General features: G+C 34.3%; 16 protein-coding genes and 1 non-coding gene across 21 annotated transcripts; 9 read left to right on the top strand and 8 right to left on the bottom strand.

The window, feature by feature from the left end:
* Positions 1-18,618: 18,618 nt before the first annotated feature.
* Positions 18,619-19,173, bottom strand: LOC131802231 (protein sisterless A-like). The gene has a single exon (XM_059122017.1). It carries the CDS (start codon positions 19,171-19,173, stop codon positions 18,619-18,621), a length of 555 nt encoding a protein of 184 aa, XP_058978000.1.
* An 8,402-nt stretch (positions 19,174-27,575) lies between these two features.
* LOC131802227 (protein sisterless A-like) lies at positions 27,576-28,175 on the top strand. The gene has a single exon (XM_059122010.1). It carries the CDS (start codon positions 27,576-27,578, stop codon positions 28,173-28,175), a length of 600 nt encoding a protein of 199 aa, XP_058977993.1.
* Positions 28,176-32,566: 4,391 nt separating this feature from the next.
* Positions 32,567-33,542, bottom strand: LOC109613384 (protein sisterless A-like). The gene has a single exon (XM_020038137.2). The coding sequence runs from the start codon at positions 33,525-33,527 to the stop codon at positions 32,793-32,795; it is 735 nt and encodes a 244-aa protein (XP_019893696.2). The 5' UTR covers positions 33,528-33,542; the 3' UTR covers positions 32,567-32,792.
* Positions 33,543-41,690: 8,148 nt separating this feature from the next.
* Positions 41,691-42,898, top strand: LOC101889882 (uncharacterized). The gene has a single exon (XM_005187319.4). The coding sequence runs from the start codon at positions 41,721-41,723 to the stop codon at positions 42,705-42,707; it is 987 nt and encodes a 328-aa protein (XP_005187376.2). The 5' UTR covers positions 41,691-41,720; the 3' UTR covers positions 42,708-42,898.
* Positions 42,899-51,550: 8,652 nt separating this feature from the next.
* Positions 51,551-53,027, top strand: LOC101889257 (protein stunted). 2 transcript variants are annotated; one of them, XR_002194949.2, is made up of 4 exons: positions 51,551-51,711; positions 51,897-52,027; positions 52,123-52,191; positions 52,848-53,027. XR_002194949.2 is itself a non-coding variant. In XM_005187315.4 (3 exons), the coding sequence occupies exons 1-3, from the start codon at positions 51,680-51,682 to the stop codon at positions 52,868-52,870; spliced, it is 186 nt and encodes a 61-aa protein (XP_005187372.1). In that variant the 5' UTR covers positions 51,551-51,679; the 3' UTR covers positions 52,871-53,027. The 2 variants fall into 2 exon arrangements, 1 of the variants encoding a protein (XP_005187372.1); XM_005187315.4 differs by lacking the exon at positions 52,123-52,191.
* On the bottom strand, positions 52,848-58,065 carry LOC131802099 (peptidoglycan-recognition protein LE-like). The gene is made up of 6 exons (XM_059121473.1): positions 57,558-58,065; positions 54,892-55,182; positions 54,727-54,831; positions 54,590-54,654; positions 54,122-54,336; positions 52,848-53,536 (listed from the first exon to the last, which is right to left on the bottom strand). The coding sequence occupies exons 1-6, from the start codon at positions 57,745-57,747 to the stop codon at positions 53,326-53,328; spliced, it is 1,077 nt and encodes a 358-aa protein (XP_058977456.1). The 5' UTR covers positions 57,748-58,065; the 3' UTR covers positions 52,848-53,325.
* Positions 58,066-60,603: 2,538 nt separating this feature from the next.
* On the bottom strand, positions 60,604-62,264 carry LOC131802098 (peptidoglycan recognition protein-like). Its single transcript, XM_059121472.1, has 6 exons — positions 61,954-62,264; positions 61,612-61,899; positions 61,444-61,548; positions 61,317-61,381; positions 61,046-61,260; positions 60,604-60,975 (listed from the first exon to the last, which is right to left on the bottom strand). The coding sequence occupies exons 1-6, from the start codon at positions 62,096-62,098 to the stop codon at positions 60,834-60,836; spliced, it is 960 nt and encodes a 319-aa protein (XP_058977455.1). The 5' UTR covers positions 62,099-62,264; the 3' UTR covers positions 60,604-60,833.
* Positions 62,265-64,309: 2,045 nt separating this feature from the next.
* LOC101888902 (mRNA cap guanine-N7 methyltransferase) lies at positions 64,310-66,083 on the top strand. The gene is made up of 3 exons (XM_005187313.4): positions 64,310-65,438; positions 65,496-65,648; positions 65,823-66,083. Exons 1-3 carry the CDS (start codon positions 64,418-64,420, stop codon positions 65,900-65,902), a joined length of 1,254 nt encoding a protein of 417 aa, XP_005187370.2. The 5' UTR covers positions 64,310-64,417; the 3' UTR covers positions 65,903-66,083.
* Positions 66,004-68,745, bottom strand: LOC101888721 (ribosomal RNA processing protein 1 homolog). Its single transcript, XM_020038132.2, has one exon. It carries the CDS (start codon positions 68,618-68,620, stop codon positions 66,155-66,157), a length of 2,466 nt encoding a protein of 821 aa, XP_019893691.2. The 5' UTR covers positions 68,621-68,745; the 3' UTR covers positions 66,004-66,154.
* A 2,115-nt stretch (positions 68,746-70,860) lies between these two features.
* LOC131802097 (probable tRNA(His) guanylyltransferase) lies at positions 70,861-71,985 on the top strand. Its single transcript, XM_059121471.1, has 2 exons — positions 70,861-71,167; positions 71,222-71,985. The coding sequence occupies exons 1-2, from the start codon at positions 70,942-70,944 to the stop codon at positions 71,932-71,934; spliced, it is 939 nt and encodes a 312-aa protein (XP_058977454.1). The 5' UTR covers positions 70,861-70,941; the 3' UTR covers positions 71,935-71,985.
* LOC101888543 (protein Dr1) lies at positions 71,945-73,285 on the bottom strand. The gene has a single exon (XM_005187311.4). It carries the CDS (start codon positions 73,232-73,234, stop codon positions 72,713-72,715), a length of 522 nt encoding a protein of 173 aa, XP_005187368.1. The 5' UTR covers positions 73,235-73,285; the 3' UTR covers positions 71,945-72,712.
* Positions 73,286-78,341: 5,056 nt separating this feature from the next.
* On the top strand, positions 78,342-79,944 carry LOC101888264 (ATP synthase subunit gamma, mitochondrial). 2 transcript variants are annotated; one of them, XM_005187310.4, is made up of 2 exons: positions 78,342-78,463; positions 78,797-79,944. In XM_005187310.4, exon 2 carries the CDS (start codon positions 78,830-78,832, stop codon positions 79,724-79,726), a length of 897 nt encoding a protein of 298 aa, XP_005187367.1. In that variant the 5' UTR covers positions 78,342-78,463; positions 78,797-78,829; the 3' UTR covers positions 79,727-79,944. The 2 variants fall into 2 exon arrangements, with proteins under 2 accessions (XP_005187367.1, XP_005187366.1); XM_005187309.4 differs by lacking the exon at positions 78,342-78,463 and adding an exon at positions 78,544-78,697.
* Positions 79,945-82,579: 2,635 nt separating this feature from the next.
* Positions 82,580-91,939, bottom strand: LOC101888086 (surfeit locus protein 4 homolog). 2 transcript variants are annotated; one of them, XM_005187308.4, is made up of 5 exons: positions 91,572-91,939; positions 84,733-84,996; positions 84,435-84,665; positions 83,435-83,614; positions 82,580-83,361 (listed from the first exon to the last, which is right to left on the bottom strand). In XM_005187308.4, exons 1-5 carry the CDS (start codon positions 91,620-91,622, stop codon positions 83,275-83,277), a joined length of 813 nt encoding a protein of 270 aa, XP_005187365.1. In that variant the 5' UTR covers positions 91,623-91,939; the 3' UTR covers positions 82,580-83,274. The 2 variants fall into 2 exon arrangements, with proteins under 2 accessions (XP_005187365.1, XP_019893694.1); XM_020038135.2 differs by lacking the exon at positions 91,572-91,939 and adding an exon at positions 86,926-86,949.
* A 1,927-nt stretch (positions 91,940-93,866) lies between these two features.
* On the top strand, positions 93,867-99,781 carry LOC131802095 (RNA-binding protein 1-like). Of its 2 annotated transcripts, XM_059121468.1 has the most exons (5): positions 93,867-94,020; positions 94,279-94,509; positions 94,570-94,728; positions 95,728-98,635; positions 99,006-99,781. In XM_059121468.1, the coding sequence occupies exons 2-4, from the start codon at positions 94,301-94,303 to the stop codon at positions 96,758-96,760; spliced, it is 1,401 nt and encodes a 466-aa protein (XP_058977451.1). In that variant the 5' UTR covers positions 93,867-94,020; positions 94,279-94,300; the 3' UTR covers positions 96,761-98,635; positions 99,006-99,781. The 2 variants fall into 2 exon arrangements, with proteins under 2 accessions (XP_058977451.1, XP_058977452.1); XM_059121469.1 differs by lacking the exon at positions 95,728-98,635 and having other exon boundaries at positions 93,870-94,020.
* Positions 99,782-100,667: 886 nt separating this feature from the next.
* On the bottom strand, positions 100,668-102,250 carry LOC131802096 (anaphase-promoting complex subunit 15B-like). Its single transcript, XM_059121470.1, has 3 exons — positions 102,043-102,250; positions 100,982-101,069; positions 100,668-100,923 (listed from the first exon to the last, which is right to left on the bottom strand). Exons 1-3 carry the CDS (start codon positions 102,160-102,162, stop codon positions 100,754-100,756), a joined length of 378 nt encoding a protein of 125 aa, XP_058977453.1. The 5' UTR covers positions 102,163-102,250; the 3' UTR covers positions 100,668-100,753.
* Positions 102,251-102,553: 303 nt separating this feature from the next.
* LOC101887519 (ubiquitin-like protein 5) lies at positions 102,554-104,208 on the top strand. The gene is made up of 3 exons (XM_005187304.4): positions 102,554-102,711; positions 102,772-102,910; positions 104,058-104,208. The coding sequence occupies exons 1-3, from the start codon at positions 102,673-102,675 to the stop codon at positions 104,099-104,101; spliced, it is 222 nt and encodes a 73-aa protein (XP_005187361.1). The 5' UTR covers positions 102,554-102,672; the 3' UTR covers positions 104,102-104,208.
* A 13,262-nt stretch (positions 104,209-117,470) lies between these two features.
* Positions 117,471-117,543, top strand: TRNAR-CCU (transfer RNA arginine (anticodon CCU)). Its single transcript has one exon. It is a non-coding gene; the product is annotated as a tRNA-Arg (tRNA).
* Positions 117,544-144,179: the final 26,636 nt, after the last annotated feature.

The following is a 144,179-nucleotide window of genomic DNA, read 5'->3' as shown; positions in this document are numbered from 1 at the left end:
TATCGTATATAGGGAGGCACCGCTATATAGGAGCTGTGCGAAGACCTGGACCATAGACAATTTTCTGTCACAGGCTGTAGCATACATTACGAACTTCAAATACGACATCTCAAACAATTTCGGTGGGTATTGTACCTAAACTCGTCAAAATACCGAATATAGGGAGGTACAGATATATGGGGCCTAACCGAAGACCTGGACCTGCATAGACAATTTTCATTCACTGTCCCATTACGAACTCTTAATACGTTATTTGAAACAATTCCGGTGAATAACGACGCTAAAATTATCAAAATACCGAATATTGGGAGGTATCGTTATATGGGGGCTATATGAAAACGTGGACCTACATGGCCCATTTACGAACTTAACCTGCCTACTGGAATAATAAACATGTGTGCAAAATTTTAGACTTCTATCTCAATTCGTTCGAAAGATAGCGTGATTACAACAGACGGACAGACAGACGGACATCGTTAAATCAACTTAGAATTTTACGCTGATCAAGAATATATATACATGGTTGGGTCTGACATGAGTATTTCGAGGAGTTACAAACGGAATGACAAAGTTAATATACCCTCCCTAGTATGGTGGAGCGTATAAAAATGGAATACTTCGGTTGAATATATCTGGGAGATCACGCACATTTTAACATTTTCTAAAATTATGGCCCGTCGCAATATTTATATCATATTTATTTAGGTCCGATACGAAATGGACAATTATGGGGCCATTCCTTCGAAACCTACTCCATAGAGGATAAACAATTTAAATAATCATAACAGAAGTAAAAAAATATATATTTAAATAACCGAACATTGGCTGAGGCAAATTCGGCAAAACCGAACGATAATTTTTAACCTCTTAATAATTGTCTATTATCATATGTAAGCGCCTGTTCTATGGCTAAAACTTAATTCATACTTTTAGAAATCAACAAAATAAAGTTAAGTTTTATATGTTTTTGAAGATTTCTTTTATGACACTTTTTATAGGTCAGCCCTACAATTCCTAAAAATATGGACAGTCTAGAATATTTACATATTTACTTTAATACAATTTTAGATTTAAATAAAATCTAAATATACATGTCACTTTACTTCCGTTTTGATATGTGTGCATTACATGGTGTCAGCAAATGTCAATACATTCGGCTTCCATTGCCGTCCATATTATATCTACAAATATCCTCGAATTATAAATTGAATACAAGTTACAATAATAGTGGCAGCGAGCAGCGAGTACTCCATACATGCATTTACGTCATCACAATAATAGATTTTTCGATGTCAAAATATAAACAGAAAAAATATAATTTCAAAAAAAAATCAAAATAGAATATAAACTATATGCAAAGCAATGGGAGAGACCTATACAAAAGACCTATGCAAACCAATTTTGTGCAATTTAATTTTTAATTTTCATAAGCTGATGTATTGTTTTCATATAATCGTTTCATAGCAAATAAATTATACTTTCCATCCCGTCTGTGTGATGATGGCGGCGATGGTATATATAAGTTATGACAGTGTGACACGTTTTATCCGATTATTCTGCTTGATGCCTTGAACTAATACGCACTTGATTGAAATGGAGGGTAGCAATAGTGCAAACGAAATAAATTGCTTTTCCCAACAATCAAATCGAATTTCTGCATGACATCGTTGTATGATAATCGTGTAGAATCTATTGTACTGCGAAATAATTAAATTTCGCAAATCAAGTCTGTCAATAAAAATGTATTTCATTGATGGGAATGATGGAAATGAGACGAAAATTCAAAGTAGTAATAATGCTATAAGGAAAATAATCACTTTTCAAATTTCGCTTGTGTATATTATGAAGATACGAAACGGGTTCAAAATTGCAAGTAGTTCCTAGCCTCTTGAAAGAAAGAGTACTGAAAAATCGACTATATTGTGAATTGTAGGTCGATATAACACACCTTCCAACCAAGGTTTTACCGCTCCAAAGGCTATGTAAAAATGTTAACTACTTTTTATACCCTCAGTCATATGACTAGAGAGGGTACATATCATTTGATACGACCAAAATAGGCTTCATCGAAATAACGGTTTTAGACTCTAAGTCTCTTCAGACCAAATACGTTTCAGGATATCTGGAGTCGATCTAGCGATGTCCGTCCGTCTTTCTGTCTGGCTGGTATGCATGATATCTCTAGAAGGGAGTATCCGACTTGGTTCAAACTTGGTACATCGTAATATTATTATCAAACTTAGATCGAGTTCTGAGATGGACAATGTCGGTCCACTCCTTCTGGTACCTCCCCCACAAATGGTAGCAATTTCCAAAGAAAATATTTTACTGTACAGTGAGAGAGAAAGGATAATCCGTTTTTGCTCGAACTTTGCACATTCTAATAATTTTTATGAGTACTAGGTCTACTAGTAGCCGATATAGTCCAAATTTGGCACGTTGCAATATGTATATCATATTTATTTAGGTCCGATACGATATGAACAATATTGGCCCATTCCATCGGAACCTACTCCATAGAGGGTCAACAATTTGAATAATCACAACATAAGTCAAAATATATTTAAATAATTGAACATTGGTTGGGGGTATACACCTGTCGGCAAAACGGACTGATATTTTTTTTTTACTTTCAAATAGGAGCTACTTATGTTTATCGTCATAAAGACGATTTTCAGTCCAATTTAAAGTTCATATTTTCCTGTGACTGCACGACTTTGATGATAGATTTCATCGATTCGTGGAAACGAACAGAATAGCTACAATTATGGCCAGCCATAAAACATTATATTGAACATAAATCCAGTGGCATTAAAATAATTGAGATTTACAAAACGCAATACCAAGATCCTATTATGGCTGTTTTTTGTTGTTATTGTTTTTTTTTTTTTTTGCATTTTCCATTGTGTGTGCATTTATTACAATTCCCGTTTTATGGTCAATGTCGAGTAGACCGACCAACTTCCTCTGCAGCCATTTAACCATAAATAATCTGATTATATGAAATTCATTTTGAAAATCTTATTTTTTTAAATCTCTAAAATGCCATTTCAGGGTCAGCAACAAAAGAAAAGAAAGCTTGACGAAGTAGAAGAAAAATGCGAAATATGTTTTCTTGGATTTATATGGCGATTGGAGAGAAATACTTTCAATGGAAGGCACAATAAACTACAAGGAGCGTATGAATCTAGATTTTATGTGGTATATTCGGAATTTTTAATTGTTATATATTTTGTAACTGAAAAATAAAGAAAAGGAAATTTTTATATTTTTTTGTCATATTGAAAAGCTAGAGTTAAACTTCTGCTGTGGTGGCCAAATTCAATTGTTTGAAACTTGTTATTCCAAAAATTGATGTGATATTGAATTTTGACTCAATTGTTTGTAAATCAAAAACATGAAATATAAATTATAATATATCAAATATCGAAAAACATAAAATATACTATTTTCAACCAAAAAAATAATAAAATATAATTATAAATAATATAAGATAAAAAATGAAAAGCATAAAATTAAATGCAAAATATAAAATAAAAAATATATAAAACAGAATATAAACTATTTAAAAAGTATTAGTCGGTTTTGCCGACAGCAGTATACCCTCAGCCAATGTTCGATTATTTAAATATATTTCGACTTCTGTTATGATTATTCAATTTGTTGACCCTCTATGCAGCAGGTGCGGGCTAATATTGCCAATTTTGTATCGGCTCTGCATAAATATCATATAAATATTACGATGTGCCAGGTGTAACGACAGGATTTCTCCCCTTGGGCTGGAATATCTCGGCGGGGTCCAGGAGTTCGTACAGACATTTTATTTGTTGAGACAAAAAGAGAAAGACAGGGGTTTGAGTTTGATACTTGAGAGAGAAACTTATACTATGTTTATTATACGGTAAATAAAATGATCCTAATCGTCTAATCTAATCGGAAATGGAAGTGACTCTTCAAATCGAGACCTGAATAAGTACTTGAGAAACGGAACAAGGACATAGGATTTGGGTGCTCAGGATTCGGGATGGAATCAGTGCGATAGACCTAGATAAGTGCTCAAGCAGGCTCAAGGATACGGTTGCAAGATACCTTAAAAAATAAGAAAGCAGACTACAATGATCTAGGATACGGTTGCAAGAGGCCTTAATAAGTTCTCAAGAACTACAAAGATCTAGGATACGGTTGCAAGAGACATTAATAAGCACTCAGCACTATAGGATATTAAAGGATACGGTTGCAAGACACCTTAATAAGTGATCAAGCTCTAGAGGATATTCAAGGATACGGTTGCAAGACACCTTAATATGTACTTAAGCACTGCAGGATATGGTTCCAAGACAACTTAATAAGCAGTCAAGCACTACAAGGATCTAGGATACGGTTGCAAGACACCTTAATATGTACTTAAGCACTACAGGATATGAAAGGATATGGTTCGAAGACAACTTAATAAGCAGTCAAGCACTACAAGGATCTAGGATACGGTTGCAAGAGACCTTTGTAAGTACAGCAGCACTACAGGATATTCTAGGATAAGGTTATCAGGGCATTAATAAGTACTCAAGCACTACAGGATATTCAAGAATACGGTTCCAAGAAACCTTGATAAGTACCCAAGTACTACAGGATATTCAAGTATGCGATTGCAGAAGACCTTAAAAAGTACTCAAACACTACAGGATATTCAAAGATACGATTGCAATAGACCTTAAAAAATACTCAAACACTACAGGATATTCAAGGATACGGTTGCAAAAGACCTTATTAAATACTCAAGCACTGCAAGGATGATAAAAGTATGCATGAGGTGTAAGTTAAAGTCGACCACGGTATTCCATTTCCCACTCCACCTAATACAGATTAAAATATTGGAATGGACAAAATTACACGAAAATCGAACATTTATATCCGATTTTAAGCGAAGTCATAAATTGCATATTCATCTCAGATTTCTGCTGGAGAGAAATATTTAAATATAGCAAGTTGTAAAGAATCGATGACTTGTTTCGCAAGATATGACAGATAAAAGTACAGAAAATTGTGACCCTTTGTAGATGAGGTACCAGAAGTGGTTGGCAGATATCTATCATCATCACAGCAGATCTTGTGTTAGCAAAAATGTTTGTATGTGTGAAATTAGAAGAGAGTTGGATGGTTGTTTCGCTTTTTTGAGCGTTTTGATTTTCAAATGTTGACCCCTATTTGGAGGAGGTACCAGAAGAAATGGGCCAATCTCTACCATCTTTATAACATATCTTCTGTTAGTGAAAATATTGAGACATACCTAGTCTGAATGAAATCGAATTTTAATTTCGAGTTTTATGAGTTTCGTGGATATTCAATATTGTGACCCTTTGTGGAAGAGGTACCATAAGGAGTGGACCGATATACCCCTTCTTCACACCAAACATTGGGTTAATAAAAATATTGTGATGTGTGTAATTCGAAGCGAACCGGATGCCTTTTTCGGATTTTATGATCGTTTAGGTTATTTAAAACGTTCAGTCTATGTGCGGGGAGGTACGAGAAGATCTCTATCATCTTTATTACAGATCTAGTGTTGATAAAAATATTGATATGTGCCAAGTGTCAGTGCAATCGGATGTTTATTTCCGGTTATATGAGCTTCATGGATATTCAAAATTTTGACAATCGGACACTTACATCAAATTTTATAAGAGTTATAATTATTCCAAATTTTAACCGTTTGCGGGGAAAGTACTTTATGGAGTGGAACAATATTTTTAATTTTTGCACTATTTCAAAAATTAGGATGTGCAAAGTTGGAGCAAAATCGCATTTTCCATTCTCTTTCGATGCAGTAAAATATTTTCCTTGAAAATGTTGGCCTTCTGTGGAGGGCGATAACGCCCATCTCCGAACTCGATATAAGTTTGACAATAATATTACGATGTACTAAGTTTGGATCAAATCGGGTACTCGGGACAGACGAACGGACGGATATCGCCAGATCAACTCCTAATGTCCTGAAACGGATTTGAGACCTCGGGTCCAAAACCGTTATTTTAATGAGGTCACAAAAAAAAAGAGTTTTTTGACCATATCCAACCACTACACATAGATATATCCTTATTAACTAACCTAACCAGCGTCCTCTTTACATACCATAATGTTGTTATCAAAATTTGGAACACATGCAATTTACATGAAGAGTATTATAATTTATTCTCTGACAATATTTAAAAACCAAAATTATTTGCCAAAATGCAAATCTGCAGCGGTAATTATTTGCAGTTTACATGCTTATCATGCGAGCAACAAATACCATCAAATTATGTAAATATTTTTCGATATTTAAACATATTTATTATTTTAAGTGGATTTTGACAATTTGTAATGGCAATATCATGTAATGCGCACACATACAAACACCGTATTTAGGTTACAAAGTAGTCGATAATTATATGTTTGAAGTGCTCTCTCCCTCTTCGGTGGCCGAATATATTTTGGAGATAAATTAAAAATAAATAACCAAACTAGGGAATATTTACTTTGTGAAAATAAATCGAAATATGAATGTAATGCAATTTTGGGCAAGGTTTGCAATATCCTATGTCACCACTAAAATAGTAACCATAAATACCAAAAATGATAATAATAACAAATATACAATTGGGGCAACTATTGACCATGGTACACAGATAAGGGCATATTAAACCAGTAAGGAAATGTCATAAATCGGGCGATGTAGAGCTCCCGCAAAAAATATTTTTTAGAAGTAGATCATACCACCTATCAACCTTTGGCTTTAGAGCAGTTATAGTTTGGTTTCAGAGGAAACTAATATATGGGAGGAATATTTATTTCTGAATCGATATTAAATAAATTTGACGGAGTCATTTTAATATTTTATACTAAATAGCTGAACCCGGTGCGCTTCGCTACCCCTTTTGATTTTATATGCATTCAAAATTTCATTTACGAATATATGTTGGATAAAGAAAAACAAATTTAAAAATTAAAAAAATATTGCACTAATTTAATGCGTTAATAAACAAAATCATTACAAAAGCAGTAACATGACATGCATACACGAAGAGTTTGTCCTTTGGATTTATTTATTTCATAGCAAATACCAAGCGTGCAGGAAACTGCAATTTTTTTAAGTAGAGTGGCATTTCTATTGCAAGTAGTGAATTCGAGATAGCAACATACTTCGCCGTAATAAGCGTATTTCAAATAAATTGTTGTGTTGTTTTTTAGTGTTAGCCTAAGGCGTTGTGGGTCAATGGTTCTTATTAAAATCATATCCCAATCTGATCCGATTTAAATATAATTTTAAAAAAAATTACTTTTACACCAAACTCCGCCACACCTTTCATATTTCATTGAAATTGGTGCGTCAAATGTGTGAAATCGGCCAAGAATATATATATGGGAGCTATATCCAAATCTTAACTAATTTCCAATTAATTTATCACAGTTATTATTATAACCAAATTCCGCCACACATTCTGAATTTCATTGGAATCGGTCATATATATCGTGTTTGGTGTATAATATGTATGAAATCGGCCGAAACGGACCGATATATGGGAGCTATATCCAAATCTGAACCGATTTTAATATAATTTGACTAATTTATTTTCTAATCAAAATCCCGTTACATATTCCAAATTTCTTTGGAATCGAACATACATATCGTGTATGGTGCATAAAATACATGAAATCGGTCGAAAATATATATGAGAGCTATATCCAAATCTGAACAGATTTTAATATAATTTGACAAATGTTTATTTGTTTTAATTTCCGCTACACATTCCAAATTTCATGGAAATTAGATATACATACCGTTTTTGGTGCATCATGAAATACATGAAATCGGTCGAAAATATATATGGGAGCTATATCCAAATCTGAACCGATTTCAATTTAATTTGACAAATTCATTTTGGCTCCCAATTCCGTTACTTATTTTAAATTTCATTACAATTGGAAATACATGTCGTGTTTGGTCCACCAAATACATGAAATCAGGCGAAAATGTATATGGGAGCTATATCCAAATCTGAACCGATTTTAATATAATTTGGGAAATCAATATTTTAGATAAAATCTATCACACGTTTCAAATTTTATTGAAATTGGGGATACATAGCGTGTTTGGTGCATCAACTGCTTGAAATCGGCCGAAAATATATATGGGAGCTATATCCAAATCTGAACCGATTTCAATATAATTTGACAAATTTATTTTCGGATTAAATCCCGTCACACATTCCAAATTTCGTTGGAATCGAACATTCATATTGTGTTTGAGGCATCAAATGAACAAAATCGGTCGAAAATATATATGGGAGCTATATCCAAATCTGAACCGATTACAATATAATTTGGCAAAATTATTTTTGTTCCAAATTCCGTTACGTATTCCAAATTTGGAGACTGTATCTTCAACCAATCAATAGATATGTGCATATAAAATCTAAATTTTTGGGAGGTACCTCCGATTCTGATGCTATATCTCCAGATCCAAGTGGAAATTCAAAAATATATATAGCCTATGTTACTTTCAGGCGATGTAGCAGTATATATGGAAATTTTAAGAAAAATCTATTCAGCGGTTTTCGAGTCCATAAATTACAAACAAACAAACATACAAACATTTTCCTCTTTTGGAACGAATTATGAAATTTTCAAAAAAATAAAATCCATTAAAAATTCAGTTAGAATCTTAAAAATATCGAATATCGGAAAGTGACGATGTATGGCGGATATACGATATTGTAGACAAATATTGAGATAAATTTATTTCAGGGGATAAAGTACTCACAAAGAACTACTTGTGCAGAATTTCGGACAATTCCGTTGAAAAATGTGGCCAAAATTATCAAAATATTGAATATTGGGAGGTACCGTTACATGGGGGCCATTCGACATCGTGGACCTATATAGACCATTCTCTTTCAGGGGATAAAGTACTCAGAAGAAACTCCTTCTGTAGAATTTCAGATAATTCCGTTGAAAAATGTGGCTAAAATCATCTAAATACCGAATATCGGGAACTTGATCTGCCTGCAGACAAAAGACAGACCTGTGCAAAATTTTAGCTTCATATCTTAATTCGTTTTGACTGTAGCGTCGGACGGACAGGGCTAAATCGTCTTAGAATTTAGACGCTGATCAAGAATACGAACTTAATATACCTCTCATACTATGTATGGTGGAGGGTATAAAAATATATATAGGAGCCGAGTTCCACAAAGTGAAAACGTACGTTCCGAAATTCACTCCATTTGAACTGGTATTAGCCATTATTTGCACAACAAATATGAAATCGGATTAAGGATATATGCGGGAGCTTTATTCAAGTCTTAGCCGTTCTCGATAAAGTCCAAATCAAACACCAAATCGTATGAAACATATTTATGGGAGCTATATATCTGAACCGAAGACTGAATTCGATCGAATGTGCCCAAATTCAGGACTTTTTGACAGATATTGGGTATTTGGTGCATATTTATCCCGAAATCGGTTGAGAATATATATGGAAGCTATGTCCAAATCTGAACCGATTTTGAGAAAATTTCATACACTTATTTCAAAGCTGTAGCTGATATCTGGTACCAAAGATCATCGTTGTGGAAGCATATTACGCTTGTGAGGGACTTTAAACCCCAAATCGGATAAAACATATATATATATGGGAGCTATAACTATATCTGAATCGATTTACACATTTACTGGCTTCTAAGATGAATTCAGTCGTAATCGCCAAAGTTCAGTCCATTTGGGTTGATATTAGTCATTTAGTGTACAATAAACCTGAGCTATATCCTAAGCTGAACCGGTCTCGATAACATTTGACATAGGTATTTTCGAGCAGTATCTCATGTCCGGTACCAAATATCATTCTTGTGGGGTGCATATTACGCATGTGAGGAACTTTAAACCCCAAATCGGAAGAAACATACATATGGAAGCTATAGCTATATCTGAAGCGATTTTCTCCAAATTTGATGTACTTGCTTCTACACTGAATTCGGTGGGATGCAACGAAACTCAGGTCATTAGGGCCTATATTGGTCATTTGATGCGCAATTAACCCGAAATTGGTTAAAGATATATGGGAGCTATATTTAAATCTGATCCGATTATTACCAATTTCAATATTTCATCTGAATCGGAAAATAAATGCGACCTGCATTTTGTTCACAAGAATACATGGACATGGACGGACAGACGGACTGACTTGCATTAATCGACTCAGAAAGTGATTCTATGAAGATCCTCAAAAGTAACTATGGGTCTATCTCGCTTCCTTCTTTCTGGTACAAACAAATGCTCAAAGACATAATACCCTTACCACTATGTGGTGTAGGGTATAAAAAGCAAGAACGATAGCAATAGATCTCTCCTATCCCCAATTTTCTCATTTCTTTCCAGGATGAAACCAATGTTCCAAAGACGTCCTAGTGAAGAAGTTGCCGAAGTCGTGTAGCTGCGCATCCTTAAATCAAACCAACTAAACTACTGCGTAATACTTGATATACTCAGATGCATTACATATGACATTTTATCACCCACACATGATAATTCCATTCCCAAATATTTAATTTAAATCCTAAAGCTTAGCTATGTATGGTCAATGTGAGCTTCGACTCATGATGACCATATCTGGATTAACATTAAATTGATAATAAATGGGACATTCATGTTAATTAGATTTAAAGTCGTGTCACCGCGTTCTACACCATTTGCTGTGAGAACACAATTATTTGCATTCATTATGCCAGTAGTCACTGGTCAGTCAATCCGCCGGCAGCCAGCGAGTCGGTCAGTGAGTGTACTTTTCCTATGCCAAGTCTATCAGCAATGTATGCAGCACATGCCCACACATTCATACATATATCGGCAGATATATAAGTGTAATAGCGGTTCAACATGAAAAGATCCACTACACACATCCGCCATTATTGTACACATACATAATTTAGTGTGTGTGAGTGTGCATGTGTTTCTACGTCCATTTGAGTGTAAAGTAAATCCATTTCCTAATGTCTATGCCGTCAATGCATACGAATCTGCCCGTTCAAACTATCCTCTGCCTTTTAATTATAGAGGACGACTTTTAGAATTTCAATGTTGGCAAAGTTTAACATTTTACTGCCCGGTTCTGGCCCATTTGAATATGGTTAATTTAGTTGGAGTGTTTGTTGGATTTTATGTGCCGGGGTGTGTGTGTGTGTGCTTGAGTATAAGGACTCAGAAACATGACTGTTGTTGTAATGTTTTGTGTACGTGGAAGTGCATATTTCAAAGTGTTGTACTTGGATATGAAATCTGCAATTCAAACGTTTAGCAGTCTGTTTAATGTTAAAGGAAAGGAAGGAAGGAAACAATGTAACTTCTGCAAATAAAGGAATTGGGTCAGAGAAATGTAACTATTGAAATTGTGTTCATTATACCCTACAACACTATGTGTTGGGGGTATTATAAGTTTGATTGGGCCAGAATTTATGTAACACCTCGAAATATTGGTTTCCCATATAGGAAAGTATATATGGATCTTCCTAGCTCGCCGAGCTGAGTCGATCTAGCTATGTATGTCCGTCCGTCCGTCTGTCCGTCTGTCCGTCTGTCCATGTTAATTTGTAATCACTCTACAGGTCGCAATTATGGCCCGATCTTCACGAAATTTAGAATGTAGGTGGGGTTAAGGTCAGAATAGAACCCTATTTCTTTTGGAGATGATCGCCAAATGTTTAGGGGTTGAAATGGACCAAATACTGAAAAAATGTCGGATTTTGCAGTAGCTATACAGGTCGCAATTATAGACCAATCGACGCGGAATTTCGCATGTAGCTAGAGTTTAGGGCGGGGAAGAAGCCTACCAATTTGGGTGGTCATCGGATAATATTTAGAGGGTAAAATAGACCATATCTTTTGTGTTAAAAAAATTCAAAATTTTTCATTAAACCGCGAATATTTTAAATCCCGGCGAAATCACAAAGCCATGACAAGGTTACTTCTGATCTTTACATTGATGTTAACATCCATCAAATCGGATATATAGCAAAATATGTGCGATATATATGCCTATCAAAGAAGATATGCTTGAAAGATCTCTTATATGTCGAGAACGGCTGAACTGATTTCAACAGTTCTCGTTAATTCAAAATGGCCTATTGGCCGGAAAGAAAAAACGTCTAAAAAAATCGCATAAAAATAGCTCTCTAAAGATGAAAATATTGATTTTGTAATATTTTCTCATATTTTTTCAATTTTGTCATATTTTTGGCATATTTTCATTTTGAATTAAACATTTGGTAATATTTCTACAGCTAACAAAACTAAGTAGTTAGGATATCAGGATATCATATATAGATCGCATTTATGGCCCGATCCTTATGAAATTTTGCATGGGGATAAGATGAGGGTCAGAATAGAAGCCTACTCTTTTTGGAGATAATCGCCATATATTTAGGGGTTGAAATGGACAAAAAAAAACTGCAAAATTGTCAGCAAGTCGTAATTATCGCCCGATCCTCACGCGCATTTGAATGGAGGTTACCGGACATTGCAAAAGCCAAATGGTTTGCCAACTTTTGTAGACAAAATACGAAAATGTCCATTCCACTGACTTTTTGGAGAATTCACAAATGCAGGAAAGACACACTTCTGACTATTTCGTTAACGCTGATTTCCTTGAAGAATATTGTCAAATGTCTGTATCTCATATAGATGCATTTCAGTCAAAAACCAATAATAAATGTTAATCTTTTGCCACTTCTGACAGATTATAGGTCTTTGGGAAATATTGGTTCCAGATCTAGGAAGACCATTTACGTGCAACATCTACCAATAAATTGGAAATGAGCAAATTAGTTTAAGTTGCTATTATTCGAAAATTATAGAACGAAACCTGATGGTTTTCTTTTATTATTTGTCACCATATCTTGTGGAATTCTTTCGAGTATCTCGTCTATATAAACTGTATCATTTATTATAGTGTTGTAGGGTATTCAACGGTCGGCCCCGCTCGACTGTAGCCTTTGCTTACTTGTTTTGAAATGGTTTTAGTTGTGTGCTGAAGGAGGATTGATATAGGATATTTCACACCGTCATCTCGATGTATACCACGAACCAAATAGTGTACTTTCGGTCTTATGCCTGCAGAGTTCGTATACATGGTGAGATGAAAAAACTGCAACCAACTTTAAGACACTTGTCCCACAGCTGTTAAACTTATTCCACTGAGAGCCCATTATATGGTTCGCAAGAGTACAAAAGCATTTTGGTGAGAATTTTTACAGAAAAAAAAACTTCTTCATGATGGAATTCAAGCGTGATAGGGTGATTTCTTTATATTTGGCTTGGAAAGCCACAAGTGGCTATCGTTAGAGAATTCCAGCATTTAAATGTGAATAAATCTTTTGTGTCTCGTACCATCCCATGTTGGGCGTAGCCCGACGTCAAAGAAGTGGACGGAAGAAAACAGCAACATCAGCAGAATTGGTTCGAAAAGTAAAGAAGCGACTTGATCGAAACCCACGTCGCAGTGGCCGAAAAATGGCTCCTGAGCTGAACATATCACAATATTGAATTCGGCAAATATTGAAAAACGAGCTCGGGGTAAAGCCATTGAAATTCTAAAAAGTTCAAGAACTTACACCGCAGCGGACAAAAAATAGACTCGAAAGAGCTAATAAGTTGTTTCGCTTGGCCGAAAGTGGTGAACTGCCGAATTTGGTTTTCTCCGATGAGAAAACATTCGTTGTCCAGCAGTTTGTAAACAAACAAAACGATCGTTTTTACTTGTCAAAGAGGTCAGCTGTTTCGGTTGGCCACCAGAACTCAAGCGCTGGCCGTGGTGATGGTGTGGGCCGCCATAACAGCTGATGGTCGCTCTCCGTTCGTATTAATCGACCGTGGCATCAGAATAAATGCCGAATATTATCACGAAAATATTCTGGAGGTTGTATTAAAACCTAGGGCACGCAAACATTTTGGCCGCAGACCTTGGACAATCCAAAAGGACTCAGCGCGCACCACCTAGGAATGGGTACAAAATGAGGTTCGTTGCTTCATTTACAGTGCACAATGGCCACCAAAATCTCCGGATACCAATTCGTTGGACTATTGTGTCTGGAATTTTTTGGAAAGCGAGGTTGACACCAAAGTGTCGATCACCTCAAGCAAACGCTTCGCTGGGAATGGGCCAAAATACCGTAGAGCAACATTCGGGCAGCGTGTGATGGTTTCATTGGCCGTTTGAAGGCCATAATTCGTGCCAAAGGTGACCAATTCGAACAAGTCTAAACTTTTTCTAAAATTTTATGATATTTCCGACATTTTTTGCTTTCATTCAATAAAATTAAAAAAAAAAACACAAAAATTATGGCGTTTGACTTTGTTGCAGTTTTTTTTTTCTCAACCTGTAATGAAATCGGAGATTAATTTGGCGTTTTATGAGATTTATGAATATTCAAAATAACCCTTTGTGGGGAAGGTACTTGATGGAGTGAACCGATATTGTCCATTTCCTTACCTAATCTAGCACTGATGCAAATATTAGGATTTGCAAAGATGAAGCAAAATTCGATTATCCTTTCTCTTTCTGTGCAGTAAAATATTTTTTCGGAAATTTCGAGCTTTTGTGAGGGAGGTACAGAAAGGAGTGGACCGATATTGCCCATCTCCGAACTCGTTCTAACTTTCACAAAAATATTACGATGTACCAAGTTTGGACAAAATCGGATACTCTCTTCAAGAGTTATCGTGCGCACCAACCAGACAGACAGACCTGAAACGGATTTGGTCCAAAGAGACCTAGGGTCCAAAACCATTATTTAGATGAGGCGCGTTTTGGCCGCATCAAATGATATATACCATCGGTAGCCATATGGCTGTTGGTATAAAAAGATAATAAAAAATTGCATTGCATTTGTTAAATTTTGGCTTTATATATTTCTGCGGAAGCAAAATGTATTGTGATTTTTTTATAATTACCAAAACATGCTCCTTAAAGTGTCCTTTGCGATATCCTATCTTATTTTACGCAATAAATAATATTTCTTCCTTCCTTCTGCAACAATCTGACGCTGAATGCAAATGAGCAGTTGTTCGAGCCCTGCAGCAGTTCTGTGAAAAATGCGTTTAAGCGAAACTTCTCTTTTTTAATTTTTGTTGATATACTCCACAACGGTGACATATCTTGGCACGTCAATTGCCATAGGCACTTAGTGTGCGTGCGTGTGTGTGTGTCACAGTGTCATTTCTTACAAAATATAAATGGTTGTGTGTTTTTTTTTTTTTCAGTTTTCCAGGTGAAATGGGATTTTACTTTCATAAAATATTACTTTCATATCTTACCCTGCACCGCGCACTCCTCTACAAAAACACACGTTTCGTTGTGTTTATTGATCGATGTACTTTCTGCTGATTTATATGTGTTGGATTACCCGAAGTGTTTAAACTTGGTTGGAATAAATCTGACATTAGAGATTGCCAAACGAATGAAGGAATGTGGGAAAAAATGTCGACGTATTTTCTGACATGAAGATAATTCATGAGGTACGGAATATGCGAAGATTGCGGAAGTTGTTTTTGTATTTTGGGTTAGAATTTTATAACTGCTGTAATTCGTTAATATTGCATGTAGGTACCAGTCATAAACTTTGTTTTTCCGTTCCGTTATTCTAATAGATAACCCAATGTCAGGATAATGTATGACATTCATAGAAATTCAAAACATCAGGTTCAAACTTTTCTTTAATCTGTTTGTTTTTTTAACGGACATTTTTTAATCTTCAGGTGGATAATTACCTTTCTTATTAACAATTCAGGTATAAATTTGGTGATGACATAACCTATAGCTATGCTTATTTTGCAATATTGTACGTGCATGGCGCCATGTTTCATATTTTGTTGTTGCTGTCGTCAGGTAGTTCCTTTGGTATATTATACAGTTCCGTAGTAAGATTTTGGTTTATTACTGGTCAAAAACCAAATCCTTTTTATGGTCTAAGCGTAAGCAAACACTACGATTAAAGAGCTGCGAAAATTCTTAAAAATAAAAAAGAACCTTTTAAAAACCTAAGCCTATTCCATTGCATTTTTATACCTCTAGCTATATGACTAGAGAGGGTATTTATCATTTGATACGACCAAAGCGTGCCTCATCGAAATAACGGTTTTAGACGCTAAGTCTCTTTGGATCAAATCCGTTTCAGGGCATTTGGAGTCGATCTAGATACGTCTTTCTGTCTGGTGTCAAACTTAGATCAAGTTCGGATATGAGCACCGCCTCCCCCCAAAAAGGTCGAAAATTTAAAAAAATGTTTTAGTCCACAGAAAGCGAAGGGATAATCCGAAAGTTCTCTAACTTTGCAAATCCTAATATTTGCATCAGTGCTATGATCAGGTGCGAAAATGGACAACATCGGTCCACTCCATCAGGCCAAAATTTTTAATAGTAATTACTCTGGTGAGGAGATGGAATGCATAGGTCCAGTCCTTCTGCTGCCTCCCCCACAAAGGATCGAAATTTTGAAAATCTATAAAGCTCATAAAACGCGAAATTAACATCCAATTCAGACTTGGCACATCTCAACATTTCTATCAATAAAAAATTTGTTATAAAGGTGGTAGAGATTGGACCATTCCTTCTGGTACCTCCCCCACAAAGGGTCAAAGTTTGGAATAACCAATATAATCATAAAATCTGAAATAATCATCCGGCTCCCTTCATATTCCACACATCTCATTATTTCTACAAAAAATGGAATATATCGGTCCACTCCTTCTGGTACCTCCCCACAAAGGGTAATGTCCATGAAACTCATGAAACGAAAAAAAGTTTATATCCGATTCCATTCAGACTTGACACATCTCAATATTTCCATCAACATAAGATCTGTGGTAAATATGGTAGAGATCGGACCTTTCCTTCAATGATTTGATTCAAATTTGATACATTGTAATATTGTTGTCTAACTTTGGAGTTCGAAGATGGACAATATAGGTCTACTCCTTTTGGTACCTCCCCCACAAAAGTCGATATTTTCAAAAAAAAGTATTTTTCCAATTTTGCTCCAACTTTGCATAACCTAATATTTGCATAACCTAATATTTGCATAACCTAATATTTGCATAACCTAATATTTGCATCAGTGATAGGTCAGGTGCGAAAACAACAAGTACCTCCCCCCCCAAAGGGTCAACATTTTGAATAATAATAACTCTTATAAAATGTGAGGTTAGAGTCCGATTGCCTTTACACACATAACAATATTTTTAACAACCCAAGGTCTGGTGAGAAGATGGAATTTATATGTCCACTCCTTCTGATACCTCCCCCACAAAGGGTAAAAATGTTGAATATCTGTTAAGCTCATAAATCGCGAAACTGACATCCGATTCCATTCAGACTTAGCACATCTCAATATATCTGTCAATAGAATATCTGTTATAAAGATGGTAGAAATCAGACCATTCCTTCTGGTACCTCTCCCACAAAGGGTCAAACTTGGCACATCTCAAGATTTTTATCGATAGAAGATATTTCATAAAAATGGAAGAGGTCGAACCGTTTCTTCTGGTACCTCCCCCCCAAAGGTCAAAGCTTTGAATAACCAAGACGATCATAAAATCCGAAATAAGCATCCGGCTCTCTTGATATTCCACACATCTCAGTATTTCTACTAAAACACGATCTGTTGTGAAGATGGAATATATCCGTCCACTCCTTCTGGTACCTCCCCACAAAGGGTAAAAATTTTGAATATCTATAAAGCTAATAAAATGCAAAATTAACACCCGATTTTATTTAGACTTGTCACATCTCAATTTTTATATAAGCACAAGCTCTGTTTTAAAGATGGTAGCGATCTGAACCCATATAGGGTTCAAGATTCTGGAAAACAAAACGTCCAAAGAAAGCGTAATAAGCATCCAACTCTGTTCAGATTTCACCCATACAAACAGATTTGTTAACACAAGATCTGTTGTGAAGATGATAATATCTGGAAACCTCGTTTTTACTCACAAAGGGTCACAATTTCCAATACTTTTATCTGTCACAGCTTGCGAAACAAGTCAGCAATTTTTTACCACTTGTTATGCCTAAATATTTCTCTCAACCAGAAACCTGAGATGAATATGGAATTTATGATTTCGCATTAAATTGGAGATAAATGTTCGATAATTCCGCCCATTCCAATATTTTTATCTGTATTAGATAAAGTACTAAAATGGAATATTTCGGTCAACTATATCCGGTACCTCACGCACATTTTAACATATTCTAAATAATATAAAATATATTATCATATATCTCATATAAAGTGGAGGAAATAACCACGTCGGATATTTATATTATATTGGAAATGGACAATATTGGCTCATTCCTTCCGAAACTTCTCCCTAGAGGGTCAACATAATAATCATAACTGACCTCAAAATATATTTAAATAATTGAACATTGGGTGAGGGTATATATTTGTCGGTAAAACCGACTTAAAGTTCTTAATTTGTTTTTTTTCATTAATTCGGTTAAAACAAACAATAACAATTAGGTTTATAACAAAATAACTGAAAACAAATACTTAATACAGTAAATTTACATTTTTTTCTTCTCCCATTCCTCATACACTACCCGTCCTTCGAATTCAAATCCATGCCATAATTATCACGCATTTGATGAATTTTATCTTTTCTCCAGCCTTGGGCAAATAAATGTCCTTCCGTTTGAGCAATCAAATCCTTGATGCAGCTCAACAGTTGTGTGTTCTGCAGCAGACGCTGTGATATGTATTTGTGGCGATATTTTGATTTGGCCTTTTTGATTTTATTATTGTAACGAGAACGGCGAAATGCCCTTGCCCATCTTCGTTGTTGCTGCTGCTGTTGTTGTTCTTTTTCCGGGGATAATAAGGTGTCACATTGCCTCCGTAATATCCTACTCGTTGTTGTCCGCCTTCCAATGGCAATTGGATTTTCCATCAACATTTGTTCGACATATTGCACTTCTTTTCGTTTGCAGTTCTCCTGAATGCGTTTCATTTCGAATTCCACGATTTGATCGATGCGCTGTGGCTTCATATTTGTCAACATTCCATGTGTATTTAAGCCGTGGAAGGCCAGCTCTTGCGTCAGCGATGTATAGATTTGTTCCAGGAAACGATTGGTTGGCATGGAATTGTCCATGTCCATGAAGGGAATTTGCACGAGGCTCTCACTTTGACAGTTCGAAGTGTAATGATTGAAAACGGTTTTATGACATAACTATTTATAGTAAATCACCACTAAATCAAACACGGAAGGATACCTGACAAATTCCGGATTGCAATTTGTCGAACAAACAACAACTCGGGTACATTCGTCATAAAAATGTGGTGAACACATGATTCATTTTGCCAAAGATATACATTAAGAGAATTCTACATTCCGACTTTAGAACAAAATAAAGAAAAAATTATTTTTAAAACGCCGAAAAGTGAATATTTAAAGAGTTATGGCCATTTTAAAGTTTTTATTAATTCATGTCTAAAAAACTGATCACAAAACTTAGCTAAAAACGCCGAAAAGTGAATATTTAAGGAGTTATGGCCATTTTAAAGTTTTCATTAATTCATGCCTAAAAAACTGATCACAAAACATAGCTAAAAACGCCGAAAAGTGAATATTTAAGGAGTTATGGCCATTTTAAAGTTTTCATTAATTCATGCCTAAAAAACTGATCACAAAACATAGCTAAAAACGCCGAAAAGTGAATATTTAAGGAGTTATGGCCATTTTAAAGTTTTCATTAATTCATGTCTAAAAAACTGATCACAAAACTTAGCTAAAAACGCCGAAAAGTGAATATTTAAGGAGTTATGGCCATTTTAAAGTTTTCATTAATTCATGCCTAAAAAACTGATCACAAAACATAGCTAAAAACGCCGAAAAGTGAATATTTAAGGAGTTATGGCCATTTTAAAGTTTTCATTAATTCTAGCTTAAAAAACTGATCACAAAACATAGCTAAAAACGCCGAAAAGTGAATATTTAAGGAGTTATGGCCATTTTAAAGTTTTCATTAATTCATGCCTAAAAAACTGATCACAAAACATAGCTAAAAACGCCGAAAAGTGAATATTTAAGGAGTTATGGCCATTTTAAAGTTTTCATTAATTCATGCCTAAAAAACTGATCACAAAACATAGCTAAAAACGCCGAAAAGTGAATATTTAAGGAGTTATGGCCATTTTAAAGTTTTCATTAATTCATGCCTAAAAAACTGATCACAAAACATAGCTAAAAACGCCGAAAAGTGAATATTTAAGGAGTTATGGCCATTTTAAAGTTGTCATTAATTCTAGCTTAAAAAACTGATCACAAAAAATAGCTAAAAACGCCGAAAAGTGAATATTTAAGGAGTTATGGCCATTTTAAAGTTGTCATTAATTCTAGCTTAAAAAACTGATCACAAAACATAGCTAAAAACGCCGAAAAGTGAATATTTAAGGAGTTATGGCCATTTTAAAGTTTTCATTAATTATAGCTTAAAAAACTGATCACAAAACATAGCTAAAAACGCCGAAAAGTGAATATTTAAGGAATTATGGCCATTTTAAAGTTTTCATTAATTCATGCCTAAAAAACTGATCACAAAACATAGCTAAAAACGCCGAAAAGTGAATATTTAAGGAGTTATGGTCATTTTAAAGTTTTCATTAATTCTAGCTTAAAAAACTGATCACAAAACATAGCTAAAAAGCCGAAAAGTGAATATTTAAGGAGTTATGGCCATTTTAAAGTTTTCATTAATTCATGCCTAAAAAACTGATCACAAAACATAGCTAAAAACGCCGAAAAGTGAATATTTAAGGAGTTATGGCCATTTTAAAGTTTTCATTAATTCATGCCTAAAAAATTGATCACAAAAAATAGCTAAAAACGCCGAAAAGTGAATATTTAAGGAGTTATGGCCATTTTAAAGTTGTCATTAATTCTAGCTTAAAAAACTGATCACAAAACATAGCTAAAAACGCCGAAAAGTGAATATTTAAGGAGTTATGGCCATTTTAAAGTTTTCATTAATTCATGCCTAAAAAACTGATCACAAAACATAGCTAAAAACGCCGAAAAGTGAATATTTAAGGAGTTATGGCCATTTTAAAGTTTTCATTAATTCTAGCTTAAAAAACTGATCACAAAACATAGCTAAAAGCCGAAAAGTGAATATTTAAGGAGTTATGGCCATTTTAAAGTTTTCATTAATTCATGCCTAAAAAACTGATCACAAAACATAGCTAAAAACGCCGAAAAGTGAATATTTAAGGAGTTATGGCCATTTTAAAGTTTTCATTAATTCATGCCTAAAAAACTGATCACAAAACATAGCTAAAAACGCCGAAAAGTGAATATTTAAGGAGTTATGGCCATTTTAAAGTTTTCATTAATTCATGCCTAAAAAACTGATCACAAAACATAGCTAAAAACGCCGAAAAGTGAATATTTAAGGAGTTATGGCCATTTTAAAGTTTTCATTAATTCATGCCTAAAAAATTGATCACAAAACATAGCTAAAAACGCCGAAAAGTGAATATTTAAGGAGTTATGGCCATTTTAAAGTTTTCATTAATTCATGCCTAAAAAACTGATCACAAAACATAGCTAAAAACGCCGAAAAGTGAATATTTAAGGAGTTATGGCCATTTTAAAGTTTTCATTAATTCTAGCTTAAAAAACTGATCACAAAACATAGCTAAAAACGCCGAAAAGTGAATATTTAAGGAGTTATGGCCATTTTAAAGTTTTCATTAATTCACGCCTAAAAAACTGATCACAAAACATAGCTAAAAACGCCGAAAAGTGAATATTTAAGGAGTTATGGCCATTTTAAAGTTTTCATTAATTCTAGCTTAAAAAACTGATCACAAAACATAGCTAAAAAGCCGAAAAGTGAATATTTAAGGAGTTATGGCCATTTTAAAGTTTTCATTAATTCATGCCTAAAAAACTGATCACAAAACATAGCTAAAAACGCCGAAAAGTGAATATTTAAGGAGTTATGGCCATTTTAAAGTTTTCATTAATTCATGCCTAAAAAATTGATCACAAAAAATAGCTAAAAACGCCGAAAAGTGAATATTTAAGGAGTTATGGCCATTTTAAAGTTGTCATTAATTCTAGCTTAAAAAACTGATCACAAAACATAGCTAAAAACGCCGAAAAGTGAATATTTAAGGAGTTATGGCCATTTTAAAGTTTTCATTAATTCATGCCTAAAAAACTGATCACAAAACATAGCTAAAAACGCCGAAAAGTGAATATTTAAGGAGTTATGGCCATTTTAAAGTTTTCATTAATTCTAGCTTAAAAAACTGATCACAAAACATAGCTAAAAGCCGAAAAGTGAATATTTAAGGAGTTATGGCCATTTTAAAGTTTTCATTAATTCATGCCTAAAAAACTGATCACAAAACATAGCTAAAAACGCCGAAAAGTGAATATTTAAGGAGTTATGGCCATTTTAAAGTTTTCATTAATTCATGCCTAAAAACTGATCACAAAACATAGCTAAAAACGCCGAAAAGTGAATATTTAAGGAGTTATGGCCATTTTAAAGTTTTCATTAATTCATGCCTAAAAAACTGATCACAAAACATAGCTAAAAACGCCGAAAAGTGAATATTTAAGGAGTTATGGCCATTTTAAAGTTTTCATTAATTCATGCCTAAAAAATTGATCACAAAACATAGCTAAAAACGCCGAAAAGTGAATATTTAAGGAGTTATGGCCATTTTAAAGTTTTCATTAATTCATGCCTAAAAAACTGATCACAAAACATAGCTAAAAACGCCGAAAAGTGAATATTTAAGGAGTTATGGCCATTTTAAAGTTTTCATTAATTCTAGCTTAAAAAACTGATCACAAAACATAGCTAAAAACGCCGAAAAGTGAATATTTAAGGAGTTATGGCCATTTTAAAGTTTTCATTAATTCACGCCTAAAAAACTGATCACAAAACATAGCTAAAAACGCCGAAAAGTGAATATTTAAGGAGTTATGGCCATTTTAAAGTTTTCATTAATTCTAGCTTAAAAAACTGATCACAAAACATAGCTAAAAACGCCGAAAAGTGAATATTTAAGGAGTTATGGCCATTTTAAAGTTTTCATTAATTCATGCCTAAAAAACTGATCACAAAACATAGCTAAAAACGCCGAAAAGTGAATATTTAAGGAGTTATGGCCATTTTAAAGTTTTCATTAATTCATGCCTAAAAAACTGATCACAAAACATAGCTAAAAATGCCGAAAAGTGAATATTTAAGGAGTTATGGCCATTTTAAAGTTTTCATTAATTCATGCCTAAAAAACTGATCACAAAACATAGCTAAAAACGCCGAAAAGTGAATATTTAAGGAGTTATGGCCATTTTAAAGTTTTCATTAATTCATGCCTAAAAAACTGATCACAAAACATAGCTAAAAACGCCGAAAAGTGAATATTTAAGGAGTTATGGCCATTTTAAAGTTTTCATTAATTCTAGCTTAAAAAACTGATCACAAAACATAGCTAAAAACGCCGAAAAGTGAATATTTAAGGAGTTATGGCCATTTTAAAGTTTTCATTAATTCACGCCTAAAAAACTGATCACAAAACATAGCTAAAAACGCCGAAAAGTGAATATTTAAGGAGTTATGGCCATTTTAAAGTTTTCATTAATTCTAGCTTAAAAAACTGATCACAAAACATAGCTAAAAACGCCGAAAAGTGAATATTTAAGGAGTTATGGCCATTTTAAAGTTTTCATTAATTCATGCCTAAAAAACTGATCACAAAACATAGCTAAAAACGCCGAAAAGTGAATATTTAAGGAGTTATGGCCATTTTAAAGTTTTCATTAATTCATGCCTAAAAAACTGATCACAAAACATAGCTAAAAATGCCGAAAAGTGAATATTTAAGGAGTTATGGCCATTTTAAAGTTTTCATTAATTCATGCCTAAAAAACTGATCACAAAACATAGCTAAAAACGCCGAAAAGTGAATATTTAAGGAGTTATGGCCATTTTAAAGTTTTCATTAATTCATGCCTAAAAAACTGATCACAAAACATAGCTAAAAATGCCGAAAAGTGAATATTTAAGGAGTTATGGCCATTTTAAAGTTTTCATTAATTCATGCCTAAAAAACTGATCACAAAACATAGCTAAAAACGCCGAAAAGTGAATATTTAAGGAGTTATGGCCATTTTAAAGTTTTCATTAATTCATGCCTAAAAAATTGATCACAAAACATAGCTAAGAACGCCGAAAAGTGAATATTTAAGGAGTTATGGCCATTTTAAAGTTTTCATTAATTCATGCCTAAAAAATTGATCACAAAACATAGCTAAAAACGCCGAAAAGTGAATATTTAAGGAGTTATGGCCATTTTAAAGTTTTCATTAATTCATGTCTAAAAAACTGATCACAAAACATAGCTAAAAATGCCGAAAAGTGAATATTTAAGGAGTTATGGCCATTTTAAAGTTTTCATTAATTCATGCCTAAAAAACTGATCACAAAACATAGCTAAAAATGCCGAAAAGTGAATATTTAAGGAGTTATGGCCATTTTAAAGTTTTCATTAATTCATGCCTAAAAAACTGATCACAAAACATAGCTAAAAACGCCGAAAAGTGAATATTTAAGGAGTTATGGCCATTTTAAAGTTTTCATTAATTCATGTCTAAAAAACTGATCACAAAACATAGCTAAAAATGCCGAAAAGTGAATATTTAAGGAGTTATGGCCATTTTAAAGTTTTCATTAATTCATGCCTAAAAAACTGATCACAAAACATAGCTAAAAATGCCGAAAAGTGAATATTTAAGGAGTTATGGCCATTTTAAAGTTTTCATTAATTCATGCCTAAAAAACTGATCACAAAACATAGCTAAAAACGCCGAAAAGTGAATATTTAAGGAGTTATGGCCATTTTAAAGTTTTCATTAATTCATGCCTAAAAAATTGATCACAAAACATAGCTAAAAACGCCGAAAAGTGAATATTTAAGGAGTTATGGCCATTTTAAAGTTTTCATTAATTCTAGCTTAAAAAACTGATCACAAAACATAGCTAAAAACGCCGAAAAGTGAATATTTAAGGAGTTATGGCCATTTTAAAGTTTTCATTAATTCATGTCTAAAAAACTGATCACAAAACATAGCTAAAAATGCCGAAAAGTGAATATTTAAGGAGTTATGGCCATTTTAAAGTTTTCATTAATTCATGCCTAAAAAACTGATCACAAAACATAGCTAAAAACGCCGAAAAGTGAATATTTAAGGAGTTATGGCCATTTTAAAGTTTTCATTAATTCTAGCTTAAAAAACTGATCACAAAACATAGCTAAAAACGCCGAAAAGTGAATATTTAAGGAGTTATGGCCATTTTAAAGTTGTCATTAATTCATGTCTAAAAAACTGATCACAAAACATAGCTAAAAACGCCGAAAAGTGAATATTTAAGGAGTTATGGCCATTTTAAAGTTTTCATTAATTCATGCCTAAAAAATTGATCACAAAACATAGCTAAAAACGCCGAAAAGTGAATATTTAAGGAGTTATGGCCATTTTAAAATTGTCATTAATTCTAGCTTAAAAAACTGATCACAAAACATAGCTAAAAACGCCGAAAAGTGAATATTTAAGGAGTTATGGCCATTTTAAAGTTTTCATTAATTCATGCCTAAAAAACTGATCACAAAACATAGCTAAAAACGCCGAAAAGTGAATATTTAAGGAGTTATGGCCATTTTAAAGTTTTCACTAATTCATGTCTAAAAAACTGATCACAAAACACAGCTAAAAACGCCGAAAAGTGAATATTTAAGGAGTTATGGCCATTTTAAAGTTTTCATTAATTCATGTCTAAAAAACTGATCACAAAACATAGCTAAAAATGCCGAAAAGTGAATATTTAAGGAGTTATGGCCATTTTAAAGTTTTCATTAATTCATGCCTAACAAACTGATCACAAAACATAGCTAAAAACGCCGAAAAGTGAATATTTAAGGAGTTATGGTCATTTTAAAGTTTTCATCAATTCATGCCTAAAAAATTGATCACAAAACATAGCTAAAAACGCCGAAAAGTGAATATTTAAGGAGTTATGGCCATTTTAAAGTTTTCATTAATTCTAGCTTAAAAAACTGATCACAAAACATAGCTAAAAACGCCGAAAAGTGAATATTTAAGGAGTTATGGCCATTTTAAAGTTTTCATTAATTCATGCCTAAAAAATTGATCACAAAACATAGCTAAAAACGCCGAAAAGTGAATATTTAAGGAGTTATGGCCATTTTAAAGTTTTCATTAATTCATGCCTAAAAAACTGATCACAAAATATAGCTAAAAACGCCGAAAAGTGAATATTTAAGGAGTTATGGCCATTTTAAAGTTTTCATTAATTCATGCCTAAAAAATTGATCACAAAACGTAGCTAAAAACGCCGAAAAGTGAATATTTAAGGAGTTATGGCCATTTTAAAGTTTTCATTAATTCATGCCTAAAAAACTGATCACAAAACATAGCTAAAACGCCGAAAACTCAATATTTAAGGAGTTATGGCCATTTTAAAGTTTTCATTAATTCATGCCTAAAAAACTGATCACAAAACATAGCTAAAAACGCCGAAAAGTGAATATTTAAGGAGTTATGGCCATTTTAAATTCATTAATTCATGCCTAAAAAACTGATCACAAAACATAGCTAAAAACGCCGAAAAGTTAATATTTAAGGAGTTATGACCATTTTAAAGTTTTCATTAATTCTAGCTTAAAAAACTGATCACAAAACATAGCTAAAAACGCCGAAAAGTGAATATTTAAGGAATTATGGCCATTTTAAAGTTTTCATTAATTCATGTCTAAAAACTGATCACAAAACATAGCTAAAAACGCCGAAAAGTGAATATTTAAGGAGTTATGGCCATTTTTAAAGTTTTCATTAATTCATGCCTAAAAAACTGATCACAAAACATAGCTAAAAACGCCGAAAAGTGAATATTTAAGGGGTTATGGCCATTTTAAAGTTTTCATTAATTCATGTTTAAAAACTGATTGCAAAACATAGCTAAAACGCAGTGCTAATAGGTTATACTTGAAATGAAAATATTCGAGTGTTCCTTGCAAATATTATCCGATCAATGTCCTTGGATTCATTCGTTGGTAATTTTAGCCCTTCATACATACGAACGCTTCCCGAATCCCTTTTTATGCATTGGCAATTGGAAATTCCCAAATGCTTCTATGTATGAATAACCTCAGAATGCAGGTAAAATAGGAAATTGCAGACGTCGCGACAATAAGAATAAACAAAAATAACACACTTTCCAAAACACTGTCATAAATAGCGAATTATAAAAAACATCGTCATAAACTAATTGCAATACCTGGTTGGCTTGCGCAAATTTCATTTTAACAACAGGAAATGGTCAGGTACAAGCTGAGAACTATCCCTTCATGGCATTCCACTATAAATAGGAAAGCCACACAATTGGTGACAAGCATTAGACTCACAGCAGTCAAAGAGAAAACATTTTGAATTTCTTTCCACGAAACGAAAAAATCATGGAACAATATAACGCCAGCCGCTCAACCAATCTCTTCTTGGACCCACTCTACACATCGCTGACGCAAGAATTGTCATTGGAAAGTTTGGGACCGACAACGATTTCATCTACCCAACTAAATCCACAAAACATCGATCAAATTGTCGAAATGGAAATGAAACGCATTCAGGAGAACATCGCCCGCAAAGAGGCACAGTATGTGGAACAAATGTTGGTCGAAAATCCAATTACATTTGAAAGACGCAACAACGTCACTGTGCTAAGAAAGGCAACCTCGGACAGCTCATTATCACCCGAACAACAACGGCTGCAGCAACAACGTGCCGATGCATGTCGACGTTCTCGCTACAACAACAAAGTGAAAAAAGCCAAGTCGAAATATCGCCACAAATACATTTCCCAGAAACTCCAGCAAAGCAGTCAGATGCTGAATTGTATTAAGGATCTAATTGTCGAGGCTGAAAGTCATTTACTCGCCCAAGGATTGCACAAAGAGAAGCTCCATCAATTGCGTTCGAATTATGGCATTGAAAGGCCAGTAAATATTGGTCGTGTTGACGTCAATGCAGTAGATTTTGTTATGCCAACGGAGCCATGAGTTTCAAACTTGTGTGCGGGTGTGTTTGTGATTCGTTAATTAATTATGTTGTTAGATTTGGTAATGAGAATATTTTTTTGTTAGATTGTGATAATAGGATTAGGTATAAATAAAATTAATAAATACAAAATTAAAATAATTGCATTATTAATTATTTTTAATTCAGTGATTGCATGAAAATTGGTTAATTGTTATTTGGCAAAAAAACGGGTAAAATGTTGAACGTTTAATTGGTAATTTTTTAAAGACAGTTCACTTCCTGCGGAAGTCATCAATTAATCACCTCATTTTTTCTTAATGTAACTACTTATAAAACAGCAAACTCACCCCTTATTTTAGTTGGAAACAAATGAAACCCCATTTGTTCCTCTTTAAGAAGACTAGTGATAATTTGTATTCAATTTCACCACACTCCATCTTTTGTTTGCAATTTTTTTCGCCTGAAAAGAAAGGTTAACATTTTTATTAAAAATATATATTGAAGCAAAATAAGTAAAAAAAAGAGGTGAAAAGCTCCACCATGAGGAAAAAATACTTAACAAGTTAGAAATAATTAGTCGCTTTTGCCAACAGATTTATATCCCCCGCCCATGTCAAACTAACTTTTGACTCCCGAGGGAGTGGGCCAACATTTTCCATTTCGTATCTAATTTTATTGAATTTTCTAATTTTATTGAATGAAAGCAAATAATGTCGGAAATAGCATCCAATTTTAGAATAAGTTTAGATTTGTTCGAATTAGTCACCTTTGGTACAAATTATTGCCTTCGAACGGCCAATGATGCGGCCAAAATGTTTGCATGCCCAAGGCTTTAATACACCCTCCAGAATATTTTCGCGATTTATTCTGATGCAACGGTCGATTAATACGAGCGGAGAGCGACCTTCGGCTGTTATGGCGGCCCATACCATCATTATGGTCGGCATTTGAGTTCTGGTGGCCAACCGTAGATGTACATTTTCAGGCAAGTAAACACAATCATTTTCAGTCTGAAGTTGGTTGCAGTTTTTTCATCCCACCCTGTATATTAATATATGTGATAAATTTTGAAAAATGTTGAAATGTTCGTGGACCGATGTAGTCGACCTCATCTAATATTTGATAAAATATTGGAAAGTACAAAATTTAAAGAAAACCAAAAATTAATTTGCAATTTTATGTCAATAATTGTAAATCAAATTGAGATGTGTGAAATTTGAAGAGAATCAAATCGGGGGGAAGCACCAGAATGAGTGGTGCGATATATTCCATCTTCACACCAAATATTGTTTTGATAAAAATACTGTAATGTGTGAAATTTGAAGGGAATCGGTTGCTTACTTCGCATTTATAAGCGTATCGGTTATTCAAAATGTTGACCCTTTGTGAGGGAGATACCAGAGGGAGTGGATCGATCTTTAAACCAGGTCTTGTGTAGTAGAAATATTGGGATGTGGCAAGTTTGAAAATAATCAGATGCTCGTTTCGCGTTTTATGAGCTTCACATTTATTCAAAATGTTGACCCCTTTGTTGGGAGAGGTACCAGAAGGAGTGGACTGACCTAATTATGTGTTGATTGAAATATTGGGATGTGTGAAATATAAGGAGAAACGGATGCTTATTTCGGTTTTTTATGATTGTTTTTGTTATTGAAATCTTTGACCCTTTGTGTGGGAGATACCAGAAGTAATGGTCAGATCTCTACAAGATTTATAACAGATGTTGTGTTGATGGAAATATTGAGATGTACCAAGTCTGAATTGGAATCGGATGTTAATTTCGCGTTTTAAGAGCTTCATGGATATTCAAAATGTTGACCCTTTTTTGGTAGGGGGAGATACCAGAAGGAGTGGACCGACATTTCCCATCTTCACACCTGATTATTTGTTGATCTAAATATTGGAATGTGTTAAATATGGATTTTATAATTGTTTTGAACATTCAAAACGTTGACCCTTTGTTCGGGATAAATACAAAATTAAAGAAAAGGTCCGATCTGTACAATCTTTATAACAAATTTTGTGTTGAAAGAAATATTAAGATGTGCTAAGTCTGAATGGAAACTGCTGTTGATTTTGCGTTTTTTGAGCCTCATAGATATTCAAAATTTTGACCCTTTACGTGGGAGTTATTTGATGGATTAGGTCGATGTTTCCCATTTTCGCCCTGCCCTAACACTGATAAAAATATTGGGATTTGCAAAGTTTGCACAAAATTAGATGATATTTTCGTGTTTATGCGGCAAATCATTTTCTGCGAAATTTTTGACATTTTGTGGTGGAGGCACTGGAAGGAGTGGACCGATGTTGCCCATCTCCGAATTCGAACTAAGTTTAAAAAAAATTATTATGATGTACCATGTTTGGATCTAAGCGGATACTCCCTTCGAGAGTTATCGTGCGCACCAGCCAGACAGACAGGAGGAGGGACAAACACCTCTAGATCGACTCCAAATATCGTGAAACGGTTTTTTCCAAAGAGACCTAGGGTCTAAAACCGCTATTTCGATGAGGCACGTTTTGGCCCTATCAAATGATATATACCCTCCCTTTGTAGCGATATGGTTGAGGGTATAAAAACAAAATAATCGGAATTCAATATTGGATTCCCTTCCTATATAAAATTTTAATCATTTGAATTTAATAACAAGTAAGCAAAGGCAATAATCGTGCGGGACCGACCATGTGATGCCCTACAACACTACGTTGAAAGCCCCCTTATGCCCAAATCCATTTTGGAAGATTTAGCTTTTGAAAAAGTGTTATTGAGCCCTGCCCAGATGTTACCCCTAGCTTTTTGATCGGGGGATTGATGTTAGGTATCGACGGAGTGATGTTAGGTATCCAAAACAATTTCACACGAAAGTTGTGGTCCATTTTACAGCTAAATATATAGTTAAATGGTCATCCAAAATGCTAGACTTCTTCCTTGCCATTAATTCTCTCCTCATGTAAAATTCCGTGTCGATTTGTTTTGTGGCCTGTAGAGCGACTGCAAAATCAGGAAAATTTAAAATTTTTTGGTCCATTTGTACCCCTAAAACATCTTTTGACCGTAACCCTTCCCCTATCCAAATTTCGTAAGGACCGACGATATTTGCGACCTGTGTATACCCTCACCACGTAGTGTTACGGGGTTGTAAAAATTTAGAAAATTTGTGATTTAAAATTGTAAGTCAAATTAAAAAATCGCACGCGATAAGAAAATGTTGAAGATAGAAATATATATACACATTTTTCTTGGTATGTTTTTCCGCGATTTTCTTAGATTTCGTCCTTTTCTGGCAAGAGACCATTCCGAATTGATGGGAATTGTGGAAATCGGTCCAGCGGTTCATGGCTTATAGCAGAATAATATCTATTTCTTTTACATATATGTATATATTGTTCCATTTTGCTATATATCCGATATCTTGGCTATTAGCATCACTGTAATGGTCAGAAGTGAGCTTTTAATGTATTTGTGATTTGGACGGGATTAAAAATATTGACTGTTTAGTGGAAATTTTCGTATTTTGGACATAAAATTATGGTTTATTTTACCCACTACATATTGCCCGATGACCATCCAAATTGCAAAATTCCGCGCTGATTGGTTTATAATTGTGGCTTGTAGAGCAACAGCAAAATCAGAAAATTTTTCTGCTTTTAGTTCATTTAAACCCCTAAATATTATGCGATCATCTGGAAGAGCAATAGGTTTCTATTCTGGCTCTATCTCCAATTCCATTTCGTAAAGATCGGGCCATAATTGGACCTGTAGCGTAATTACAAATTAACATGGATAGACGGACATACATAGGTAGATCGACTCAGCTCGTTGAGAGCTGACATACATAATTTCCTATGTCGGGGACCAATATTTCGAGGTGTTACATAATTTTTGGCCCAATCAAACTTATAATACAGCCAACACATATTGTTGTAGGGTATAAATATGAGTCCCTTAGCAGAATTTTTATATGTGCGCGTTTCGTAAAGCCTCCAAATATTTTCAAAAAGAATTATCTAAAACAGTGACTTTCAAATTTGTAAAGCAGGCAAAGTCTCTAAAAGATGATGATCACTATACGTCCTTGTTTCGATATATCCCTGTCTTTAATGGTTCCTTCCTTTATCCGGATTTTTATGGTTCTCACCACATTGCATGTAGTATGATATTTAAAGTTCTAAAATGGTACTTAAATGTAAATACCTTAAAATGACGTTTGTCACTTTTAATTTTATTCGCAAACGTTTTCTTTTTCTAAAGGTGGAGGTGTTATAAATTCGGCCTGGTCGAACTTAAAAACTGTTTTAATCATCCTTTACAAAAACATATGTTTTCTTCCCTTTAAATCTCAAAGTTCCCCTTCACCCACCATCCTCTCAGTCAAACCGCAAAGCAAAAAAAATATAAAAACCACAAAACTTTAAATTAGATTATAATTTGTTTTATTAAATAACTTATATTTATGTATGCAACTTATGTACATTTGACATTTATACAAACTAGATAACATTGTGAGAACCAATAAAACAAAAGTAATAAAACCACAAACGTTTGGACGTGAGTTTGTTGCAGATCTGCTCCTTCTACTTCTCCACCATGTCTATGCAAATTACTTGTGACCGGAGCAGCTAATGTTCGCCACGGTTTATGATCCAATTTGCTGACGGTGTTCTGGTTTGACTTTATACATGCCATAGTTGAGACGCAATTGCTGCAGTTTGTCTTTGGTTAGTCCTTGGGCGAGTAAATGACTTTCGGCTTGGCTGATGAGATCCTGAATGCAATCGAACATTTGAGTGCTCTGCAATAACTTCTGGGACATGTATTTGTGACGGTATTTGGTTTTGGCTTTTTTGATTTTGTTATTGTAGCGAGAACGGCGACAAGCATCAGCACGTTGTTGTTGTTGATGTTGCTGCTGCTGATGGGACGATTGCTGTTTCAATGGCAATAAACTAGTGGCTGTGACAGTGGTGGCGGTGATGGTGTTGTCATTTGGCGATAGCATTACTGCAGCACCTGTTGGGTCCATGATTTGTTGGTACATTTGCGTCTGCTGCAATCCCCCTTGATGTTGTTGCCTTGTCACCGATTGCTGACAATTCACGGCAGTGGCATTGGTGCGTCTTTCGATAATGATGGGATTCTCCGATAGCATTTGTTCGACGTACTGTTCCTCCTTGCGGGCACAATTCTCCTTAATGCGTTCCATTTCCAATTGAACCATACGTTCGATATTCTGTGGATTTACGTACGTTGACAACATTGTGGCTGTGTTTATGGTTTGCAACGGTAAATCCTGTGTTAAGGATGTGTAAAAATGCTGAAGCATATAATTCGTGGATGCGTCAATGCTGGCATTGCAATTGAAGTTTTCCATATTGGCTAAAAGTGGGTTTCAACGTTGATTGGTGAGCAGTTGTGTTACACACGACTTGGTTGGCTGAACTGTATGAAATTCCGAACGCGTCATTGGATTTTATATTCTTGGCCATTTCGTTTTTGATACCTGACTATTTTGGGCGGTTTTTCTTTCGCCTACGATTCAGGTATCAATGACCGCCGCCGCCACCGTCGCCGCCACCGTCGCCGCCACCGTCGCCGCCAGCATTTCAATTTTCCGGATGCCTGATTTATGACTTTGTTTATGCATGCATCGCGTCTCGCGTTTTTAAGGAGTATATTCTTATTGACGCGTCATGTTTTGCATTTAATGGGAATTTCCCAAATAATGGCCATGAATGTGTTTTTGAGATTTTATTAATTTCAATTGGCTATATCCGTTAAGTAGTAGTTGGCTGAAAGTCATAACTTACAAAATAATCATGTTTAATTTCAAACTGATTCTACGATTTGTTATCAATCGGTTTACTCAAACTTTGACGATGAGGATCATTGTCACTGAACCGGATTTGAAATCAATACCAAAATTTATAAACACCCACCATGCAATGGGAAAAGGGTATATGATTTTTGTGGTTCTGTTTGTAACTCTTCAAAATAACGATTAGAGCCTAGAAATTCCTTATCAGCGAAGAATTTTTAGATATTTCATGTTCATATGGGGGTTAACAAAAAACTCTTCGCGATTTTTCATAAAGATTAGTGTAAAAATAACTTCAAATCAAAGATATCCGTACATGCTGTCTACACTCAAAAATGCTTACATTTTGGGTATATAGTGCCTTTGGATCAAATATTTTAACCTCCAAGTGTGTCACCTTTTTCAAGATTTAGCTAAAACCCACTCAAACGCGATCGAAGCAATTTAAAATATACCACAAATTCATTTGCCAAAAAAACTAATTGCGTTCTGTATATAATATCCTCAACTAATTGTTCAAATTGTGCAAATCCTAATATCTGTATTAGAGCTAGATAATGTGTAAAAAAGACAATATCGGCCCGCTCCTTCTAGTACCTCCCCCAAAAAATTTGAATAATCATATATCTTATAACATGTGAAATAAAAGTTCCATTGTCTTTAAAATTCGCACATTCCAATATTTCTTACAACACAACGGATAACTCCTTCTGGTACTTCCTCCTCAAAGGGTCAAAATGTTTAATAATCTCGCTCATAAAACGCAAAATGAGCATCGGATTCATCCACCAGCTGGCCGGACAGACGAACATGGTTAGATCGACATCGATATGTCCTTTAAATGTTAAATCGACTTCAAATATGCTTTTCGTAAAACCACACAATGACCCGACATTTTCCGATCGATCTGGCTATAATTTAGTATTTGTGGTTCTCGTTCAGTGCTTTTTAGGTATTTTGGAGGATTTGTAATATATTTTACTTTTAGATACAATTTTGTATTTTTAGATACTTTTTAAGATTTTTATCCTGTGGAATCGTTGTATGTTTTAGTGTAGCCTTTATGGGGGACGGAACCACTCTAATCTAAATATTTCGAAGATTTTGACAACATTTTGCAAAAGGTCTAAGTCATCGTATAATACCCATAGAATACAGCCTCCAGTCATTCCATTATTTTAAAGATTTTGACCACATTTTCCAATCGTATTGGCGCAGCATAACTCTCGAAGGGAGTAATAGATTTGGTCCAAACTCGTCATATTATTATCAAACCTAAATCTAGTTCGGAGATGGGCAATATCGGTCCACTTCTTCTGGTACATCCCCCAAAAAAGGGCGAAATTAAAAAAAAATTACGGCATGAAAAGAGAAGGGATGATCCGATTTTGCTCCAACTTTGCATATCCACTCGATCAACATTTCTATCAACACAGATCTGTTACAAAGATGGCAGAGATCGGACTTCCTTCTGATACCCACCCACAAAGGGTTACATTTTTGAATACGCAAAACGATTATAAAATACGAAATAAGCATCCAGTTGTCTTCATATTTCACATATCCCATAAATCTACTAACACAAGATTTGCTGTAAAGGTGGGATATGTCCTTCCTCCACCACAAAGGGTCAACATTTTGTATAACAACGAAGCTCATAAAATGCGGAAATAACATCCGATTCCTCTCAGACTTGGTACATCTCAATATTTCTATCAACACAAGATCTGTTATAAAAATGGTAGAGATCGGACCATTCGTTCTGGTACTTCCCCAACATTGGGTTTAAGGTTTTGAAAAACAAAACCCTCAAGGAAAGCGAAAAAACATCCAACTCTCTTCAAACTTCAAACGTACATACATTTTTGCTAATATAAGATCTGTTGTGAATATGATATATATCTGCGAACCCCTTCTGATACCTCACCCACAAAGGCTCACAATTTTCAATACTTTTATCTGTCATAACGTGCGAAACAAGTCAGCATGTTCTAAACATTTCTCTTAACCAGAAACCTGAGATGAATATGGAATTTATGATTTCGCATAAAATTGGATATAAATGTTCTATTTTCTTGTAAATTCGACACATACCAATGTTTCGGTCGACTATATCTGGTACATCACGCACATTTTAACATTTTCTAAAAATTATCACATATCTCATATATAGAGTGAAGGAATTAACTAATATAGTCCAAATCTGGCACATTGCAATATTTATATAATACATATTTAGGTCCGATACGAAAGGGACAATATTGGGCCATTCCTTCGGAACCCACTTCACAGAAGGTCACCAATTTGAATAATCATAACAGAAGTCAAAATATATTTAAATAATTCAATGTTTCATTTGCTACTAGAGAAGGATGTCAGAAGTTCCTCCTTGCCGAGTTATCCCTTTTTACTTGTGTTTTGCATAATTTTGCTTCTGAATTTCCAACTTTTCGATAGTATTTCCCCAAAACAAATCAGATATTTAAATGCGTAGTTTTGTTCATCGCAAAAGTTATATAATGTAGGTCCACTTTTTGTTTCCAAGGAAGTTTGAGGATAACCAATACGGCATAGCCGTACTTAACTCAGATTTAAAGTAGGGTACTTTCTTCGAGATGTATGACATTTACAATTTTTTACAAGTTACCCCATTTTGCAGCATTTTTTGAAGGTTGCGAATACTGAAATCTGAGGGAAGAATCTGATTGAGATTTGCTTTAGATAACCCACTTCACCATATCCGCCCATTTATCATTAAACTGTTAATTTTTTTCTTTGCGTTAAAAATATTTAGGGAATTTTTCTGATGAACGAAAATTAATTCGGGTGAAAAATATACATTCCTTTTTTATAACCTCCACCTTAACTATGTCATTCCGTTTGTAACATCCCTAGATATTGGTCGTAGACCCCATAAAGTGTATATATTCATGATCAGCACAAAATTCTAAGTTGATGTAACGATGTCCGTCTGTCTGTTGAAATCTCAGTACAGCCCACATTATTTGACGTAGAGCTTTAACATTTGGCACAACAATTTGTATTATATCTAGAATGGTTGGTATTGAAAATGAGATATATTTGTGCACGTTTTTGTATAGCCCTAGATAACAATCCATGCAATATAAAGTAGGTGCCCGTTTCGGTATGGCTCCATATAAAGCCCGACTCACTTTATGGTTTTCTTATAATTTTAAGTGCATTATCCATTATCACTTTTATATATAAATGGTGCCCAATGGTGGAGGGTTTAAAAGTTTGGGCTGGCCTAACTTAATGGTTTTTTACTTGTTGATTTTTCAAATGTTAGATTTTTAATTTAATTTGAAAATCACGCATGGAGTGCATGTTTTTCTTTTGAATACATATTTCTATCGTGGTACAGAAACACGCCCTTAGATTTTATAATAAAATCCTGCAGAATGTATAAGAAATGCCACCCTTTTATTTTTACTTAAAATATTAACTGCCTATCTTATTAGACAGTTTCTTCTCATCACCGGCGTTTTTAGCAACAACAAAAAATCTGTAACAATATTTCCAAGAAACGCTAACTGTCGACCAGATTAAAAACATGTAATCCGGGAAATTTGTTTACATCACCGTAAAAAAAAAACAACTCTTTTTTTCAAACATGCTCATACATGTTGGCAAAAAATCAACATTGAGATTATGTAAACAAAGGGATTAGCGGGGTAGTACCTACGCGTAAGTGAAAAACAAGCGCAGCATTCCATAGAGCAGGTACTGTAAATTTGCTTAACCATTTGACATAACAGTTCTTAACCCATATTTCAATACAGTTAAGAATAAAATATCACGTGCACACTTGCTTGGTGGTGTTTTCAAAAATTGCAATGTAAACAAACCGCTCAGGCAGGGAATGCAGTCGCGGCAAAACAATCATCGTCGTATGAAAGATTAGCAGCACGGCACATATGGTGAAAATTATGAAAAGATGTTGGTAAAATATTTTAAGAACTTAAAAAGGCCTGCTTAACTTTTACTATCGAGGAAAGGTTACAACCTCCGACACTTAATGGTCAGCAAAAACCAATTTAATTGAATAAAGAATACCAATCCATTAATTTATTCCCTATAACATACATTCTCTACAAATACCCTACAAAACTATTTAGTAAATATGTAAGTTTGAATATGCCAACAAGTCTCACGAAATTCGGCCTGAAAATAGGATTAAGATCACAATAGAAACCTATTTAGAGATGCTTGTAATATATCTAGGACATTGAATGGAACTAAAACCAAACATATTCCTGAATTTTCAGTCGCTCTACAGGTCACAATTATAGAATTAACAATTTTGTATACGGTTGGAGTTTAGGAAAAAGCAGAAGCCTACAATTTTGGATGCGGACCATGGACAATGGACCATAACTTTTGTGAAAACAAGTAAAAACAACATTAAGTTCGGCCGGGCCGAACTTTTCATGCCTCCTCCATTGGGTAAAGAAAACATTTTTATATGAAAGTAAGACCTTTAGGATAATGCAGAAAAACTTTTTAAAACACCATATGAAGCCGATATATGGGGGCCATACCAAAACGGGAACCTCCATAGACAATTTTGCCCTTCAAGGATTGTTATCTACCAAATCTTCTTAAATACCAAATTTGAAACAATTCCGTGAGTAAATGTGACTAGGGTTATCAAAATATGTTCTGCGGCCGGAGCTAGAACTCATTTGAACTACAAATACCGATTATGTGGGGGCTTTACGAAAACGTTGACCTACATAATCAATGATATGTCACCGAAGCCGGAACCCACTACAAACAACAAATACCATTGTTTAGAAAAATTCGTGGAAAAATGTAGCAAAAACATCAATGTACCAAATATCGTCCCTCATATGGGGACTATACCTTTATAAACAATATTCCGCCACCCAGAACCCATAACGAACAACAATACTAATTTTTGGAAAAATTGGTGAAAAAATGTTGCTAGAACTATCAAAATACCGAATATAGGGACCTACCGTTATAAGGGAGCTATACCTAAACACAATACAGGCTGCTGTGCCAAATTTTAAAAGTCTACATCAAAAATGTGGGCTCTACCGAGATTTTAACAGACAGACGAATATAAATTGACATCTTATGCTGATAACGAATATACAGGGTGAGATAAAACAACTACAACAAAGTCGAACGCCATAATTTTGACATTTTTTCTTTTTAATTTAAAAATGCCGGAAATATCATAAAATTTTAGATTAAGTTTATATTTGTTCGAATTGGTCACCTTTGGCACAAATTATGGCCTTGAAACAGTCACACGCTGCCCGAATGTTGCACCGCGGTATTTTGGCCCATTCCCGGCGAAGCGATCAAAGACATAGAAGTATAAAGATGGGACAAGACAGAGTCAAAATATTGTCACCAGGTGTAAATACCTCTGTTGTTACGATATCATAACAACATAATCACCAATGTTAAGTTGTTTTAACAGCAAATACAATATTCAAACGTCAGTGAAATGCAAGTTTTAGTTCAAATTTTTGGTTTACAGAAAATTTTATTCTTAAAATTGCTCTGTAAATATAATTTTTATGCTAACATGTCACTGTTGTGAGCAGCGCCTCTATATATTTTTCACATTAACTATTTTTCCATTATGCATTTTGTCCAGTCTTTACCATTTTAGGTCTTTGAAGCGATTGCTTGAGGTGATCGACACTTTGGTATTTTTTAGTGCCAACCTTGCTTTCCAAAATACTCCAGACACAATAGTCCAACGAATTTATATCCGGAGACTTTAGTGGACATTGTGCGCTGGAAATGAAGTGAGGAAACTCATTTTGTAAATATTCTTGGGTGGCGCGTGCTGAGTGCGATGGTGCTGAGTCCTGTTGGAATGTCCAAGGTCTGCGGCCAAAATGTTTGCGTGCCCAAAGCTTTAATACACCCTCCAACGAATTGATATCCGGAGATTTTAGTGGCCATTGTGCGCTGGAAATGAAACGAGGAACCTAATTTTGTAACCATTCTTGGGCGCGTGCTGATTGCGATTGTTGGTGTGTCCAAGGTCTGCGGCCAATATGTTTGCGTGCCCGAGGCTTTAATACTCCCTCCAGAATATTTTCGCGATAATATTCGGCATTTATTCTGATGCCACGGTCGATTAATACGAGCGGAAAGCGACCATCGGCTGTTATTACGGCCCACACCATCACCATGGCCGGTTCTTGAGTTCTGGTGACCAACCGAAGGTGCACATTTTCAGCTGACCTCTTTGGCAAGTAAACCCGATCATTTTGTTTGTTTACAAACTGATGGACAACAAATGTTTTCTCATCGGAGAAAACCAAATTCGGCAGTTCACCACTTTCGGCCAAGCGAAGCGATGCGGTCGGTGTAAGTTCTTGCACTTTTTGGAATTTCAATGACTTTACCCCGAGCTCATTTTTCAATATTTGCCGAATGTAATATTACGATATGTTCAGCTCACGAGCCATTTTTCGGACACTGCGACGCGGGTTTCGATCAAGTCGCTTCTTTACTTTTCGAACCATTTCTGCTGATGTTGCTGATTTCTTCCTTCCACTTCCGTAACGAGCAATGGTACGAGACACAAAAGATTTATTCACATTTAAATGCTGGAGCGCTCTAACGATAGCCACTTGTGGTTTTCCAGCCAAATGTAAAGAAATCACACTATCACGCTTGAATTCCATCACGAATAACTTTTCTTTATATTTTTTTTTTTTTGGAAAATTCTCACGAAAATGCTTTTGTACGCTTGTAAACAATATAATGAGCTGTCACTGGAATAATTTTAACAGCTGTCGGACAAGTAGCTTAGAAATGACAGCAGTCTGAAGTTGGTTGCAGTTTTTTATCTCACCCTGTATACTTTGTTCTGTCATTGGATCTACAACCCGTTACTAACTACAAATACCATTTGTTAGACAAATCCGTGACAAAAATCCTCAAAATACCAAATATTGGGAGGTACTTTACATGTGGTCTATACGAAAAGGTGGACATGTGTATATAATGTTCAACCACCGGAGCTGGAATCCATTATGAACTAAAAATACCAATTATTAGACAAATCCGTAAAAAATATGGCGAAATTCATCAAAATACCGAATATCAGAAGCTACCTTTATATGGGAGCTATTCCAAAACGTGGACTGATTTATCTCATTTTCAATACCAACTATCCTAGACACAATACGAACTACTGTGCATAATTTTAAAAGCATACATCATCGACGGAAATCGTTAAATCGACTTAGAATTTTATGTTGTATATATACTTTATGAGGTCTATGACGACTATTTAGGGGTGTTACAAACAGAATGACAAATTTAATATAAAAATTTACAATACTAATTATAAACTAATTAATTTATTGATTATTTATTAATTTTTTTTTATTTTTGTTTGTCTTTTAATAATTTGTTATTTATTTCGTTATTTAATTTATTTACCTATTTATTATTTTTTATTTATTTGCTTATTTGTTTACTTATATATTTATTTCTTACATATTTATTAAACTATTTATATATTTTGTGTTCAAATCCCATTTGATTTAAATTAATAACCATTCACTTGGGATTTAAATCTCTTTAATCTCGAAATAAATTCATAATAGCTATTTACTCCAACACAATCCGAACGGTACCTGCTGCGAACCCTCAAAGATATTGATTCATTCAGTTTCCCGCCTTTGTGGGACAAACATTTGTAAACTGATAAAGTAACACATTCGCATGCTGTTTATCACAGTTGGAGTTGGAATCTGCAACAAAAATATCATCAGTTATGTCAACAAACACAACAGATATCTCGGCCACAATGACTTGATAAACAAGTTGAGAATAACACAAAATGAAGATACATTAGCGAGTCTTATAAAAGTCCGCTTACTACTCCGTCAGCATGTCACTCGTCTAAGTAATTGCATTCCAATCGATTCGAAGGCACATTTCAATTCAGATTTTTTTCTTATCCACCTTCCACCACCTGACACCCAGGCGAATCCAATGCATCAACATAAACATCAACATCAGCAGGAACATAATTCCCATCACCATGAGTCGGCTCCAACTAACCTGACCAACACAGAGGGTATTTTATTGCAGCAGGCCTGGATGTCGTTGGCACAGAACCTTCGAATGCAATCCATCAGTAACTTTCAACATTTAGGTACTTCGTACATCGGGCAGATTGTGGAAATTGAAATGAAACGTTTAAAGGCCAATTGCAGACGTGAAGAGGAGCTGTATGTGGAGCAAATGCTTTTGGAAAATCCCATTGTTGTTGAAAGACGCAGCAGTATGTCAATGCCAGAGCAATCAACAAAAGCGGCAGCGGATGCAACACCTAAAACAAATGATGATGACGACGACGACGATGATGGTAATAATAATGGCCAACAACATTCCAACGGAAACGGATGTAGCAGCATCAGTTCCAACAACGGAGTTAGAAATGACACGGCCACAACTCTACTACTGCAACAGCAGCAGCAACGGGCCGAATCATGTCGTCGCTCTCGCATCAACAACAAAATTAAAAAGGCCAAAATGAAATTCCGCCATAAATTCATGTCGTCTAAACTCGTTCAGAGTCTCCGCATGCTGGAGTGCATACAAAAGCTGATTGACCAAACGGAAATGCAACTAATGAGTCAAGGTTTCACTGTCCAACAGCTGGAGAAATTGAAAGAGCTGGTCTTTTGCAATGGCAGCCTATGATAGGAATTTTAAAATAATGGAAATGACAAATGAAAACAAAACAAAAATGGTAATGAAATTAAGTCCCCAATGACGTTGTTGTGTAGAAGTTCACTAGGAGCTGTAATTATAGCTAATTTAAAAGTTTTATTTGTTTGAGAGCAATAAATTAAAAAATGCAATGCATATGTCACCTCTATTTTCAATTTTAAGGTTCTGTCTTTTTGTTTCTATGTTAAAACATGGTTTAAATCATGGCCTATATAAGGTCGGCCAGAAAGCCCATCCGACAACTAAGTTTCCTGTCAAAAGACAATTGTGATTTTAAATTCAAAAAGAGTCAAATCACAATAGTACAAAAACTACTAAGTTTATTGCCATATCGTTGTCGAAAGTAGTCTTCTTGGCCGACCTAAAATGTACGAATTTTCGTTTAGTTTTAGTTGGAACTTATATGATTCAAGTTTCAATCTAATTGAAGAATCGTAAAATGATTGGTGCATATGAAAAAGGATGATTCCTTATCTATTATCTTTTTGGCAACACTGGTTTAAACAGCTCACGCAGGATTCGTATTCTATTTCACTGTCAAATATCTTTATTTTGGTCTATCATTTAGACCCAACTAAGTATAAAATTCTATGTCGTAATGGATGCTACAGCCTATAATAGGAAATTGTCTGTGCATGTCCACGTCTTCGTATAGCCCTCATATAACGCTACCTCCCGATATTCGGTATTTTGATGATTTTAGCGACATTATTCACCGGAATTGTTTCAATTTTTTTATTTGAAGATCGTAATGGATACTACAGCCTAAGACAGAAAAATGTCTGTGCAGGTCCTCTTCTTCGTATAGCCCCCATATAACGGTACCTCCCTATATTCGGTACTTTGATGATTTTATTCACCGATTTTTTTTAAGTTTCGAATTTGAATATTGTAATGGCTTATGGCAAAATTTACCTATGCAGGTCCATGTCGTCGTATGGACCCTAATATAACAGCTACATTAGGTATTTTTAAGATTTTAACAGAATTGCCAAATTCGTTCCAAATGGTGAAGGGTATTCAATGTTCGGCCCGTCCGAACTTACAGTTTTTTACTTGCTTTTATTGAAAATTTGTGTTTGGCTCAATAATAAGAATCCTTTGTCAGAATTACCGACTCATAATCAGAATTGTCGACTTTAGAGTGAAGATCAGCCAAAACATTGAAAATGCTACCAATGAATCCAAAAAAAGTCACGGTTTGGTGCGGTTCTTGGAGTGATGGCACCATTGGACAAATCGTAACGTAACTGAAAATAATGAGCCAATTATTTTAATTTTTTATATTTCCCAAAATGCCAGGCTTAACTTTTATGACATGTGGTTTTAACAAAACGGTGCGTAACAATGGCTTTATTGACAGGTAAAATTTTATTTCACGTTCGGGACTGGTCTTTAGACTATTTTTGTGGGGCTATGTTAAAAGTCAGACTATTTTATATGGGGCTATGTTAAACATCATGTCAGACGAGTCCGCTTCATTTAACTCGTTCGAAACACCACTGAAGAATTTAGATATCGTACTTGGTAAATCTGAATATTTACATCAACACAAAATCCATTATAAAGATAGTAGAGATCGGACTATTCCTTCTGGTGCTTTACCCATAAAGGGTATAAGTTTTAAATAACCATATAATCAAATCCGAAATAAGCATCCGGTTCTCCTCATATTTCACACATCCCATTTTTTGTACTAAAACAATATCTGCTGTGAAGATGGTATATATATATCGGTCCACTCCTCATAAAACGCAATTCCATTCAGACTTAGTACATCTCAATATTTTTATTAATTTTCACTGTTTGTGGGCTCAAATATCGGATCGAATGAAACATAAATGGGAGCTATAGCCATATCTTAACAGATTTTCATAAAATTTGACATAATTGCTTCTAGGGTAAATCTGGATTGTGCTTGGGTCAAACCAATGGACTGTGGAAGGTTTTGTCTTAATCGGACAATTATTGAACTTGTTATTTGATTACAAAAATTCATGTACAGATAAAAATATTATAAGTCTAGCTCGGTTACTGTTGCATGTTAGAAGCAATTTCAAACATGTAATGTGAACAAGTAAAAAAGCAGCTAAGTTCGACTGGACCGAACGTACCCAACATTTTCAAAAAACATCCGGAAACTTCCATTTAAATGAAAACTGTTATATGGAGACTATTCGAAGACGTGGACCTACTTACGAATTTTTTTTCATAGGCTGTAGTACCCATTACAAACTTCAAATACCAAATTTGAAACAATTCCGGTGAATAATTTCGCTAAAATAATCAACCGAATATCGGGGGGATATACGGAAACGTGCACCTACACACGTTTTTTTATGGAATTTGAAATAGTTTCGTTGAATAATGTCGCACAAATCATAAAAATGCCGAGGTCCTGCATACATTTTTTTATCGTGAACCTATATAAACAATTCTCTTCCAGGGGGCAAAGTACTCAGAAGGAGCGCCTTGTGTGAATTTTCAGACAATTCCATTGAAAAACGTGGCTAAAATGATAAAAATATCGAATATCGGGAGAAGTCGTTATAAGGGAGATATACGATTTCGTGGAAATTTATAGAAAATGCTCTTTCAGGGAGTAAAGTACTCAGAAGGAACTAGTGGTGTAGAATTTCAGACTATTCCATTGAAAAATGTGGCTAAAATTATATTAAGTCCGAATATCGGGTGTACTTTTATGTGTGGGCTATATGATATCGTGTACCGATATATCCCATCTTCGAACTTGAAGACTGATCTGTGCAACATTTTACCCTCCAATCTTATTCCGTTTTGACTCGAACGAAATACGACGGATATACAAATTTTGATTGTTTAGAATTCGATGAGATGTCAATTTAATGACAAACTTAATATATACACCACACAAATAACTACTGCCATAATATCCTTTACCCTTCAGCGGACCCCCAGCAACACTTGACACAACTAAATTTTGTAATTAACATTACTATTTACAAGAACTTGGCTTGAAGGGCAATGGCTAAAATGTCGAGAGCCAAAAGTAGCAACAAAAAACAATTGTTTTTGACAGTTTGGCGCTTTTGTTCTCATGAAGTTCGGTGGGAAGGTTTCATAAGGTTTATCATAGCGTTTACAGTCAACAGCATCTTAATATCAAACCATAGATGATACATAACATGGACATGAGAATGAATTACATAATTTTAATTCGAAAGTAAGTGGCAACATTTTAGCCAGATACGACTTGAATACATATATAACGACGTCAGTCTACTGTAATCAATATTGCTTCCACGAAAAGCCATTAGATGGTACGTAATATGCCCCATTGGTTCAAATAACATAATAAAAAACTAATGACCATATATGCAATGCAGATAATCAGGCCGCTGATCAAACATATTATTGACTGCAGAATAAACCTTAAATCTTTTCTGTGGCCCCAGTCCCAGACCAATCGATGAGACTGCACTGTTGAGCAATCGATAAATTATTGTTGGTTTTAGGGCAGCCTTCTCTAAGGAAGCTAGATTGAAATGGCACTTGGAAACAGATTGAATGCATATTTGACAGATCGGATTTAGTTACAATTAAAATTTTTCTTTAAATAATTCTCATAGATATGATCCTGACACTTACGCTCTCTAGAAAATTATAAAAGTAGTGAAATACTTTTTGTAATAAAAATAACAATATTTGGTTTGAGCCAAACTTACCATCATATTCCAAAAATAGGTTTATTTATTTGTTTTGTCTTCAGTACCGAATCACATTGAACATTCGCTACATATCTGCGAAATCATAACACGAGAAAAATCTTCACACATTTTCATTATGGCATAAATTTGGCGATTTTTAAAAAAAGAATTTATTTTATATTTTTAATTTTCATTTGCTCAAAAACTTTATCATTATATTTGCCAGTCAATTTTAGAATATTTTTACAATTTCAAAAACGCGCGTTGTATTTCCCCGATATACCGAACGAAAAATTGCATTATATTTTACTAATATTTAAATTGATAAACACTTCGATATACTCTGATACAGCGACACCGACCGAAAAAAATGCAATAGTTTGTTTGCTAAATATTAGTTATTTTTGCGAATTTCTGCAACGAATGAAATATTCACATATTTTCATTTTGGCAAATATTTCATTTGCTTAAACGCCGACTGCTCAATATTCATATGTTCTGCCAATTTTAGATTATTCTAATAATTTTAAAAACGCCCGTTGTATGTTCCCGATATACCGACATTTGGCAATTTGGGTTTATTTGAAGTTTGTGAGCTCTGAAAATAAAAATAAAATTTGAATTATTTGAATCGCATAGTCGACTATAGTGGTAAATATTTGTAGGATTATACATTCAAGTTTCATTTTTCAAAGAAACTGAAAGGTACAAGAACTGTATTTACAACTCAAAATTCCTAGTTGGCAAATTTGGCATGGAAATAGCTATTAAAGACATAAAATCATAAATATTGGACAAAATACATCGTTGAGTTTATCCACTGGCCCAGAGCTAGCCGACGACCTGACAAAAATGCATTACATTACAGAAATATGTTATTCCAAAAACCTCGGAGGATTGAAAGATAAGGACTGAAATCCTGATTCCAGAGCATTTTCTGGTACACTGAATCGATAAAAATAGGAAATTCCCCTAATAAAGTCAGGTCCTTTAGATTACAACATAATGCTGTCATGTTACATTAACATAATATATTTTTATACTACCAACACTATCTACCGAATCAAAGCAACAGTGTGCCCATATAGTTACTTCACATTTCAAGCTCTGACGGGGAAAATATGAAGCTAAATAAACAATTGGTGTTGTTGTCCATGCTACAATAACTTAGCATACGGTTGGAATATTTGCTATTAAATATCCTTGCCATCAACAAAAAGTCATAGTTAGGGAATTACAATAATACTAACTCCGGCATTTATTAACAGAATTGAAATATGTAATAATTTTAAAAGCGTACATGCAAAAAATCATTAAGTCCGACCGGCCCAAACTTTTAATACCATCCACCTTGAGGTAAAGTAAACCTTAAAAATAAATGCATTGAGATTTAATATTGGTGCAAGTTCCATTTTTGCAGGAAGAATACTATATCTATTGTGAGTTTCATTACTTTCAAATTACTCAAATTACTCTCTAAAAGCCGAGATTTAAACAATTACGCGAAAATGTGGCTGAAATAATTAGAATATCGAAAGGTACCGTTATAAGGAATCTATAAGAAAACTTGAATCTATATAGACAAAGTATAGAATTCCTTATAGATTTTGCCATTTCCGTCTGTCTGAAGAAATGACCATAGATTCCGAAAGAGATTTAGTTTACTATTCGGCAAAGTTTTCGGCATAAGTTGAGTTTAGGGGCTATGCTTGGATTGACCTGAAATTTTTACCGCAGGTAGGTATTTGTAACCTGATTACGGCAATATAATTTTTTTGTGGGGGAAATACCCGGTTACCCGGTTATTCGACCCAAAAGTTCGGATACAACATCCGGTTTATATCCGGTTCTACGTAACCGATATCAATAATATGGGTATCATTTGAAAGCTTATGAAAATACCTATCCAACAAGTGGTCATATATGGGGTAACTGGAACCGGTTTCGGAGAAATTTAGGAAAATGTGCATTTTTGTATGAGTAATTTTTGAAAAACCCATAAAAACTCGAAAATGGACCCATTATAGGGTCTTAAAATCTATACACTATATTATAGCTAACACTATTGCCTTTCCAAAATGGTGTCATATGTGTTGATATCTTTTGTAGTTCCGAAGATATTGACTTTTAAATTCGTTACTTATGAAAGCAGTTTGAGTGAAGCCAAGTTTTGTGTCGGGTTTAACGTTCTTGTTAATCTGCTTTGTTTTTAATTTGGTGTTGTTAGAATATTATGGATCGCGTAGTCGGTGTTGGACATATCCCAGAGGAGAAAATCTTAAGCCGCGGCCGAAGGCCGGCTACTTACAAAAATTACAATTTTTAGAAAAACTATGGATCGCGTAGCCGGTGTTGGACATACCCCAGAGGAGAAAATCTTAAGCCCCGGCCGAAGGCCGGCTACTTTCGAAAACTACAGTTTTTAGGAAACTATTGATCGCGTAGCCGGTGTTGGACATACCCTAGAGGAGAAAATCTTAAGCCCCGGCCGAAGGCCGGCTACTTTCGAAAACTACAATTTTTAGAAAACTATTGATCGCGTAGCCGGTGTTGGACATACCCCAGAGGAGAAAATCTTAAGCCCCGGCCGAAGGCCGGCTACTTACAAAAATTACAATTTTTAGAAAAACTATGGATCGCGTAGCCGGTGTTGGACATACCCCAGAGGAGAAAATCTTAAGCCCCGGCCGAAGGCCGGCTACTTACAAAAATTACAATTTTTAGAAAAACTATGGATCGCGTAGCCGGTGTTGGACATACCCTAGAGGAGAAAATCTTAAGCCACGGCCAAAGGCCGGTTGCTTAAAAAAGCTATAAAGGTCAAAGTCAAATGCATCTAGACTGGAGAAAAATATAATTTAATGAATTCTATCTCTTATATCTTCGGAACCACAAAAGATATCAACACATATGACACCATTTTGGAAAGGCAATAGTGTTAGCTATAATATAGTGTATAGATTTTAAGACCCTATAATGGGTCCATTTTCGAGTTTTTATGGGTTTTTCAAAAAGTACTCATACAAAAATGCAAATTTTTCTAAATTTCTCCGAAACCGGTTCCAGCAACCCCGTCATATGACCACTTGTTGGATAGGTATTTTCATAAGCTTTCAAATGATACTTATTTTATTGATATCGGTTACGTAGAACCGTATACAAACCGGATGTTGTATTCGAACTTTTGGGTCGAATAACCGGGTAACCGGGTATTTCCCCCACAAAAAAATTACATTGCCGTAATCAGGTTACAAATACCTACCTGCGGTAAAAATTTCAAAATGATCCGAGCATAGCCCCTAAACTCAACTTGCTCCAAGTTTTCGAAAATTAAAATAAATCGGTACATTCGAAGATTCCCATAGTCAGAGGAGAAAAGCATATTCCACCAACGTTCTTCATTTTTATGCCCTCCACCATACTATGGTGGTATATTAACTTTGTCATTTCGTATGTAATTCCTCGAAATGATCATTATAGAGCCAGAAATACACTCAAATTCGATCTGCGTAAAATTCTATGTCGATTTATCCATGTCTCTCCCTCTCTCTATCAAATCACGCTTTCTTTCTAACGAATTGAGATAGAACTCTAACATTTTGCACATAAATGTATTTTTATCAATAGGCCATGTCGGCCCACGTTTTCATGTAGCCCCCATATAATGAAAAATGTCTACTTCCTGAAAAAATTCGTTAATTTTTTTTTAATTGTTCATTACGCCAATAAAACTTCTGATAAATCAATCAACTGTTAAAATGTTTTCCCCAATTTAAGACTTTTTTAAAGTAGCCGGATTTCGGTGTGGTCTTGAAATTTTCCCAATTTGATACTCATTTTAAGGTGCCGGCCGAACCGTCCGTTAGGAAAAAATGCTTAGTAAATTAAGGTGATATTCCATTTAATAGCAAATTCACAAAATTGGCATTTAGAAGAAAAGTAACAACAAAATTTAACCTGTTACGACAAGATACGACATAAAAACAGGATTGCGAAATATTATTACCGGCCTACAACGATCGGACACTGTTCTATTTCTTTTTTTTAATAATTAATTAATAATTGGTACTTACGTTATTTCCTTCAACATTCCATAACGTAAATGTGTATTTTCGCGTTGAATTCCAATTTAAAACACAAAACGCCTTCACTTATTGAGCAAATGAGTACATATTCGGTTCATCGCTATTCAGTAATTGGCATGCCTGCACCAATTGTTTGCAACACTACAAACACACACTCACACAGTAATATTTTACCGTTAATTTTTATAATGCATCAATTTACCAAAAAGAAACATAAAAAACGCAACAACACTACACTAGAATTTCACATTACATTAATTTCATTAATTATTTCACTGTTTATTACTTTTAAATAATTACCAATCTATAAAAATTATTATAATTGCATAGAAATTTAAGAGCACGACTTAAAAGCAACGACGCGAACATTTTTCTTACAAGACTGATACAAACGGCGCAATTCTACAGCGTTGCATTTTTCAACTAGAGCTGTTACTTGATCGAATTATCGTTATTCGATAACAAGGACGGTTTAGTAGCTGTTATTATTTATTTGTTTTTGAAGATTAGAAAATTGAAAATATGCAAAAGAAAGTTTTTAGAATTTTAGAAGAAAGCCTCAGATACAATTTAAATAGAACATTTTATAAAGAAAATATTTTTAGTTCATAATTTCATACCGCAAGGATCGAGCCCTTGCAAATGATTTATAATAGACGAAAATGTAATAAAAAAAATCTTCTTTTTATGGCAAGGGTCTTTCAATATCCTCGTATTTATATAGTATGTTGTTTTTATGGCATGTTTTTATATAGAGTACCATAATTTACAAGATAGGTCTGAGAAACACTCTGAATAATATAAACTAAATTAGGAGAATAGCAACTTATGTTATTAATTAAAAAACGTGAAGTGGTTCGTCTGTAGGTCATGCTTTAATGAATGCAGAAACTTTAAGCAAAAATCATACAGAAAAGTACACAAATTTGAGTGAAAATTGAATATTTTACGGTCATCTTTTAAATTTTCTATCGACAACTCAAAAATCGATAATCCGTGCAAGCCAGATTACCAAATATTTATAACAATTTATGGAGTACACGATATTCGGGTAATCGGAATTCAACAACTTTGGCACAATTGAGAATTTTTCTTGACAGACTGCACGAGCTGCTGAAATTTTGCAAAGTTTTATTCTGTGAAAACTAAATTAAAATAAAAATTAAGCAAAATGACTAACGCCTGGAGAGCTGCTGGACTTACGTAAGTAAACCAAGAAATTGAACAACAGTGCATAACTTTCCAAATGCTTTGACGGAAAACAAACAGAAATTACGTAATTTATGTCAAAGTACTTGGTAGAAACGCTATGCGGCAAGTTAATAAACTATAGCCTTAGTTATTGGAAACTTGGCATTTACTCTGCACATTCTTACCTAACCTTTCAGCTACATCCAATACTCCAACATCTGCGCCCGTGTAGTGCGTCAAGCCTTGAAGGGTGATTTGCGTGCTGAGGCTGCCAAACGTAACGAAAGCCATGTCAAATTCACACCATGGACTGATGGCAAACCAGCCCGTAAGTATCATCTAAACGTAGATGGAGCATAAATTGATTATTTTATTGCTATATAAATATTAACCTTATAAATTTCTTAAAAAAAAACATTACAGATGAAAAGTGAGATCTTTAAAAGTCACCATTAAGTGTCTTTGATAAGAACTTTTCTTTAGACATATCTTGTAAGTTGTAGACGTAGGTTGAGTGTGTATGTTCCTCCCAAAAAGTGTTAAACAGAAAGAAACTAACGATATGTCTCAGTCCCTGAAGATAAACTGCAAGTTTTCCAAATTTCTTCCTGATCTTAAATTTCCTTGCTCAAACCCCGTTCCCAACTTAACGTTTCATGTCGAAAAGTTAGTTATGTGAAATGTTATGACAATGCGTGCTCAGACAATACGCGCCATAATATAGAGTACAGCTTTGGAATTCAACGCTGCTCACCTTAATTTTACATGCTTACACAAAAAATCAAACATTGGAAAAACTTATATGAAATTGAATTTTACTTTCTCATCTAAATGCAGAAACATACGTCGATTCCCTTTCGAAATGTATAGTAATAAAACTCAAATATTTGCCTAAGTTTGTATTACATATTCCCTGTGTTGCAAATTCCAGCAAACAAACATAACACTATCTTGATTACCTAAGGCTTTCTAAAAAATGAAATTATTCCTCAAAACATACTAAACCATCTAAATTTAAACCATATAGAGCACACTTCCCGAAGCAACCCTCATCAATAAAAAATTTCCTGTTTGAATTATGTCGCAACTAATATTCTAGAATCTATTTTATTATTTTATTAATTCTGATTTTTTCGTTTATTTTTCAGCTCGTGCCCAAGCCAGCGAATAAATTTAATCATTTGTGTATTGGTTAAATATAAATTCCATCAATTCTTAATTCATCGTTAGCAGCAGTTTCCAACAAATAAATTTATTATAATTTTCGAAATGTTAATGCTAAAAGCAACAACAGAAATAAAACACAACAATTATTAAAAAAACAACAATCTTATATTTTTCTTTTTCTCTTTTAACTTAAAACAAAAATAAGGCACTATATTTTTAAAACATCAGGCAAACATTATCGGCAAATACAAATGCGGTCATATAGTTCATATATTTTTAAATATATCCATTACAAAAAATAAAATATTTCTCAAGCTTTGATGTCAATTTTTAATTGACTTTAAAACTCGGAAAATGTTTTTATTAAAACCCATAAGAAAAGATCGAAAAAATGCAACATTAGATGAATACATATCCATTAATTTAATTATTCTTAAATTACTTTCAAAAAAAAAACTGTCATTTTAAATTCGTTGTGTCCTCTGTGGTACTTTGATTTCGTTTAAGGGTCTGAGAAAAATTCTCATCAATTTCACCTGAGGGGGGTTCGTAAAAATGATCCCAAGTCTTTAGTTCCTCGTACAACTTGCCACCAGGGCTAGCGGTGCTCATAAATTGTCTATGTGCCATGAGTTTGAAATTTGGCGTTAAATGACCTTCATCGACACCTCTGTAAATGTAAAAAAACAAATTGTATTTTAAATTTAGCACGTTATAATAAATAATTGTATTGGGATTCAAAAGGAACAATGGGCCTATCTCGCTTCCTTCTCCATGTTACAAACAAATGCACAAAGACATAATACCCTTCGCACTATGTGGTGTAGGTTATAAAAAGTATTCGTATAGCCATTATCTGAGTGAAGGTTACGGTGGCATACCAAAGCTTATGAAGAAGCTATAGATTGAAACAATGTTCTTAAAATGCAAACAACGTTTCAACGTTATTTTGGAGGGATACCATTTCGAAGCCTTTCATGTGAATCCATTACATAAACCGCTATCATCATGCAAATATGTTAGCTACACTACGATGTTACATATCATTGTTACACTTCATTTGATAGGTAACATACAAACCTATCGAATGAAGTGTAACAAAGATGAGATAATTCTATTATTTCATTTAATTACACCCAAAAAACAAATGTATTGTTAAGGCATGGAAGGAGCCCTTACAATACTCAAGTAAGGTTTTTTTCCAAAACGTAATTCTATTTATGTCATTTTTTTGTTGAATCATACTCTTAGTTACCTTTTAAGTAAGTTCTTGCACGCAGTCAATGCTCGTGGTGGTGGAAGCTTATACATAAAAGTTCCAACGAAGGATATTCCAATTGAATATCTATTATAGCTAAAAGTATGCGCTCCCTCCACACCCCATCCCCGTCCCTCATACACGTTACCATCACAGCCAATTAAAAAGTTATAACCAATATCGTCCCATCCTCGGGTTTCAATGTGAAAAGTCTGAAAAGAGTAATATAATTAAATTTATTTTAGGTATTAAATAGCAAAATATGTATACAATAAGATTGGATGCTTATATCATTTTAGATATTTAATCACGATTGAAAGTTTAGAACGTGATAAATTTCGAATTGTGAAACATAATATAAAACGTTCACGTTCTCGTTTAATACATCAAAACAATTTAGGTTTTATCACATACAATGCACTTGTGCTAAAATGACATTAATTGGGTTACAAAACATATACCTACCTGTATATCACGAATTATACCAATATTTTTTGCTTGTTCTGTAGAGTCACTGGTGGCAGTGTGGGCTAAAAATGACATATGGACATGTTAATTGATTTTATGATTTAGCTTTGTGTTACAGCACTTAATATACTTACAAATAATTACTAAATCTGTTGGTACATCTATAGGACTGTACTCATTAATAGGATCCATTGCAAGCCACCGTGCTCTTGGAATTATTTGACAAGCAGGTCTATAGACTAAAGTATTGTGAAACATATGAATATAAAAATAGACATAATTAAAACTTCACTACTAACCTGGTGGTTTCTTTGGTGTTGCGTGCTTTCTTTCTTGTTTTATATCTGACTTATCCTCATCCAGATTTTCAGATGTGTCATGTGTACACTCACTTTCATTACCATCTTTATTAATTATAATATTGCCATTGATTTTGATAACATGTCCCATTATAACATTACTCGAATTTGAAATACTGAAATTGCCAAAATTTTGTTGTGGCATGTTGCTTACAATTTCACTTAATTGCCTTAGATCTGGACATGTTGTGCTTAGCTGGGTTATATCTCTATATTCTCTATCATCGGATTCTAGAAAATAAATAAAATGTGTGTTACATATCTGAGTATACAGTTGTGGAATTAGAACAGTTTACTTATTTGGAAAATAATCTAAGTGTGTTTATTGTGTGAAAATAGACCTGTCAATTGTAGAGGTTTTTGAAATGACTCTATGTTCTTGATAACTATACAGGGTGAGATGAAAAAACTTCAACAAACGTCAGACTGCCGTCATTTCTAAGCCACTGTTAAAATTATTCCAGTGACAGCTCATTATATTGTTAGCCTACAAAAGCATTTTGGTGAGAATTTTCCACAAAAAAAGTTATTCGTTATGGAATTCAAGCGTGATAGTGTTATTTACTTATATTTGGCTGGAAAACCACAAGTGGATGTCGTTAGAGTACTCCAGCATTTAAATGTGAATTAATCTTTTTCGTCTCGTATCATCGCTCGTTATCGTGATACTGGTAGCGTAGCCCGACGTCAAGGAAGTGGACGGAAGAAAACAGCAACAGCAGCAGAAATGGTTCGAAAAGTAAAGAAGCTACTTTATCGAAACCCGCGTCGCAGTGGCCTAAAAATGGCTCATGAGGTGAACTTATCGTAATATTACATTCGGGAAATATTGAAAAATGAGCTCGGAGTAAAACCATAGAAATTCCAAAAAGTGTAAGAACTTGCACCGCAATAGAAAGAAAATAGACTCGAAAGAGCTAAAGAGTTGCTTCGCTTGGCCGAAAGTGGTGAACTGACGAATTTGGGTTTCTCCGATCAGAAAACATTCGTTGCCCAGCAGTTTGTAAACAAACAAAATGATCGTGTTTACTTGCAAACAAGGTCAGCTGAAAATGTGCATCTTCGATTGGCCACCAGAACTCAAACGCCGGCCATGGTGATGGTGTGGGCCGCCATAACAGCCGATGGTCGCTCTCTGCTCGTATTAATCGACTGTGGCATCAGAATAAATGCCGAAAATTATCCCGAAAATATTCTTGGGTACGCAAACATTTTGGCCGCAGACTTTGGACATTTCAACAGGACTCAGCACCATCCCAAACAGCACGCGCCACCCAAGTATGATTACAAAATGAGGTTCCTGGCTTCATTTCCAGCGCACAATGGCTACCAAAATCTCCGGATACCAATCCGTTGAACTATTGTGTCTGAAGTATTTTGGAAAGCAAGGTTGGCAATAAAAACTACCAAAGTATCGATCACCTCAAGCAAGCGATTCACCGGGAATGGGCCAAAATACCGCAGAGCAACATTCGGGCACCGTGTGACGGTTTCATTGGCCGTTTGAAAGCCATAAAAGGTGACCAATTCGAACAAATCTAAACTTATCCTAAAAGTTGATGCTATTTCCGACATCTTTTGCTTTTATTCTATAAAATTTAAAAAAAAATGTAAAAATTATGGCGTTTGACTTAGTTGCTGTTATTTTATCTCACCCTGTATATGTTGAATTAAAACAAAAAAATTGAAAACTTATATAAAAATAAATAATCTGACTTAAGAAATAAATAATTTGATTAAACACAAAAACTAGCTGATATTACAACATGAAACCATATTTTGCCAGACTACTATATTTTTAGTTTGATGCTAACTGGGATTTGGAACAACATTGGCAAATGTATTCGACCCCAAATGTTTAGTTATATCCGACTATTTACCAAATAATTCAATATATGACAAATGATCGGTGTACTAAATGCTGGTGGACCGAGGCCAATTTTTCGAGGTGATACAAAATCTGAAACAGACCCCTTTACATAGTGGCCTAGGGTATGCAACTTAAATTTGATAAATTTTTATATATTTTTTTTAATATTTTTGTCGAAAAATCACATTTTTTGTCTTTTGAGCCCTTAAAATGGTTTCGAAGAGCATTTTTGGCTACGTCTCATATAATGTCTTTAATATATTCAAAATTGTGTTCAACAATTGCTCTAGAAGCAGACATAACAGCATAGTATCAGAGTCGGGCTTGGCAAAGCAAATTATATAATTACCAACTACCTCGATATCTTCCAATGTTGATTATGCAAGAAGGAATGGATATGATATTGAATTTCCATACATTTTTGAAGATAGTATTCTTGGAAACAAGACTGTCATATATGAGGATATGGGCTAATATATCCATATCCATTCATTACCGATTTTATTATGATTGAGATCTTATATTTGAATGTGAAACGTCGTATATTTGTATGTCTAATCATACAATAATACAATGTCTAGTGATTAGCGCATCGCATAACATCGAAGAGCTGTCGGTTAATGGGGCCATTAAACAATGCTTCAACACGAAAATAATTAAATAATTGTTAAATTCTCGATTTACGTGATGAAAAGAAAAGACTCAATTAGCTTGTACTGTCTATTTATATATTTACCTATTATTTGGCCTGGGATCCGTGTGCCGAGGGCATGCTCTTCGCCTGATTCTGAATCCGAGTCGCTGGAATCAATAACACTAGATTCAACGGTCGAATCATCAACTGAGTCTAAATCTTCCAGGTTTAGAGAATTCAGCCAATTCCTGGTTTTCTCCTCATTAATTCGCAGACGATCATTGGCATTCATGGTTACAGTATTGTGCGATTTTCTTATGAATAGTGAAATTTCTTCCACACTTTGTTTTTCTTCTTATTTTATCTTATCATAACTCTTATTGCGATCTCAAGTCAAGTGTGGCGGACAAAGATGTTCTCAGCTAAGAAAAACTTGCGGATTTTGAGTTATGATTTAGATTTGCATTGATTGTGCAGTATAGAGAGCTTATGTTGCGTTTAAAATCTACATTAATGGTGAGGTTTTGTATATTATATCGGAGATTTTTTTAACTCGCAATTAAAAATCTCTTGTTTATAAAACTAATTATTTGTCACAGGGTGGCACGGAATAACAAATTTTATTGTCATTCTTGCTATTTATCGATTTCGATGATAATAATAGGTGTGTCTGGTTACTTTTCCTGCAGGAATTGTCCAGCAAAATCTTTCTGAGAGAGTAAGGTAGTTTTATTCTCTTTTGCAAGGAAAATTCGAAAAGTAAACAGACGGTATTCCTGCAAAAGCTTGCAACTAATCAGCTGATTTGTAAAAACAAACCAATATGTCCCCTATTATAAAAATAAAATGAAAGGAAGGACCACAAATTTTACAAGTTTTTTAAATAAAAAGGAAATTAGCAATTAAACAAAAATATCAGCAATAAAAGAAATATAGATTTTATGTGTTCCCCGGAGTCCTTTCAATTTGTTGCTAATGGCGTTTGTCTAAAAACCTTGGAAATAGCCTTTTATTTTTTTATTACATATTAATATTTACGTTTTTCACATTTTGTAAAGTTTATCTCAAAAAACAATTAGTCTTGCCCATTCCAAAAAAAATATTTTCAAATTGAAAGCACAAAAAGAAATAAACAAACAATAGAAAACATCTGATTGAATGTCGATGAATGTGAAGAAGAAGAGTTGCAAGTGATTGCAAGAAGAAATTTTTCCAGCAAGAATTTGCAAACTCTTACTGAAAGAACTGTCAAAGTGTCTCTCTCCGACCGCTCTCTTTTGCAGAACTTTTGGGTTAACAGACGACTTCCAGTAACAATTTGTAACAATTGTTACCAATTTTAGGGTAACCAGACACACCTAATAATGCCAAGTATATTGCGGCCCATGGATTGTCGTCCGATCATAGTAGCAGCACCACAATACATTTTCTTCTTGTGTTTTCCATACAAAAGGTTTATAGTTGTGTTCCAGAACCTGCAATATAGTACAATATTGAACAAAATGTTTAACCGGGTAAAATTAGAGGGCAATCCTTAAAAATCAGGTCCATGTCTTAAACATACCAAAAATGAATGTTGTAAAATTTGACTATTATCAAAATTTACCCGATTTTTATAATTTTCTATTGAAACTTTTGTTTTATTCGCCTCTCATTTCAACAAAAGAAAAAGAAATTGTTCAATTGTCAAGGTTTGAAATTGCTAAACTTCGAAGTTTCATATGAATGTGTCTTACTTGTGTGGTGAAAAACGTCGACCGAGTACGTTGAATGTTAGATAACGCTATTAGTCAATCAGCATATGCCAATCATAGTATGGTTTCAGAACCTGCAAAATAGTACAATATTTAGCAAGTTTTACATTTTTATTCCCACCACCATTCTATGGAAGGTATATTAGCTTTGTCATTCCGTATGTAACTCCTCGAAATATTCATAATAGACCCTCAAAGTATATACATTCTGATCAGCGTAAAATTCTAAGACGATCTAGCGATGTCCGTCTGTTGTAATCACGAGCGAATTGAGATAGAAGGCTAAAATTTGCTTACATGCATAAGTTACCAGTAGCCAGGTTAAGTTCATAAATGGGCCATGTCGGTCAACGTTTTCGTATATTTCATGGTTTTATCGACATTATTTACCGGAACTATTTCATATTTAAACATCGTAATGGGTACTATGACAAAAAATTTCGTATGCAGGTCCACGTCTTCGAATAGCCCCCATATAACGTTACCTCCCGATATTCGGTATTTTCATGATATTAGTGACATTATTTACCGGAATTATTTCAAATTTTATATTTGAAGATCGTAATGAGTACTACAGCATATGATAAAAAAGTTCATATAGTCCCCATATAACGGGTTTCATTTAAGTTGTAGTTTCCGGATTTTTTTTGAAATTTTTTAAGTTCCTTCCAAATTTTGGAGGGTATTAAAAGTTCGGCACGGCCTGCTGCTTTTTTAATTGTTTTACTTGAAACCCGTTCCCGTACATGAAAACTCAGTAACACATACAGGCCAAATGAAGAGGGCATAAATAAATACGACATTCTCTATTACGGAATTTTACCAGGCAAATTTGGTCGAGTAAAAAAAATTCTAAGTGTACCCGTCATCTGACAATTTTGTGTAATATTTTATGTTTTGAAAAAGAAAATATTTTCATAATCAATGATTGAAAGAAGCGTATATGGCAATTTTGCCATGGAATTAAAAGATTGGACAAAAAGGAAATCGAGGCATTTCATTAATTTAATAATTTTAAATATGGAAAATATGAAGTAAATGGAAACAACTTGTTACATTTAATTTAGATTAGTTCTGACCATGGTAGAAGAATAGAGATAGTCGCATCGATACAACTGCTGGTACAATGAACTGTCAAAGCAATTTTGGAATTGAAATTGTTGAATGAAAAATTATTCAAAACCTCCCCTTGTGGTCGTATAGGAAAACACATACAAATCTACTTATTTTTAAAGAAAATTTGACTTATCAATGTTCCCAAACGTTGATGCATCTACCTGTATTATTCTACCATGGTATTGACAGAAAGTGGGCATAGCCTCAGGTCTGAATTTCTGTAGTTTTACCGAACTTACCACGATAAAAACTATTTTATACATTTGTATAACAATCCAGGGATTTGTGTTGCTACATGTTAGAAAGGGTTTTTGATGGTACAACCGACGAATGAATAAAATATTTATAAAAAAACGTATATTCGAGGTTTTACCAACAGAATGATAAAATGAATGACATTCCCCATACAGAACTGAATAGCCTATACAAAACCAATTATTTTATAAACATGGACTGTCATTTCGTATCAATTAAAAAAAAACAGTCATACTAGAAATCGCTTCTCAAATCAGCTTTGTTTATCTTCATCATAAAAATGTTCCCAGTTTTTTATCTCCGCAAATAATTGCCTTCCAGGACTTTCCGAACAGATACATTGTTTGTGACCCATTAATTTGAATTCCTTCGACAAATGTCCCTCGTCAACGCCTCTAAACATGAAAAAGTAAAAAAAAAATTGATCATACAACAATTACTTCATCATTTCAATAAATCACTTACATTTGTAATAACTTCTTACATGCCTGCAAAGCCTTTTCGCTGGGCAATTTAAGCATAAAATTCCCAACGAATGCTATGCCAATCGATTTTCTGTTATATCCATATGTATGTGCGCCGACGACACCCCAACCCCGTCCTTCATAGATATTTCCATCGCATCCAATTAGAAAATTATATCCTATATCGCCAAAATCTTGACTCCCAATATGATAAGCCTGAAATTGTTATTTTTTAGTACATTATACATAAGCAAATTACATTTTAAACTAACCTGTATGCCTTGAATGATATTAACATTTGTTAATTTATCATTAGAACTATTTGAAGCAGTGTGAGCTAAAAAAGACAAGGAATCTTTTTAATTAACAATGTAATGAAATAAATAAACGTATTCATACATATTATTACAAATTCGGTTGGTTCTTCTAAGCTTAGGTATTCTTCTAAGGGCTCAATAGCTGACCAGCGATCTCGGGATATTATTAGTTGTGGCGTTTCAGAGTCTTCAGATAAATATAAATAATTAAGTATATGAAAAAAATAAAGAAATTTAAAAATATTCTCACTTTTCGAAGTTTTTAGAATAATATTCTTATTCTTCGTTTCCCCTATTTTATTTGCTATTTCCTTGGATTTAGATTCTCCACATCTTTCATTGTTGTTGTGAACTTTCAATATGAGATCACCTTTAATCTTAACTATATTACCAACAACCACATTGGAAGAATTATTTATGCTAATATCACCAAAAACTGGCGACGGCAATTGACTTAAGAGATTATTCAGACTTGTTATATTGTCACTTTCAAGTAATCCTGAAATATTGTTGTAATTTTCATCCTCATCTACGGTGGCTAAAAATGTAATATATTAACTTTATATTTATATTTGATTTTTGCAGCTCTTACTTGTTGATTCGCAGACGCTGGTCTCTTCTATAGAATCTACAAACGACTCTGTATCAATATCGCTTTGTACATGACTATTTTCAAGCCATTTTCTTGTATTTTCTAAACTTATGGGTAATGTCTCTTGGGAACTGTAAGACTGCATTTTAAATAAACTTGGCGATTTTAATTCAGAAACAAATTCAGCTCTAATCCGTATTTTCTTCTATGATAAACTGATTTCCTTTGTTGGCTGAATCATATTAAACGTGTATGATTATACATATATATATGTGTGTGTCGAAGTGAATGTTCTTCCCCTGAGAAACAAAATGCAACATATAGCCCAAGTTACATTGTGTCATTGGTGTTTAAATGTGGGACACTTTAAAATTTTTAGGTCTTTTTAATGATGACGAAAAATATATTTGAGACACACAAGGAGAAAATATATTTTGTTCATGAAATGAATAAATATATAACAGCATTTATTTTGATTTTGAATTAAAAATTGGTTTGAGAAAATTAATTATTTTAAATTAGTGTATTTGGATGATACTTATGAATCTAAACAACTAAAAATATATTAAGGTTACCTCTTCATTTTCGGTATTTTTAAGATTTTAAGTCACAATATCCAGCGAAACTAGTTGTAATTTCAACATTTTGATTCCAAGCACGTCGTGGTTTTTCGATTTTTATTATTTTTCTCTATTTTTAATAACTTTATTTTCGCTTGAGGTCAATTGTAAAATCAATGTTTTATTTTTATTTTCCAAAGTCGTCTTCATGGAACAACAATAAACAATAACAACAAAAATTTACTTTTTTTTAAAAAGAACAAGTAAAAAAGCTGCATGTTCGGGCCGAACTTTGAATACCCTCCAACATTTGGAACGAATTTGGCAATTTTCAAAAAATAAAATCCGTTAAAAATTCTGTTAAAATCTTAAAAATATCAAATGTAGCCGTCATATTAGGGTCTAAACGACGACGTGGACCTGCATAGGCAATTTTTGTCATAATCCATTAAAATATTCAAATGAGAAACTTGAAAAAATCGGTAAATAATGTTGCTAAAATCATCAATATATGACGGTTCTTTTATTTGGATCTAAATGACGACGTGGATCTGCATAGGCAATTTTTGTCATATTCCATTAAAATATTCAAATGAGAAACTTGAAAAAATCGGTAAGTAATGTTGCTAAAATCATCAATATAGGGCGGTACTTTTATTTGGGGTCTATACCAAAATACCACAGGCAATTTTCCGCAATTCCGGTGAATAATTTCAAAATCATCAAAATACCGGATATCGGGAGTTACCGTTACAATTATATCAATACAATATACACAATTTTCTGTCTTAGGCTGTAGTAGCTGTAGCTTTAAATACCAAATTTGAAGTAATTCCGGTAAATAATGTCGCTAAAACCAAAAAAAGATATGTATCAAATTTAACCAAAGTAACATATAAAAGGATAAGGAAAGCATCATCCGAATCAAATTAGCAAAATTATTATAAACTTCCAAAATATATCTTTTAATTCAATTTTAAAGGTTCTATTTCAGAACCTGCAAAAATCTTCTCTTTTTGCATTTTTTTCGATATCATACAGGGGAAAATCGGTTATCATAGTAAAAACTTTTACATTCTTGCAGTTCTGGAACAGACTAAGGTAGATCTAACAGGTAACCGCATCGGCGAATTGCTAAACAAAGCAACTTTTGTGGTCCCCTCAAATGTCAAAATTGGCATCTAAGGCGAAAAACATAGATTCGCCATGACATTTAAAGGTTGCGGCAAATTCGTTTCAACCAATCAGAAACGAGGTGTTTGTTTACATTTTATTTTGTGTGCCTCTCGTCGTAAAGGAACGTCGTTTTTATTGTTAAAGAAATAAGAGTAAAATAAGTATTAATTGTAGTATTGCGATATTTTTTAAACCAAGAAACTTATAATGACTATATTTTACTGGTTTAAACCGAAAGTTTTCCGGAACTGCAAATGACAAGTGTCGAATTCTTGTACTACTTCCCGTGATGTGATTTGGGAATCTTAGATGTTGAGGCTAACTTAATTCTTAAAGCTGCACTCCATTCTAACCTCCTTCCTTCATTTTCTTTTAATTTTTTTTACTGGTTTCACTCTTAACTTGCTCTTAAATTATTTGAAATATTATAAAAAGGTACTTTTAGGGAACACAACATAAACAAATTTGCTGTTGCATTTATTTAGGGCGAATTCTTCATTACAACAATTTGTTTTGACATTTAATGGTGCCGTCAGCTGGGCTGATGCGATTACCTAGTACATCTACCTTGTTCTGATGTGTACTAAAGGCCGATTAATCGGAAATCGACTTACCTATCCCTATTCTCACAGCGGCTTATTATTAAATTTTTTTTGTTTATGTAGGGGTCAATTTATTTTATACTAAAGTTATAGATAAAAGACAATAGAATTAGTTTAATAGTCATTATGAGTGAGCCAGAATCTGCCCAAGACTTTCATGCTACACGTTTAGAAGACAGCAGCAGCGGCGAAGATGACACAGATATGCATGAATCTGTGAAACATCAAGAGCAGGATGAATGTCCTCCAAGCACAAATACAAATACTGGTGCCGCTACTTCTAATGAATACGATGAAGATGAGTGGAGAGAAAATGAATTCGAAAATCCACCCGTTGATGGAAACATGCGTGTCGTTGCATCTCACTACAACGAACTAAAGGAGTCTGGGAGAACAGAACGAGTGAAATCCCGCATTTTTCATATGCGTAATTTTAATAATTGGATCAAGTCCCAGTTAATCTCAGAATACATAAAACGAATTAAAACTAATCAACGTATGGGTGATCCAATGCGAGTATTGGACATGTGCTGCGGCAAAGGCGGGGATTTGCTCAAATGGGAAAAGGCCATGATAACACATTTGATATGCACCGATATTGCCGAGGTGTCCGTGGAACAGTGCAAAAGGCGATATGAAGACATCATTCGAAGAGCAGAACACTCGAAATTTGCCCACAAATTTACCGCAGAATTCTTTGCATGTGACTCTACACTCGTACGGTTGCGGGAGCGTTTCAAGGATCCATCGCTCAAACTGAATTTGGTTTCGTGTCAGTTTGCGTTTCACTACTCTTTTGAATCATTGACACAAGCTGATTGCATGGTTCGAAATGCCGCAGAATGTTTACAACCTGGAGGTTTCTTCATAGCAACAATACCGGATGCATTTGAAATAATGAAACGTTTACGAGCTTCTCCTAATGGTCGCAGTTTTGGAAATGAAGTCTACAATATAGAATTTTGTTCGGATACAAATCCACCGCCATTTTTTGGTGCAAAATATCAATTTCATTTGGAGGGTGTGGTGGATTGTCCAGAATTTTTGGTACACTTCCCAACGTTGGAAAAGTTGTGTCGCAAATATGGCTTGAAGTTGGAAAGAAAAACTACTTTTGCCGATTACTTTAAAGAAAACATGGATAATGGTATGATTCCTATTAATCACTGACTTAACTAATTAACTAATCCCACCTTACTTGTAGGCCGTAATCTTTTGCAGCGTATGAGTGGTTTAGAAACTGTATATCCAAATCGTGTTGGAAATGATGAACAGTATGAACATATCAAACGTTATTGTAAAGGCAACACTGGAAGGCCATATGGTTCACTTTCGAAAAGTGAATGGGAGGCAACTAGTAAGTAATAGAAACTACTTGAAATGTCTGTGTTATTTGTTGCATTAGCTAGTACTATTTTGCCAATGTTTTTGCTACAAATACCGATTTCGGAATTTACTAATGCTACGCTTGCACAAAAAGAAAGGTTTTTCAATTACATATTAATATAATTATTTCTTACATCTATTTCAGCTCTTTATCTAGTATGCGCTTTTCGTAAGTGCAAAAATACTTGGGACTCCCAAGGAAAGCCGGTGTTCGAGTTTGATTGATCTGTCTTTGCTTAAATTAAATAACTATGCCTTACATCGAACACTAGAGCAACCAAAACATTTTTGTTACAAATAAAAAAACAAAGACAAAAATATAAATGTATGTTTTTAATATTTTTTTATTAATGAATGCAAGTCAGATCTACCTAATTAAAAGTTGGTTTTATTTCTAAAAAATCTATTATCATTCTTTTATTTAAATTAACAAAATATTACTTATTTTTTAAAAAATGAAAATTTACTGCAACAATATCAAATAGTGTCGTTAAGTAATTTTAATCCTATCTTCTTTTTGTAAAAGGGATTAATGGGACTGGGCATAGCATTCGGCTTCAAAAGCCCTTTGCCGGGTTTCTTTTTTGCATCGTAAGGTATGTTGGGCGAGCTTTTAATTTGCTGTATATACTCGGCAGGATTCTGTGAGGTGTTGTGTTTAAGCGCGATTTTAACACGTTTTGTGCCACCAGGCGTACTGGGAGTGTTTGCCGTTGATAACGAAAGTTTTTTCGAGTTCAGGGGCGTGGATTGTTGACTAGCACTGAGACGGCTCTTTGCAAGAGGATTTACTACCAAATCAGCGTTGGCTTTCTTTAATTGTAACTTGCGCGATGGTAGAAAATATTCGATTTCACCTTCGGCCAATGGTTCATCCCATTCGTTCAATGGGGTTGAAGTTAGTGATTTTTGCGACTTCTTGCTTTTGGGCGTAACCTGCTCGTCGGGATCAGATATTTTTAAAACTTTTGGTTCTTTAGGTTTGGCTTTAGGCGTTTCTGGATGATCTTCATTTCCCGAAATTTTCAACACATGTGTCAGTTTTACAGAATTTTTTGGCGATCCATTAGCACTTTCCGCTAAACTTTCGGGTTCTCCCTCTTCTTGTTTGAATGCCTTTTCCTTTTTTGATTTTTTATTTAATTTTGCATCGCCATTTATTGCAACATTTTCGTTTGCATTATTTTGTTTAGCTTTTTTCAATTTTTTGTTTTCGGAAGATGTGTTTTCTTTTCCATTTTCCTTTCCCTCTTGTGTGCTTTCCACATCTTTTTTGGATTGTTTATTTACTTTCTTTTCGCCATTTGTAATGCCTTCTAACGATTTATCTAATCGTTTTTGTTTCTTCTGTGGTTCACCCTCTGTTCCGTTTTCTGTCAACAACTTTTGTTTCTTAGGCTTCTTTATCATATTCTGGTTCGTGTCATCATTTTCCTTCTCTGTTATATTTTCATGTTTCTTTGCCTTTTTTGGTTTTATATCTGTCTCATCCAGCTCCTCTTCTATCCATCCAGCCATAAATGCTTTTTGAGACTTCTTCCTTCGTTCTGCCAGATAATCCTTTGGCAAAGCCTTTTCCAATTTCTGTTCATAGTTGCTTTCATCAATTTCATCGTAATTGAGTGATTTTAAAAGCTTTCTACGTTTACGCTTTGTAAGCTGTTTCAATTTCCTATCAACTCCATACAACTCATTCTCCAAATTTTCTAGTTGTTTGATTTTATCCTTAATTAGGGGCACCTCAGATTTCTGGTCAAACCTTGGCATTGTCTTAATACCCAGAGGGAATTCGCCATTTTGATATGTCCTAAATGTCTCCACGAGTTTCTTTAGCACCTTGCGACGTTTAGTAGCACATTCTTCTTTGTATAGGAAATTTTCCAAATCTTTAATGATTGGTTCAGCATCTAAGGGCAATACCGGCATAAACACATCCACGTTACCAGCACGTGGATCTAAATGTTTATTTTGATTGTCATTTTCTTCGTTTTCAGCCTGATTTTCATTGTCGTTCTCCAACTCCTCCCCGGCATCTTCTTCGTCGTCTTCAGATACTTCGCACTTTTCTAAATCATCAATATGTTTGGTGGGGAATCCCATTTCTTTCCATGCATTGTACTTTTCGGAATATTCCCGGCCCAAATCGCTTTGATACAATAGATGATAGAACACTCTGGTGCGACAATGGGAAATCAGTTGATAATCTTTTTGTGTAGTTGTGAACGCAACAAATGGTTTCACAAACAGAGCCACTTGCTCTGCCGAAATATTCCCTTCAGAAACTTTGGCCAATTCTTCAAAGAAAATATCCAAATAGTGCATAGTCAAACCTTTCGCAACCACATTCTCGAAGAGAACAGTTTCGGTAGCATGCTTGTTGAAGATTTCGACCGCATCTTTACCCCAATTACTCGCTTTCAATATTTCGAACATATAACGTAGCATACGTCTAGTTAACATCATAAATTTATCAATACGCCACTGATCGATGCCGAACCAATGAATACACATGGTGTTAAGGAATGCGCCAAAGAAATTCACACTCATTCCCAAATTTCCTTCAAAGCAATCCAGCAGTTTGCCATACTGTTCGGCCAAGTCTTCTTGTACGAGCGGTTTGTCGGAATACCACATATTATAGTAGAGACCCTTCCATATTCTCATAAAATCCTCTTGTTGAAAGGGGAAAGATGACTGAGAGCGCAACTGCAGCCATCTGCGTAACTTTTTCATTTGTTTATTCCTTTTGTTAAGATCATTGCAGGCCAATGATTTTACAATTTTCACTTCTTGAGCAATAATTTTTATTTCTTTTTGCACTTCATCCTCCTGTTCGGCACTGTCGTCGGCACCGCCTTCATTGTCCGATTCCAATTGTGCAGCAATATCCTCGGCGTTGAACAACTCACGTTTAGGTTTTTTAACCTGGCTCATTACTACCATTATTTGTTTGACTTGGCCAGTTAGTATTAATTTATTATTATTTTTATTTATTAAAGAACGAGGTTTTATTTGGACACGGTACACCAACACGTGTTCTCTAACAATCAATACAATAAAATCGCCTCAAATTGGTGCGTTCAAGGGTTGCCACACAGGCCAAATGCCGATTATGATTATAGGAATCGTAATGCAACGTTGTTTTATTGGCAACATTGTCCAATTCAAGAAATGTTTCTATCATGGTACAATGAATTCAAGGTAGGACAAAACTACCATATGATTTAAATTTTTTTATTTTTCTGGCTTAATATGTCAACTTCATTTTCTCATTTGTGTGTCTTCTTTTCAATAATAAACAATTGTTCAGAAAATATTCAAATTCGGGTGTTTTTAAAATGCTTATTGCAACGAATGCATAGACAAAATCTACAGTTTTTGTCGCGAAATAAACCATAAGAGATATATAGAACATGATATTGAAAAGAAATGTTGACCATTCATTCAGTTTTAGCGGTTTTAAATTATTTATTCAAAATCAATGCAACAAGTTGTTTGCTTTTTTATTGTTTTGATAGTAATTCTGACATTACAAGCCAAACAGATAGACCTCTATACTTGCAATTTTTTTAAAGTTGACCTACCTTCTCTTCATTGCACCATGGTTTCTATATGCTCGGTTGCAGAACTTGAAGGTTCTGCTATTTTCGATATCATAAAGAAAATCCCTATCGTAGTAACAACAGGGCAATATAAAATACATCAGTCTGATCATGGTACAATGAAGAGAAGGTAGGTCAACTTTAAAAAAATTGCAAGTATAGAGGTCTACCTGTTTGGCTTGTAATGTCAGAATTACTATCAAAAAAATAAAAAATCAAACTACTTGTTGGATTGATTTTGAATAAATAATTTAAAACCGCGAAAACTGAATGAATGGTCAAAATTTCTTTTCAATATCATGTTCTATATGTCTCTTATGGTTTATTTCGCGACAAAAACTGTAGATTTTGTCGATGCATTCGTTGCAATAAGCATTTTGAAAACACCCGAATTTGAATATTTTCTGAACAATTTTTTTTATTATTGAAAAGAAGACACACACATAAGCAAATGAAGTTGACATATTAAGCCAGAAAAATACAAAAATTTAAATCATATGGTAGTTCTGCCCTACCTTGAATTCATTGTACCATGAGTCTGATAAATCATGTTACAATAATTTACAGGGTGAAAACCACTAAAAATATATAGACCCGTGCCCTAACAATTGTGTTGCATACAAAAAGACCATCTTTCTCATTATAATCGAGAATTGTGTACGTCTGGCGTTTTACGTTTTCCGGTATATATACACCAAGTTATTATTATACTATTATTAGTTTGATTGAGCCAAAAATTATGTAACAACTCGAAATATTGGTTTCCCACATAAGATCTTTCTATATCGCCGAGCGCCGTCCGTCTGTAAATGTTAATTTGTAATCACTCTACAGGTCTCAATTATGGCTCGATCTTCACGAAATTTAGTGGTTGAAATGGACAAAAGTCAAATTTTTCATTAAACCGCGGATATTTTTAATCCAATTCTGACCGTTACGTAGATGCCGATAGTAAATATATCGGATATATATAGCGAAATATATACAATGTGTATATACAAAGGAAGGGGATGTTAGCTAGAATGCTTATATCTCAAGAATGGCTGTCCTCTTATAAAAAACCTAAGGGTGCAAGCACATAAAGAGCTTGAAGTCATGGCTAGGCATATTTTGTGACATTTTATAAAGGGATTACAGAGCCGCACTAAAATCCTGCCTGTTTTCCATTATAATTTGACATTAATATGCCTAGCCATGACTTCAAGCTATAATGATGTTAATATTGAAGTATACATTTTGTAATATTTTTTTCACCTTACAACATAGGTTGGAGTTATTATATATTATTATAGATTGCAATTATCGTCCGATCCTCACGAAAAAATTCAAAAATCCCAAAATGGATATGGACATAAAGGGGCTTCTAACATATTGGAGTTTTGGTAGGGTATCACATGGTCGGCTCTGCACGACTTTAGCCGTTTCTTACTTGTTTTTTTTTTAAGGAAAAATCTGTTATCGTAGTGAAATTTTTTACATTCTTGCAGTCCTGGAACATGCAATTTACTTACAGCTTACGTTTTGAGTTCTTCGGAACACTGTTCGTAAAAGTAAATGTTACCATACTTTGTTTATTTGTTTTTGTTTTCAATAACAAAAATCAGCTGTTATGTGTACAATTACTAGCCACGTTTGTTTATTTTTACGCTATTTAAACAATTAATGAATTTATCAATTAAATTATTTAATTCCCTAAATCTACAACTAAAAACTAAACGTTTTTTAAACATTGGAATTTCAATGGCCTGTAGTCGATATGAATATGTCAAGGATTATGAACGGGATGATAGTATACTACCAAATGTGTGGATTGTGATTCGTGTTGATGGAAAGGGATTTCATAAATTCTCCAAAGTACATGATTTTGAAAAGCCCAATGATGAAAAAGGTAAAGAACATTGTTACAAAGACATCTGTTAAATTAATAGACCTATACTTCTAGCCTTGAATCTTATGAACAATGCCGCTCAGACTGTGATGGAAGAATTTCGCGATATAATATTATCTTACGGACAAAGCGATGAGTATTCATTTGTGTTTCGCAAAGAAACTAATGTCTTCAATAGGCGATCCTCTAAATTGCTGTCATATGTGACGAGCTTGTTCACCTCCTCATATGTCATGAACTGGCCCAATTGGATGGGTGATATGAAATTACAATATCCACCATGTTTCGATGGACGAGTTGTCTTATATCCTTCAGATCAAAATCTTCGCGATTATTTGAGTTGGCGTCAAGCCGATGTTCATATAAACAATCTATACAATACAGCATTTTGGAATCTAGTGTTAAAAGCCGGTTTAACAAATCAACAAGCAGAAGCGGAATTAAGGGGAACTTTTTCAGCAGATAAAAACGAATTGCTGTTTTCACGATTTGGCATAAACTATAACGACCTACCTGCCATGTTCCGAAAGGGTACAATATTATTAAGGAAAAAGGTAGTAGTGAACAAAGACAATGCTAAAAGGCAATTAATTGTACCTATTCACGAAGATTTAATACGTGAAAAGTTTTGGAAAACTCACAGTGAGCTGTTAGGAAAATATAAACCAGGTGAATATGACAATGACGAAAGACCCAATGGCGACAAATTGCCTGAACTAATCTCACGACAAATAGCAAATATAAAATTGGATGATAAAGAAAGCTAGTATCTAAAACTTATGTAAAACCAAATAAAAAATAACTTTATTAAAGTCGAATATCTTTTGGCTTCTTATTTTATATAATAAAGTATAAGAAATATGCCTGTGCCGTAAATGAGGTGTAAATGATCAATTGATTATTTAAGATATGGTACTAAGTACGGAACTCAAATAAATTGTTAGTATTTGTTTCATAATGAATGCCAGTTTTATTGAATACTTATATAAACCCAAATAAGAAAAATTATTTTATTAAACTAAAACCCTCGGCCTCTTCTGCTTTCTTATTTTGTAAAATAAATTAAAAAATATCTTTTGGCTTCTTATTTTATATAATAAAGTATACGAAATATGCCTGTGCCGTAAATGAGGTGTAAATGATCAATTGATTATTTAAGATATGGTACTAAGTACGGAACTCAAATAAATTGTTTAATATTTGTTTCCTAATGAATGCCAGTTTTATTGAATACTTATATAAACCCAAATAAGAAAAATTATTTTATTAAATTAAAACCCTCGGCCTCATCTGCTTTCTTATTTTGTAAAATAAATTAAAACATATATGCCTGTGCCTTAAATGAGGTGCAACTCAAATACATTTTTTAATATATATTTACAAATGAATGCCATTTTTATTAAATTCTTTCTTTAAATCATAGAAAAATGTGACTTTTACATTATATTTTACGTATACCAAAATCGATTTTACGCAAATTTATCTATAGAAACTGTAAATCTACTTAATTCTTAGTACTATTCGTTCTTAATCATAGGCACGCTTCTAATAATCATCGTCGTCTTCGTCATCATCCTCTTGCATCTGTCGACTTTGTTGTACCGATGAAGCTTGCATACTCATCCACTGTTGTTGCTCCTCTTGGGCTTGTTCCTCTCTGGCCTTGGCAAAAAGTTCCTGCTGTTGTCTGAGTAATTCCTCCTCTGGTATGCCCAAATTTTCAAGACGCGTGCTTTGTCGACGCCGTTTTGCTGCAACTTCTTTACAATCGTTGAGCACCGCCTCTGCTTCCTGTTTATAATCTTTAAATCCCAGACGATCGAGCGCTTCCAAAACATGTTCGGCATTAATAGTTTTCTTATTTCTAACATTGCATACTTCATTAGCTTCGGAACTAATGAGGTGTATAAATTCAGAGCAGCAATTCAACAGAAGCTCGCGACTTTCGTTTGCAACACGCACACATGGAACTAATTCCTTGATTATTTTGTTAATGCTAGCACGTGGTAATGTCAGTTCGTCATCTTCCGATGGTGGTGGACACAATTCATCCTGGGGATTGCTCATATTTACTTTACTTACTTGTTTTTTATGTTTTTTAAATACAAATGCAATCAATTCTTCCAATTCTTATAATAAAAAAAAACGTCCCAACGAAGCGAATATAAAGGCCAAAAAGCAATGCTTGATAAAAAATAAACAGAAAGCAAAGACTCCGGGTACTCTGTTGTTTACGAATGAGACATGAGAGAATTGAACATCTTCACTAAAGAGCTCAGAACTATCGGGACTAGGTACGGCAAAAACGACTACAACGATAACTCAAAGATACACCCTGTGAAACAGGTTGGCTTTGTCGTATGGCGCAATAAATAATATAAGGCAATTACTATGTCAATGAAAAAGACACAAATTTTTTGTTTCTATGGACAAGTAAAAAGTTGGAAATTCATTTCACAAAATTCTGCATTCTCATGAAATGAAAAAATATATTGTGTCATGGTACAATGATACAAAGACCTAAAATGGTAAAGACTAGACAAATTGCATTCTGAGTAGATGGTTTGTGTCTATACTCTATAGAATAATAGCTCATTACAGGGCCATGTTAATATAAATACCAAATTTATAGAAAAATATGACAAATAAAAGTTTGAAAAATCCAAAAATAGGATTTCAAAATTCTATTCCATAGACTTTCCCAATTAATTACATATCGCCTAAGCGGTTTAAATCACCTAACATTGCTAACTATGTTGCATGGTAGAAGAATATAGGTAGACGCGTCGACACAGCTGCTGGGACAATGAACTGTCAAACCAATTTTGGAATTGAAAATGTTGAATGAAAAATTATTTAAATTTGCAAAAATTGATGAAAAACGCGAATTATAATAGCCTCCGAATGACGTAGTATAAGAAAACATATAAAAATTTACTTATATTTGAAAAAATATTTAATTTTTTTTGACATATCAATGCTCCCAAGCGTTGTTGCATCTACCTGTATTTTTCTGCCATGCTATGTTGTTACGATATCATAACAACAGAGGTATTTTCACAGGGTTGCCATATTTTGACTCTGTCTTGTCCCATCTTTATACTTTTATGTCTTTGAATGATATCAAGATAGGGCTATGATACCAAATATTTTTATATTTATACCATATCTTTATTTCCAAATTCGGGTGTTTTCAAAATTTTTATTTCAACTTATGCATCGACAAAATCTAGAGTTTTTGTAGCGAACTAATCGTTTAGAGATATATAGTACATGATTTTGAAAATAAGTGTTGATTTTTCATTTAGTTATCGCGTTTTTCAATTATTTATTCAAAATAAATGCAACAAGTTGTTTAATTTTTTATTGTTTTGATACTAATTCTGTCATTACAAGCCAAACAAGTAGACCTCTATACTTGAAATTTTTTCAAAGTTGACCTACCTTCTCTTCATTGTACCATGCATTGTGTAACGTATATTCTATATGAAATATTTTTGTATTTTCACGCCGAAGCCCCGATTTAAGCTTGGATTTACTTTAGTCATCGGCTGCCTTCTTCATACAAAAAAAGTAAAAAAATTTAGTTCGACCAGGACGAACTTTTAATACCCTCCACTTTGGGTAAAGAAATAAAGCGTTTTATGTATTGCCACATTTGCACATATGCAAATTCATGCCAACATCGTTCGATGCGAACCAGAAACTATTGTACATAACAATAGAAGAGAGCTACCCCCAAAATACAATTTTTTTCTTTTGGTGCCCTCTGTCAAAACCATGGCAGAAGAATACAGGTAGATGCATCAACGCTTGGGAGCATTGATATGTCAAAAAAATTTAAATGTTCTTTAAAATATAAGTAGATTTTAATATTTTTTCTTATACGACGTCATTCGGAGGTTATTATAATTCGTGTTTTTCAACAATTTTTGCAAATTTAAATAATTTTTCATTCAACATTTTCAATTCCAAAATTCCAGCAGCTGTGTCGATGCGTCTACCTATATTCTTCTACCATGGTCAAAACATATACACATTTTGTGTATATGTGTGTATTGTTTTGAATATTTCAAATTTGGTTGCAAAATAAATGCATATTTCGACATTAAGGATGACAGTTTGTATAATTTTTGATAAAACTGTATTGCCCTACTATTTTAGATTCCATCTTATGAAATAACCCCTAAATTCCATCCATGTTTCGCGGGTTTTTTTCCCAATATAAAAATTTTGTAAAAAAAAAAACAAAGCCAACTGTTGCATATTTAAAAGTCTATTTGACTCTATAAGACTCTAGCACAGAGGTGCATTTTTCTAGTTTCTTTGAGGTAATTGATTGATTCAGGTGATTGATATGCCCTACCTTTGAAATTATTGTACCATGGGTTCTAATACTGATATGTAGTAAGTTCCCGATCTGCAAGAATGTAAAAATGCAAATTACTACGATGAGTTTATGATATCGAAAAAATTGTAAAATATTAGATTCTTGTAGGTTTTCAAATGGAGCAATAACAAGTAATACTTATATAACTGTGGCGATTTTTTTCCAATACCGACAATGACTGTAACTTTCAAACGCAAAATGTTTATATAAAATATAACAGCAATTTGACAACATTCTGACATTTAGTAAGGCAATAGCAATACGGTTTAAAAATGAATTATAAAATATATATGTAAACAATTTTGCAATATCTCATCTCGTCTGTTCTGTTTCTAAATGGCTTTTTAAATTACTACTTCAACTACCTATTTTAATATTTCTTGGTTCAAAGTTGTATCCCCTGATGTCTTTCACACAATTACTTTCAGCTTTGCGTTCTGCTTTTATTTTGATAGTAAAGTACATTGTTATGCATTCGTTCACGGTGGAGTACAATAACCAGTTGCAGTATTAGGTATTGAGCTCATTACAGGGCCATGTTAATATAAATACCAAATTTATAGAAAAATATGACAAATAAAAGTTTGAAAAATCCAAAAATAGGATTTCAAAATTCTATTCCATAGACTTTCCCAATTAATTACATATCGCCTAAGCGGTTTAAATCACCTAACATTGCTAACTATGTTGCATGGTAGAAGAATATAGGTAGACGCGTCGACACAGCTGCTGGGACAATGAACTGTCAAACCAATTTTGGAATTGAAAATGTTGAATGAAAAATTATTTAAATTTGCAAAAATTGATGAAAAACGCGAATTATAATAGCCTCCGAATGACGTAGTATAAGAAAACATATAAAAATTTACTTATATTTGAAAAAATATTTAATTTTTTTTGACATATCAATGCTCCCAAGCGTTGTTGCATCTACCTGTATTTTTCTGCCATGCTATGTTGTTACGATATCATAACAACAGAGGTATTTTCACAGGGTTGCCATATTTTGACTCTGTCTTGTCCCATCTTTATACTTTTATGTCTTTGAATGATATCAAGATAGGGCTATGATACCAAATATTTTTATATTTATACCATATCTTTATTTCCAAATTCGGGTGTTTTCAAAATTTTTATTTCAACTTATGCATCGACAAAATCTAGAGTTTTTGTAGCGAACTAATCGTTTAGAGATATATAGTACATGATTTTGAAAATAAGTGTTGATTTTTCATTTAGTTATCGCGTTTTTCAATTATTTATTCAAAATAAATGCAACAAGTTGTTTAATTTTTTATTGTTTTGATACTAATTCTGTCATTACAAGCCAAACAAGTAGACCTCTATACTTGAAATTTTTTCAAAGTTGACCTACCTTCTCTTCATTGTACCATGCATTGTGTAACGTATATTCTATATGAAATATTTTTGTATTTTCACGCCGAAGCCCCGATTTAAGCTTGGATTTACTTTAGTCATCGGCTGCCTTCTTCATACAAAAAAAGTAAAAAAATTTAGTTCGACCAGGACGAACTTTTAATACCCTCCACTTTGGGTAAAGAAATAAAGCGTTTTATGTATTGCCACATTTGCACATATGCAAATTCATGCCAACATCGTTCGATGCGAACCAGAAACTATTGTACATAACAATAGAAGAGAGCTACCCCCAAAATACAATTTTTTTCTTTTGGTGCCCTCTGTCAAAACCATGGCAGAAGAATACAGGTAGATGCATCAACGCTTGGGAGCATTGATATGTCAAAAAAATTTAAATGTTCTTTAAAATATAAGTAGATTTTAATATTTTTTCTTATACGACGTCATTCGGAGGTTATTATAATTCGTGTTTTTCAACAATTTTTGCAAATTTAAATAATTTTTCATTCAACATTTTCAATTCCAAAATTCCAGCAGCTGTGTCGATGCGTCTACCTATATTCTTCTACCATGGTCAAAACATATACACATTTTGTGTATATGTGTGTATTGTTTTGAATATTTCAAATTTGGTTGCAAAATAAATGCATATTTCGACATTAAGGATGACAGTTTGTATAATTTTTGATAAAACTGTATTGCCCTACTATTTTAGATTCCATCTTATGAAATAACCCCTAAATTCCATCCATGTTTCGCGGGTTTTTTTCCCAATATAAAAATTTTGTAAAAAAAAAAACAAAGCCAACTGTTGCATATTTAAAAGTCTATTTGACTCTATAAGACTCTAGCACAGAGGTGCATTTTTCTAGTTTCTTTGAGGTAATTGATTGATTCAGGTGATTGATATGCCCTACCTTTGAAATTATTGTACCATGGGTTCTAATACTGATATGTAGTAAGTTCCCGATCTGCAAGAATGTAAAAATGCAAATTACTACGATGAGTTTATGATATCGAAAAAATTGTAAAATATTAGATTCTTGTAGGTTTTCAAATGGAGCAATAACAAGTAATACTTATATAACTGTGGCGATTTTTTTCCAATACCGACAATGACTGTAACTTTCAAACGCAAAATGTTTATATAAAATATAACAGCAATTTGACAACATTCTGACATTTAGTAAGGCAATAGCAATACGGTTTAAAAATGAATTATAAAATATATATGTAAACAATTTTGCAATATCTCATCTCGTCTGTTCTGTTTCTAAATGGCTTTTTAAATTACTACTTCAACTACCTATTTTAATATTTCTTGGTTCAAAGTTGTATCCCCTGATGTCTTTCACACAATTACTTTCAGCTTTGCGTTCTGCTTTTATTTTGATAGTAAAGTACATTGTTATGCATTCGTTCACGGTGGAGTACAATAACCAGTTGCAGTATTAGGTATTGAGTATTGACAGTAAATATTAGTAGTTTTGGTGAACATAACATATTGATAAAAGTTATATTTATTTGTAAGTAAATAACTTTTTTTTTTCCCCATTGATTTCAAAAATATTGTATTGTATTTACTGTTATTTGGAAAAAAAATCAGATCAATAAACATTCACCGTTAGCCGGCTTGACATTTGACAGCAGATACTTTGCAAATATTTCATGCCCAAAATATCATCGCTGCCAATTCCACCTATCTGACTTACATAAGAGTAGCCTCTGTCAGTGTGTCAGTCGTGTCGTGAAAAATTCTGGTAAAAAAATTCCAATCTGTGTTTTGCATAATCAATTTTTTTTTGTTTGGAAGAAAAATTACCTAATTAAACGAATTTTACTGTTTCATTGCATTTTAGCCAACCACACGGAACCTTCGAGCGATAAACAAAATGTTTTCCCAACGTGCTGCAACTTTATTGGTCCCTTTGGCCGTTGAGGCTACTTTGCAGGCTCAACAACAGCGTGGTATGGCTACCTTGAAAGCCATTTCCATTCGCTTGAAGTCTGTTAAGAACATTCAGAAGATTACGCAATCCATGAAGATGGTATCAGCTGCCAAGTACTCGCGTGCTGAACGTGACTTGAAGGCTGCTCGCCCCTATGGTCTTGGTGCCCAACAGTTCTTCGAAAAGACCGAAATCCAATCTGATGACAAGGCTGAGCAAAAGAAGTTGTTCATTGCCATGACTTCTGATCGTGGTTTGTGCGGTGCTGTCCATACCGGCGTTGCCCGTTTCATTCGTAATGAAATGAACAAGGATTCCTCCAACACCAAAATTATCTGCGTTGGTGACAAGTCACGTTCCATTTTGTCTCGTCTTTATGGCAAGGATATCTTGTTTGTCGCCAATGAAGTTGGCCGTTTGCCACCCACATTCATTGATGCTTCTCGCATTGCTCATGAAGTTATGAAATCCGGTTACGACTTCACCGAGGGCAGCATCGTTTACAATCGCTTCAAGTCTGTTGTGTCGTACCAATGCACCACACTGCCCATCTTCAGCTCGAACACAGTTGAAAAATCCGACAAGTTGGCTGTCTACGATTCCTTGGATGCCGATGTTATCCAGAGCTACTTGGAATATTCCCTTGCATCTCTCATTTTCTACACCATGAAGGAGAGTGCCTGCTCCGAGCAATCTTCTCGTATGACTGCTATGGACAACGCTTCCAAGAACGCCGGTGAAATGATTGAGAAGTTGACATTGACATTCAACCGCACCAGACAGGCTGTCATTACCCGTGAATTGATTGAAATTATCTCTGGTGCTGCTGCCTTGGATTAAACATCCAATTTTGCTGTTACTAGCCAGCCTTAGGCATAATGTAATTCGAAACAAAAATCCATAAACATAATTTTAAACGAATTCCAAATTCGAAAAAATTCTATGCCAAACATTGACTGCAATTTGCCAACAAGGTTTGGTTAATAATAAATGATTTATTCACATGAGAAACAAAATACACTGAGTTATCACCACGTAAAGTTTAAATAAATATAACATGAAATGTGTAATACACCTAAAACAAAAAAAATTGAATTATTTCCAATGCTGTGGTTATAGTGAAATGTAAATACAATATGATGTTTTGGATGGGTAGTATCGGTATTACTATACCATATGAATTTTTTGTGAAAAACTGCTTAGCTGCTTAAATATTTTATATGAAAATTAGTTGCGACAATAGTGAGCATATCTTTTGTTATATAAGATTAATTAATTCATAACATATTTTTGCTAGATTTTTGCAAATGTTTTCCACTTTACTTAATGTTTGCTAATAACTATCCCACACCACTCTGTGGTTAAGGTTAAAAATAACGCCTTTTACATGTAAGTAGGAATCGAAATACTTAGAAAAACGTTTACGTTCATGTTCAGAGAATTCAGATAAAATTCCTCTATATATCTTCCTACCATTTCCGTTTAACATTTAATGATTACAATTCAACTATTGAACAGTAAGCAAACAACAAAAATGCACCTCAACATTATGGGTATTCTGTGTAAAAGTGGTCTTCGTCTAATTCGTACTGGCTGCTTCCTGTTTCTTCGTTGAATTATTTTTAATCCAATCGTTGCGGCAGTACCTCTCTCTGCCTATATGTGTTTTCGGTAGAAGCAAGCAAGCCAATCATTGCGATGGTACCCTATGCCCTCCACAATGATATATAAAATATTTGCATTTATTATCCAAACATGTTCCACCGTATTCCCGAAGGAACCGTACTATAGTAAAATGTAGACAGTATGGAATCCGTTACAAATTCTAAACACCAAATTTGGAAAGATTCTGAGCAAAAATCCTAAAATAGCGAATATTAAGAGGACGCTATAGGAAGAATGTGCCTATGTATGGGTGAAACCCATTGCAAAATCTTACCATTAAATTTGAAACAATTTTTTGAAAAAAAAAATCGCGAGGTGCCTTTGTATATTCTGCCAACGATCCTAGATAACATTAAGAACAACAAATACCGAATTTTAGACAAATCCGATAGGAAATGTGACTTAAATGGTCAAAATAGGAGGTATCCGAAGGAATCATTGCACGGAAGCTGCAGTAAACAGTAGAAATACAGGGTGAGATAAAAAAAACTGCAACAAAAAGTCAAACGCCATAAGTTTTACTTTTTTTTAATTTTATTTAATGGAAGCAAAAAATGTCGGAAATAGCATCAAATTTTAGAATAAATTTAGATTTGTTCGAATTTGTCACCTTTGGCACGAATTATGGCCTTCAAACGGCCAATGAAACCGTCACACGCTGCCCGAATGTTGCTCTGCGGCATTTTGGCCCATTCCCGGCGAAGCGCTTGCTTGAAGTGATCGACACTTTGGTAGTTTTTAGTGTCAACCTTGTTTTCCAAAATACTCCAGACACAATAGTCCAACGGATTGGAATCCGGAGATTTTGGTGGCCTGGAAATGAATGAATGCCCAAGACACCCTTTAGAATATTTCGCGATATTATTCAGCATCTATTCTGATTAATACGAGCGCAGAGCGAACATCGGCTGTTATGGCGGCCCACACCATCACCATGTCCGGCGCTTTAGTTCTGGTGGCCAACCGAAGGTGCACATTTTCAGCCGACCTCTTCGGCAAGTAAACACGATCATTTTGTTTGTTTACAAACTCCTGGACAACGAATGTTTTCTCATCGGAGAAAACCAAATTCGGCAGTTCACCACTTTCGGCCAATCGAAGCAACTCTTTAGATTTTTTGAGTCTATTTCTTTTTGTTGCGGTGTAAGATCTTGCACTTTTTTGAATTTCAATGGCTCGGGATAAGTTCATTTTTCAATATTTGCCGAATGGAATATTGCGATATGTTTTCGGTCACTGCGACGTGGGTTTCGGTCAAGTCGCTTCTTTACTTTTCTAACCATTTCTGCTGATGTTGCTGTTTTCTTACGTCCACTTCCTTGACGACGGGCTACGCTACCAGTATCACGGCAACGAGCGATGGTACGAGACACAAAAGATTTTTTCACATTTAAATTCTGGAGTGTTCTAACGATAGCCACTAGTGGTTTTCCAGCCAAATATAAATAAATCACACTATCACGCTTGAATTCCATCACGAATAACATTTTTTCTGGAAAATTCTCACCACAATGCCTTTATACGCTTGTAAACAATATAATGAGCTGTCACTGGAATAATTTTAACAGCTGTCGGACGAGTGGCAAAGAAATGACAGTAGTCTGGAGTTGGTTCCAGTTTTTTCATCTCATCCTGTATAAGACAATTAATTGTCCGTCCGATTCTTGTGGCAACAGAATAAATGCCGAATATTATCGCGAAAATATTCTGGAGGGTGTATTAAAGTCTTGGGCACGCAAACATTTTGGCCGAAGACCTTGGACATCCCAACAGGACTCAGCACCATCGCACTAAGAACGCGCTTTCATTCAATAAAATTTTAAAAAATGTAATAACTATGGCGTTTGACTTTGTTGCAGTTTTCTTTATCTCACCCTGTATAGACAAATAAAAAATAAAATCATCTTAATTTTAAATAGAAATGTATATATCTTATCCCACTTCCACCCACATACACAATGAAACACCAGCTTATTAAACAGTCTATCTGTACTTTAGCACATATATTAAAATAAAACTTCATATAAATCATTTTCAAGTCCAGTTGGCATTATAAAAAGTTGGATTTGTGTTTTCTTTTTATTATTTCTTAAAATTACTACTAGGAATATACATAGTATGGAACAAACTATAACACACAGAAAAAGTACAAATGATAGAAGTGGACAGATGTTTCAAAGGAAATGGAAACGTAATATACCTAGTGTTGTAATAAAAGCACTTTAAAAAAATGATAAGGATGTGTTTTAGGTTGAAAATGAGCAATTTACAATCGCTAAAATATTTGTTTGTCATAGAGTAGAAGGGGGTTTGATTAGAAAATATTGTTGGTTTTTGTGCCACACAAATAATTTGTATAAATTTGTTGTTTTTGTATTTTAACAATTTTATATCCTTTTTTATTGAATTTTATTCCCATTTTATGGTTTGTTTTGTAAAAAAATTAAATAATTTGTAGATTTTATTTTTTCGCTTAACAGTTTTAGGTCAAATTTTAAAACAAATACAAACACAACAGAATACAATTAAATTATTTAAAAAATATAAAAACTGAGTGAATTTTTTCGTCGTGTTTATAAGTTTTGTCTTCCTCTTCGTATCTTCTTTATAAATATAAAGTTCACAAACCAATTAAAAGTATAATAATAAATGGTACAAAATAAAGAAGAATTTTATGGATGATGCACATGGTGGTTGAGGCTTTCATTGAACATCTTTCACGTCTACCATTTCTTTTTGTGTTCGTCCATAGATACACCACCGGGACCCAATGATACAATCATCAATAAACCACCAATAACTGATAGGGTCTGCAAAAAAAATTGTTTTTGTAATATTTAAAAGTTTGTTACGGTAGCAGTTTTTTGTTTTTAATTTTCTTACCTGGAAGAAGTCATATTTAAGAAAATCTCTGAGAGGCTTGTATGAAGGAATGGTCCACCACGCGTTATGGTACAAATTTAAGATAGTCAAGAGGGCAACCAAAATCAGGGCGGACAATTTTGTTTTGTAACCAATTGTTACCAAAACCATCAAGATTGAGCCCACAATGTCTTGAAGAATCTGAAAAAATACAAATATAAAATATATATTATAATGCACAAAAACAAGTTCAAAAGTAATTGTCGGTTTAGCCGACAGATGAATACCCTCAGCCAATGTACGATTAATTAATATATTTTTTTTGGTGTAACACCGAAGTATTCCGTTTTCATACATCATCGAATACAGATCGAACATTTATATCCAATTTGTGGAAAATCATAAATTCCATATTCATCTCAGATTTCTGACAAAAAGGGATGTATTTCAATATAGCAAGTTGTAAAGAATGGCTGACTTGTTCCGCAAGTTCTGACATATAAAGGAATTGAAAATTGTGAACCTTTGTGGGCGATATACAAGAATGGTCCGATTTCTACCGACTTTATTACATATCCTGTGTTGATAGATATATTCATATGTGTCAAGTCTAAATGAAATCGGATGTTTATTTCGCGTTTTATGGGCTTCATGAATATTCAAAATGTCGAACTTTTGTGTGTGGAGGTTCCAGAAGGAGTGGACCGATATATTCCATCTTAACGCCCGACCTTGGGTTAATAAAATTATTGGGATGTGTGAAATTTGAAGACAATCGGACTCTTACATCACATTGCACATAAGAGTTGTAATGAGTGGATAGTGGACAGATATTGTCCATTTTCGCACCTGACCTATCACTGACGCAAATATTCGGATTTGCAAAGTTTGCTAGATCGACTCTAAATGTCCTGAAACGGACCTGGTTCAAAGAGACCTGAGTCCTAAAACTGTTTTTTCGCCATATGGCTGAGGGTATAAAAGACACTGAAAGTTTATTAATAACTATGACCATACTCACTTGCAAAAAGCTTAGCTCAAAACGAATCAGTGTAATAAACATAAATGCAAGCAAGATACGTCCAGCGAGTTGCATAACATTTTTAGGTTTATTGTCACCCAATGTGGGCACACCGGCGAAAAGACTTCGACCTTCGACGCGCGACTCTGCCAAAACCAAGAGAAGTGCACCAATTAAAGCTAAATTGCGCAGCAAGAATTGAATATCCCAAAGAATGGAGTAGGCAATTGTCTAAAAAAGTCAACATTTACATTAAACATTTAATTGTTCAAATATTAAATTGTTAACAGTGACTTACCTGCAGAACTACGATGAAGAACAGAATACCAACAGCAATGTCAACCTTAAATCTAGCAATGACCATAACACAGCCTCCCAGTTGTCCAATTAAGTTAACTAATACAAATACAGTAGCCAAAAATTTTCCACAACCCCAACTCATGTCCATGTATTCGCGTTGTTCATTCCATTGGAAGTACATACGAAGACCATCTTCGAAAAATGTAGCTATCAAACATAGACGGGCTACTGTGGGCAGGATGTTTTTACCGCGACGAATGACCTAAAATAAGAAAATTTGGTATTAAAAACATAATTTAACTAGCGATGAGGAAGTTTTCCAAAACCAAATAAATAAATAAAAAAAATACAAAAAATTTATAAAAATGCATTTAATCTTTATTAGAATTTTTAGTAATGTTAACGCCTAAAATGGTCCATCCGTTCAGTCCAATTTTGACATACTTCAATCAGTCAATTGAAACGGACTTGTTTGTATAGACACAAGCCTTAATATTACCCTACAACAAAATAGTCTAAAGGCGTTAAATCGAACGCTCTAGGCGGGCAATTGACCGGTCCTAAACGAGAATTAAAATGTTAACTTAACTCGCCATTGTTAAGCGTGCTGTGCGGCGTGTAGCACCGCCTTATTTTGAGATCATGTCATCCTCTTGTATTTTTGGATTTAGAGCAGTTATAGTTTTATTTCAGGGAACTAATATACAGGGTGATATGAAAAACTGCAACAAACTTCAGACTGCTGTCATTTCTAAGCCACTCGTCCGACAGATGTTAAAATTATTCCAGTGACAGGTCATTATATTGTTTACAAGTGTACAAAACAAAAAAACAGCAAACATCAGCAGTAATGGTTCGAAAAGTAATGAAGCGACTTGATAGAAACCCGCGTCGCAGTGGCCGAAAAATGGCTCGTGACCTGAACATATCGCAATATTCCATTCGGCAAATATTGAAAAATGAACTTACCCCGAGCTATTGAAATTCAAAAAAGGGCAAGAACATACACTGCAACAGAAGGAAAATAGACTCAAAAGAGCTAAGACTTGCTTGGCCGAAAGTGGTGAACTGCCGAATTTGGTTTTCTCCGATGAGAAAACATTCGTTGTCCAGCAGTTTGTTAAACAACAAAATTATCGTGTTTACTTGTCAAAGAGGTCAGCTGAAAATGTGCATCTTCGGTTGGCCACCAGAACTCAAGCGCCGGCCATGATGATGGTTTGTTTCGCCATAACAGCCGATGGTCGCTCTCCGCTCGTATTAATCGACTGTGGCATCAGAATAAATGCCGAATATTATCGCGAAAATATCCTGGAGGGTGTATTAAAGCATTAGTCACTCAAAACATTTTGGCCGCAGATCTTGGACATTCCAACAGGACTTAGTACCAGCGCACTCAGCACGCCCCACCCAAGAATGGTTACAAAATGAAGTTCCTCGCTTCATTTCCAGCGCACAATGGCCACCAAAATCTCCGTATACCAATCCGTTGGACTATTGTGTCTGGAGTATTTTGAAAAGCAAGCGCTTCGCCGGGAATGTGCCAAAATACCGCAGACCAGCGTGTGACGGCTTCATTGGCCGTTTGAAGGCCATAATTCGTGCCAACGGTGACCAATTCGAACAAATCTAAACTTATTCTAAAATTTGATGCTATTACCGACATTTAAAAAAAAATTAAAATTATGGCGTTTGACTTTGTTGCAGTTTTTTTTTATCTCACCCTGTACACTCATCAGTTGGTTTGTTTGCACATGTATCATTTGTAACATCTCAAATATATAGTCGACAAAATATATCACGCAAGTTTTAATGGTTTTAAATGTATAGGATGACTTCTAGAGGTTGTATGCAAAGTGGATCCATATTTTACTACAACCGCTAAATAACTGTCCTGATTTAGGGTATTTTAGACGGGGATTTGCACATTGTTGGCTATAATGCAGCGCATTACGGTTTGAACGATAAAATGACCAATAAAGGTCAACAGCATTTTGCACATCTCAATATAATAACAACTCCACAATTAGTTCTTGTAAATGACTAAGTAACACTCTCCATCCATTACTTAATGTAGAATTTTATATTCTTTATATTATTTTCGCGGGAATAACGAATTGCACTCTCTTAAATAGTTATCACAGTAGGTCCCAAAAAATTTTTTCTTAACAAAAAATTGTCCATTGTTTACCTTGTCCATGGTTCACAAAAAATGAGGCAACTATCACGAACTCTTTTCCAACACACGTCTCCAAACAATAAATGATGCGAAACAAATTGAAACCATACATATCGAAATCTTTAAATTTTTATGGGAGCCAGCCAAGTCATTGAATAACATTGGTTATCTAAGATTCATAGACAATTTTCAATTTTAAACAATCATAAGTAGACACAAAACAACGGTTATCTGAGTTCAATGGTATTCCCACAAGCGATTCGTCGTACCGAACACACGCAAACAAACATCAATACAAGCTTTTCGACCTTTACCGTGTAGTCAGTTACATGCATGAGGAACGGTTCGTACTATCATTTGTTATCGGTTAACCAAATTCAAGGTGAATTTTTACAAGAAGTGGGTACATAAACATGATCTATGTCAATTGCCATGACTTTCATAGGTTACAATGTTTTGAGAATGTCATTGATAAGGTTATTGTTTGTAATTGAAAAGGGTAGGTTTTGTATGAATTTAAATATAATTGTGTAAAACAACAATAAAACAAAAGCTTTAAATTAAATTGAATTTCTGTTTTAAGGGAAATACCCAAAAATTTCTTGGAAGGCATGCCCTAAATCTTATCTTTTCCATACACAAGTAGCATTTGTTTTATTGATAATGTCAGCATCTAGTTCTCATTTAAGTAAATTAAACAACCGTGGCAATATTCTGCCAATACAATATTACTATCAAATGGTGATAAGACGTAATTCACTAAGAGTAAACTTTGATTTGGTTATGAAACCATAAAAGCTGAGAGCATTTCTCTTCAAATCAACCTTAAGAGACAGATGGAAGATGGCTTAACTTGAAAGACATTAACAAAATAAATTTAATAACAATTAACCCACATATACAAATGTATTTTTATTTTCTTCATTCGTTCGTTTTGCCTGTTGTTTAATTCATTCGCAAGACATCAAATAAATGCCGGTCTTAACAATAACACAATATGTACCGTAATTGTTGTTTAACATACTCTACTTCTCTTATTTATTTATGGAAATAAAAGACAACGTGTTCAAGAATCATGACGTGTCTCGAATAGTGTTTCTTTCTCTCTCTCTCTCTCTCACTCACTTTGTGCTCATGTTTGGAGTTTGAAAGTGAAACTTAAAAGTTATGCTGTTGCTGCTGACTGTTTCGATTGAGTTGTGTATAAAAATGTTGTTTTTTCGATTTTTTTAAAGATACTATTCAAAAAATACCAGGTTATGTTGGAGAATTGATAAAGATGGCTTATTGAAATATTGAACACGTAAACATATTAGCATTTGTTGTAAAACCGCTATATCTAACATTTGGCTAATTTCTTAGCATTCGAGGAGAAACACGTTCGCATGTGTGGTAACCTAAACATAAGGAAATTGAAAACAGGTTTACATCCGAAACATGCACTATTGACATTTGTTGCATTTTTTGGACACAAACCCGAAATGAACAGTGGTTTGGCATAAAAAGTAGTTGAAGAGTAGACAAAACAACTTGTATAGAAAACTTATAACATTACATAAATGTACGTAGGGTGTGGCCCTAGGGCCCGGGTCCCCTTTGAAATGGTAATTTTGCTGACATTGTTTGTATATTTTACATGGAAACATTATTTAGCCCTCGAAATGGTTTCTAAATGTATTACTTTGAACTTCCCTGAACTCTTTACAGATAACTAAAATATCATCAGTGTTAGATCTCTAAAATCAAGAAGGTTTGGTATCAAGTGAGACCCTGGATGTCGATTTTCTGCTGATTTTCAAAATTTTCATTATTTCTTGGACAAAATTACCAAACAAAACATTACACATCGCACTAACTTTTTAGCTGCACCAGTTTGATGTCAAAAAGCATAATAGGAAAATTATTACTTTCTGCACCAAAAACTCTTCAAAATCTTTCGTTTAAAGTTAACCGAAGAGCATAGTAGTTAATCCCTTATTAATCCAATTTTTTGTCACTAAAACCATTTCAACGTTTTTTTCATAATAAAAATTGGCCACCAACATACCAAAATTCAAAAAAATCAACAGCGACCTTAATATCATACGTCAAAATTCGAGCTCTATCCATTCACTCATCGACAAATTTAGTACTTTTCGAACAATCATAGTACGCATTCCCAAATTCACCTGCTTCTCTCAAAACAATATACCAATCGTTGATTCTATATCAAATATCAGAATTGCCACTCTATCCTAAGACCCAATCTCAAATGCATTACCCTACTTTTCATACAGTTATACTACATATGTCCAAAAGCACCTCCTTCTCTCAAACAGTGACCCCCATACCAAATTTCCGAATTCCAATTCTATCCCAACACCCAACCGCACCTTCTTCTCTCAACCACAGACACCAATAGTGACATCCACCTCATATCCACAGACAGCAACAGAGTCCTCAATATCAAATTTGATGATTCCGGTCCTATCCCTTCACCCAATACCAAACTTAGTACTATTTAGTACTTTTCGTACAAATATAAGACGCATTTCCAAAACCACCGCCATAACTTAACCACAGACAACAACATTCACCTTAATATAAAATTTTGGGATTCCAGCTCTATACGTTCACACATATCATATTTAGTACACATAAGTACAAAATTTCCACAACTACCTACATACTATATTCCTACACTTTAAATTTCCAAAACTACCTTAATAACTCAAACGTACAGCCCCATCGAAATCTCATTTCCAATTTCATAATTCAAACTGTATTGGTTAACCACAATTCCAATGTGTACCAAATTTAGCACCATTTAGTACATAATTACAATTTTCCATATCTACCTATATCATACGGTCCAATAGCATTTTTTTCCAAATTCCAGGAGTTCAACTTCACAGGGTGAGATCAGACTGCTGTCAATACTAAGCCACTCGTACGACAGCTGTTTACATGCGTACAAAAGCATTTTGGTGAGAATTTTTCAGAAAAATAATTATTAGTGATGGAATTCAAGCGTGATAGTGAGATTTCTTTATCTTTGGTTGTTAGAGCACTCCAGCATTTAAATGTGAATAAATCTTTTGTGTCTCGTACCATCGCTTATTACCGTGATACTGGTAGCGTAGCCCGACCGTAACCTCAAGCAAGCGCTTCGCTGGGAATGGGCCAAAATGCCCGAGAGCAACATTCGGGCAGCGATTGACGGTTTCATTGGCCGTTTGAAGACTATAATTCGTGGCAAAGTGGACCAATTCAAATCTAAAATTATTCTAAAATGTGATGCTATTTCGGACATTTTGTGCTTTCATTCAATAAAATTTAAAAAAAAATGTAAAAATTATGGCTTTTGATTTTGTTACAGTTTTTTATCTCACCCTGTACCTTTAAATATTCTTATCGAGTATGCAAAAATTGTGTTTACCTACAGCTTACAGGCTTTTGTGACAGATTTATTTTTTTGCATTAAATGTTATATCTATTTATATTAAATATTTTGTCAGTTAAAATCAATTATAAGAATTTGAATTCGCTCTCATCAGCTAAATGACTTGGATTAAATTGAAAATCAAAGTATTCAAAATTTAGGATTGTAAAATTAATTATTTGAGATAATGATTTTTTTAGAATAAATCCATGGCTTTTCATATGCTTTAAAAAATAAATGGGTCATCTCCAATTCCTTAGGGTGAAAAATCATTTTTCAATTGACCTTGAAAATGCATCAGTTTTCAATTCACTTCGAAGCAATGTTAGCTTCTGACAACTTGAAATAGACCTGCCACGAAAAGCACGTCTTAACAGCATTGAATGAATTATAATTCAACACAATGTCTTCGAACTGGTTCCGTAACGCTTTAGAAACTAATCGAAAGTAAAGAAAAGGTAAATGATGAACGCTTTTAATTTCACTTTGTTACAGTTAGGTAATAACGACATAGAAAAACACGGTCACCAAAAAACTTAACATTAACTTGAAGCAACAAATGGTCGAGTGGAGGGGGTAAGAGATTTCCAATACGCAACGACATGAAGACAACAACAACAAAAAGAGGAAAGTGTGTACTTTTGTTATTTGTATTTGATTATACAAAGTGCATTTGAATACACACAATTGGAATGTTGTTTCCAAAATAGAAAGAGATTACCGTTGCGATATAAACATTATTCTTCGGAATGATTAGCAGTAATTGTTTTTGGAATATTATGGGAAAATAAACTATGCCATTGCAAGAAAACACATTTAAATTATCTTTGTCCGACAGAAAGGACTACAGAAGCCGAATAAATAATTACGAAATACTAAACATTTTACATTTCTCCTAGCACTTGAAATTAAGTACATCATGATTTGCCAACAAGTCCATTGTTTTTTTTTTTTTTTTTTTTTCTTAATAATCTTAATATTAACATAAATTTAAACAGTAACCCATGTCTCAGTCGGAAACACACGACTGGATGACGTTGACAGTTTTTTCATTCGTATTTACTACAGCTCGCCTATTTGTCAGGTCTCCCTTATGTTGTTCTCTTAACCGTCTTTTTACGCCATTAAGAGAGTGAATATTGTCAAACAAATGACCACTATGTTTTTTTTGGCAATTTTTGTCAACGTATGTTATTGTCTTCTACTAACATCCAAAGGCATAATATTTATTCCTTACCTGATCCGCCACATCCTCTGTTTTTGCAATATATTCGTTTGGGATGTTCATAGTTGTGTTATCTTCCTCTAGCTATTAATACCGATCAACAATCCTGGATTTTTAACTGGTCAGTCTATCCAATTGCGGAACTTTCGCTTGTATGTCAATATGGAGTGTGTATTCCGTGTATTTGGTTGAATGGAATTATTAATGTTTGTACTTTAACCCTTGTCACTTTATATTTCATAAAATTTCGGGAAAAAGTCAAAACTATTACTTTTCTAATAAAACTTAAAAAAGAAAACGACAGAAATATCCACGTAAAACACCACGGAAAGACAAGACAAAAATTAGGGATATGTAAGTTGACTTTTGACAGCAGCTCCCAAAATGCAACTCGATTATGAGAAAACAATCGATTGTTCCGATCATGACAGATGCTCGTTCAAAGTAGCGTACACATTTTTGAACTTTTGTCGCCTTCTATTTTAATACTACAGGCATGGTACAAAAATAAGGTAAAGTAGAGCCATTAGCTTTTTACAATTTCTTTCTAAGTGTACCTGACTTCTGCCAATTTTGTGTATGTATTTATTGTTTTAAAAATGGAAAAAAAATATTTTCAAAACCAGTTATTGGAAGACATGTACAATGCGACCCGCGCATTAAATCTATTAGCCATGAAATTAAAGATTGAGCGGTTTGGATCATGTTTTTGCGAAAAGAATCCGGTCATTTCATTCATTGTTTACGCTATTTGACTTAAAATACGAGGAAAAGTAAGAAAAAAAATGAAAACAACTTGTTTCATAAAATTTTGAATTAGTCTGACAGAAAGCAGGCATAGCTTCAGGGCTGTATTTCTGTACTTTTATAAAGCTTTTCTACCTCCTTATTGTACCATTGGTACAGGTAGATGCATCAACGCTTGAGCACATTGATATGTTAAACTTTTTTAGATATTTCTTGAAAATAAGTAGTTTTGTATGTGTATTCCTACACAACGTATTTCATTCAAAAATTTCGGTTCCAAAATTGATTTGAAAGTTCACTGTCCCAGCACCTGTGTCAATGCAAATACCAGTATTCTCTTGCCATCCTATTTCTCATGCTGCAATCATGGCACACGAACTTTCTCCATGTAGGTCCACGTTTTGGTATAGCCCCCATATAATGGTGCTACCCTATTTTCGGTATTTTGATGATTTTAGCGACATTATTCACCGGAATTTTTTCAAATTTGGTATTTGAAGTTCGTATTGGATATTACAGCCCAGACAGAAAAGTTGCTTATGCAGGTCAACGTCTTCGTCTAGCCCTCATGTAACGGTACCTCCCGATATATGGTATTTGATATTTTTAGCCACATTATTCATCGGAATTGTTTTAAATTTGATATTTGAAGTTCATAATGAATACTGCAGCATATGACAAAAATTGTCTGTGCTGGTCCACGTTTTGGAATAGCCACCATATAATGGTACCTCCCTATATTCGGTATTTTCATGATTTTAGCTGTATTATTTACCGGAATTTTAGTATTTGAATATTGTAATGGCTTATGACAAAAGTTACTTGCATAGGCTTCAAATACCACGTCGTCGTATATACCCTATATAACGGCTAAATTTTTTAAGATGTTAACAAATCTTTTTTTTTTTGAAAACTGCTAAATGGGTATTCAACCGCTTTTTACTTGTTTTTTTTTTAGTAACTTTGCGTTTATGAAAGGCAGGATAATAACCATAACCGATTTTCTGACTTTCTTTTTGGGATAAAAAGAAATTAGTTAGGGGCACGATGTTGTGAAAAATATTGCGAGTGAAGTATCAAATAAAAAAACAACTTATTGCATTTATTATTCGAAATTTGAAGTTGCAAGACTTAAGCTTCAGGATTGTGTTTTTTAGAATTAATTATTCTGCCCTATCTTGTATTTAGTGTACCATAGTTTTACAACTATCTGAACACGTACGTCACAGAAACAACTTTAGATGTTTCGGCAATTAATACAATATGTGCTTTGTTCCAAAACCATGAATCTACTATTTTTTTTTTCGATATCATAAAGGGAAAATCGGTTAACGTTGCAGTTCTGGAACAGACCATTTATGTATCTTCAGCTTAAAGATGAGAATACATAAAACGCTTTTCTGACTTTCTTACGTCAAAGTGGCGGTTGATTAATTATAAGTGTTAACAACGCCTGAAATTTGGTATGTGAACATGCTATCAGAATGTCATGGTCATCCATCGGAACGTGTTGCCAATTAAAATAATAAGTCTTGCCAACTTTCCGTCAGGCCAAAATCGATTATCGAGCCCTGTTTCATTTCATTTATAAAAAAATTTTCGTGCTGAAGAGGTGTGTTCTCGAAAGTGTGTCGTTTCTAGCCGAAGGTGTAATATATAAAATAAAATATTTATATATTTAAATAAATTATATCAAGTTTGAAGTTAAATTAAGGTAAGTACTTTTTGTTTTATAGAAATTACTTAATTTTAGCAAAAACATAGTGAAATTATGCAAATCAGTTGGGAGGAAATTCTGTATACCTACCAATTTGACAAAATGGTCGCCATCTTGACAAAATTTTTCTGCTGGCAAGAAAACACAAGTTTGTGTGTGTGCGTAATTTCTTTTAAAAACTTAATACGTAAATATGAAAAGTTAGGCAATTATTATCGCTAATAACCATAATTTATATGTCTTTCTCTTTGACAGTTATAAATACTAGTAATTAAATATGCCACGCTATCGTGAATGGGATTTGGCTTGCAAAGTATATGTGGGAAACTTGGGCTCATCTGCATCAAAATATGAAATAGAAAATGCATTTAGCAAATATGGCCCACTACGTAATGTTTGGGTGGCACGTAACCCACCCGGATTTGCGTTTGTTGAATTTGAAGACAGACGAGATGCTGAAGATGCAACCCGTGCTTTGGATGGAACGTAAGTATTGAGTATTATATGGTATTTGATTGCATGTAATTAACGAAAATGTTCTCACAGACGCTGCTGTGGAACCCGCATTCGTGTCGAAATGTCCTCCGGACGTTCACGACGTGATAGTAGACGTCGTGGCGGAAACAGTGGAGGAGGCGGAGGCCGTGGAGGTGCTAGCGAATCTGCCAGTGCCCGCGGAGCAGGTGGTGGCAGTGCTCGTTATAGGTAAGTTTCAAAACTTTTCCAACAATTCGGTGTACTATATGAAAGTATTTTATTTGTATCCATGTATAATTGTTGAAGATATGGGTCGCCGTCTTAGCAATTTCTTTGTTATAATTATGTTGGCTAAATCTGAAGTGGAAAAAACAACGAAAATAAGACCCCATACCTTAAGCTGGCGTCCATATCTATATGTGCACCTCAATATCTCCCATTTTAACGAATTTAAACATTTCCCTTTATATGCAAAATAATAAGCTTTTAAGGTCAATCATTTCAAATAGTAGAAAAGTTGCTTCATCTGATTGTCCTGAACATGCGCAGTAGTTTATTGTTCAAAAAAATATTTGTATACACGGAACGTATATACTAAGAATCAATGTATTTCCTATTCAAAGGCAATATGTGACTTACAATTTTCAACAATAATTTTATTTTACATTCATGTATTTACATCGAACCATAGTCATTGATCGGACAAAACAATATAAGTGAAAATAAGTATCTTCAGAGATCGCATTTAAGTTAATTATTAGACTGGGGATTTTCATTTTAATATATATCGATTCCTAAAAAGCTTATTATTTTGTATATTTTATTTTTCATGTCATTTGCATGTTTATCTTCCACTACCACTGTGTCATTAATGACTTGACGGTATCTACGACTGTACAAACAGTATGTCTAAAGATACCTTGTATTGTTTATGGCAATGGTGTAAATATTTTTACACAGAATACAATTTCCGTTCATTTTTTTAACCACAATGGCTCGTTGTTTGTGTTATATTTGTGTATGTCAATGTTTTTACACGTGTACTATGAATGCGTCTCCCTTCTCGGATATTACGACTTGACAAAAATATTTGTTTTTTTATTACACACATATCCCTTGTTTGTATTTTTGTTCACATAGAAAAAATCGTTTTTTTTTTTTTTAATATTCTTAGTTCTTTTTTGTTATAAATTTTTTAAACGTGGTATACGCTCCTCATTTTTACAGGAATATAAAGTCGTCTTCTGCTTCAGCTACTACTACTACTACTACCTCCACTATTTGTTGTACCTCAAGTACATCTGTTACTACTACCAACTACTCCTCTTCCAATTTCTACTACAAAAAATCAACCAACAACTTCAACAACAACTACAACGACGACTACAGCGATCTCAGCAAGACAACAAGAAACGACATTATTATCAACACAACAACATCAATAACAACAACAAAACTTCCAACACAGTCAACAACAACATTACACTTCATCATTACAAATCGTTTGATAGCCAACACATTAACAAACCCCAACAAAGTTCTGACTTTTAGTTTGACATTGAAAGAACACACATTTTTATATGGACTAATTCAGGGACTTGACACGACCAATAGAATACATGGAAATAATACAGTACGACCAACTCTTACAAGAACAACCAAATCGCTGAGTTGTTTATTGACAGTAGCTGTTGTTGTCGTCGTCGTCGTTTGTAAACAAATTCATCAAAATCTCAACCATCACCACCAATCAAATCACAACCACAACCACCTCAACCACCACAATCAACAACAGCAACACCACCACTACCATAAACATCTCTGCAGTTGTTGTAGTAGTCATCTTCCACAACGATTTTGTTGTATACTGGCGTCCTCAACAGCGTCAATGCCTTCAACGTTGATGAGAAAATTCCGATCTTCCACTACTACTACTACTACTCCTTCTACATCATCAACAACAACAACGACGACAAGAAATTGCAACAATGTTTCTACTACTTCTGCTACAGAGGCGTCGTCGTCATTATTAGCACCATCAACACCACAGCTACTACTACTACTACTTCTACTAAAACATCACAACAGTCACCAAGAAAACGACAGTTATTGTATTGCCCAATTCAGCCAACGATCTCCTCCTCAGTGCTTATCCCAGCCAACATCAACTTTATATTCGTCCCCTTCTTTGACAGTAGAAAATGATATATTAACAACACTACCTCCAAACTTACCACTATCACCACCACCACCAACTTAACCACCACCACCACCACGACCACCTTATTGAATCAGCTTGATGAACTAGTTCTCCTGCAGCTTGTTCGATTTGAATATCTTCAAAAAACTTACTGCAACGCAACGCAGTGCATTTGGTTATTGTTGTAAAAATACTGGTAATCATCAGTTTATGTAGCTGCATTATTTGTTTTTGGCTAAATTCTATTTTCTTGTCTCTTTGAGCAATATTTTACCAACAGGTTTGAATAGAGGTAGCAGCAACGTTAAATTCTCCAAATCAGCAATCACAACAACTAACCACCACCCACCCACAATCATCATCTCAAAAATGTCGCTATTGCTGATAACAATTACGAATTATGGCATCATTTAAATTTCTTGACAAATCGAAAAGAATGTCCGTCCCTATCACTTTCTGAATTAGACAAATGCGCATTTCGAAACCTCCAGGGGGCGGGTAGGCTCCGAGAAACCGCGATAAAACAGTCAAATGAATCTGTCTTTAAGAAGGTTTTCAAATTGGGTCATTGATTCAGTAACAAATGGGAATAATTGTAGAGAAATTGCGAATTTTTACATACGATATGTACTTATAAATGGTCGGTTTTTTTCGCGGCATAAATGAATACTAAGAAGAACTTTTAAGAAATTATATTAATTGAGTAGGAAATTCTTTGTTTGTAACGTCATTAAAACAAATTAAATTTGGGACGATAAATATGCGGAACATCTTTAAAACAAGTCACAGACAGTTTGGTTGGCCATCAATAACAACAAAACATCATTGACGTTTCATCGAAATTCACCTACAACTGAAATATGGGTATAGTATGATGTTATTTATACTTTTGATATTTCTCTAATATTGTTAATAAACCAATGTCGTCTTGAAAGCGGTAAAATACCTACTCTTTTTTAGAAGCAAAATAGTAGTAGTGACGATTTTTCAATTGTTCTAATACTTGTTTAATCTACTCTCAATTTTTTTTTTATTTTTTTTAATGAGTTCAACCTATATGCAACTTTCGTTAAGACAACAGACAACATCAACAACAAAACAACATCTTCAGTGGTAATACTGCTACATTGTTGTAAATCTGTCGGGAAAAAGTTGGTCGATCGGTCAATCAACAGTTTGGGGTCAGTCGTCGCGTGGTACGCATAATGGGCGGCGGTGATTAACTCAATGCAACTAAACCATGTTTTATGTGAATTGGAAAAGACCAGTGACCGTGGCCACCATCAACAAACAGCCTCCCTCATCTCCTTGTCGTCTATCAACAATGCTGCCTTCATCAAGATTATTTCAAAATTTCAAAAATATGAATTTTTGAAGTTTGTCCTTGTTTTTATTTTAGAAAGCAACAGCCTTTGTTCTTTGTACTGTAATCAGCAACTACTAAAGCAGCATCTTCAAAGGCCATCATTTTGTTATGTAGAAATTTGCACCACTAAACATCTGCTACTATTCCATCCACCTAGCCACCACAAACCAACTATGTTCAGCAAAAATTTAATGAATTTTCCTCGTGATGATACATCGTCGTACCTCAGAAGCGTGCCATCATTGAATTAGTCTCCATAACTCTTAGAGTACCTACCGATACCAACAACAATCATCATTTAATCAATCAGATCAACCAACCAACACCACCTATCAGTCAACAGTCGTTTCTCAATCAGCAACAAGCCCAAAACTCTTGCAATAATCGGCATCATTGTTAGACCAAAAAAATAAAAAAGACAACTTCTCACTGCCACAACTTTTCCAAATTTCAACAACCAACCATTTTTACAAGTAAACAACCAACCAACAAATCAACCTCCTCAGCCATACAAAAATCGTAATCAGCAACAAAAATAATCAGCCCAACAATAAGTGCAACATATTGTGGTTTGTTTTTAATTTTTTTAATAGTAAACATCTGATGAAAAGTGGACGTTTATATTTTTTGTTAGAAAATTTATGTTTGTGTTTTTGTATTTATTATTTAAAAAGTAATTTATTTTTGCTTCATTACAAATTACACATTGCAACTAGTTTGGCTCAGCAAATAGAGCAACCTTTGAGAAATGCAATTTCAACTTCTTGAAAAATAATGAAAGCCTATGGCTTAATGGAAAACTGTTGCGCTGTGTAATTTATGGCAAAGGTGTAGAAATGTAATTATTTTTCAGTTTTATCAAGTAGCACCATTGTGTTATAGCAATTATTTATTCAAATTTCTTCCTGTCTCTTTTTGTCATTCTAATTTATTTTCTAGATCTCGTTCGCCCAGAAGGACACGCAGCCGCTCCCGCAGTTTTTCACGTGACAGACGCAGCAGATCGGATTCTCGTGACCGCCATTAAAGTTTAGCAATTGTATATTGTGTTTTTTGAACAGAGAAATCACACATTTTGTTTTATTTAAAAAAACAAAACAACAATTTTAAGGAAAATCAATCCCTCATCCCCATTATCTATCTCTCCCACCAAAAAACTGAGCAAAACAATTTGTTTGGCGCTTCCTCCCAATATATTCTTTATGTTTATGAACATATGCATACATATATTGAAATGCTTATTTTCACCTTGGAAAATAACCTTTTAATTGTATAAGAGAAGGTGTCGATATGATTTTGTACATGAATTATGTACAAGTACACAAGGATACTTTTTACTTTTTATTATCCCAAGACTATCTGTTCCCAAACCCCCTTATTATTTTTCAATTTGGAATAATTGTGTCTATTCCTAAGGCGGCTATAGTGCATCTTGCTGCGTAGATGTATTGAAGATAACTCAACCAAACATCATTGCGTATCTGTTATTCCAACCTTACAACCAACTACAACTACATATATCACAAAATGTATATCTGAGGTAAATTCTTTTTTGAATTTCATTTCTATATTTTTTTTTGCAAATAATATTTAGTATATGCAAAGATAAACAGGCAGTTGAAAATATATTTTTTCTTAATCTTAGCGTATAAATATGATTTATTAATTACAATTTTAAGAAACAAATAAATAAAAGTTAAAATTAAAAATAGTAATTACTTTTGTGATGTTTTTTTCTTTCGTAACTTTGATTGTGGTAAGTAATTGCAGAAACAGGAATGAAATCTCTATTTGTGCTTAAATATATTTTTAAACCCTCTACCACACATAGTATAGAGGGTATATTAAGTTCGTCATTCCGTTTGTAACTCATCGAAATAATAATTTTAGACCCAACAAAGTGTATATATTCTTGTTAAGCGTAAAAGACGATTTAGCCCTGTCCTCCCGTCTGTTGTAAACACGCTACAGTCAAAACGAATTAAGATGGGAAGCTAAAATTCGTCACCGATCTGTCTTTTGCCTGCAGGCAGGTCAAGTTCGAAGATGGGCTATATCGGTTCACGATATCGTATAGCTTCCATATAACGGTACCGACGATTTTCGGTATTTTGATGATTTTTGCCACATTTTTCAATGGAATTGTCTGAAATTCTACACAAGGATTTCTTTGTGACTACTTTACCCCCTAAAAGGTTATATAGGTCCACGATATCATATAGCCCCCATATAACAGTACCCCCGATATTCGGTATTTTGATGATTTTAGACACATTTTTCATTGGAATTGTCTGAAATTCCACACAAGGAGTTCCTTTACCCCCTAAAAGAATTGTTTATATAGGTCCACGATATCGTATATCCCCCATATAACGGTACCTTCCGATATTCAGTATTTTAAAGATTTTAACAGAATTTTTAATGGAAATAATTTTTTCGAAAATTTCCTTATTCGTTCCAAATGGTGGAGAGTTTTCAAAGTTCGGCCCCACCGAACCTACTGCTTTTTACTAGTTTTCCAATTGCTTCTTCTTTTATTATGGGTATTTGGCAATAAGTAAGTAGTAACAAAAATTGCATTTAAAGCAAAGAAAAAAAAAATCATGACATTGTTTACTTTATTAATGAAACAAAATATAGAGATAATTAAATTATAGGTAGATTAAAAACTATAAAAAACAATTTGCTCACTGAGATCCTCCACCGGGAATAATTGGTACTTCATCATTGTTTATGTTCATCTCTTCGCCAGGTGAATATAAACCACCAAGCGCTGATCGTTCCGGCATACCAATAGCACGATCATTGGTGTCATCATCCTCGTTAGTATCCTCAGAATCGTCGCTATCATCATTTGCTGCAAACAAAACAAATTTTATAAAAACTGGAGGAATTTTTTACTTCAGGTTTTGTACCGTCTTCGTCATCAGTTTCAAGACCTGGCATCGTTAGCACTTTCCCCAAAGGATGTACGTTAACTGCAGCATTTTTTATAGCATCTAACTGAAATGAAATTGATAAGAATATTTTAAACATTCAGCATTCTAAATTGGTTTGTGTTTTTGATTGGGGTTTCGCGAAGCTCGCTAACCCAGAAACTCTAAAAAAACTTTCTTTTAAATTACAACACGAATGGAAAACCCTCATAGAGTTAGTTAGACCCAAATAGCGGACGACATGAGCTTAAAATACCTTTCCCAGCTGAACTTTAAGTTCCTCTTGGTATATACTGTTCTTAGGGCTGACTGTGTTTAGGATGGTTAGTATTTTCTACGTGGAATGACAATTTTTACATCCTATATTTATTTCAGCCTGATTATTAGAGGTCTTCCGAGTAAGGCCGCGAGCCAATCTGAAGCAACCCACAAAAGACCATCTCAAGTCCAGAACTGCAGATTAGTTAACAATATTACAGCCCATTGCTAAATTAGATGTGTAACCTTCAATCATAACAGTTAGGATAACAGAAGTCCTGATAATAACCTTTGTAAGGATGAAACTGGATGAGAATACATTTTCTGTCTGACATTATTTAACCCCTTTCTTTGTTTAGCATATCTCCCACTTTTCTATCTTAAAGGCTTTCCTGGGTTCCCAGGAATACCGCAATATATCTATGGTCTCCAAGTGAAGTGGCTGCCGTTTCGGCTTGGTACCCTTCAACCAAGCCAATCGCCATGTTTCATTTCTATATTAACATGGAATGAAAAATTTTCAAGGTTGTAAACTGATACCAGAATGAGTGAAGAAATCATTTTACAATAAATAGTATACCTGTGCTATACATATTTTCCTCTAGATATCCCTAGAGAAATGTTTTTTTCCCACTTTTGTATTTTGCCACATTTGCTTTAGATGGGTTCATATTTTTCGAATTATATATTTTCCTACACCGAGTTTGACTAGACATGGACCAATTTACTTTCATTAACCATTCATTGGTTGAACCATCATTTAAATTGCAGGAAAATCTTACCCAGCTATGATGTTCCCTTTCATATTTCAAAACTTCTGCCTCTTCATTTGCGGCACTGTCGAACCATATTCGATTGGCAATTGGTGGTCGAAGAGAAGGGAAAAATGGTAGCATTGACATGATGTTAAATGTATTATTAAATATAATTTAACTTTAAAAACGAAATTATTTTCCGGAGACAAGGTAAACAATTTTTGGCTAATAGTGTTGGTAAGAGAGAAGTTGCTTCTACGTAGATAAGCCGCTTAACAACACTGGATATTTATCGAAAATCTAATCAATTAGTGATATATAAATGATTTAATAATGGAGCTTTTTAAGTTTTCATTAATTTGTTAAATTGGATTTTGGAATAAAGTTTTAGTGGTTTATACATATTTAAATATATTTTAAATGGATGCGTGGCATACTGTAACTTTTTCATTCTGATTTGAGCGTAACATTTTGCAACAATTGGTCACTTCTACATATCGAGTATTTGGTCATCGCATAATCGATAAACAAAAATCGATACTATAATTCATAATAAACACAACATTGTGCTTGTGGAACATTTCTTCAGGATCAGGAATTTCTAGAAAATTATTTGCAATTGCAAACTACCGAGGAAGCTGAGATTATAATTCTAAAATGATTGAAATTACTTGCAATGATCGTTTGGGCAAGAAGGTTGGTATATTCCTCAAATATTTTGTTCATTTTAAAAACTGCAATGTGTTACATTTATAGGTTCGTGTGAAATGTAATCCAGACGACACAATTGGTGACCTCAAGAAGTTGATAGCTGCCCAAACCGGCACAAAATATGATAAAATTGTTTTGAAGAAATGGTACACAATTTACAAGGACAGCATAAAGCTATCAGATTGTAAGTGCCGTAGTATATTTTGAATAATACTTATGCTATATAATATTTTTTATGTGTATTAGACACTCTGAACCCATAGTTCAAATGGAACAGGTCATCCTACCAAATCAATATATGTGTTATTTTTAAGCCCCAGTGGTCCCGATAAAATGGAACAATTTGTTTCAAATGGAAGTCACATTTCCGATTTTCGGTTCACAACGGTTGGTGGTCAGTCTTTGGCCGGGAATTTCAGGATTTGGCCTAAGGGCAAACCCCAAAAGCGGTAGGATGACAAAATTTGCTCTGCTCATATTGATTCATATTCAGAGAGAAAATCCTACCTGTGGCTATTTGAGCATAGTCCCTATACTCATCTTGAACCGTTGTTCGAACGTCATATGACTACAGAGGGTATAGAGAGTATATATCATTTGATATGTCATGGAAGTAACGGTTTTGATCTCTCCTAGATCGGTTTGGACGAAATCTGGCACATCGTAATATTATTATATATTATGTCCCCACAAAAGGTCAACATTCTCAAAGAAAATAATCTATCCTGTTGAAAGAGAATGGATCATACTAATTTGTTACAAATTTTGTAAATTCTAACATTTGTAACTGTACTAGGTAAAGTGTGAAAATGGACAATATCAGTCCACTTCATTCAGTAGTCAAATTTTGAATAATCATTACTCTTATAAATTGTAAAAATCTTAATATGTTGCACATCCCAACATCTAATATGAAGAACAAATATAACGGATTACTTCCTCTGGTACCTCCCTTACAACAGTTACAAATCTTGAATAACCATAACGCTCATAAAATGTGAAATGAACATCCGATTCTTTTAAAACTTGTCACGTCCTAATATGTTGACTTGCAGATGATCTAATGTGGAGATGGAATATATCGCTCCACTCTTTCTGATAGTTTTCATACAGAATGTAAACATCTTGAATAATTATAACTCTCGTAGCATGTGAACCAACCAGAGATCTAATTTGACCTTTTTTTTTGTCAAATTATGTCAAAATTATTAATAAATACTAATTGTTTAACTTAAACATTCCTTCAAAAACTGAGCTAATTTAGGACTATAATATGTCGTCTCTCTATTACCTCTTTTGTTAAATTCAATTACATATTTTTGTATTTTCAGACGAAATTCATGACGGAATGAACCTGGAACTTTACTATCAGTAGATAATACAACTTAGTTTAATTTTTGCCAACAGCTAAAATTTTATACATTTGCTAATTTATTTTAAATATGAATGAAAAAACAATTAACAATAAACATTTGATATATTTGTGTTTGTTTTTTTTTTTTGGAAAACGATGAATGGGTTATGATAATGGTTTCAAGAAATGAGTCCACAAGAGAAAAATCTTGCACTTTTTTCGAGGAAAAGGTGACTTCAACTATAATTTTTTATTCTTACTATTATTAAAAGACTATAGTATTAGAAATAATTTAATCAATAGACTACCCTGTTATCGACTTATTAACTCGCAAGTTGCCATAATATGCGTAAATGAACATATACGCTTTACATTTCTTAAAAGTTTGCTTGTACAGTACATTATGTTCGACAAACGACTATCGACAATAAATATAATGGGAATAGTAGCTTCATTACAATCCACAAAATCCGTAAAGCTTTATAAAGCACCGGGGCGAAGCTTTATGGTGCGTTATAAATACCAATACTTATACAAATATATTATGTGTACAAATTTGAGATCTAACAAAAAGATGGAACTGGTTTTAAGTTGTGGGTCCGGAAATACTGGCCAAAGAACTTTGTATCTCTATTCTAACAAGAGTATAATTTCGCTATTGTAAGGCGAGTTTCATCTCGGTGTTCCAACAGGAGCTTCCTTTTTGCTGTTCTAATATAATCATTGTCTCGCTGTTCCAAACCATGAACCGTAGTGGCAATAAACGAATGTATTCCTTAAATTTTGTTTATCAAACATTCATGTGAACACAATTGATACTATGGCATATCTTCACTTCTTCGTACACCTATAAATATGTATGTGCACCGTTTAGATTGCAATTGCTCAATTTACCACAACAAAAATCACTCAAGTATTCATTCACCCACCAATTGAACATGCAGTACAATCGGAATCAATTTACGATGAACAAGTAAGAAAGCGTTAAGTTTGGCCGGACCGAACTCTTAATACCCTCTACCATGAGGTACGGAAAACCTTTAAAAATAAAAGTAGCTGCATTTAATATTCAAATGAATTTTATTTTAAACTACAAATTCTAGTATCTGTTGGAAAATACATAAAATGAGGTGTTCAGAAATAGAGGGGTTATACGAAAACGTTAATATACAGGGTGAGATAAAAAACTGCAACCAACTTCAGACTGCTGCCATTTCTAAGCCACTCGTCCGATAGCTATTAAAATTATTCCAGTGACAGCTCATAATATTGTTTACAAGCGTACAAAAGCATTTTTCTTTATATTTGGCTGGAAAAGCACAAGTGGCTATCGTTAAGCTGCAAGTACATAAAAAGCTTGAAGTCATGGCTAGGCATATTTTGTAACATTTCATAAAGGGAGTACAGAGCCGCACTAAAATCCTGCCGTCATTATCCATTATAACTTGACATTAATATGCCTAGCCTTGACTTCAAGCCTTTTATGTACTTGCACCCTTATGCCCTGTTTACGTTAGAACTTTTTGTAGGGTTAACCTACTTTGAGAGGATTTATTTGAAGTAAAAGTAATGGGTATGACAATTTAAATCCAAATCCAGTGGGTTAACCCTCATATATATAAACGTACTATTAGAGCACAAAAGAAGCGACTTGATCGAAACCCCTGTCGCAGTGACCGAAAAATGGCTCGTGAGCTAAACATATCGCAATATTCCATTCGGCAAATATTGAAAAATGAGCTCGGGGTAAAGCCATTGAAAGTCCAAAAGTACAGGAACTTACACCGCAACAGGAATAAAATAGACTCAAAAGAGTTAAAGAGTTGCTTCACTTGGCCGAAAGTGGTGAACTGCCGAATTTGGTTTTCTCCGATGAGAAAACATTCGTTGTCCAGCCGTTTGTAAACAAACAAAATGATCGTGTTTACTTGCTAAAGAGGTCAGTTGAAAATGTGCAAATTTCGTAATGAAGCATAAATTTCTAAGTCGATTTAGCGAAGCCCATCTGCCTGTCTGTTGTAATCACACTATCTTTCGAACGAATAAAGATAGAAGTCTAACATTTTGCACACATGTGTGTGTTTTGAAAGTAGGCACGTTTTGTTCTTAAATGGGTTATGTCGGTCCACGTTTTCGTATAGCCCTCATCTAACGGTACCTCTCAATATTCGGTATTTTGATGATTTTTACTACATTATTTGCCGCAATTATTTCAAACTTCGTATTCAACGTTCGTAATTGGTACTGCAACCTATAAATTGCGTATGCAGGTTCACGTCTTCGTATAGCCCACATAGAACGATAGCTCCGGTATCGTTTATTTTGATGGTATCGTTTTTTTAGACGATTTTAGCGAAATTATTTTCGGGAATTGTTTCAAAATTCGTATTTGAAGTTCGTAATGGATAATGCAACCCATGACAGAAAATTGTCTGTACAAGTCCAGGTCTTTGTATAATCCCCACATAAAAGTACCTCCCTTTATTCGGTGTTTTGATGATATAAGCGACATTATTCACCAGAATTGTTTCAAATTTCGTATTTGAAGTTCGGAATCGGTACTACAGCCAATGACAAAAAATTACTTATGAAGGAGCTCGTCTTCGTATAGCCCCTAGGTAATGGTTTTCATTTAGCTGGCGTTTTTCGATGATATTTTTTCAAGTTCGTTCAAAATGGTTCAGGGCATTAAAAGTTCGACCCGACCTAACTTTTGCTTTCACTTGTCCTTTTTTACTTGTTGATTTTTTGTAGGTTAGGACTTTGGTGACGATAGACCCTACTAATGTGAGCTACAAACGGAATAACGAAGTTAAAATACCATCCATAGTATGGCGAAGAGTATAAAAAATAACTACCTTGATACGTCCAGCAAAAGGAGCTAAAAGAAAATACCTGAGAATACACAAGTGAGCGGAAGAGAATAAATGCGACGATGACGTCTGGAGGATTTTGGAAAAGTTATGGTTTTATTTTTAAATCGATTGCATATTCTTTAATTTTATCATTTGTTTTTAGAATATATAAATCAAAGTCCATTTGGAGGTATTATTTGTACAATTCTTAACAAATAAATCCAATATTCACTGATGCCTCGCATTTGTAAATTGGGATTCCACAAGTAGATATGTATATGTATATCGATGGCGTTTTTTCTATCTACGTTCTGAAGAAGTTCCCACGAATAAACATCATTCAGTTTTTCCAATACACGTAGCAACATGCATAATATTGTAGGCTTGTTGTATAAACATGCAATCCTGAATCCTGAAAAGCATTCTAGAGTAATAAAGACATACATACATGCTCGTATGTAGAAATGAATGCAAACATTTTAACAAATGTTTGATTAATTTTTTGCTGCTTTAATCGTATGTAAAGCAAGAAGTAATCGTCTTGTGAAAGAAAACATTACATCTGTATATATAATATTCAAATGTCGTTCGTTCGATTTTAATTATACCCTCCACCATTCCTGGTATGGAGGGTATATTAAGTTCGTCATTCCGTTTGAAACTTTAGACCTAACAAAGTATATATTCTTGAAACTCAAAGAGCTTCGAAATATTGAAAAATAAATAAAAAAAAAAACCAAAAAGTTTGACCTCAAGCTCAAATAATTGTTTTTATTAACAATCCAAAAGGTCGAAAAACCAGAGAAAATATTTATAACCAGAGAAAATATTCTTGATCAGTGTAAAATTCTGAGCCCTGCCCGTCCGTCCGTTATAATCACGCTAGTGTCGAAACGAATTAAGATAGGAAGCTAAAATTTTGCACATGTCAGTCTTTTGTCTGCAGGCAGGTCAAGTTCGAAGATGATATATAACGCTACCTCCCGACACTCGGAATTTTCATGATTTTACCCACTTTTTGTCTGAAATTCTCCATAAGGATTTTTTTGTGAGTACTTTATCCCCTGAAAAAAATACGATATCGTATAGCCTCCATACAATGGTGCCCCCGATATTCGGTATTTTGATGATTTTAGCCACACTTTTTAATGGAATTGTCAGAAATTCTACACAAGAAGTACTCTGTGAGTACTTTACCCCTTGAAAGAGAATTGTCTACATAGGTCCACGATATCGTATAGCCCCCATACAATGGTGCCCCGATATTCGGTATTTTGATGATTTTTGTCATATTTTTCAATGGAATGGTTTGAAAATACACACAAGGAATTCCCTCTGAGTACTTTACCCCCTGGAAGAGAATGGTATATGTAGGTCTACGTTTTAGTATAGCACCCATATAACGCTACCCCGAGATATTAGGTATTTCCAGGATTGTCGCTACATTATTTACCGCAATCATTCACGGGAATTGCGTCAAATTTTATATTAAAAGTTCGGAATCGTAACTACAGCCTATCACAAAAAATTACTTATCCAGCACCCCGTCTTCGTATAGCCCCCATATAAAGTTTTCATTTCAGCGGTATTTTTCGACGGATTTTTTTTGAAATTGTTTATGTTCCTTCCGAATGGTGAAGGTTATAAAAAGTTCGGGCCGACCGAACTTAACTGCTTCTTTACTTGTTAATAATATAAATTCGATATAAGTCAAGCTAAAATTTGAAAGTTTGCATCTGTGTTAAAGTTGGTGTGCGAGGGTGTAATGAGTTAAAATTTTTGGAAATTCGCATTAAATAAAAATTTTACACATATCTTGTGAAAACTCTAAACTTTAACCTTGATTCCCAATTGATACTAAAATTTTATGTCTTCTATATTCAATTTGTTTGACATGTGATTTCCCAAACATCTTTACTTTATATTCAATTTGTAAATCCATTTGTTACTTTGATCTAATCAATTTTCTCCTACGTTTTTTTAGAACCGAACATACATACGATTTGGCAGTAAATATATTCAATTCATTTCAAAAATTTCCTTTTCCCAGTAAAACAAAAAAAAAAAAAAAAAAAAAAAAAAACAGTATAAAAGTATGTTGTTTTTATAAACCACCAACTCATTCTGAAAATAACACAATATGTCAATAAATTGAAATACTCATATGTATGTGTGTGTGTGTTCAACTATGCATAAACGAAACAACTTTTAATAAATTTCTTTATTGGCAAAAAAAAAAAAATGTTATTATCGGTTATATGAAATAAAACTACTGGCTTTGATCGACCATTAAAGCTTTTAATTCATTAAATGCTAGTTAATAGCTGCACTGCAGCGTTTGGTGTTTTCGGTGTTACAGTAAATATAATATTTAATTATTATGGTAGATAAATTGTATTGCAACGTGTATGGATGTTAGGATGGTGCGAATATTATTTTAGGATTTTAATAATACGATGCGAATTGCCAATGGAAATGCTGGTCTGTAAAATAGGAGTCTTTTATCCATGAAACTCAGATATGGACGGATTACTCAAACAAAGAATGAACATTTTATATTATTGTTTATTCTTTTTGGTACCTCCACCAAATTGATCAACCGATTTCGGGTTAATTGTGCACCAAATGGTGAATATAAGTCCAAATGACCTGAATTTTGGGACAACCGAATTCAGTCTAGAAGCAAGTACATCAAATTTAGTGAAATTCGGTTCAGATATAGCTATAGCTCCCAAATCCGATTTGGTGTTAAAGTCCCCCACATTCGTAATATGCATCCCACAAGAATGATGTTTGGTATACAGCCCATACATATCTAAGCCAAATTGTATCAAGATCGGTTCAGATTTGGATATAACTCGCATACAGGGTGAGATGAAAAAACTGCAACCCACTTCAGACTGCTGTCATGTCTAAGCCACTCGTCCGACAGCTATTAAAATTATTCCAGTGACAGCTCATTAAATTGTTTACAAGCGTACGAAAGTATTTTGGTGAGATTTTCCAGAAAAAAAAGTTATTCGTGATGGAATTCAAGCGTGATAGTGTGATTTCTATATATATGGCTGGAAAACCACCTGTGGCTATCATTAGAGCACTCCAGCATTTAAATGTGAATAAATCTTTTGTGTATTGCACCATCTCTCATTACCGTGATACTGGTAGCGTAGCCCGACGTCAGTGGACGGAAGAAAACAGCAACATCAGCCGAAAAGGTTCAAAAAGTAAAGAAGCGACGTGATCGAAACCCGCGTCGCAGTGGCCGAGAATGGCTCGTGAGCTGAACATATCGCAATATTCCATTCGGCTAGTATTGAAAAATGAGCTTACCCCGAGCCATCCAAAAAGTGCAAGGAATGAAATGAATGGCACGCAAGCCTTGGACATTCCAACAGGACTCAGCACGTGTCAAAGAAAGAATGAGGTTCTTCGCTTCATTTCCAGCGCATAATGGCCACCAAATCTCCGGATACCAATCCGTTGGACTATTGTGTCTGGAGTATTTAGGAAAACAAGGTTGGCACTAAAAAATACCAAAGTGTCGATCATCTTAAGCAAGCGCTTTGCCGGGGATGGGCCAAAATACCGCAGAGCAACAATCGGGCAGCGTGTGACGGTCTCATTGGCCGTGAAGGCCATAATTCGTGCAAAAGGTGACAAAGTCGAACAAATCTAAACTTATTCTAAAATTTGATGCTATTTCCGACATTTTTTTCAATAAAAATTAAAAAAAAAATGTGAAAATTATGACGAAAATTATGAAATTTGTCGGTATCGATATTTACCAATGTTTTCAACAATAACTTCTTTTTTATATCAAAATGTTGGGTTACCGATTTTTGTCGGTAACTCAAAAATTAGTTAAAGAATTCCATTACGGGTTAAGAATCTCGGAATATATAAATTTTGATTTCTCTGGTGTCTTTTGTTTTGAATGAGTTTAATTTAAAAACAAGTAAGCAAAGGCTACAGTCGAGCGGGGCCGACCGTTGAATACCCTACAACACTATAATAAATGATACAGTTTATATAGGCGAGATACTCGAAAGAATTCCACAAGATATTGTGACAAATAATAAAAGAAAACGATCAGGTTTCGTTCTCTAATTTTCGAGTAATAGCAACTTAAACTGCGTCTTTCCTGTATTTGTGAATTCTCCAAAAAGTCACTGGAATGGACATTTTCGTATTTTGTCTACAAAAGTTGGCAAAGTATTTCACACATTGAATATTTTTGGATGGCCATCCAAAACTGCTTGGCTTTTGCAATGTCCGGTAACCCCCATTCAAATGTGCCTGAGGATCGGGCGATAATTACGACCTGCCGACAATTTTGCAGTTTTTTGGTCCATTTCAACCCCTAAATATATGGCGATCATCTCCAAAAAGAGTAGGCTTCTATTCTGACCCTCATCTTATCCCCATGCAAAATTTCGTAAGGATCGGGCCATGAATGCGATCTGTATATGACATCCTGATATCCTAACTTCTTAGTTTTGTTAGCTGTAGAAATATTACCAAATGTTTCATTCAAAATGAAAATATGCCAAAAATATGACAAAATTGAAAAAATATGAAAAATGTTACAAAATCAATATTTTAGTCTTTAGAGAGATATTTTTATGCGATTTTTTAGACTTTTTTTCTTTCCTGCCCAGAGGCCATTCTGAATTAATGAGAACTGTCGAAATCAGTTCAGCCGTTCTCGACATAAAAGAGATCTTTCAAGCATATCTTCTTTGATAGGCATGTATATCGCACATATTTTGCTATATATCCGATTTGTTGGGTGTTAACATCAAAGTAAAGATCAGAAGTAACCTTGTCATGGCTTTGTGATTTCGCCGGGATTTAAAATATTCGCGGTTTAATGAAAAATTTTGAATTTTTTCAACAAACAAGATATGGTCTTTTTTACCCGCTAAATATTATCCGATGACCATCAAAATTGGTAGGCTTCTTCCCCGCTAGCTACATGCGAAATTCCGCGTCGATTGGTCTATAATTGCGACCTGTATTGCTACTGCAAAATCCGACATTTTTTCAGTATTTGGTATATTTCAACCCCTAGATATTATGCGATCATCTCCAAAAGAAATAGGGTTCTATTCTGGCACTATCCCCACCTCCATTCTTAATTTCGTGAAGATCGGGCCATAATTGCGACCTGTAGAGTGATTACAAATTAACATGGACAGACGGACGGACGGACATACATAGCTAGATCGACTCAGCTCGGCGAGCTAGGAAGATCCATATATACTTTCCTATGTGGGAAACCAATATTTCGAGGTGTTACATAATTTTTGGCCCAATCAAACTTATAATACCCCCAACACATAGTGTTGTAGGGTATAAATATATATTTAAGAACTTCTTTGAACAAAACCAGGATTTTAAAGGACTTTTAAGGACAAGAGAATTTTTTAACAACTTTCGAGAAATCTTCCTGGACATAACATAGCCAACTTTTTTAGGAATTTTGTGACAAAAAAAAAAACTTTTTATATGAGCAATAACTAATAATATATAAATAATTAGTAACATTGAACCACCCTAATGTGTATATCTGTATGTACAAACGCTATGCTAAAAATATGTTCATACATATTCCACAAAAAAAAAACCTGCACTTAATTCCACAAATTCAACATGATGCTGAAGAGTTGTTATGCATTTTAAATGAATATCAACGGCATATTAAATGTTTCTTTTTTGCAATTTTAATTATATATTTTTTCCACACGGATACGATAATAATGTTATGTGAAACAATATCATTTAATGTTAAATCGAAAATTAACAATCTTTGAGGAATTTGAGGAAATTTTCCATAAGTATCATATATTGGCAGCATTTTTGTCTGCGTCGATATCTGAAAAATTTTGAAATGTTCCGATGGTGTACATGTTAAAACTTCGTTTTTGATCATGTAGCTAAAAATACAATAAGATTTTTTTAGTTTCTGAACGGAGAAATATTATTTTTCAAAGGAGGAACATTAAAAATATTCCATTGCCGCACTTTATCTAATTTCGGGCGTCCTTTGCAAAAGAGTGATATCTCGTTCGGTGTTGTTGGTAAAACTTCGGTCCTTGTTGTGGAGTTATGTAATCTTCGTGAAACAAGTGTCAAATAAGACGGATTATTTACTTAAATCTTATAAGATTCTGTGTATGTACAACCGCGTGTGTGTTGATTAAGTAGATAAATAGATATGTGCGAAGTTTGCGAAAATCAGTGACTTTTTTAACTTTTTATGAAAGTTATGAAAGGTATATTCTGCTTTACTCCCTGGCAATAATTTATGTTTTTCTCCATTAACAAATATACAGTGTTTCATAAACACAACAATAATGCCATTAAGCCTGACTACTTTGCGACAACAGAATAACTTAGACATCCCAACAACAATTCGATAACTTAATCCTTACGTTTTTATTTAAATTTAGTTAAGAAGCGTTACAATTAGTAACGTGCCGTAGAATGTGATCTTTAGGACATTAAGGGTTTAAATGTAAACATGGTATAAGCTTTTTACGTTGATTACTTCTTACTAAATCGGCAACACTGTTCTCTTCATTTTACTCCTTCCTTTAGTTGCATTTAATTTTAACACCGGCCGGTCGCGAATCATTATCGTTTAACAAAATTGTTAAAATTAAGTGAAATATAAATTTAAATATAATAAAAAGATTGTAAAATGTTGCTGCTTTAGTGATAAATAATATAGCTACTGCAATATTTAGGTGTTTTCGTGTTGAAATATGTAAAAAATCTCTTTTTTTCCACAATAAATTCTAATCCCACTCTTGTTGCCGCCTTTTTGCTATTCCGTGCTTTTCGTTCGTGTCTAATGTAAGAGCGGCCACCATCGTGCGTTCATATGTTCTTATTACTTGTTGTTATTTCCTGTGTGCAAAAGAGTGATCTCTCGTTCGGTGTAGTTGGTAAAACTTCGGTTCGTGTAGTGGCGCTATATAAATTTCGTGAGACAAGTGTCAAATAAGATGGCTTGTTTGTTTACTTGGATCTTATTAGATTCGGCTGTGGTTCGCTTTTGTTTTTCTGTGTGTGTGCAACCGTGTTTGAGTTGATTAAGTAGATACATAGGTATGTGCGAAGTTTGGGAAAATCAGTGACTTATTATTATAACTTTTTATGAAAGTTATCATTCAAATTGTTAACACATTTTTGAGAGATACGCCGAGGAGTTGACCCATATATTTGAAGACAAGTAGGCGTAATTATGGAGCAATAATTTGATTGCCAGAATATTTTATTTTTTGAACTCAAAAAAGTTTTAAGAAAGAAAAATCGTCAAATATATTAACTAAATCTTAAATTACATATTTAAATTATAAATTATTAAATGGTTTTTAAGATTAAATCCAAGGGAATCTTACTCTCTGGCAATAATTGGTATTTTTCTCCATTAACAATTAAACGTTGTTTTATAAACACGACAATAATTTGATTAAGCTTGACTATTTTACAACAACAAAATAACTTCGACATCCCAACAACTCGACAACTTAATTCTTACATTTTTATTTAAAACTAATAAGGAAACGTTACATGGCATAAAATGTGATCATTAGGCCATTAAGGGTTTAAAAATGGTATAAGCTTTTTACCTTGATTACTTCTTACTAAATTGGCAACACTGTTCTCTCCATTTTGCTCCTTCCTTCAGTTGCTCGTAATTTTAATACCGGCCGGTCGCGAATCATAATCGTTAAACTAAAATATAGAAAGAAAGTAAAATATATTTTTAAAAGTGATAAAAGAAGTGTTAAACCTAGTTGCTTTATGCATAAATAACAGCGTTATTCCAATATTTAAGCGTTTTCGTGTTGAAATATGTGAAAAATCAAATTTTTTCCACAATAAATTCCAAGCCCACTCTTGTTGCCGCCTTTTTGCTATTCCGTGCTATTCGTTCGTGTCTTATGTGAGAGAGCCACCATCGTTCGTTTGTATGTTCTCATTATAAGTTGTTATTTCCTGTTTGCAAAAGAGTGATCTCTCGTGCGGTGTTGTTGGTAAAAATTCGGTTCGTGTAGTGGTGCTAAGTCGATTTCGTGAGACAAGTGTCAAATAAAATGGCTTGTTTACTTAAATCTTATTAGTTTCGTTTGTGGTTTTCTTTTGTTTTTCTGTGTGTGTTTAACCGTGAGTGAGATGATGTAGTATATTTTTTGTTGTTTGTAAAATTATCAAGTGTTTGAATTAAAAAATATGTAAACTGTACGTAAATATAGGCTACGTGTAATTATATTTATCGGTGTAAACTCTTTTCAGTAACACAATTGTCAAAAATAGAAAAAAAAATGTTTTTTTTTACTGTTTTCTTCAATTTTAAGTATTTGGTGTTTTGAAATAACTAAAAAATAACGAACTAATAACTAAAAGCAATATTACTCACATATTTGAACGGTACGGTGGAGCACGAGTCCAAAACAAGCAGTAATGGCACGATATCAAATATGATGATGTTAGAATTGAATTGGACCTTTTGCCAATGAAGCGATGTCGTGAAAAATGTAAGTTTATGAATATTTTTGTTTTTAATTAATTTATTGTGTTGGAATTTATGATAACATTGGAGTGTATTTGGTAGAACATTGTAAAAAACATTCTTAAAAAATCTACGATTTATATATCGTTGGGAAATCGTTGAAAAATAAATTTTCACCAAAAAATCCTTGAAAAAAAAAATTCATCGAAAAACCCATCTATATGTTTTATGATTTTTCAAATTGTTGTTATTTTGTTGGGCCTCGATCTTGTTCTATGAAAATGTGAAATGTCAAATGAAAAATTTTATAAAGGAAATATTTTTCATTTCATATTTTCATAAAACAAGAAACCAGACCCAGGTCAGGCAAAAGAAACGCCCTTATATTAACCAATTTTAAATGAAATTATTAAAATAATGATATTTTAAGTTTGGAGCCACAAGAAAGAAATATAATAGAAATATTAATTTCAACATAGCACCTTAATTTCAGAAAATCATGTGCTAATGCAATTATACCCTCAGCCATATGGCTAGAGAGGGTGTCTAATTTGGTCCAAACTTGGTATGAATAACTAAGAATCATTCGATAATTTTCAAACTTAGCACATTCCAATATTTCTGCTAACACAAGATCTGGCGCGACATATATCATATCGGTCCACACCTTCTCGTGCCTCTACCACAAATGAAAAAATTTTGAATAACCAAAACGCTTATAAAAGCGTAGTAGGCATCCGATTCCCTTCAAATTTCACACATCCCACCAAAAAGGGCCCACCCCTTTTGGTATCTTATCCACAAAGGGTTAACATTTTCAATATTTATGTCTCCTATAGTTTGCGAAAGAAGTCAGCGAGTCTTTGAAAACTTGGTAACCTGAGATCTGATGTGAATATATACATATATAATGGTTTTATTAGACAATAGTGACGTGAGAGAAAGGGAAATATTGGAGCACTCTTTCTGATCCTCCCTGGCAATATGGCATAAGTTTCAATTATAATCAAACTCTTAAAATGGCCAGGCTGAACTTTGAATACCCTCCACCATTTGGAACAAATTTGGAAATTTTCAAAAAATAGAACCCGTTAAAAATTCTGTTAAAATCTTAAAAAACCGAATATAGCATTTATATCATCAATATAAATCGATAATACTGTTTATTTACGTATCCATATATCAAAAACTGAGCTTCGTCCCTGAACAGAACAAACGTACGATGAACTTTCTTTACAGAGCACGCATTTTTATAATAAAATTTAATAATTCGTGGTTAACTTGTGCACCAGACTATAAGATGTTTGACAGTGAAACAAAACTCGAAAACCTATGATAACAGAAAAAGATAAATTAAGATAATTAAATTTTATTTGGTTCAGATATAGCTCCCATACATATGTTTCATCCGAACAACCATTCAACCGAATTGCTCCGATATATTTTTTTAATATGGTCCTTTTCGATGTCATATCATGCACTCTATAGCAATGTTATTTGGGCCGAGATGGACAGATGTTCCCGTCAAATTTGGTAAAATCCATTTAGAGTTCGATATACCTCGCACATATAAGTTGCCTCCGATTCCAAGTTTTAACTGCTCTAAAGCCATAAATTACACATAAAATCCCAATACTAAATGTACGTAGTGTTGTAGGGTATCATATAGTCATATAGCTGGTACTACAGAAGGTAGTTTGTTTGCGTTCCCTTATAATGGGTTATTTTTACCTCAGGCTATTAATTTACATTTTGAAAGGAAATCGAAATTGATGTTAAAACTTCCCTTAATGGATTCCTTCAAAATCTTTACCTTTATAACCAATATCCTTGTTTGTAGTGCATTCATCAACACGGTGGTATGAATATCTAAATAATTTACATTCAGAAAAATCGATATCGTACCAAAACGTCACAGTTTTTCGCAATTTTTCATGAAGTTTTCACAATTGTGTTTAGCGCCAAACAAATATTATTATTATAGAATGCAGTTATTGCTTCTATCATAACAACTGCCCCAGTGGCCCAATGGATACGGCATCGGCCTCCTAAGCCGGGGATTGTGGGTTCGAATCCCATCTGGGGTAAAGATGAAAATGATTTTTTTCTGTTGTTTTTTGAGTTGTTTTAATCAAAATTATAACACATACACAGTTATGCTTGTGTGTGGTGTGGATAATTATAATCCATTTGAAACATTTAAGTGTAGACGTATTTTGAAAAAGAAAAAAATAACGCTCTGTGAAAAATATACAAAAGTGTTCTTTCAGATGTCAACTATAAATTTTTGAAGAAGGTTGTATTTGGGAATATCGTTGCGTATACGTGTTGTCAACAATTACATGTCTGAATGTATTTTAACCAGAATGTAAAGGGTGTTGTGGGGGTGGCCGACCATGTAAAATCCTACTCAACTATAATTTGTGGTAAAGTTCTCATGAACCAATAAATATTAATTTATTACGAAATGAAGTAGGTTCATAGAAATTTAACCAGCTGTGTTTTAGGTCTGCAGAACTTTTGGTATTGAAAACAGGTTATATGGGTCCATTTTGATATAACCCTCATATAACTGTACCGACAGATTTAAGGTTTTTTTGAGTGTTTTAGTCACAATTTTAAACCTGTTTACTGTAAATTTGCAGTAAATTATTTACGAAAAGTCTTTACATAGAAGTGTCAATATAGGTCTGAGTTTTGGCATAGTCCCCATATTACTGTACCCCCAGATATTTGGAATTTTGATGATTTTTGTCACAATTTCCAGGGTATTTGAAGTTCCTAATGGGTACTACAGCCTATGAAAGATTGCTCATGCGGTAGTCTTCGTATAGCTTCCATAAAACGGCACCTCCCTATATTCGGTATTGTCATGATTTTAGCGACATCTTCGGAATTGTTTAAAATTTAGAATTTGAAGTTTTTGATGGGTACTTCAGTCTATGATAGGAAATTGCTCATGCAGGTTCACGTCTTCGTATAGCTCCCATATAATCGTACCTCCCAATATTCGGTATTTTGATTATAACTCTCATATCTCCCTCTATTCACTATTTTTATGATTTTAGCAGTATTTTTCAACGGATGTTTTTTTTTTTTTAATTTGCAAATTCCTTTCAAATCGTGGAGGGTATTAAAAATTCGGCCCGGTCGAATTTATTACCATTTTACTTCTTTTTCTTTTTTTAACCATTTTTCTTTATATAATTTAATATCATCTTTTTCATGCCTGTTCGATTTTAACTGAATTCTATGTACATATGTAATCAACTCTTTCAATAAATTTATTTTGATTTAAGTTAACTTTCCCAATACTTATTCCTATCACCTGTCATTTATTTTCAACATTTTTAACACAATTGTATAAGTTTACCCTCCATCTTCAAGAAAATACTTATATTATCAGGTACCGACATTGATTGCAGCAGGGCTCTATTTAAGTCTGTCTGATAGTGTGACAAACAAATCTCAGCAATAAGAACTTCTCTAAATGTGTCAATGGAAAACAAACTATTTTCCACACACACACACAATCACATCTTGGAAAACTTTTACGAAACATGTACACACACACGGACAAACAAAAATTGCAACAGATAAAGGACAACAACTTTTTGAACGGCAATGGATGTATTGTAATATCATATGGTTAAAGAAATTCAAAAAGAAACAGAGATAAAAGTAAAACAAATGAAAAAAAATATTTTTTTATAATAAAATTATTATAAACCCAGCAAGGAAAAATCAAAAGTCGGGCGGGGCTGACTATATGATTTTTTTTGAAAGAAATCATACCAAGAACGCATTAAACTTTGGCTTTAGTGAAGCTATAATTTGGTTTTAGACATTTCATCCAACTGTGAATCGATTTTCACCAAATTTGACGAAGACATATTTTAATTTTTTATACCAAATAATATCACCACAGAGTGCATGATATCACTTCGAGAAGGATTGTATTAAAAAAATAATGTATATACGTCCCGAAATTCACTCCATTTGGATATTAACAATATTTGCACAATAAATCTGAAATCGGTTTAAGGTATATATCCAAATCTTAGCCGATCTCGATAATATCATTCTTGTGGAGTGAATTTTATGAATGTGAGGGACTTACACACCAAATCGGATGATGCATATATATGGGATCTCTAGCTAAATCTGAACCACTTTTCACCAAATTTGATGTACATACTTGCTTCTAGACTGAATTCGGTCGGATGTGCCAAAATGCAGGTCATTTTGACTGCTATTGACCATTTGGTGCACAATTTACCCGAAATCCGTTGAAGATATATATTGCAGCTATATCCAAATCTGAACCCGATCTTGATAAAATTTGGTAAAGGTATTTCCGAGCTCTATAAGATATCATTCTTGTAGAGTGCATTTTACGAATGTGAGGGACTTAAACACCAAATCGAATGAACATATATAGGGTAAGATGAAAAAACTGCAACCAACTTCAGACTGCTGTCATTTCTAAGTCACTCGTCCGACAGCTGTTAAAATTATTTCAGTAACAGATCATTATATTGTGTACAGGCGGTGAAAATTTTCCAGGAAAAAATTTATTCGTAATGGAACTCAAGCGTGATAGTGTGATTTCTTTATGTTTGGCTGGAAAACCACAAGTGACTATCGTTAGAGCAGTCCAGCATTTAAATGTGAATAAATCTTTTGTGTCTCGTACCATCGCTCGTTACCGTGATACTGGTAGCGTAGCCCGGCATCAAGGAAGTGGACGGAAGAAAACAGCAACATTAGTAGAAATGGTTCGAAAAGTAAAGAAGCGACTTGATCGAAACCCGCGTCGCAGTGCCCGAAAAATGGCTCGTGAGATGAACATATCACAATATTCCATTCGGCAAATGTTGAAAAATGAGCTCGGGGTAAAGACATTGAAATTCTAAAAAAGTGCAAGAACTTACACCGCAACAAAAAGAAAATAGACTCAAAAGAGATAAAGAATTGCTTCACTTGGCCGAAAGTGGTAAAGTGAGGAATTTGGTTTTCTCCGGCGAGAAAACATTAGTTGTCCAGCAGTTTGTAAACAAACAAAATGATTGTGTTTACTTGTAAAAGAGGTCAGCTAAAACTGTGCACATTCGGTTGGCCACCAGAACTCAAGCGCGGGCCATGTTGAGGGTGTGGGCCGCCATAACAGCCGATGGTCGCTCTCCGCTCGTATTAATCGACCGTGGCATCAGAATAAATGCCGAATATTATCGCGAAAATATTTGGGCCGCAGACCTTGGACATTCCAACAGGACTCAGCAACCATCGCACTTAGCACGCGTCAACCAAGAATGGTAACAAAATGAGGTTCCTCGCTTCATTTCCAGCGCATAATGGCCACTAAAATATCCGGATACTAATCCGTTGGACTATTGTGTCTGGAGTAATTTGTAAAGCAAGGTTGGCACTAAAAAATACCAAAGTGTTGATCACCTCAAGCAAGCGCATCGCCGGAAATGGGCCAAAATACTGCATAGCAACATTCGAGCAGCGTGTGACGGTTTCATTGGCCGTTTGAAGGCCATAATTCGTGGCAGTAAGGTGACCAATTCGAACAAATTTAAACTTATTCTAAAATTTGATTCTATTTCCGGCTTTTTTGCTTTCATTCAATAAAATTTAAAAAGAAAATAAAAATTATGGCGTTTGACTTTTTGCAGTTTTTTTATCTCACCCTGTATATTTATTGTTATCATACAATTCTAAGTCGATTTAACGATGTCCGTTTGTTTCTCTGTCCGTCTGTCTGTTGAAATCACGATACATCCCACCTGATTTGACGTGGAGATTCAAAAATATATAGAATGGTTGGTAATGAAAATGAGAAATCGATTTTCTCTCCATATTTCCTATTTTGTTGATTTTCGCTAGATTTTTGCACATTTTTGTCTAAAAATTGGAATTTGTAGGTCATAATGGATGGGCTTTGATGGTGAAATATTGATTTATAGGTCAACGTTTTTGTATAGCACATAATGGTACCTTCCGATATTAGGTATTTCGATGATGTTTTTCCACGGGATTGTCTACAAATTGGTATTTGTAGTTTGTAATGGGCTCTAGCTCTTGTGGCGGAGAATAGTATGTATATATCCACGCTTTCGCATAGCTTCCGCATAATGTACCTCCCGATATTCAGCATTTTGATAATCCTAGATACATTTACCCACGAAATTGTTTCAAATTTGCTATTTAAGAAGATTTGGTAGATAACAATCCTTGAAGCGTAAAATTGTCTATAGAGGTTTCAGTTTTGGTATAGCGTCCATATAAAGGCCTTACCCACTTTATGGTATTTTGAAAAGTTTAACAGCAGATACTTTTATATAAAAATGTTTTCTTTGCCCAATGGTGAAGGGTATTCAAATTTCGGCCCGGTCGAACTTAATAAAAGTTATTTTTTGTAGGATGAAGAAACCTATTTTCTAAAATTGTTTACATCTCCAAATATTCTTAAATTTTTTCTCGAGTGAATTCATCATATCTCAACATAAATCATTAGATATGCGAGAATATCCATGTATATACATAGATGCCTGTCTATATGTACACCACCAAAGATGATGTTTGTCATACATCGTAAGTGTTTATAAATTGTCAGCAAAGGTAACAACAATAACAGCCGACCAGCAGAACGGAAGAAAACAATAAGAAACAGCCTTAACTAAAAATGGCAATGCCAGTTTTAGTCAACAGTAAGCAGAAGCAAGGACTTGATGACGTTATAATGACAAACTTTTTGTCGTTCCAACAAAAAATTAAAAAAAAATCATAACAGAAAAAGCTCTTCTGAACAGTGAGTGAGTGCCACACAATGGCAAATAAAAAAACAAAATGTATTATGTTGTTATTGTTGTCCACCTATTCCTGTGTGTGTGTGTATTGCTATGCGTTCTGTTGCCGAACGCAATAAAACATTGAAATCGTCTGTGAAGGCCAAGGATAAAGTACGGTTAGGTGGTTGTAATGTTAACTTTGCAGCGCTAACGGGGTGTGAGCAAAAGCGGCAAGTTAACATATGAAGTTAATAGGAACCCCAAAGTAAAAATCCAATTACAATGTGTTGAACAGAGACAGAAAGATGGAGAACTACAACTTTGTAGCTGTCGCCGCGCGAGGAGTGGATAGAGCTTTTATAGGAGACAGTCGTTTTGTAGTTGGGAAAATTCGACGATTTATTTGCTTGAAGGGGTGTAATATGAGAGAAGAGACTGGCAAAAGTTTTGCAATGCAGGAATATAAAATTAAGGCATAAATAAGCTGATCTTATGAGGTAAACATAGATCATTGTAACTTACATTTTGGTCTATCTCAATTCTTAAATATGTATTCTCTAAAATTATAGGTTTAAACTCTGATCGTGAGAATCGTACTGGTTGTTGACTATGGGATCGTATTTTTTTTGGGATCAAGTCTCCAACAATTGGTAAAATTTTTGAAAAAAATCAAGCATAACTTAAACTATGTCTCCGATTTGTTAAAATTTTTGTTCATTTTAATAAGTACAGGGTTGCCCATATTCGACGGACCCATGACTCTTTGGGCCCATTCCAATCGACGAGGCTTGTCCGCAGGCAACATTCTTTGCGTCAATTGAATTTTGTACGGGAACAAATGCAAATCAATGCGAATAATCCGTTGTAAAGTGGACCGAGCCATGCCCAACTGCTGAGAACGGCGTTTTGGGATGGTCTTGGGGACCTCTAAACACTGGCTCGTACGGCAGCGATATTCTCGGCCGATCGCCTTGGTCGACTTTTATATGGCCTCTTCGGATTAGAAAGAGCCTTACCAGTCGAAAATTTTTCGTATAAACGCTTAATGGTGTTCTTAGAAGGCGCACTTCTCACATTTTTTAATGTTTTAAAAGCACGTTGAGTTTTCACAATTGACTTCTTCTGTTGAATGTAAATTTCAACTATTTCAGAGCGCTCTCGTGGCGTGTATCGGTTCATGGTAAAAATCTGCTTGGACTGACGCTTCAAACGCGGTATGTCATTAAGCGATGTGACATCTCTGTCAAAAGTAATGGCGTTGCCAGATGGGTCCGTCGAATATGGGCAACCCTGTATTTATTTTTTTTACTATTAACACTTTCTGTCCAAAAATTATTTTGAAAGGACTTCGATTATTTAAAATGATTTGGAAATATAAGGCACATAAGTATTCATCGAGAGCTTTCAATAGTGCATCTATTACAGTTTCTGTGCAATTCAGTTCCCTTCGGCCAAGCCTAGTTTGATTATTCATCCATGTCTGGAAATCTTATTTATCATTTGATACATATTTTTATCATTTGATACGCCCAAAACGTAAATTAATGGTTTCAGACCCTAGGTCCCTTTGGACCAAATCCGTTCCAGGACATTTAGAGTCGATCTAGCGATGTCCATCCGTCTGTATGTCTGGCTGGTGCGCACGATAACTGTCGAAGGGAGTATCCGATTTGGTCCAAACTTGGCACATCGTAATATTATTGTCAAATTTAGATCAAATTCGGAGATGGGCAATATCGGTCCACTGCTTCTGGTACCTCCCCCACAAATGTCGAAATTTTCAAAGAAAATATTTTACTGCACAGAGCAAGAAAGGACAATCCGATTTTGCTCCAACTTTGCAAAGCCTAATACAGGGTGAGATGAAAAACTGCAACAAAGTCAAACGCCATAATTTTTACATTTTTTTTAAATTTTATTGAATGAAAGCAAAAATGTCGGAAATAGCATCAAGCTTTAGAATAAGTTTTGATTTGTTCGAATTGGTCACCTTTGGAACGAATTATGGCCTTCAAACGGTCAATGAAACCGTCACACGCTGCTCGAATGTTGCTCTGCGGTATTTTGGCCCATTCCCGGCGAAGCGCTTGCTTGAGGTGATCGACACTTTGGTGTTTTTTAGTGCCAACCTTTCTTTCCAAAATACTCAGGACACAAAAGTCCAACGGATTGGAATACGGAGATTTTGGTGGCCATTGTGTGCTGGAAATGAAGCGAGGAGTGCGATGGTTTTAATACACCAAGGTTTTAATACACCATCCAGAATATTTTCGCGATAATATTCGGCACTTATTCTGATGCCACGGTCGAATAATACGAGCAGAGATCGACCATCGGCTGTTATGGCGGCCCACACTATCACCATGGCCGGCGCTGTTGGAATGTCCAAGGTCTGCGGCTAAAATGTTTGCGTGCCCAAGGTTTTAATACACTCTCCAGAATATTTTCGCGATAATATTCGGCATTTATTCTGATGCCACGGTCGAATAATACGAGCAGAGAGCGACCATCGGCTGTTATGGCGGCCCACACCATCACCATGGCCAGCGCTTGAGTTCTGGTGGCCAACCGAAGGTGCTGACCTCTTTGGCAAATAAACAAGATCACTTTGTTTGTTTACAAACTGCTGGACAATGAAAGTTTTCTCATCGGAGATAACCAAATTCGGCAGTTCACCACTTTCGACCAAGCAAAGTAACTCTTTAGTTCTTTTGTGTCTATTTTCTTTCTGTTGCGGTGTAAGTTCTCGGAATTTAAATGGCTTTACCCCGAGCTCATTTTTCAGTCACTTTTCGACCACTGCGACGCGGGTTTCGATCAAGTCGCTTCTTTACTTTTCGAACCATTTCTGTTAATGTTGCTGTTTTCTACCGTCCACTTCCTTGACGTAGGGTTACGCTGCCAGTATCACGGTAACGAGCGATGCTACGAGACACAAAAGATTTATTCGCATTTAAATGCTGGAGTGCTCTATCGATAGGCCCTTATGGTTTTCCAGCCAAATATAAAGAAATCACACTATCACGCTTGAATTCCATCACGAATAACTTTTTTTCTGGAAAATTCTCACCAAACGCTTGTAAACAATATAATGAGTTGTCACTGGAATAATTTTAACAGATGTCGGACGAGTGGTTGCATTTGGTTGCAGTTTTTTCATCTCACCCTGTATTGGTACTTGCAAAGTTTGCACAAAATTGGATGATCCTTTCTTGTTTCAAATTATATATACCGTCTGTAGGCGGAGGGCATAAAAATGCAGACGTTATACTATTATTGTATTGCATTTTTACTAGTCCCTTCCGGCAATAACTTTTACGGCTTTGCGGAGGAAATTGAAAACTTTTTGCGGATGTGATAGCCACAAAATCCCCTGTTTAAAAGCTTAACAGGAGTAAATCTGAGACAAACTGTTAGGGCGCAAAATCATTGTTCAAAAGAGAAAGCGGAATGCTTTCAAGTTTTATTAAAACTTGAAAAGAGAAAGAATTTAGCTTTCAAGTTGACAAATAGGGAAAAAGCTGAGACTTTTAACTTTCAAATAAAACTTGAAAGCTATGTATAAAGAAATTGTCTGTACCAAAGCTCTTCCTTTTGTTGCAACACCATCTAGTAAATATTTTAATTTCTCACTCCCAGCTACATCTGGCGCCCAAATGTTCTTTTTAACATATTTTGGGATATTTTGTGGTCCCTCTTTATTTTGGGATAAATTTTTAACACTGTTGCTTCTCTATCTGTATCTATGCCACTAATGAATATTGTTTGTCTTGCAAAAATGTGCGTTAGTGTGAGTGTGTGACGATTACCAATACATAGACAGACATTCGTTCAAGTTAAAATTGTTGCTGTATCCTTGTGAAAGATTCGAAACAACAAAAATGGAATCAACAGTGTCATGCTCGTATCGGCACTCACACAAACGAAACTGGTAACGACGCACACATACACACTCACCTTTATTCGCACATGTACACGCAATTATTTTGTTTCCTATATTAACAGGATACATCTGGAAAATACATTTAGTCTACAGAGATCCTTTGAAGATTGAACAACGCATATTTTCGGGACAAAACACAAGCCACGCCGAAGAAGGATACCAATAAGTGTGTAAAAAACATAAAAAGCTAAGTGAACAGAGCCGAGCAGAGCAGCAACAAGCTGCTGCTGGTGGAATATTTGCAAAGGACAAACAAGCAAACAAGTGTTCAACTGATGTTGATGGCGGCACGATGATGAAGATGACAGCAGCAACAGCAGAGTGACAATCAACAGTTGGATTTGAGAAAATTAAAATTGAAAACAGAAACACAGAAAATTCCTAATAAAAAATAAAATTAAGTGCCAGTGGAAAAGTTAATGATAATTGAAGAACATTTAATGGGATTAAAATAAATGGAAGAAAATGTGAAATAAAATCCAAAAGGAAATTTGAAGCAAAAACGACCGTTGACTAGTATTTAAAAAAAAGGGAAAACCTGAAAAGTAATATAAAAACGTTTTATTGCTCAAAAAAACTTAAATAAATGGACTTTACAAATTGTTAAAATATATATAAGAAATATTTATATATCGTTGAAAAAGTGCAAGGACTGTTATAATATGTGTTGTTATTGTTACGAAAAATTACAAATATTACAAGCGAAAGTACAACAAAAAAACTTTTTTGAGCTACTGTGAAAACGGATTTGAAAAACTACAAAAAAATTGTAAGTTATTAAAATTGGTATTGGTATTTGAAATTATATTTTTAGTTAAGCCAATTCGGGTTGAATTTTTATTAACCCTAACACTGAACTAACATAAAAAATTATTTATTTTTTTATAAAAAAAAATTAGAAAATATATAACAAATTTGTTACAAACTAAGACCTAGAATTTTTATTACCTCCATCATAAATTATATAAATTAATGTAAAAATATTAAAAGTATGGGTTTTCTTTATAATTTAAATAAAACAGTTTTTTCTCCCTGAGAACTCGAAAGGCCGAATTGTATCCATTTCGATTGAAAATCGTGTCGAAACTTTTAAAACTCTCAAATATTTTTACATGGGAGTGATACTTCTGAAGACTTTTTTTTTGCAAAAATGCCTGAAATATTAGGCTTTTGCGGACTCATTTAGAATCCTTGATTGAGTTTTAGAAAATATTTTTAATTGGTAAGAACTACTAATTGATTTTTAGAAAAGATTCTATATTGCAACTGCTTGGAAATGTTGGAAAATGCCATCTTCATAGTGCCAGAGTAAATGCATGATATACAGGGTGAGATAAAAAAAAAACTGCAACAAAGTCAAAAGCCATAATTTTTACAATTTTTTTTAATGTTATTGAATGAGAGCTGAAAATGTCGGAAATAGCATCAAATTTTAGAATAAGTTTAGATTTGTTCGAATTGGTCACCTTTGGCACGAATTGTGGCCTTCAAACGGCCAATGAAACCGTCACACGCTGCCCGAATGTTGCTCTGCGGTATTTTGGCCCATTCCAGGCGTAGCGCTTGCTTGAGGTGATCCAACCTTGCTTTCCAAAATACTCCAGACACAATAATGCAACGGATTGGTATCCGGAGATTTTGGTGGCCATTGTGCGCTGGAAATGAAGCGATGAACCTCATTTTGTAACCATTCTTGGGTGGTGCGAGCTGATGCGAATGCTTTAAGGCTTTAATACATCCTCCAGAATATTTTCGCGATAATATTCTGCATTTATTTTGATGCCACGGTCGATTAATACGAGCGGAGAGCGACCATCAGCTGTTATGGCGTCCAACAGCATTACCATGGCTTGTACTTGAGTTGTGGTGGCCAACCGAAGGTGCCTCTTTGGCAAGTAAACACGATAATTTTGTTTGTTTACAAACTGCTCAACAACGAATGTTTTCTCATGGGAGAAAACCAAATTCGGCAGTTCACCACTTTCGGCCAAGCGAAGCAAATCTTTAGTTCTTTTGAATCTATTTTCTTTCTGTTGCGGTGTAAGTTCTTGCACTTATTGGAATTTAAATGGCTTTACCCCGAGCTAATTTTTCAATATTTGCCGAATGGAATATAGCGATATGTTCTGCTCATGAGCCATATTTCGGCCACTGCGACGCGGGTTTCAATCAAGTCGCTTCTTTACTCTTCGAACCATTCCAGCTGATGTTGCTGTTTTCTTCCGTCCACTTCCTTGACGTCGGGCTACGCTACCAGTATCGCGGTAATGAACACATTTAAATGCTGGAGTGCTCTAACGATAGCCACTTGTTGTTTTCCAGCCAAATGTAAAGAAATTACACAATCACGATTGAATTCCATCACGAATAATTTTTTTCTGAAAAAATTCTCACCAAAATGCTTTTGTGCGCCTGTAAACAATATTATGAACTGTCACTGGAATAATTTTAACAGCTGTCGGACGAGTGGCTTAGAAATGAGAGCAGTCTGAAGTTGGTTGCAGTTTTTTCATCTCACCCTATATATATTCTGGATCAGCGTAAAATTCTAAGTCGAGTTATCGATGTCCGTCTGTCTGTGGGTCTGTTGTAATCATGCAATCTTTCGATCGAATTGACAAGGCTAAAACTTTGCACATATGTGTATTTTGCTAGTAGGCAGGCTATGTTGGTGCACGTGTTCGTATAGCCCCATATAACGGTACCTTCCGACATTCGGAATTTTCATGATTTTAGCTACACTTTTCAGTCGAATTGTTTCAAATTTCGTATTTAAAATTCCTAATGGATTCTTCAACCTAAGACAGAAGTTGTATATTGTACTGTATTTAAGGTGATTAACACCAGCTCCCACATTTGAAGACATTATTGAAACGTATGCATATAAGATTTTAAGAAGTAAGGACAATATTGTAAAATAGTACGGAGCAGGACATTTCGACAGATATTTGAAATATTTTTATTGCCTAATAGTTAAGGAAATCAGAAGTTCACTACGAGTCTAACGCCGTTTTAACTTTTTTCAATGCTGAGAGTGGATGTAGACGGTGCAAAATCTACTCACAATTCTGGGGACATCGGATCGACCAAATACATATGGCAAGCATAAAAAAGAGAAAAATTGTTTTGAGTTTTGTAATTTCTCACTTTTCTGTTCATCATATTCATCGGGTCTAAATTTGGCCGATCCTTGGTCTCGTTGTATGGAAATGTGAAATAAAAACTTTTATTAAGGAAAGAAATGTAAAATTTTTAAAGAAAATAGTATCCATTATAGTCATAGTATAATTTTCATATATTATAAAAAGCTATGTGTACTTACTTAACCTTAAAATGTATCACCAATCAAATGTGTTTGCAATGCATGAATGTTGCTAGTAAAAAAATACCCAAATACGTAATAGATACACAATTTCTTTTTGTTGCAGTTATTTTTATCTCACCCTGTATAAATGAGGAATTCCATACGGAAACCCATCTAAAAACTAAAACCTAGCTTTTATTTATTCATTTTTTTTGAATATTCGAATATATAAAAGAAAACATCAAATTATAGTCCTACTTATCATTTCATGTGTTAAATATAGAAATTCAATTTGAGGACTAGTGTTCTGGCATTTATGGTACTTGTTCAGATACACATAATAATTAAGAATTTTTTTAAACGTTTATTTATTTCTGCTGCAAATCATACTATTATTAATTATAATACTATTTTTAAGTACGCATCTATGTGTAAATTGATTCTTAATTGTTATGCGATGACAAATACCACCAAGGGACTAACATTGATAAACACAACCAAACAATGAAGTAATGGTATATAACGTTAAATATGTATTTCACAGCGATAAATGCCATATTGACATACTTATCTAAAACAAGTAAAAAACATTAAGTTCGGCCGGGCCAAACTTTTAATACCCTCCACCCTAGGGTAAAAGAACACTAGAAGAAATGTGGCAAAAAACATTAAAATGCCGAATATCGGGAGGTACCGTTATATAGGGGCTACACCAACACGTGCACCTATAATTACAATGTTTCGCCACACGAACTAGGACCCATTATGACCCACAAATACCAACTTTTACACAAATCAGTGAAAAAATGTGGCATAAATCATCAAAATACCGAATATCGGGAGGTACCGTTATATGGGGACTATACCAGAACGTGGACCTATACATGCAATGTTTTGCCACACGCTCAGGGACCCGTTGTGACCTACAAATACCAATTTTCAGACAAATCCGTGAAAAAATGTGGCATAAATCATCAAAATACCGAATATCGGGAGGTACCGTTATATGGGGACTATACCAGAACGTGGACCGATATATCTCATTTTCAATACCAACCATCCTAGGGACAATACACACACTTGTGCCAAATTTCAAAGGTCTACGTCAAATAATGTGGGCTCTATCGTGATTTCAACAGACAGACAGACAGACAGACGGACAGACAGACGGACAGACAGACAGACGGACATCGCTAAATCGTCTTAGAATTTTATGCTGATTATGAATATATATACTTTATGGGGTCTACGACGAATATTTAGAGGTGTTACAAACGGAATGACAAAGTTAATATACCCTCCTACCCATGGTGGAGGGTATAAAAAGGAGGAATCTAGTTTTTAATTCAACATTTCACATAATGCCATGTCAATATATGCAATTTGGTCTAACAAAATGACAATTTAATTTATAATGGTGGCTATAAACTATTCATGCCTTGATAAACAATTAATGCTGATAAACAGTGCCACGCCACTATATATCGCGCGAAAAAAATAAACGAATTTTAAATCAATTGTGTGCGTGATAAAATTAAATTTGATTATTTCGGAATGTTTGCTAATATCAAATCAAATTATCAACCATCATTGAATTCGGTTGGTGTCCACAAATTAAATCCAACTTACTTAACACATCTTTAATTATTTAAATGAATGCAAGTGCGCGTGAATGTGTATGTGCAAAAATGTTGGTAAACAGTTTGGAATAAATGTTTTTTTTTTTTTTTGGTATAACAATAAACACTAATTAACTACATCTAAAATAATTTGCATCAATTGTCCGCAGACTTTAGGCAAAACAAAATTTAGTAATGTGAGAAGACTATTGTCCTAACACATGTAGGGATTTTTTTTTTCAAAAGTAGGTAATAAAGGGTGATTTTTAAGAGCTATCGGAAGGACTTTCAAAAAATGCACAGTTAAGTTACGATTTGCTGCACAAAATACGGTAAATTGTCGTCACCTATTGAGCCAGAATGTGGTTCAAACTGAATCTGATCATAAAATGCGCTATGGTTAATTTAGGCATGTCCAACTGTTTTTTCTGAATGTTGATAAATTGAAAATAAGCTATTATGGGTCCATGTTTATCTCCCGATTTTCGGTATTTTGAGGTCTTAATCTAATTTTCCAACAAACGCAGTTTTAACTTGACATTTCGGGTTATTGAGCAAGTAGACTTCACTTTGTCACTTTTCAGTACCTCCTGTTTTTCGGAATTTCAAAGATTTCGGTGCCAATTTCTATCAGATTTAATTTCATATTTCGGGTTCCCAGTGGAAAGTTGAAGTTATACTCAGCCGAATTTAGACGATGTACGTAGATTTTCTCCAAAAGATCTATATATTTTCTCATTGCCTATTGGAAGATGTATTGGGAAAACAGATAGATTTAGTTTTCTGAAATTTTGAATCATGTCACTGATGGGCTGCAAGATAGATGTTCCGAAAGTTATTTGAACTATAAGTGTACTTAAAGTACTAAAACGCCCTATATTTGGAACCATTTGGTATTATGTGAACGGATAGAAATAAAATCTGGACTTTTGAGTTCGTTATGGATATTGTGGTCGCTTGTGTTGAATAGGGTTTTTGAAAATACATAGTACAACTACACGAAAAGTAATAAATGACACCACATTTGGTTTTGGGTGAATGGATACTGCTTGAAATATGTCATTAGGATCACTGTTAGTGTGGAGGGTTGAGGTTTGGAGGTGGTGCTAAAAAGTACAAAATAGTACTTAATTTGGTATTTGGGTATGGGATTGGGAGTATAAAATTTGGCGTTAGATCACCTTTAGTGCAGTTTGGTTGATACATGGCTGGGGATTTGAAAATACGTACCAAAAAGTACGAAAAGTACCAAATGGATTAACTTTGGTATTTGGGAAAGGAATAGAGATGGACGATGGTGGGTGTGTAGGTAAGACAAACTAAGGGGTTTTGTTTGAAATTCTGACAATACGTGTACCAAAAGTACTAAAATGCACTAAATTTGGTACCATTTGGAAATATGAGATAGGATAGATGAAATTTGGTATGAGAATCAATTCTTGGAAATGGTGTAAGGTTTTGGAAATGTGTACAAAGTGTATGGCTGTTCTAAATGGTACTACATTTGGTAGAATTCTGTTTTGGGTGAACGGAAGAAACTGGTAATTTGAAACGTTTATATTCGGGTCCCTGTTAGTAGCAGGTTTGTGTTAAAGAAGTGATTGGAAATGTGTACTACAAGTGTATGAAAAGTACTAAATTGTACTATATTTTGAATTTGGTGAACAAATAGTGCTTGATATCTGAAATTTGGTAAAAAGGTCGCTGTTCATGTGTAGCCTTTGTACGAAAAGTACAAAATAATACTACATTTGGTATTGGATGAAGGCGTAGAGCTGGAATCTTGAAATTTGATATTGGGGTCGCTGTTGCACTTTACAAATGCGTCCTATATTTTGTGTACTAAATGGTACTAAATTTAGTATTGGATCAAGGAATATGGTTGAAATCCTGTGTGGCTAAGATATGGAGCTTGTTTTGGGAATGTGTACTATAATTCTTCGAAAAGTACTATGTGGTACTAAATTAGGTACTGGGTTAGAAACCCAAAATTTGGTATTGAGGTCTCATTTGGTATCTGATGTCGAGATCTGGTTTTGATTTGCAAATGAGTGCTATAATTCTTCGAAAAGTACCAAATGGTACAAATTTTGGGTCACAGTACGAAAAGTATTAAGTGGTACTAAATTAGGTGCTGGGTGAAAGGATAGAGTGGGAATCATCCAATTTGGTAATGAGGTCTATGTTGGTATCTGATTTTGAGTTCTGGTTTTGATTTGCAAATGTATACTGTAATTGTTCAAAAAGTACAAATTTCAAAAAGTACTAGAAAGGTTTGTTGTTTTGCATAAGCGTACTAAATAATATTGGTGATGGAATATAGCTGATATTAAAATTGCGGTCACTGTTGGTTTCTAGGATTTAATATAGAGATTTTAAAATAGAAACGTTGAAATAGAAATTGGATGCGGGTCCATTGCCCAAAGGTTTTATTCTAATATTCTCCTTGGTAAGCTAATTTAGATAGGATCTAATCTAGAAAAATCCAATCATTGAATATCTTCTCTTAAAAGGTGAGAAGATCTTTTCTGAAAAGTTCTCTTGATCTTCTCTTAGATGATTTGTAGATATTATCCCAAAAGAGTTGTAGATTTTCTCATTGAAGATCAGAAAAGCTTCTCAAAAAAAGATCAAAAGATATTCTTGTAAAAAAATTTCCCATTGGAAATCATAAGGTCCTACCGCAGAAGATCAATATGTCTTCTCGCAGAAGATCTATGGATATTCTCTCAGAAGAGCTGTAGCTGAAAATCTGAAGATCTTCTCTAAGAAAATCTTCTTATTGAATATCAGAAGATCTTCTCGCAAATGGTCTGAATATCATCTCATAAAAGAGCAGTATATCATTTCCTAGATTATCTGTAGATCTTCTTTTGGATGATCAGAGGGTCTTCTCGTGAAAGGTCAGTAGATCTCATCTTTGAGAATCTTCTCTTTCGCGATCAGATAATATGCTGTAGCTGAAGATCTTCTCTAAGAAAATCATCTTATTGAATGTCAGAAGATCTTTTTGTGGAAGGTCTTAATATTATCTCATAGAAAAACTGTAGATCATTCCATAGATGATCTGTAGATCTTATTATTGAAGATCTTCTCGTAGGAGATAAGAGGGTCTTCTCTCTTCTCGTTGAAGATTTTCTTTTCTAATATCGGTTCTTATCGTAGAAGGTCTTTAGATTTATTTTTTTAAATTTTTTTCGTAAAGTACCAAAAGATTTTCTCAAAGAAGACCTGTTAATATTCCCAGGAAAATATCTGTAGATCCTGTTTTAGAAGTTTTATTTTAAAAATATATTAGATTTTGTCACATGTTAACAATTGAACATTAAAAATTGTAAAATAACAACGAAAAGACAACAACCATTTAAAATGTTTTATTAAAAATTGTCATGCCAACAACTACAAAGAAAGGTAACCAAATAAACGGCAAGTTGAATTGAAACTAAAGTGAATCAAAACTTTGCCATTAACAAAATTGAAATTGAATTTTTTTTCTCTGTCTGCAGATGATTCGCTTTTAAACAATAAAAAATGTGAAATTTTATTTAGCAATAACACACTCACACAACAGCGAAAAGTTTTTCATCTCCCTCTATCTGATATAGAGGAAAAATTTCAAAATTTACTGACCACTTGGTGAAATGTTTAGAAGGTCATATCCAGCCATAGACGATAATACAATAATAATAAATATGTACATATTACGAAAGGAAACAGAACTTGTAATCGACCTTGTCTCACAGGAGTAGGGAGAGAAAAAAAAAAACGCTTTTGAATATCCTTCAATGAATTTCAAGGTTTCGTCGAAGGCATTCCGCCAGTAACGACGACTGTTGTCTGTGAAACTATTCTATATTCCGAGTGGAATGTTAAATCGTATTTGCAAATATTCAAGTAATTCAATTGCAGCGAGCTGCGAGATGGAATGCTGTAATAAAATAATGAATACATACAAAATTGTGAAAGCGAGTGTGTATGTTTGTTGTGGGAAAAATAAAACGATTTTTATTGGAAAATGAAGAAGGAATTTTCAATTTTCATAATCTCTTTTAATTGGCATCACATTTTCACAATAAATTTTTGATTAATAGTTAGGTTGCACCTGCTATCTTCACACATAAATGAGATCGCCGGAGGAGGGGCAAATCTTTGGTTAGAAATAGCAGCAAAGAAAATACCCCTAAAAAGTGTTACATAAAACAATTTAAAAAGCAGTAAGTTCGGTCGGGCCGAACTTTGAATACCCTACACCATTTGGATCGAATTTGGAAATTTTCAAAAAATATAATCCTTAAAAAATTCTGTTAAAATATTAAAAATACCGTGGACATACATAGGTATTGTTTGTCATATTTAAATATTAGGGAGGTACCGTTACATCGGAGCTGTGCGAAGACCTGGACCAGCATAGACAATTTTCTGTCATAGGCTGTAGCATCCATTACGAACTTCAAATACGAAATCTCAATTAATTTCTGTGGGTATTGTACCTGAACTCGTCAAAATACCGAATATGGGGAGGTACTGATATATGGGGCCTATACGAAGACGTGGACCTGCACAGACAATTTTTTGTCATAAGCTGTAGTATCCATTATGAACTTAAAATACCAAATTTGAAACAATTCCAGTTAATAATGTCGCTAAAATCATCAAAATACCGAATATAGGGAGATACCGTTATATGGGGGCTATATGAAAACGAGGACCTACATGGCCCGTTTATGAACTTAACCTGCCTACTGGAAAAATGAACATGTGTGCAAAGTGTTAGCCTTCTATCTCAATTCGTTCGAAAGATAGCGTGATTGCAATAGACAGATGGACATCACTAAATCGACTTAGATTTTTACGCTGATCAAGAATATATATACTTTGTTGGGTCTGACATGAGTATTTCGAGGAGTTACAAACGGAATGACAAAGTTAATATACCCTCCATAGTATGGTGGAGGGTATAAAAACGTATTTTGCTTTAAATTTTCTTCTTTGTTCCTTCAATGTCTATTGAACTATTTTTGCACTGCAGGTGAGAAAGTTATTTTTGTTTTCTCTTTTAGTTTTTTTTTTCGCTTTTTTGTCTTTTGTTTTCATAAAAAAACGTGCCAAACGGGGTTCCAAGAAATGCAAAAAATAAATATTTGAAATATTGACTTGCATTCATTCACATTTGTTGTTGTTGCACGAGTACGTTCTAATGTTAGGTGCTTGAGATTTGCTTCCTAAGAATTTTTTTCCTTGCATTGCAATGAAGTGCAGGTGAAAAATATATAAGATGTGAAACAAATTGAAAAAATAGGAGGATGAAGAATGAAGAAAATTGATTCCTTTTTAAAATTGAGATATGAGAATAACGAATTTGCTCACAAATGCAGGGTATATTTCTTGGAAGGAAATACTATCCGAGGACGAAATCATTACTTACATTTAAAAACAAATGTAAGCAAAGGCTATAGTCATGTGGGGTCGACAATGAGATACCCTACAACACTACAATATGTTGAAAGTCTCCTTATATCAAAATCGAATTTGGAAAAGTTCGCTTTTAAAATCATGTCATAGAGCCCTGTCCAGATATTACCTTCATAACATTCATAACAGATGTCCTCCATCTTGGACAGGAGGGTATATTAACTTTGTCATCCCTTAATATTTGTAACATCGTACACCCCATAAAGTATATATATTCATAATTAGATGAAATTCTAAGTCGATTTAACGATGTCCGTCTGTCTGTTAAAATCATGATACAGCTCACATTTTTTGATGTAGAGCAAAATTTAGCAGAAAAAAATGTATTGTGTCTAGGATGGTTGGTATTGAAAATGAGATATATCGGTCCACATTTTGGTATAGCCCCCATATAATAGTACCTTCCGATATTCGGTATTTTGATATGCGGTTTGTGTGGCGAAATATTGTATGTATAGGTCCATGTTTTGATGCAGCCCCTATATAACAGTACCTCCCAATATTCGGTATTTTTATGTTTTTTTTGCCACATTTTTTCATGGATTTGTCTAAAAATTGGTATTTGTAGGGTATAATGGGTTCCAGCTTGTGTGGCGAAACATTGTATTTATAGGCTTATATTTTGGTATAGCACCCATATCTCGAGATTCGGTATTTTGATGATTTTTGCCACATTAATTGTAAAGAATCGCTGACTTGTTTCGCAAGCTATGACAAATAAAAGTATTGAAAATTGAACCCCTGAAAGGGGTTCGCAGATATATATCATCTTCACACCAGGTCTTGTGATAGCAAAAATGTGTGTGTGTGTGTGTGTGAAATTGAAGAGAGTTGGATGTTTATTTCGCTTTCTTTGAGCGTTTTGTTTTTCATATATTGAACCCCATGTGGGAGAGGTACCGGAAGAAATGGTCCGATCTCTACCATTTTTGATATTCAAAATTGTGCCTATTATGGGGGAGGTATCAGAAGGAGTGAACTGATATATCCCATCTCCACAACCGATCTTGTGTTACCAAAAATGTTTGTATGTGTGAAATATAAAGAGAACCTGATGCTTATTTCGGATTTTATAAAAGTTTTGGTCATTCAAAACTTTGACCATTTGTGGGGGAGGTACCAGAAGGAATTATAACAGATCCTGTGTTCATAGAAATATTCAGATGTGCCAAGTCTAAATGTAATTTCGCGTTTTAAGAGCTTAATGGATATTCAAAATTTCAACCTTTTGTAGGGGAGGTACCAGAAGGTGTGATCCGATATATTCCGTCTTAATACCAGATTTAGGATTCATAAAAATATTGGGATGTGCCAAATCTGAAGACAATCATATTTTTCTGTGCAGAAAAAAAAAATATTTTTTTACTTTTGTGGTGGAGGTACCAGAAGGAGTGGATGATATACTCCAATATGGATATTCAAAATTTCAACATTTTGTAGAGGAGGTACCAGAAGGTGTGATCCGATATATTCCGTCTTAGTACCAGATTTAGGATTCATAAAAATATTGGGATGTGCCAAATCTGAAGACAATCATATTTTTCTGTGCAGAAAAAAAATATTTTTTTACTTTTGTGGGGGAGGTACCAGAAGGAGTGGATATACTCCATCTTAACACCAGACCTTGGGCTAATAAAATTGTTGAGATGTGTGTAATTTGAAGACAATCGGACTCTTACTTCAAATTTTATAAAAGTTTTAATTATTCAAAATGTTAGCCCTTTCTGGGAAAGGTACTTAATGGATGAGACCGATATTGTCCATTTTCTCACCTGACCTAGCACTGATACAAATATTAGGATTTGCAAAGTTGGAGCAAAATCGGATTATCCTTTCTCTTTCTGTGCAGTAAAACATTTTTTGTGAAAATTTTGACCTTTTGTGGGGTATGTACCTAAGTTTGACAATAATATTAGAATGTACCAAGTTTGGACCAAATCGGATATTCACTTCGAGAGTTATAGTGCGCACCATCTGAAACGGATTTGGTACAAAGAGTCCTAGCGCCTAAAACCGTTATTTCGATGAGACATATCAAATGGTATAAACCCTCTCTAGATATATGGCTGAGGGTATAATTACTCAAAATTTATATATTCTGTGTGGGAGGTACATGATGGAGTGGACCGATATTGTCGATTTTTACACCTGACCTAGAACTGATAAAAATATTAGGTGCAAAATGGGATTATTTTTTGAAAATTCTGACCTTTTTTGTACTGAACTAGGTACTAGAAGAAGGGGACCGATTTTGCCTATCTCCGAACTCGATCTAAGTTTGACAATATCGTCAGGAGACCCTAGGTCTCTCTGGAACAAATCCGTTTCTGGACATTTGGAGTCGATCTAGAGATGTGCGTCCGTCTGTCTGCCTGTCCGTTTTCGTTCATCCCAATATTTCTAGCAACACAAGGCCTGGAGAGGGAATTTCTGATTCCCCTTTGGAGAACCACTGATAACATTTTGCCTCATAATATTAACATGGCTCTCTTCTGAGTATTTCACACACTCACAAATACTGCAAAATGTTCCACACGGTAGTAGGGGAAACGAGCGCTAACCGTTAATATGTTTTAAATTGGCTGGCAAAAAACGCCTCTTTCACTTTTATCAGAATAATGAAAAAGATACATCTCTCCTCTTCCAACTCCTTCTCTTTTGCAAATTGATATAAAAGCGTCGCTTGTGTGTACGTTTGTGTGTGTATTACCCACACAATTCAAATGAGTTTTAAATGCAAGGCTTCAGAGAAAACTTTTTTTTTGAAAATGACTGCCGCTCTTTACGTCCTAACTCACATTTAGGGAGGCGTAGGCAAGCAACTCATTTGTTTATCACCTACAAACCCATAATAGTCCTTTTTTTGTCGAAACTCATACGCACATACACGTATGTATATTTGTAGGTATGAACATACGCACTATGTTGCCAGAGTTTGGAAGAGGGCGGGTTGTGGTGATAAATTGAGAAAGGCTGAAAGTAAAAACTGCCTGTTGCTTAAGCTAGAACATTTTCGTAGGGTTTGCTCCGGCGTTTTTTTGCCTCGCTTCGCATCGTTTTGTTTCAAACATAAACAATGTTTTTTTTTCGTTTCTTTGTTGTTTTCGTTCTGCATTTATTTTGTGTAGTTTGAAAACTTTGTTTTTTTTGTTTTTGGTTTGCGTATAATGGTGGCTGCATTTGTATTTTCAATAAATTGTGACACTCTTAAAAGCTTTTGTATGTCTGTTCGGCAAAAAAAATATATGTCAGGAAAGGGGTGGACGCAAGGAAGCCCATTCGCAGTTTTATCATTTCCCCACAAAAGTGTTTGTTTGAGGAAAAAGAAGAAGATTCCGTTCAACTGGCAGGACATTTTTACAGGATATGTTAGATTTGTTGTTTTATTTTTCAAACTTTTTTTTTTAATTTTATCAAAAGTATTTGGCTTGACACTCTTACTCTCCACAAGCAACGGCTGTGTGAGAGATGGAATTTTTTATCTATGGCTTTTGTGTGAATTTGAATAGCCTTTTGGAATGGCGAAATGACCAATTGGAAGTTTCTTTGTTTGCGTTAAAATATTGCAATATTTTTTTTAGTTTTCTGTTGGTTTTTGTTTGAGTTCTTATGTTTGAATAACTTTATGGGAAAAAAGAAATCCTCATATTTCATCAAGACTAATGGTTTTCTTTTTTTGCTGGCAAATGAAGATTTAAATAAAACTTAGTAAAACTTTGTGAAAAAAATAAAGAGAAAAAATTGAATATCTATATTTGCTTTACTACGTAGGAAAGGTCATATTTGAATATGCAAATCACTTTTGATTTAATAAAATTTGAAAGTTGTGTGGTCCAGATTTTTTACTTTGATTTGCTTCAATTTTATGGGTAGTCCAAGGAATGCATAAAAGTAAATGAGAATTTGCAACTCGAAGTAGTTTTAAGTACATTGGGGTTTTTCAGGAGTAGTTATTACATAGACTTGAACAATAACGCATTGATTTGTTTACTTTGGAGTTGGAAATAAACATTTTATTTTTACGTTTCAAAGTCTATAAAAACCTTGATATCGATACTGTTTAGGGTAGAATTCCATGATGCTACAAGATCTAGCCATGGACTGTGGAAAGATGCCCTCTTGAACAAAAAAGTTTCCTACAATTTCCTTCATAGTCTAAACTTTGATTACAGCCGATTACTATTAAAGTCGAGACTGAGACCATAAAAATTATGGACCCGTCAATTTAGATTTTATTCGTATTAAAAACTAAAAAACATCAGTTGGTTTGTCGAAAGGCTCATACACTCAGCTTATGACCATTTTTGCAAAAAAAAAAAAAAAAAAATTAATAAAAAGTCAGAAGTACTTTTAAGATTATTTTGGAGATTTTTTGTACATTTGTTGAGAAACAAATTTGGATTTTTATACACTACAACACTATGTATTGGGACATTATAAGTCAGATTGGGCCAAAAAATAATCTAACACTTCGAAATATTGGTCTCCGACAACAAAGTCAAACGCCATAATTTATACATTTTTATACCCTACAACACTATGTGTTGGGGGTATATAAATAACTTTCCCATATAGGAAAGTATACATGGATCTTCCTAGCTCGCCGAGCCGAGTCGATCTAGCTATGTATGTCCGCCCGTCCGCCCGTCCGCCCGTCCGTCTGTCCGTCTGTCCATGTTAATTTGTAATCACTCTACAGGTCGCAACTATGGCCCGATCTTCACGAAATTTAGAATGTAGGTGGGGTTAAGGTCAGAATAGAACCCTATTTCTTTTGGAGATGATCGCATAATATTTAGGGGTTGAAATGGACCAAATACTGAAAAAATGTTGGATTTTGCAGTAGCTATACAGGTCACAATTATAAACCAATCGACGCGGAATTTCGCATGTAGCTAGAGTTTAGGGCGGGGAAGAAGCCTACCAATTTGGGTGGTCATCGGATAATATTTAGCGGGTAAAATAGACCATATCTTTTGTGTTGAAAAAATTCAAAATTTTTCATTAAACCGCGAATATTTTAAATACCGGGGAAATCACAAAGCCATGACAAGGTTACTTCTGACCTTTACATTGATGTTTACATCCAACAAATCGGATATATAGCGAAATATGTGTGATATATATGTCTATCAAAGAAGATATGCTTGAAAGATCTCTTATATGTCGAGAACGGGCGAACTGATTTCGACAGTTCTCATTAATTCAGAATGGCCTTTTGGCAGAAAAGAAAAAACGTCTAAAAAATCGCATAAAAATATCTCTCTAATGATGAAAATATTGACTTTGTAAAATTTTCTCATATTTTTCAGTTTTGTCATATTTTTGGCATATTTTCATTTTGAATAAAACATTTGGTAATATTTCTACAGCTAACAAAACTAAGTAGTTAGGATATCAGGATATCATATACAGATCGCACTTATCCTTACGAAATTTTGCATGGGAATAAGATGAGGGTCAGAATAGAATCCTACTCTTTTTGGAGATGATCGCTATATATTTAGGGGTTGAAATGGACCAAAAAACTGCAAAATTGTCAGCAGGTCGTAATTATCAACCGATCCTCACGCACATTTGAATGGGGGTTACCGGACATTGCAAAAGCCAAGCAGTTTTGGATGGCCATCCAAAAATATTCAATGTGTGAAATAGTTTGCCAACTTTTGTAGACAAAATACGAAAATGTCCATTCCAGTGACTTTTGGAGAATTCACAAATACAGGAAAGACGCACTTCTGACTATTTCGTTAACGCTGATTTCGTTGAAGAATATAGTCAAATGTCTGTATCTCATATAGATGCGTTTCAGTCAAAAACCAATAATAAATGTTAATCTTTTGCCACTTCTGAGAGATTATGGGTCTTTAGGAAATATTGTTCCAGATCTAGGAAGACCATTTAAATTAGTTTAAGTTGTTATTATTCGAAAATTAGAGAACGAAACCTGATGGTTTTCTTTTATTATTTGTCACAATATCTTGTGGAATTCTTTCGAGTATCTCGTTGTATCGTTTATTATAGTGTTGTAGGGTATTCAACGGTCGGCCCCGCTCGACTGTAGCCTTTGCTTACTTGTTTACTTTGATTTGTTTCAATTTTATGGGTAGTCAAAGGAATGCATAAAAGTGAATGAGAATTAGCAACTCGAAGTAGTTTTAAGTAAATTGAGTTTCAAAGGGGTAGTCATTACATAGACTAGAACAATAACGCATTGATTTGTTTACTTTGGGGTTGGAAATAAAATTTTATTTTTAAGTTCCAAAGTCTATAAAAACCTTGATTTCGATACTGTTTAGAGTAGAATTCCATGATGCTACGAGATCTAGCCATGGACTGTGGAAAGATGCCCTCTTGAACAAAAAAGTTTCCTACAATTTCCTTCATAGTCTAAACTTTAATTACAGCCGATTACTATTAAGGTCGAGACTGAGACCTTAAATATTATGGACCCGTCAATTTAGATTTTATTCGTATTAAAAACTTAAAAACATCAGTTGGTTTGTCGAAAGGCTCATACACTCAGCTTATGACCATTTTTGCAAAAAAAATTTTTTTTAATTAAAAGTCAGAAGCATTTTTCAAGATTATTTTAGAGATTTTCGGAACATTTGTTGAGAAACAAATTTGGATTTTTATACTCTACAACACTATGTATTGGGGCATTATAAGTCAGATTGGGCCAAAAAATTATATAACACCTCGAAATATTGGTCTCCGACATAGGAAATTATACAGGGTGAGATAAAAAAAACTGCAACAAAGTCAAGCGCCATAATTTATACATTTTTTTTTAAAATTTTATTGAATAAAAGCAAAAAATGTCGGAAATAGCATCAAATTTTAGAATAAGTTTAGATTTGTTCCCGAATTGGTCACCTTTGGCACGAATTATGGCCTTCAAACGGCCAATGAAACCGTCACACGCTGCCCGAATGTTGCTCTGCTGTATTTTGGCCCATTCCCGGCGATGCGCTTGCTTGACGTGCTCGACATTTTGGTATTTTTTTATTCGGAGATTTTGGGTGGCCTTTGTGCGGCAAGTCTTTTATACACCCTCCAGAATATTTTAGAGATAATATTCGGCATTTATTCTGATGCCATGGTCGATCAATAGGAGCGGAGAGCGACCACTGTTAAGGCGGCCCACACAATCATCATGGTCGGCGCTTTAGTTTTGATGGCCAACCGAAGATGCACATTGACCTCTTTGGCAAGTAAACACATCATAATTTTGTTTGTTTACAAACTGCTGGACAACGAATGTTTTCTCATCGGAGAAAACCAAATTCGGCAGTTCACCACTTTCGGCCAAGCGAAGCGGTGTAAGTTCTTGCACTTTTTGCAATTTCAATGGCTTTATCCCCACCTAATTTTTGAATATTTTCCGAATGGAATATTGCGATATGTTCAGCTAACGAGTCATTTTTCGGCCACTGCGACGCGGGTTTCGATCAAGTCGCTTCTTTACTTTTCGAACCATTTCTGCTAATGTTGCTGTTTTCTTCCGTCCACTTCCTTGATGTCGGACCATGCTACCAGTATCACGGTAACGAGCGTTGGTACGAGACACAAAAGATTTATTCAC

The sequence above is a fragment of the Musca domestica genome, unplaced genomic scaffold, assembly GCF_030504385.1.
Source record: "Musca domestica strain aabys unplaced genomic scaffold, Musca_domestica.polishedcontigs.V.1.1 2, whole genome shotgun sequence".
NCBI lineage: Eukaryota > Metazoa > Arthropoda > Insecta > Diptera > Muscidae > Musca > Musca domestica.
The sequence above is the reverse complement of the archived record's forward strand: the minus strand, read 5'-3'. Positions and strand labels throughout refer to the sequence as shown.

What these genes read in the sequence shown, in the direction of transcription:
- LOC131802231 (XM_059122017.1), bottom strand. Translation starts at nt 19,173, where the DNA reads ATGGACAATTCCATGCCAACCAATCGTTTCCTGGAACAAATCTATACA.
- LOC131802227 (XM_059122010.1), top strand. Translation starts at nt 27,576, where the DNA reads ATGGAACAATATAACGCCAGCCGCTCAACCAATCTCTTCTTGGACCCA.
- LOC109613384 (XM_020038137.2), bottom strand. Translation starts at nt 33,527, where the DNA reads ATGGAAAACTTCAATTGCAATGCCAGCATTGACGCATCCACGAATTAT.
- LOC101889882 (XM_005187319.4), top strand. Translation starts at nt 41,721, where the DNA reads ATGCTGTTTATCACAGTTGGAGTTGGAATCTGCAACAAAAATATCATC.
- LOC101889257 (XM_005187315.4), top strand. Translation starts at nt 51,680, where the DNA reads ATGACTAACGCCTGGAGAGCTGCTGGACTTAC. An exon ending in TGGAGAGCTGCTGGACTTAC is followed by an intron (nt 51,712 to 51,896) that starts GTAAGTAAACCA and finishes CTAACCTTTCAG; the next exon opens with CTACATCCAATACTCCAACA. An exon ending in GACTGATGGCAAACCAGCCC is followed by an intron (nt 52,028 to 52,847) that starts GTAAGTATCATC and finishes TTTATTTTTCAG; the next exon opens with CTCGTGCCCAAGCCAGCGAA.
- LOC131802099 (XM_059121473.1), bottom strand. Translation starts at nt 57,747, where the DNA reads ATGAATGCCAATGATCGTCTGCGAATTAATGAGGAGAAAACCAGGAAT. An exon ending in AACACCAAAGAAACCACCAG is followed by an intron (nt 54,832 to 54,891) that starts GTTAGTAGTGAA and finishes ACAATACTTTAG; the next exon opens with TCTATAGACCTGCTTGTCAA. An exon ending in AACAGATTTAGTAATTATTT is followed by an intron (nt 54,655 to 54,726) that starts GTAAGTATATTA and finishes TGTCATTTTTAG; the next exon opens with CCCACACTGCCACCAGTGAC.
- LOC131802098 (XM_059121472.1), bottom strand. Translation starts at nt 62,098, where the DNA reads ATGCAGTCTTACAGTTCCCAAGAGACATTACCCATAAGTTTAGAAAAT. An exon ending in CAGCGTCTGCGAATCAACAA is followed by an intron (nt 61,900 to 61,953) that starts GTAAGAGCTGCA and finishes TTACATTTTTAG; the next exon opens with CCACCGTAGATGAGGATGAA. An exon ending in AACCGAATTTGTAATAATAT is followed by an intron (nt 61,382 to 61,443) that starts GTATGAATACGT and finishes TGTCTTTTTTAG; the next exon opens with CTCACACTGCTTCAAATAGT.
- LOC101888902 (XM_005187313.4), top strand. Translation starts at nt 64,418, where the DNA reads ATGAGTGAGCCAGAATCTGCCCAAGACTTTCATGCTACACGTTTAGAA. An exon ending in TAAAGAAAACATGGATAATG is followed by an intron (nt 65,439 to 65,495) that starts GTATGATTCCTA and finishes CCTTACTTGTAG; the next exon opens with GCCGTAATCTTTTGCAGCGT. An exon ending in AAGTGAATGGGAGGCAACTA is followed by an intron (nt 65,649 to 65,822) that starts GTAAGTAATAGA and finishes CATCTATTTCAG; the next exon opens with CTCTTTATCTAGTATGCGCT.
- LOC101888721 (XM_020038132.2), bottom strand. Translation starts at nt 68,620, where the DNA reads ATGGTAGTAATGAGCCAGGTTAAAAAACCTAAACGTGAGTTGTTCAAC.
- LOC131802097 (XM_059121471.1), top strand. Translation starts at nt 70,942, where the DNA reads ATGAATTTATCAATTAAATTATTTAATTCCCTAAATCTACAACTAAAA. An exon ending in AAAGCCCAATGATGAAAAAG is followed by an intron (nt 71,168 to 71,221) that starts GTAAAGAACATT and finishes CTATACTTCTAG; the next exon opens with CCTTGAATCTTATGAACAAT.
- LOC101888543 (XM_005187311.4), bottom strand. Translation starts at nt 73,234, where the DNA reads ATGAGCAATCCCCAGGATGAATTGTGTCCACCACCATCGGAAGATGAC.
- LOC101888264 (XM_005187310.4), top strand. Translation starts at nt 78,830, where the DNA reads ATGTTTTCCCAACGTGCTGCAACTTTATTGGTCCCTTTGGCCGTTGAG.
- LOC101888086 (XM_005187308.4), bottom strand. Translation starts at nt 91,622, where the DNA reads ATGAACATCCCAAACGAATATATTGCAAAAACAGAGGATGTGGCGGAT. An exon ending in TCTTCATCGTAGTTCTGCAG is followed by an intron (nt 84,666 to 84,732) that starts GTAAGTCACTGT and finishes TGACTTTTTTAG; the next exon opens with ACAATTGCCTACTCCATTCT. An exon ending in TTAAATATGACTTCTTCCAG is followed by an intron (nt 83,362 to 83,434) that starts GTAAGAAAATTA and finishes TTTTTTTTGCAG; the next exon opens with ACCCTATCAGTTATTGGTGG.
- LOC131802095 (XM_059121468.1), top strand. Translation starts at nt 94,301, where the DNA reads ATGCCACGCTATCGTGAATGGGATTTGGCTTGCAAAGTATATGTGGGA. An exon ending in ACCCGTGCTTTGGATGGAAC is followed by an intron (nt 94,510 to 94,569) that starts GTAAGTATTGAG and finishes ATGTTCTCACAG; the next exon opens with ACGCTGCTGTGGAACCCGCA. An exon ending in GGTGGCAGTGCTCGTTATAG is followed by an intron (nt 94,729 to 95,727) that starts GTAAGTTTCAAA and finishes TCATTTTTACAG; the next exon opens with GAATATAAAGTCGTCTTCTG.
- LOC131802096 (XM_059121470.1), bottom strand. Translation starts at nt 102,162, where the DNA reads ATGTCAATGCTACCATTTTTCCCTTCTCTTCGACCACCAATTGCCAAT. An exon ending in AAAGGGAACATCATAGCTGG is followed by an intron (nt 101,070 to 102,042) that starts GTAAGATTTTCC and finishes ATTTCATTTCAG; the next exon opens with TTAGATGCTATAAAAAATGC. An exon ending in TGAAACTGATGACGAAGACG is followed by an intron (nt 100,924 to 100,981) that starts GTACAAAACCTG and finishes TTTTGTTTGCAG; the next exon opens with CAAATGATGATAGCGACGAT.
- LOC101887519 (XM_005187304.4), top strand. Translation starts at nt 102,673, where the DNA reads ATGATTGAAATTACTTGCAATGATCGTTTGGGCAAGAAG. An exon ending in ATGATCGTTTGGGCAAGAAG is followed by an intron (nt 102,712 to 102,771) that starts GTTGGTATATTC and finishes TTACATTTATAG; the next exon opens with GTTCGTGTGAAATGTAATCC. An exon ending in CAGCATAAAGCTATCAGATT is followed by an intron (nt 102,911 to 104,057) that starts GTAAGTGCCGTA and finishes TTGTATTTTCAG; the next exon opens with ACGAAATTCATGACGGAATG.